The following is a 121,896-nucleotide window of genomic DNA, read 5'->3' as shown; positions in this document are numbered from 1 at the left end:
TAAGTTCCATCCAAGTGATGAAAAATGCATGTAACTTGATAGACAAAGTATTATTTTAGTTCCAAGTATGATAGTTCCATTGTATCTTCCCTTAGGTCCTTTAAACAAAGACATCTGATTAGTGTCTTCTTCAAGGTCTCTGACACCTTATTTTTTTGAAAAGTGAGTGCAATCTTAGTCATTGCATTTTCCTATCTGGAATGACTGAACCTAAGCATAGTACACTGGGAAAGAGTGTTGTAACTCAAAATATTTTTTCCCTAATATTTGCAGTTAACACACAGGAGAATTTCACAATGAATTTAATTATTAGTTGATAAAATCTTCTATTAGTTAATTATGATGATGGAAACATGGTCAATTCTTAGTTTGTGTTACAGAGAAATCAAGTATTTAATTCTCCAGGACTTTTGTATCATCTGCTAACGATGATACCAGAAATTTGTTTCAGTTAACTCCATGGAGTTTGCAGAGAAATGTGTCCTGTGTTACGGGTGTAAGTGATCCAGTCCCACGGTCTTCTCAAGTAGTCCAGGTATCTTGGTGACATGGTGCGCACTAGAAGGTATGTACTACTGATGGCTACCAGAATCCCAAAGAAAAGTAATCCTTTGTTTATTACCTGTAAAGACATCAAGTACTTTCATTTGGATAGAAATTCTTAAACAATATTGTATACAATTTCCCCTTTGTTCTTAAACATAAAATATTTTAATTGCATGGCTGCCAAGTAACAATGTCAGTGGCTTTCCTCCCCCAGTGTATCTCAGGAATCCCTTATCCTTTGTCTGTATAAGGAATTCTTAGCAGTTAGCCTATTTACATTCATAAAAAGAACCCTTACAGTTTTGAGGGGCTTGGTAGGTAGAAGAATATAATCCCTGTTTCAAAAGTTCACTATGCTGAAGTCCTAAGTGATTCGATCACTGTTCAGACCCTGTATAGTTTCAGAGTGATGAACCTGTAGCCTTTGTGACTCAAAGGAGTCAGACATTAAACATTTTGCTGTAGTCAAATAACAACACAGGTGTTTACTCCAATTGAGCTTGGTAAGCTCTCTTATTCCCTTGGCCTCCTTTCACTGCACTCACTGTTCTGTTCTTTCCAATTATACCTAAAACTCTTTGAGAGCAGGGACCCTATACCACACATCTTTGGATTAATAAAGTCTGATTCTTTCCAATCTGTTCTCAGTTGCTTACTCTCCTCTCCATTTTCTTGAATGCTACACGAAGGGCAGATACTGCTTCTTTTTTATCACCATGCCCAACTCAGTAATCATACTCTGAGTAAAGCTATTTGAAGAGTCAGGCACCAGGCTAAGCGCACATAGTACAAAGTGCAAGGATGTCAGTTCAAGCACCTGCAGCGGGGTTTCTTCACAGGCAGTGAAGCAGTTGTGCAGGAGTCTGTCTTTCTCTCCTCCTCTCTGTCTTCCCCTCCTCTCTTAATTTCTCGCTGTCCTATTCAACAGCAACTACAACAATAATGGAAAAAAAGATGGCTCCTAGGAGCAGTGGATTCATATAATGTGGGCACTGAGACTCAGTGATAATCCTGGAGACTAAAAAAAAAGCTACTCTGGAATCCATGCAATTAAAATTGAACCCAAGAAAGTAGTGTATGTAGTGAATTGCCAAAGAAAATTTTAAAATTCCATTCCTAAAATAGTATAGACATACAGCATTAATTAATTTTATTAGTTTCTTCTCTCTTCCTCATTTATAATTTTATTCATCAAGCACTCTATCTGTGTGCAGAGTGTTTTTATTTAGATATTTTTATCTCTCAGATTTTTGTGTCTGTCTGCCAGATCATTTCTGTATTTGGCTTAATTAAACATAACTATACTTCATGGACATGGGAGATAGCATAGTGGTTATGCAAAAATACTTTCACGCCAAAGTCCCAGGTTCAATCCCTTGTGCCACCATAAGCCAGAGCTGAGCAGTGCTCTGGTTTTCCTCTGTGTCTTTCTAATTTAAACAAATAAAAAAACATATATTTGGGGCTGGGGAGACAACATAATGATAATGCAAAAGACTCTCATGCCTGAGACTTAGTCAATCCTAGGCACTACCATAAGCCAGAATTGAGCAGTATTCTGGTCATTTTCTATGTGTCTTTGTCTCTGTACCTCTCACATTAAAATAAAATAAAATAAGTAAATTATAACAAATACTGTGTACTTTAACATGTCAGATCTTTAGAAAAAGGTAATTTGTTCCAACCCTTTTTTGCCAATGCCAGCGCAGCACTGCCTCATGGTATCTTATTCTGGAAAAAGTCACCTGCAAGGAAATTAAAAAAAATATATATATATATATGCATTCTGTAAAAGTTAACAGGAGATTAAAATGAAGAGAAGTCTAAAATCTGAACCTTACCATGGTGTAGAGAGGTATAAATGTAGAGGGCATAAGAGCATGAAGAAATCTCTCAATGTTCTTTTGGAAGATGAACCACCTTGAATTCACATGTGCTCGCATCTGTAATAATGTTTAAGTGTCTTAAGGAACACTCTGAATAATGTATATGTATTATTTTTTTTACCATTTATTATTTCTTTTCATTCCCATTCACCACAAAGCCAAACAAAAGTAGTCAAATACATTCTTATTTTCATATCAGTGAGTCCCAATTCCTTTTAATAAATGCCAACAGCATAGAACATTACTTTGAAAAAGTTGAACAATTATGTAAATACCTGCTAGAGAACTCTATTTTGCTTACAGGCCAATATGAAACTATTTCAACAAACTGTTTGCCCAGGTGGATTTGTGGATAATTTGAAGATTTGACTAATTTCCATTGCTTATAACCTTGTGGTAAGAAAAGACCTGTTTGACCATAAAGGATGATAAATGACATAGTGGGGGTTGTATTGTTAAATGGGAAACTGGGGAATGTTATGCATGTACAAACTATCGTATTTACTGTTGAATGTAAAACATTAATTCCCCAATAAAAAAAACAAGGGAAACAAATGGGAAAATAAATAATTTTTTAAATGTTAAAATTAAAAAAAAATTAAATGACTTTATAAAAAAAAAGACCTGTTTGAAACTCATATGTCTGCTCTCCTACATATTTAGGAAAATCTTGTGTTGTGTGCTTGCCTTGTTTTGAAATGTAGGTAAGATTTTAGTATCTTATAGGATTTCCTTTCGTGGCATATGAAACAATTTTATTCAGGCTGAAGTTCACTTTACAACTTTCTGTCTTCAGGAAAGATGGAAAACAACTACAGTCTAGTCTTTAAATTCATCCTGTTACTTTTGAGGTGATTATTTAAAAATTAGAACCACAATAATTTGTGGCTTTTTCAGAATGGAATCTTAGTTTTCTTCAGAGTATTAAACTTCTTCCCATTAATCTCTTAGTATTTCATTTTTCATATGTATGTTTATATAATCTACTGGGTAGAGACAGAAAAATAAAGTGGAAGGAGAGAGATAGAAACATGGGGAAAAAGAGAGAGAGAGAGAGAGAGAGAGAGAGAGAGAGAGAGAGAGAGAGAGGAGAAGCAGCACTGTTTCTCTGCTCGTAGTTTCTTTCTGTAGGCAGGGAACAGAGGCTTGAATTGGGGTCCTTGCACATTGTAACATGTGTGCTCAACCAGGTACGTCACCGCTTGTTCCCTTATATTTTTCTAAGGATACTCAAAGCTACTGTAAGTTTCCAGTTTGCAATATTAAGAGTGGATAATTTGGGGCAAGTCTATAGCGTATCTACTTGAGTGCATATTACAATGCTTAAGGATTAGGATTCAAGCTCCCAGTCCCCACCTGTAGGGGGAAGGCTTCACAAATAATGAAGCAGTACCGCAGGTGTCTCTCTTTTTCTTTTCCTCTCTATTTCTTTCTACCTTCTCAATTTCTTTCTGTTCTATCAAATAAATAAACAGACAAATAAATATTTTTAAAAGTGTCGAAGTCATTCAACATTTCTTAGATCTCCCTAACATATACCGAAATTTTATTCTCACTAAAATAGCACATTATTAGCTATTAAATGTTTGATATCTGAGCCTGTTAATCATCACAGATTTGAAAACAGAAATTTTGTCATCTTTGTGGAATTTAAATGTCTCAAAAATGTAAGTGGGAGGGGAGGTGGAGCCACATAATGTTGGTAGTGGGTGAAGTTTGTAACTACACTCTATAATCTTACATTATGTAAACCACTATCAGTTAGTTACAAATAAAAACATGGCTTGATAAATAAATAAATAAAGTGGAGATCTTATCTGTGCGTCATTGTTACTGTCTACATAGTCATAATCTACCCAAGGTAAGGAAGGTGATCTAAATGTGTTTGTTCCTTTTTAATCTATTCACCATGCATGAGATGTAACTGAAGCAAAAAATATAGGTAAAAAAGCAAAACCAATAAAAACTTGTTACAGTATCTTTGAAGGATATGATGGAATGGCATTAAATCTTACCTCTACATAATTGTACATAGATAGGTCTGAAATTGCATGGTCATCTGGAATCCTAACTCTTGAAAATTCAGGAAGACACATACCTAGAAGACAAGTTAAAACATACATCCTTTTTAAAGTAGTCTTTAAAAATGTGCTGAACTACACACAGCTCTAACTATTTATAAATAGTGAATTCTCCAATGTTCACATTAATATGAAACTATAGATGATTATACTGTATAACCAAAAATATATGAATTAAACAGGCATAGCTTTTGCTATGAAGTAAATATGATATATTTAATATAAAACATACCTGTTGTTTATTATATCCTCATTTTATTTTCTAAGTTAAAAGTAGTTCATAAGAATGGCTAAATAACTCCCCAAACTTAATCCTTTTTATATGTATCTGTCTTTTTATTTGTTCATTGTTGCTAGCAATTACACTTGTGTAGTTGTACCTGTAAATCTTCATTAGCTAAACATGACACTCCCCATTACTCTGTGAGCTCCCATAGGACAGACTCCATATTTGTACTTATTTGAAACTATTTTTAAATTTGTAGATAAATCTACTTTTATTAATGTCAAGGTAATAGTTTTCTAATTTATCAGCTTTCACAGGTATATTCTTCTCTCTCTCTCTCTCTCCTCACTCCAGATCCTGATGGAATTGAAGTTCAGAGCTCTCTGATAATTTTTCCCTAGCAATTACTTCTCTGGAAGTATGGACCAAAATTATTCAAAATCTTTTTTAAAAGATTTAGTTATGAGAGAGAGAGACAGAGACAGAGAGACAGAGAGAGAGGAGAGAGAGAAGAGAGACAGAGAGAGAGAGAAGAGCGAGAGAGAGAGAAGAGAGAGAGAGAGGAGAGAGAGAGAGAGAGAGAGAGGGAGAAGAGTACTAATCAGCCCTGGTGTGTTGTGGCCTTGGATACAGAATCTGGGACCTCTAGGGTCTCAGGCATCACTGTCTCCCTGATCCACATTTGAAATCTTAACTTAGTATATAGTAAAGATTTCACAAATAAAAGGCTAGTTAAGATAATTTCGACATGGCCAAACAACTTCTAGTTACTAAGAATGCCATTTCAAAATCCCAGTTTCACTACTGCTTGGTTACATAACTTTGGACAAATAACTTTGCAAGCTCCTAGGTTTCTATTTCCTCAATTATAAAATAGGGATAAGAATAATACTCACTAGTCATGTTTTCCATGTAAATCAAATGGGATAACACATTAGAAATAACAAAATACACAACATATATGACATGGACAGAGATAGCTATGATTATTATCTTAAATTATTTTATTTTGTTTTGTTTTGTTCTCTAGTTACTACAGAAAACTACTGTTGTTAGTATGTTCTATACTATCATTTGCTATCATATGCAAACTAGTCACAAGAAAGCAAAAAAAAAAAAAAAACAAAAAAAAACCTCTCTGCATCATGAGACCACGAGCATCTGAGTAAAATGATGGGGAAATGTAGGAATTAAGCCAGAGAGAATCTGCTCAAAACCAGGACCTAGACCTTCAATTCTAAATGCCACTGTGTCCAATGAATGTTATAACACTATACCAGTTACTGTGAACTGACTGTGTCAGGCTTTAAAAGAAAAGATTGACATGTGAAATATAAAATGATGAAGTGACCTGCTCAAGGTCACAGCTACTAAACTGGGGAACTAGGATTGTAATCTGGATATAGGCATAAAACCAGTTCTTTCCTTTACTGAAAAGAAGCGTCCAAGCATCAATTCAAAAGTAGTGAGTGTTTCTTTGAGAAAATACACTGCTGAGCTGCTGAGGGTTATCATCCAATTCTCAGTATATAGTTTGAATTTTTTTTTTCACTGTCAGGGCTACACTTGTCTTTTGTATAGACCTCCATATACAAACCTTAAAATAAACTATGTTTTCCTCAATAAAAAGTATTTTCTTTTCTGTCTAACATGAAGATAATAGTTCTAGAAGTTGTCAAAATAATCATTTACATTCTTGAGGAGGGAATATGCATCATAGATATGTGATGACCCAGGATCAGAATGAGGCTCACCATTAAGCAGCCAAGTCTAGTCCATGTCTAATTGAAAGATTTTACTTACTAAGGTCATTATTGAATTTATCCATTAATTCATCAAAGACCAAGCAATCTTCAAAACCCTGAAGCAAGAAAAAGTTGAAAAAAATTAACTGGAAAGAGTAAAAACTTCTTTTTGTGGCAAGTTTATATAAACCTTTAGTTGGGAAATACAGTTTATTGGATATTTATCTTCAACCAGAACACAATGGTTATAAAATTCTCTTAACCGCATTTTTGGTTGTGTCTATCTTATCTTTTTCTCTTTCCCTAGAGCTTTCCTCTTTCTGTATATGTATACACATTTATAGAAAGAGAAAAGGCTTTGTATACATATATAGAATGATCAAAAAGGAGATGTATATTAACTATTTTGAAATTGGTATAAGTTCAATTACTATGGTAGGATTCGATTTCATTAAAAAGCAAGAAAAACTATGGTGTTCTACTGTGAATTTTAAACTATTCAGGTATTTAAAATTCACATTTGTGGCATTTATTAAATGCCAAAAACATATTCTTAAGGGTGTGGAAGAAACAGAATGCTGTTCATTGTTGGTAGAAATATAAATCTTTCTAAGCCAATAATAAAAGTATCTATGGTTCTCAGAAAATTAAAAATAGTATTTATTAAAAGAACAAAAGTGGTCAAGAAGAGTCAGTCAGTGGTGCACTTGGTAGAGTGCACAGGATACCATGGTCTAGGATCCAAGTTGAAGTTTCCAGTACCTACCTACAGGGGACAAGCTTCCCAACAGTGAAATCTCTCAGTGCTGTCTCTCTGTCTCTGTCTCAGTTTCTGTCTCTCTCTCCTTTATTTCCCCTTGTCTCTCTCAATTCCTCTTATATTTATATCAAATATATAAAAAGAAAATAAAAAAGAAAAGAAACTATATTTATTAAAAAACGTGGTCAAGACTAGTGAAAATTATGCCAATGTATAGCCCAGGCTTCACATAAAATAAACAAATTAACATTTAATTAACACTGTAAGAAAAGGATTAACATAAACCAGCTTAATGACAGAATAAAAGTCTCATGTGAATTCATTTTATAGTCCCCCACATTGGAAATACACAATGAAGAAGAAATAGAAGATACACTAGTTGTGTAAGAATATAACATGGAGGGGGTTGATGCAGTGGTGTACCTGTTTGAGGACACATGTTATAGGGAGCAAGGACCCAGGTTCGAGCCCCCTAGTCCCTAACTCCAGAAAGAAAGTTTTGCAAGTGGTGAAGGAGTGTTTCAGGTGTCTCTCTGTCTCTCTCCCTCTTTATCTCCTCTACCCTCTCAATTTCTGATGATCTCTAGCCAATAAATAGATAATAAATATGTTTTTTAAAAGATAATATAACCTAGAGCCAGGGTTTGAGCATGGGCCTTTAAATAATATCTAAAGTGGGCTTTATTAATTTTAATATTATTGTATAACATTATGCTAAAATCAGCATCCTCCTATACATTTTACTAAATAAAATGTTATAACTAGTTTGTAGAAAATATAACTGATTAAATGCACAAGCTAATTATACTTGGAATATGATCCAATAACCAAAACAACATCTATAAATCTACTACCTTTCAAACACATACCTAAAATAAATTGTCTGGCTAGATAATTACTTTAGGGTCCTATAAAATTAATGTTTACTATTTAAACACAAATTCTTTTCTGAAACACTTTTCTATCCAGAGCAGTACATTTTCTGTGAAAGCAGTAAGGTTTAACATTGTCTGTTTCATGTTTTTGTTGTTACCAGGGCTTCAACACTCCAGACATTTTTTTCAGGTAGAGAGAGAAAAACAGGGGTAAGATACTACCATGTGGAAGCTTCCTTCAGTGTAATGGATCATCTGGGTCAAACACATGGTAGAGCATCACCCTTACCTGATTAGCTATCTCTATGACATTACATTTTTTTTTTAAAAGTTAATCACTTTTTAAAAATTTATTTATTTTATTTGATAGAATATAAATAAAAGATAAGGAAACAAAGAGGGGTAGTGAGATAGACAGAGAGACAGAAAGAGACCTGTACCGCTTATGAAGCTTTCCTCCTTGCAGGTGGAGACACCAGGGGCTTGATCCTAAGTCCTTGCACATAGTAATACACTCACTGAACCAGGTGCACCACTGCCTAGGCCCTTAAGTTTATTTTTTAAATTATTTTTATTTTTCCAGCTTTTAACTTTTTATTGAGGTAATAAGTGTACTATTCAGGCAAGCTAGTTTGTCAGTCTTTCATTGTTTTTACTTAACCCTGTAAACTGTGTCTTCCTTTCATTCAACAAAGAAAAGTTGTAGATGCTACTATGATTTCATCTTGACCTACCTGGGCAGACAACCTCACCACTGTGTCCTGGAACCTCATCTCTCAAGTTCCCTACCCCACTAGGGAAAGATAGAAATAGGCTGGGGGTATGGATCAACTTGCCAACGTCCATGTACAGAACTCTCACCTTCACCCCCAAAATAATTTTGGTCCATACTCCCAGAGTAAACAATATGGAAGTAAACTAGCGGCTCTCTATCACTATTCCATCAGGAACTGAAGCATCTGTCACCAGGAATCTTTTTTTTTTTTTAAATTATTTATAAAAAGGAAACATTGACTAAACCATAGGATAAAAGGGGTACAACTCCACACAATTCCCACCACCAGATGTCTGTATCCCATCCCTTGATAGGTTTCCTGTTCTTTATCCCTCTGGGAGTATGGAGCCAAGGTCATTGTGGGATGCAAAAGCTGGAAGGTCTGGCTTCTGTAATTTCTTCCCCGCTGCAACGAAAGGGAAATGAATCTGGAAAAGAGGAAGTCAGCACTTTTTTTTCTTATCTGAGGAAGAAGAGGAAAAAAGGAAAGACACCAGGAAATAATAATAGGTGTAAAGGTAACTCAGAAAAGAGTGAAGGTAGGTTAAAAAAAATTAAGTATACATACATATATAGATGGATAATTACAGAATCAGCCCGTATTGGGGACCTTAGGGGAACTACTACAGTTTCCAAGGGAGGGGATGTGGACACAGAACTTTGGTGATGGGAACTGAACAGTATGAAATTATATCCCCATGATTTAACAATTTTGTGAACAACTAATAAAATTACATTAAAAAATAAAGAAAAGAAAAAGAACTTACTGCATTCATTCCTTGCCCAAAAAAGGGCACTATGGCATGAGCTGCATCTCCCATTAGCACACAATGTGATTTAAAGTGAAAAGAAGAGCACTTTACAGTTATCATGGGCTGGGCAGGCAACAGAAAGAAATCTTGTGTCAGGTTTTGCCTTCAGGAGAAAATCACCAGAACATAAAGATGTTACGTTGGATATTAAATACTGCATGATACTTTCAGACTTACTGACCCCACTACCATAGCTCTTCATGAAAAAATATACAAGGATGACAAGAAGAAAACAATAAAAAGGAAAATTAGGGTTTCTCTCAATCCCCTAATCCTACTACTTTAAATACCTTCTTTGTTTGCTGCAGTGTTAATCACAGCTTTAAAAAAATTAGGATGCATTTGAATGACTTGAAAAATAAATACTAGTGTTATATGTCACGAAACTTTCATTACCATGTACCTCAATATTCAAATATATTTTCTTGGGATAATCAAAATGCAGTTGTGCATCAAATCTTGGTATCCTGATGCTCATTTTAAAGATGAAAAATCTGAGATTCAATGAATTAAGCAGGGTCTAGGTGTATGGGGGGAGGTGAAACAGTAAATCTTTTTTTCATCTATCTATCTATCTATCTATCTATCTATCTATCTATTCATCTATCATCTATCTTTCTACCTCTGTGAAAACATTGTTGGAGTCAGAAATTGACCTGAATTATAGGGGAGAGGGAACACAGGAGCAGAAATCCTGAATGAGACCAAATGACAAGTTTTATATGAAGGATGATATTGATGTGAGCCAGGGGGAATAAGGATCATAAACCAAGTAGTCAATACAATAATCTGTCAGTTGGAGAAATCTTATATGTGCCTGGACCCATACTGTCTGATACTTACCTATGACTTCCTTTATTTTTCACAACAACCCTTTGGAGAAGACAATATTAGTTACTGTCATTTCACAATGAGGTGTCTAAGACATAGACATCATTTACTCAGTTAAATAAGGATGGGTCTGAGACATGAATCTGCCAACTACATCTGCTATGCCACATATTTGTGTCATATAACAGCAGAAGAATGTGCAGCCAGACTTTGTAGCATATAAAGCCTTCAGGGATTGGAGAGCCTGCACAAGATACATATAGACTTAAGGATATTGTAGACTTGGGAGAATAACCAAGACATGGGGAGGGGGGTGTTCAGAGTTCCTGATAATACACATCTGCTTAGAGTTTGACTTTTATATGTGCTTTAGGTGCTACACAACTGATAGTCAAGACTTTTAACCCAACAAAAGTGAGGTAGAGAATCTCTATCTGAATTGTGAATAACTCAAATCAATATAATAAGAGACATAATTGTACATCTTAAAACTTACTCTCCCATAAGAGGAATGGCATCTAGAAAATACTTCTGGAAGAACTTCAGCACATCACTACCAGTTATCAGTTTCTCAAAATCTTCAAAGGGCATGAACAAAGTACATGTGAAAGATTTATTCTGTGAGAGGAAGAGGAACAGTGTGAGAAAGAACAGGGGAGCTGATGATGTTGACATCAAAGGTGGGTACCTAAATCAAGGGGTTCTTGCTGTGGTCAAGAACCATGTCCAAACAGATAGGCACCTTGCTTTATTCCTCTATTTCTAAATTAAACTTTTGCTGATTTCCAGGGGTGCTCTCCACTTTCCTTGGTTATTAGAGAATTTTCACACCATGAACTCTAGCAAAATGAGGGCTAGAGGGCCCTGAATCCCAGTTCCACCAGGACTCTGAGACTATGGCCATTTTGTCTTTGCCACCTGTTTCCCCTATGTGAGGAGGGAGAGAGACTTGTGCAGCACAAGGAAATAGTGGGAAGTTTAAGACAATACCTGAAGATGTAGGCATGGCTTATAAAAGAAAGGTGGGCCTTACTTAGAAAGTCTCTAGTGAAGGATAGGACCAATAGAAGAGTCTGACACAAGTCGAACCTGAAATGGAATTGGAGTATTACACCAAAGTAAAAGACTCTGGGGTGGGTGGGTGGGTGGGGAGAATACAGGTCCATGAAAAATGATGAATGAAATAGTGGGGGTTGTATTGTTAAATGGGAATCTGGGGAATGCTATGCATGTAAAAAAAAAAAAAGAAGTAGAAACGCAAAGCAGAAATTGACTGAGTTTGGAGTATGGCACCAAAGTAAGAAAGCAGAAGTACACTAGAGTTTGCAGTGAGTACCTCCCTAATACTTCCTCTCCACTTTTCCAAGCTTTGGGTCCATGATTGCTCAACAATTTGTTTGGCTTTGTATGTTAACTCTCTTTTCAGTCACCAGGTTCCAGGTGTCATCAGGATGCCGGCCAGACTTCCCTGGATTGAAGACCCCACCAATATGTCCTGGAGCTCAGCTTCCCCAGAGACCCACCCTCCTAGGGAAAGAGAGAGGCAGACTGGGAGTATGGACCGACCAGTCAACGCCCATGTTCAGTGGGGAAGCAGTTACAGAAGCCAGACCTTCTACCTTCTGCAACCCACAATGACCCTGGGTCCATGCTCCCAGAGGGATAGAGAATGGGAAAGCTATCGGGGGAGGGGGTGGGATATGGAGATTGGGCGGTGGGAATTGTGTGGAGTTGTACCCCTTCTACCCTATGGTTTTGTTAATTAATCCTTTCTTAAATAAAAAAAAAAAAAAAAAAGGGAGTCGGGCGGTAGCACAGCGGGTTAAGCGCAGGTGGCGCAAAGCACAAGGACCGGCATAAGGATCCCGGTTCGAACCCCGGCTCCCCACCTGCAGGGGAGTCGCTTCACAGGCGGTGAAGCAGGTCTGCAGGTGTCTATCTTTCTCTCCCCCTCTCTGTCTTCCCCTCCTCTCTCCATTTCTCTCTGTCCTATCCAACAATGACAACAACAATAATAACTACAACAATAAAACAAAAAATAAACAAACAAAAAAAAAACCAAAAAAAAAAGAAGAGTCTGGCCATTTAAATAGAGAAGTTTATTCAGCTAGACAAGTCAACTATTTGCCATTTTGCCTGAATCACCCATATATCTCCTTATGTGTGTTTTAATTTTCCTAAATAAAGTTAATAATGCCTGAGACCACGGTCTCCCAAATTCTATGTGGAACATTCTGTGGTGAACCAGATACTATTAGGGAGAGCCACCTTAGTCCTATCTCCCTGCAACAATTTTCACACAGCAAATGCTACACTCTTTTCTTTACTAATAGGTTGACTGGGTTTCATTTCTCCTCCCTTATTTCCTTGTATTGTTCCTCTTAAGAAAGCATTGTGAAACATGGAACCTCAGTAAGTCTAACAAGAAAAAGAGGGGGAAAATCTGGATTGGAGTTAATATCTACACAGAAAAAAAATGTGTAGGGTCTAATGAAAGAAGAGCAATTAACTTTTTGAATAATGTAAAATCTAATATCCCATAGATCTTAGAGACTGAAAGACTTAGAGCAGATGAGCCTGGCACTACTACACAAGAAATCCAATATGTCATTTGTATACATTATAGCTCTTCCTCAAGGTAAGTAATTGAAATGTCTTTAGGTTTTTTTCTAGTAACCCCTAAATTTCCAAGTTATTACCACTAAGTATAAAATACTCTTGTACTAGATCTATACATATATAGTACAAATGTAAATGAAGGAAAACAATAATTATAAATGCAAAGCTGTAGTTGATAAGAAATTCCATATTACCTTGTTAGGAAGTGCAATCATCATAAAGGTATTTCTAGGCCAAATATGCAGATAATTAGGTTCCATGGCGTACTTCAGGGGAGGAAAAGGATACATATGGTTGATTAGTTTACTTATTCATTTTAATATTTATTTATTTATTTTCCCTTTTGTTACCCCTTAATTTTTATTGTTGTTGTAGTTATTATTGTTGTTATTGATGTCGTTGTTGTTATTGATGTCGTTGTTATTGATGTCGTCGTTCTTGGATAGGGCAGAGAAATGGAGAAAGGAGGGGAAGACTGAGGAAGAGAGAAAGACAGACACCTGCAAACTTACTTCAATGCCTGTGAAGCGACTCCCCTGCAGGTGGGGATCCAGGGTCTCAAACCAGGATCCTTATGTCGGTGTTTGTGCTTCGTGCCACGTGCGCTCAACTCGCTGCGCTATTGCCCAACTCCCACGGTTGATTAGTTTATTATGGAAACAAATCTATAAAATAGCTATCTCTTTTTAAAATATTTTATTTTGATGGTAGAAAAACAGAGAAAGAGGCTGATAACGAGAGAGAGACCAGAGTTCTGATCAGTTCTGGCTTATGGTAATGCTGGGACTTCAACTTCAGTCCTCACAGCTTCAGGCATGAAAGATTTTTGCATAACATATGCTATCTCCCCAGTCCTAAAAAGATTTTCAAAATCAATTTAAATAGCATCATTTGCATGATGACATACATACCCACTATTACATAAAGCAGACGTTTTATAGAAAGTTTATAAAATCAATTTAGGTGGATTTTTGACATCATATATGATTCAGGATTTGAGAATTTGTTCTCAGAAGAATTTGCTCCCTCAGTATTGCAACTCTCAAACATGTAAATACATATGTGTATATACACATATTACACATACATTTCTACATATTATAGATGTTTTTTATATACATAAGCTATGTATATGCATGTCTACAATGTGTATTTTTATATCCATGGTATTTTTATACTGTATTTATTCACCTTACTTGGGATTTGTATGTATGTACAGAAAGACTCTTCTGAAATGTCATGAAATGAAACAAAAATTTAGTATTTTACCACTTATTTAATACAAAATAAAGAGTTGAATCTTCTGCATGTTAAGTTACCTCACTATAATGCACTAAGAGTCTGAATAAATATTGATTACTTCGGGAGTCAGGCAGTAGTGCAACAGGTTAAGCGCACGTGTCTGCAAAGCACAAGGACCAGCGTGAGGATCTCAGTTCAAGCCTCCGGGTCCCCACCTGCAGGGGAGTCCTTTCAGAGGTGGTGAAGTAGGTCTGAAGGTATCTATCTATCTTTATCTCCCCCTTTCTGTCTTCCCCTTCTCCCTCCATTTCTCTCTGTCCTATTAAACAATGATGACATCAATAACAATAACTACAACAATAAAACAACAAGGGCAACAAAAGTGAATAAATAAATATAAAAAAATAAATAAATATTGATTACTTCAGTAAATCAATTGACCTAGAAAACCACCTGATTCAAATGCTTGAAGTTTCCAAGGATATTTTACAAAAGAATATGCCACTGTGGGCATCCTGGTGCATGACTGGACAAAAAGACCTAAACTGGGAAGAAAGTGTTTTGCAGACACCTATAATCAGGAGATGAGAAACTGTACTCCTGTGTCAACAACTAAATTAGTAACCTCCCATACAAAATGATTTTAAGAAAGAATATGCCATTGTTTTCCAACTAATTCAAGTTTGTACTACATCTTATGAATACTTGGAAAGTACCTACTTTCTGTATATCTTACATAATAAAAAGAATACAGAAAGCACAGAAAAATCTCTGTGTTGACATTCTCACACTCTTGTAGTTATTTCTATGTCAGAAGAAGAAACTGTTTTTTTCTAGTCTTTTTTCCTCTTTACCTCCAGAGCTCTAAGGAATGCCCCCGACCCCCTCTACGAACACACACACACACACACACACACACACACACACACACACACACACACAGAGAGAGAGACGGGGGGGAGAGAGAAGTGAATTAAATATATAATGCTTTGACCTTAAAGCCCTTACAATGCAGTAGAATGTACAGGCAGGGTAAGCATGAAAAGTTAAATAGCTTCTCTTTAACATTTGTTAAAGTGGTAGAGGGACAATAAGAGATTTGATATCAAAGGAGTATAGAAAATAATGGCCGGGGAGGTATAAAATTTGTGGTACTAGGGTGATTAAAGCAAGATATTGAAAGGTTACATGAGAAGAAAAACAGTGGCTACTAGACAGGAAGTGAGTTTTCTGAGCTAAGTGAAGCATAAGACCAATCAGGATAAGATTCATGTCTGTGTTTTCCTCTCTGATCTTTTGTCTAGGCCTACAGCCTAAACCTCCAAAAAGATAAGAAAACAACAACTGGAACCAATTTTACTATATTAGTAAAGGGTGAAATGGCTGGTTAAAATGGTCTAAAAGAGACAATATTTCTCCTGTCATTAACATTAACAAAGTTATATAATTTTGATATATTAAATGTGATATGCATAACATTTTTATGTTCATACATATTTCATGACTCAAAAACGGTACTGTGAAATTTTGTTCTCTTCATTATCAAATCATTCTATCCACAGATATCTTTCTTTAAATCTTTTCCTTTATATTTATTTATTTATTGGACAGAGACAGCCAGAAATTGAGAGGGAAAGGAGTGATAGACAGGGAGAAAGACAGAGAGACACCTGCAGCCCTGCTTCACCACTTGCAAAGCTTTGCACTGCAGGTGGGGACCGGGAGCTTGAACCTGGGTCTTTGAGCATCGTAACATGTGCACTCAACCAGGTGTGCCACCACCTGCCTCCCCACAGATATTATCCAACAGAAATGTCAAGTTCATCCTCCTCATAATTTCCATTAGTTTAATTATTATACTTACCTTATATTATACTTACTTATAGTTTAATTATTTTTAAAATATTTATTTATTTATTCCCTTTTTGTTGCTCTTGTTGTTTTATTGTTGTAGTCATTATTGATGCTGTTGTTGTTGGATAGGACAGAGAGAAATGGAGAGAGGAGGGGAAGACAGAAAGGGGGAGAGAAAGACAGACACCTGCAGACCTGCTTCATCACTTGTGAAGTGACTCCCCTGCAGGTGGGGAGCCAGGGCTTAAACCAGGATCCTTATGCTGGTCCTTGTGCTTTGCACCACACCATGTGTGCTTAGCCTGCTGCGCTACCGCCTGACTCCCCTAGTTTTAATTATTATACTTACCTCTGAGTGTAGATCAATGGGGTAAGTAGTTAATTGTATGTAATTTTTTTTCTTCAAGTTTGGGAGCTACTCTTTGCCCTGATCCAGCTTTCTAGTCCTCCTATTCTCAATTCTGACACCATCTTCCCAGACAATACTTTTAGTCCACCTCAATAGTAGCTATCAAGCCCAAGAAAAAAATTACTAAAGTTAATGAGGGTGGTGGAGGACCTCGGGAAGGAGGGAGGAGTTAGAGTGTTATGTGGAAAACTGAGAAATGTGGATCTTAACTTTATGATTTTTTTCTTAGAGTTTTATGTTCACTTGCTTATTCCAATATGACATATACCTGAAACATATTTGCTTCAGACCACTTGTGGTTTAAAATGAAAACCGGGAATAAATGCAATAAAATCTGTTTCCAAGAACTTACTATTTTCTTGTTAAATAGCTATTTTTTTGATTGAGCCATAGTTATAAGAACTCTGACTTGTAAGAGTTACATAATACTTTGACCATGTTCTTTTTTCTTTGAAAACAGTTACATATATCTTCCATTTCTATTTGAATTTTTCTCCTCTTCTTCCCACTTGTGTAAGCTTATTGAAAGGTATAGGAGTGGCAATATTATTGTTTAATGGATACCTGTAGACCCATCTTATTACTAATTACATAATGTTTATGTCAACCTCAGTACAAAGACATGCTAATGAGGATAACTGTGTCAAAATATGGTTATTCTTTCAGACTTGGGGATTAGATGGTCCTGAAGAGGATAAAAGAGGAGCCCGAAGGAATCATGTTAAGTGAGATAAGTCAGAAACAAAAAGATGAATATGGGAAGATCTCACTCATAGACAGAAGTTAAAAAACAAGATCAGAAGGGAAAACACTAAGCAGAACTTGAACTGGAGTTGGTTTACACCAAAGTAAAAAGAGGTAGGGCAAAGGGTTCAGGTCCTGGATCATGATGGCAGAGGAGGACCTAGTGGGGGTTGAATTGTTGTGTGCAAATGTTATGCATGTACAAGCTATTGTATTTTACTGCCTACTGTAAACCATTAATCCCCCAGTAAAGAAATTTTAAGAAGAAAGAAAGAAAGAAAGAAAGGAAGGAAGAAAGGAAGAAAGAAAGAAAGAAAGAAAGAAAGAAAGAAAGAAAGAAAGAAAGAAAGAAAGAAAGAAAGAAAAAGGGACTTACATCACCATTCCTAGGGGGAATAGTCAATTCCATGTATCCATGTGGAATGTATTGTTGACTATAATCAAAACGAGGTTTCTTCATAAGATGAGTTCGGACAGTTGAATAAGCTCCATCACATCCTATGATGAGGTCATAAGTAACATCTTTGGGACCATTGTCAGATCTGGAAAATAAAATGAACCACCCCCAAAAATGTCTTGTGATGAAAATGATTATGTACTTTTATTTGGGTATAAAAATTAGTGACTGTACTTTTTATGATACAAGGGAAAAAATAACTATCCACTTTTACACATATGACTTAGAACTTTAAGTTGACAGTCATATAATCAAGATGATAACACTTTTCCCAATAATGGGTTTTCATGTAACAGTGAGACTAACACACAACTATTATGATTAATTAAGAAATGCTAAACTACACAGGTAGTACTAACAGTTGAGTTTTCTGTAAGAAGGAAATATTGAAGGTAGAATTTTCCAAATAGAGGGAATGCATTAATGTCAGGATTTTCAAGAGGCAATATGTTTGACCAGAAAGGAAAGTATCAGAAGATGAATTTAAGGAAAGTCTACAGGGCTCAGGGCCCAGGAGGTGGTGCACCTCATTGAGCGCACATGTTACAATGCACAAGGATCTGGGTTCAAGCCCCTGGCCCCTACCTGCAGAGGGAAAACTTCACAAATGATTAAGCAGTGTCTTTCTGTCTTTCACCCTCTCTACATACCCCTTCCTCTCAATTTCTGTCTGTCTCTATTCAATACATACAGATAATAAAAATATTAAAAAGCACAAAATTAAAAAAAATATAGAACTGACAAAGTAGCTCACCTAGAGAGTGCGCCTGATATGCCATGTTCGTGTTCGAGGTTGTATTCTTAGATACATTTGGGTACTATGGTGTCTTTCTCTCTCTCTCTGAGCTATTTGAAAAATGTCAACCTGGAACTGTGAAACCCAGACAATGACAAAAAATAAAAAAAAGAAGAAGGAGGAGAACATAGAGGAGAAAGGAAAAAAAAAAAAACCAAAATAGTATAATGTGGGGAGTGAAAGAAGAGCATTTTTAATGTTAAGATGAAAGGATCAAATACATTATTCTGGCAAAAAGGAAAAAAAATGAAGTGGAGCAGAGCACAGAAGGAGAGGAAGATGGGAAAGGTAATTGCAGGGATGACAGCTAAAACACTTTGATCTTCAGGAAGACCTGGTTTCTGAGGTCAAAAGAAAGTAAGAGAGATTGAGGAGTATTTACAAAACTAAGGAGGAAAAAACTGGGAAAAGGGTAGTTGATTGGGAGTACTACTAAGTACCAGGAGTCAGGAATAAGACTTTTGATAATCAAGAAGTAGGTCATTAGGTTTTTAGATATGCTTGAGATCATGGCAATGAAGATATTATTAAAAAATTATTCATTGAAAAGTTGAATTAAGGGGTGAGATGGATGAGAATAGAGATAGAAGCTGGAATAAAGAGATTCATTATATAAATATATATAATATATATTTATATTGTGCACTTCTACATATTAAAATATACAAATAAATTAGAATGATATATATATATATTAACAAGTGGTGATTGAATGGGCTGAAAAACCATTATATATCTCAAAATGGAATATGGGACTTGGAATAGAGTCAACCAAGAAAAAGTAGACAATCACATCCATAAAATGGTAAAGAGAAGAGGAATAGCTAGCAAAGGGTAATTTGTTTTACTCTGAATATTGTGGGAAGTAAAAGAATAAAGATGAATCACTAGTACTGACATTCACAAAGCAGCTAAGTCCCATTTTTAATTTCAGATTCCCTGAATTATCCATTTAGTGACTATTTAACTCAAAAGAGTCAAAGACCAAAGTTTACAGATGCAATTCTCCACTCCAGTCCTTCACCTCAGAAGTCAAAAGCTGAGCAGTGATTACCCAAGCACTGTGATCATTCCTTCCTCAGGATTACATTTCAACAGCCGATGACCAAAGTGCAATTTTGCATTGGGAAATTTCTCAACAGCTGAGGAAGCAAAGAAAGAAAACAAACAAAAATAAAATTCCCCTTTTTATTTCTTTTATTCAAGTGAAATATCCAACATCTTCTGAGAAAATTTTATGATTGAGATGTCTGCTCTTCATGTTTACATTTAAACATGATGTTATTGAATGGTAACTTGACGATTACTAGTCAAATGCATCAGGATGAAGTAGAATGGGAATAAAAATCAGCTATCCTCAACTAAAAAAGGTTGTACCAATTTTATTCCATAAGTTTTACATTATTTTAATTACTGGCATGCTGGCAAAGGAACAAGCTTTAAATATTAAAAGTTGCTTCCTTTGTGATGGAAATATTCAGTCAGAGATGCCAGGTGGTGGTGCACCTGTTTGAGCACATATGTTACAGTGTGCAAAGACTCAGGTTCAAGCCCCTTTGTCCCCACCTGCAGCGGGAAGGCTTCATGAGAGGTGAAGCAGGTCTGCAGGTTTCTCACTGTCTCTGTTCCTCTCTATCTCCCCTTTCTCTCTCAATTTCTGGCTTTCTTTATCCAATAAATTAAGATAACAATAATTTTTAATTATATAAAAAAGAAATATTCAGTCATATTTATTTTTTCATGCATCACCTCTCTATGTAAATATCTCCACACTTCTAGTTCAAATTGCCACAAATATTGATTATTGATTCTGTATCTTGCAATCAAACACTGGGAACAATTCAGAGGTAAAATTGAGCAAAAGGATTTGAATCTTCTCAACAAATAGGATCAAATCATCTTAATCCTTTTTTCATTTCATCTGCTAGATCTAGTGAAATTCACTTTCTGAACTATTAGTCATGCTTTCACTATGGTTATAAACATGATTTTTGAATCTATTATTTGTGCGGAATGGTGATCTATATAGTTACAGGCTATGTGTTATTCTTTAAGCTGAAAATCAGTATATAGGTGTTAGAAGTGAAATAGACCGTAGAAATAATTTAGACCAAGATTTTCTGTTTATAAATCTATAAACTCAAAAATCACACAAAGCAAAAGGTTAGTACAAATAGGCCAGCGATTTCTTTCTTGCAACTCATTATTGTTATGTGAACCTATCTTTTTTTTTTCTTCTCCTTACCAGAGCACTACTCAGCTCTGACTTGTGATGGTGCTGAGTATTGAACCTGGGAGCTCATTGCCTCAGGCATGAGAGTTTTGCATCACTATTATTCTGCCTTTTATCTCATTTAGTCATTCCTAGTCTGTTTAACTTAAGTTTGTTTCAAAGTTAGATGACCTTATGACTTGGGTAGCCTCTTAACCTAGGAATGCCAAAGAATGTGAGAAAGTTCTTGAGCTGGAGAAATCAGAGTCTACCTGAACCACTAAGGACATCTTTCACAAACACAAAAAATGCTTGGAAAATCAACTTTTAGATTTTACTTTACCTTATTCTTTACTTAATTGAGTGTTAATACACCTCAGATAATTTCCCACAGAACACTACTCCTCAGACATGCTCCCTAAAAAATCTTTTCTGTGGTCAGACATTGGAAAAATGTTATACTCTTATTTTCCTAACTGTACTTCTCTCATCTCTAACCATACATTACTCTCGAATGTTTGAAATGAAACTCATGTCAATGAATTATATTTTAAAGTTTAGATAATATATATATATGGGGCTGGGCAGTGGCACACTCTAAAAAGAGCATGTTACAATGTTCACAAATGTTGAAGTAGTACTACAACTGTATGTAATGGAGACAAAGGGCTAGAACCTTGTTCCTTGTGCACTATAATGTGTGACCTCTACTGGATGCCCAGGCCCTTTACTACTCTTAAAAAAACTACTTTGTGGTTTGTTTTCTTAATATAGACATACATATATTTAGAGATCTAGATATATTCTAGCTCTGCCCCACCCCTCTACCCACCCAAAACACAGCCTGACAAATATAAGAAATGGAATTAAGAGTAATGTAGGTTGTATTTAAGAGAAGCAATTAGAGTGAAATGCTTCCTCACTCATCCTTCTGCATAAATATTGCAAACTCACTCTAGGTAAGTGACCAGGAAGAGGTAGAAATAAATCATGGGGAAATTCTGTTCTCCAGATATCAGAGGCTGTTGGACTGCATCAAGACTGATTTAAGAGATAGTAGAAATATTTAATCGATTTTTGTAGGGAATTAATCTTTTCAGTATAATGGGTGAGAAGTAAGGGTGTGGAGTGGGAAGAAGGTGGGCCCATGAAGATGCTCACTTGGATTGTGTACTGATATGTCGTGTGCATGACCCTGGTACAATCTTAGCCCCTAATGCATTGAAAGAAGCTTTGGTGTTATGGTCTGTGCCCACCTTCTCTTTATCTCTCTGTTTCCTGCCTAGGGAGCTTTAACTTTTGCTCTGCTTCTCTATCTCTTAAAAAAAAAACAAATAAGGGAGTCTGGCGATAGCACAGAGGGTTAAGCACACATCGCACAAATTGCAAGAACCAGGGTAAAGATCCAGGTTCAAGCCCCTGGCTCCCCACCTGCAGGAGAGTTGCCTCACAGGCGGTGAAGCAGGTCTGCTTCTCTTTCCCTCTCCATCTTCCCCTCCCTCTCTCCATTTCTCTCTGTCTTATCCAACAACAATGACATCAATAACAACAACAATAATAACTACAATAAAACAACAAGGGCAACAAAAAGGAATAAATATTTTAAAAAAAGATTAGTTGACAGACTCACTAAATCATAAGACGAGCCTTGTGCTTTATTGCAAATGACAACCGGAGAAGAAAGGACTGGGCTTACCATTTAATAGATCCTTGTTAAGATTTTCTCTACTTATGGAAAGAATATACTGCAAGAAAAATAAAGTAGATAATATATGTTAGTGGAGAATGAACAAATATAATTCCAGACTATTCACTCATCAATAGGAGATTTTGCAGAATGTTGAGAGTTTAGTTTTATAGACACTTAGCTGGATAGCCCTTAAATAAAAAAGACTTTACCTGAGTATACATAATACAGTGCTCATGTTTAAATTTAAGATTTTTCGAAGTTTGATACAATAAAAGTTAAACCTTTTTCTTGTAGCAAAGATACTGTTTTCACTAATAGTTTTAACAATAAGTCATAGATCTTATTTTCTTAATGTTAGGTCTATAAAATTGAAGAGTTTGAAGAACACCAGAAAGAACATATCACTAGAATAAATGTATAACTTCCCAAAGAAACTACTCAGAAGGCCTACATTTCAATTTGATAATGCACTGTGTGTGTGTGTGTGTGTGTGTGTGTGTGTGTGTGTGTGTGTGTGTGTGTGTTGTAGTGGAGACTGTTGGTCTGAGTAGGGTCAATCTTCACTGGGACATGTGTTAATTATATATAATTTTGTGACATTTATTTCAGCAGGACTTACTATTCTATGAGGCACAGTGTCTAAGGATCACAAAACTTAGGGATCCATACATGTTATAATTTAGCTTATCTCAAAATCAGAAGAAAAATAAATATAATTAGATATGCCCGATTAACCCAGTTACAATCCTATTAAATCTTAGACCAATGCATTCACAAAATTTAATTTTGTGAATTATTTTGGTGAAATTATCTATAATACTATATATGTTCTGGGAGTATAGTTATCACACCACATTCAACACTAAAGCACCCACACCCCTCAGTCACAGTCCACTAAGCATCTCCTTCCTTTTGTTCTCCGTCACCCCTCAATCCCTCTGATAAACTCAGAATTCAAGCATTTGTTTAGATTTGGTTTTGGCTATTACTTGGTTTTGATTCTTTATATTCCACATATTTTTACTGTGTATTTTTTTTTCATAGAGAAAGGAGCCTGCAATGGCAAAAATAACTCCTTAAACCCATGATTATAACATGCATCAAGAGCCAAATCACACCCAGTCTCATCTGATCTTGAAAGTCACAATGCAATCTTGCAGTTCAGGGTGAGCCTCCTTCTTTAAATATTTAAAGCATATGATTTTCCAAAGTATGTGACATCACAATACTTAATGCAAATATGGTGATTTGTGACACTCTCCAAATATAGACTTTTAAAATTAACATCACAATCTATCATGATATAAAGTTAACTCAGTCATGCTACAAATGCATTGACTGATGAGGAGAATCAACATGAACCTCTTAATTCTCTGCCTCACCATTCTATTTTCTAATAATCTTCTAATTAATCACTGGCCATTAATCAACACTGGGACATGTGTTAATCATATATAATCAAAATGGCTATTATATCCAAAGCCACATACACAGATTTAGTTCAATCTCTAGCAAGTTCCCACCAAATTCCTTCAAGAGAATACAAAAATTAAAAAATCAAAGTTTATCTGGAGACAGAAAATAAACAGGAGAGCTAAGGTAATCTTGAAAGCAAAGAGAAAGAATGGATAGATCACACCTCCTGACTTCAAAATAAAATATAGAGCCATTAAAATGAAAATGGCCTGGTACTGAGACCAAAATAAACACATAAACAAGTGGAAAATAATTGAGAGTCCAGAAATAAGCCTTCACACCTACAGTCAAATTATTTTTGATAAAGTAGCCAAAAAATCAAATAGAGAAAGAAGAATCTATTTAACAAGTGGTATTGAAATATTCTTTTTTAATTTTTTAATTATTGAAATATTCTTAATTTATTATTACAAATAGCATAATTTATCAGTACTGACCACTACTGTTCTATATACTATTCTATATATTTCTCTATGTGAGGAAATCAACTTGTTTCTTGATATTCACTTCTTATAATTATATAACCCTATTTTTCATTATAAATCACAGTGACTATAGTCATGTTGCTGATCACTGCATGTGAAAATGCATTCCCAAGTTCTTTACCCAAGACACATTGGTGTTTAATTAAAAACACATATTTTTAGAAATCAGGTTTCATACAACTTCCCTTCTTATAGAGATCTTCGTGTGATTTGGACAATATACAATCTTGTGGCTGAGTTAAGAGGTAAACAGATCAAATTCACTTTCCATAGTCTCTGAAAACTGAGTCTTTACTTCCTTTCTGACCAACTTCAGTATTTCGGATTTGACACAACTGAGGGTTCCCGCCATCATTTAACTGAGCTCTTTTCTCAGTGAATTTGATTAATACCTGCCCTTACTTGGCTGTATGCTGTCTTAGCAATTGGTCCAGAGTTTAGCACATGGGAAGAAAATAGTTGTTTATGGGAAGAACTCATTTGGTATGAATACTTAGGCTTGACTTGTATGTACAAATCTTATATAAGTATTATAAAGAGATAATTCTTTCTTCACTGTAACATCAAGCTTAAAACCTTGAACTGGGGGGTGGGGTGGGCCAAGTACTGGTACACTTAGTTAAGTGTACACATTACCATGCACAAGGACCTGGGTTGAGGCCCCACTCCCCACCTGTAGCAGGACACTTCACAAGTGGTAATGCAGATCTGCAGGTCTCTATCTTTCTCTCTTCCTTAATGTCTCCCTTTTAAATTTCTCTCTGTTCTATCAAATAAAAATAGAAAGGAAAAGAGGAAAAAATGGCCACTGGGAGTGGTGGATTTGTAGTGTTGGCACTGAGTCTCAGAGATAACCATGGTGGCAAAAAACAACAAACAAGCAAAAACCAAACCAAACCAAACAAACAAAAACTTGAACTGGGATGGAGTGTACCCATCAAAGCAAAAGACTGGGGAGGGAGAGGTTGAGATGGGGTCAAGAGGGCCTCAGAGTCTTGAAGTGCCCATGAGTAAACTACTGCACTGTAATAAAATACTTTAAAACATCAAGTTTAATTTGGGGCCAATTAGAACAAATTAGTTATATGAATCTATCTGACTATGACAATCAGTAGCCTTTCTTCTCCTTTTTTTTCCCTGCCAAATTCATTTATGAAGATTTGCTACTTGTTTTTTTTTAATACAGAAGAGTAGATTATTATTGTGAAGAGTTATTAAATAGAAAATTTGATCCTTTTGCAATGTTTCTCCCTCTAGCAAAGCCCTTAATTGCTGGAATGCTGTACTTTTAAAAATAATTTTTAAGGACATTTTAATTGTGGCACCACACATATAGTACAAAATTTACCATCTTGGTGATTTAAAAATGTATAGTTCAGTGGCATTAAGCATTCATGTTGGTGTGCTACAATCAACACTCTAGAACCCTTCACATTATAAAACTCAAAGTTGATTCCCATTATCACTAATTCCTCATTCTCCCCTTCCTCTCGGCAACTATCATCCTACTTGCTGTTCCTTAGCTATATTAGGTACCTGCTTAAGTGCTACATATAATTATACATTATTTGTCCTGTTTTTAGTTCACATAGAATAAAGTCCTTAAGATGTATCCATTTTGAAATATGTGTCAGAATTTCTCTACTTTGAAATCTTTTTATTATCTTTATTTACTTATTGGATAGAGATAGCCAGAAATCGAGAGGGTAGTGTGTGAAAGGCAGGTAGAGAGACAGAGAGACACCTGCAGATCTGCTCACCACTCCAAAGCTTTTCCCCTGCAGGTAGGGACCAGGGGCTTGAACCTGGGTGCTTGGGCATTGTAATGTGTGCACTCAACCAGCATACCACCACTGGCACCTTTAAATATTGATTGATTACAGTGTAAATTATCCAGAAAACTTACTCTTCTTGTGCTTATCTCCTTTATGCTCATACTGCTACTACAGTCACTACACTTCTGACACCACGTAAGTCAGGTTTTCTCCAAGTACTTCTCTGAACCACCATCTGGGTACACTACAACATAACTCATCTCTGACATTATCTACTTGGAAATAGCATCAGATTCTGCAAATTAAGGACTCAGTCCCAGTAGACTGCCCTCCACCCCAACTAGATGCTAGTCACAAGTATAATGTATCACTTGTGCTTCTGAACAATTGGATATAAATCAAAGATTCTCACAACTCCTTCTTCAGCTTCTATTAAGTTGCTAGAATGGTTCACAGAACTCAAGAAAGCAGTTATTGTTTACCAGATTACTATGAAAGAATATAGATAAACATGCTGAGGGAATTGGCACATAGAGCAAGGCACAATAATGCTTTTTCTGGGCACACCACTCATCTAAAACCTCAGTATATTCATGGACTGGGAAACCCCCAGAACCCCAGACTTTGGGGATTTTTATGAAGACTTCATTATGTAGACATAATTGATTATTAAGTCACTTTCCAGGTCCTCTTCACTCTGCAGAGAATGGAAGGTGGAGCTACAAGTTCTAAACTAATCATAACGTAGACTCTCTAGTGCCTACCCCTCATCCAGAAGTCCACCAAAAGTTATCTCATTAAAACAAAAGACACTGCTGTCATGAGAACTCTGTGAGAAACTCTAGAGAAACTCTGTGTTGGGAATAAGGGTCAAAGACCAGTTATGACAACAAATGATGTCTGAGTTCTTATCACTTGGGAAACTACAAGGGTTTTAATAACTCCATGCTAGGAATTGAGGGCAGAGACCAAAATAAAATATATATGGTCAATTATCTCACATGTATATGTATACATATCACATTTTACCTATCAAACCATTCACTGAATAGAAAATATTTGAGTTACTTCCATTTGGGATGCTTTGTAAATACTGTTATTATGAACTTAAGTGCTCAAATATTTCTTTAAGAACCTACTTCCAATTCTTCCAGATGTTTATCGATCAATGGATAAACATGGATAATATGGTAATTCTATTTTTTAAAATGCTATCATTTTATTGGGGATGGTTGTGAATGGTTTACAGTACAGTTATTGACACATTTTAAGTGTCGGAAAAGACACTCTCACCCTAAACTTAGGTACTTTTTTACCACCATGCACCAAACCATACTTTTTCCCTTAGTGACTATACAATTCTATATTCCCACCAGTAGCAGACAAGACTTCCAATCTCTCCACATCCTCCCTAACACTCATTTTATGTTTTTCGTTTTCTGATAGTGGCCATCCTAATGGGTACAAGGTTCTCCAGTCACTTTTATAATCAAAACAATTATGAGCAGATGTGCTATATCTCTGGTGTTATTCCTCAACCAGCAGCACACACATACACACACACACACACACACACACACACACACACACACACACACCTCATGAGTGTGTCTGAAATGCAGAAACTCACCTTCTACCCAGCCTTAAAGAATTTGATGCTGCATTTAAACAAGGTCCCAGGCAAGCCTGAGAAGTGTTGACACATCAGCAATAGGAGCTATAGGATCAGACACATCAAAGTTCTATTTGCAACAAGCAAATAGAAAGACCTAAAGAAGATAGCATAAAGTACTTAATCAAATATTTTCTACTTAGACCTAGACACCCTCCTCACCTACTTCCTATTTCACTTCCCTCAATCACTCTAAGTCTAACCCTGTAAGACAAAGTAAGGACCACAAAAGTCAGATAAGGGCAAGACTTCAATGATGGTCCTTTTGGTCACTACCAGGCCACCCTATCATCTGAGGCCCTAATCAGGGAATCCTGGAATTCCCATGCAGATATGATGGGCCTAGACCTCTAGCAGATCCTTCTCTGCACCATCTTTGGTCATCCCCATCAGGAACAACATCATAAACCTCTGTGGGCCTCTATAGGACCTGGCCCTCAATGTAGAAAAACAGTGATAGGGACTGTTCCATTCTGAAGGAAGGCCGGGTCAACATATTCTGCTACTTGAGGAACACTGGTCCTGAAATGAGTGCAGCCTAGAATGTTCCTAGCTACGACCATGGAATATTAGCTGAGACTGACAGGCATGGAGAGTTTACACAGATTCCTGTGCTAAATATGAATAGACATGGACTCTAGGACAAACCGATGTGGTTTACAGTTAATGGTTTTTATATACTTTCCTCATATTTGGGAGATACTCTCTGCCTTGATCAAACTCTCTAGTCCTATTCCCAACTCTGACACGATCTTCCCAGACAATGCTTTCAGACCACCTGTAGATGGTTCTTAGGAAAAAAATTAGTAAAGTCATGGTTACCTTGGAATATACCTAAAATAAACTTCGTAGCTCCTTTCAACATGAAGAACCCAAATATTATCTGCTATATTTTTTACCTCTATATTTTTACCTTTATATTTTACCTTTATATTTTTTACCTCTATATCTTTATCTATTTTTTACCTCTATATTTTACCTTTATATTTTTTTACCTCTATATTTTTTACCTAATTATTAAACAATTTGTTCTGCTTTGTATCTCCATACTTTTCAGGCACCAAGTTGCAGATGCTACCATGACAACAATATGACATCCCTAGACAGACTGCCTTACCAATTAGTCCTGGAGTCCCACCTCCCTAGCTTTACCCCACTAGGGAAAAAATGGAAACAGGCTGGGGATATAGATTGACCTGTTTATGTCCATGTCTAGTGGAGAAGCAACTACAGAATCCAGACTTTCCACCTCCTACACCCCATAAAAATCTTTGGTCCACAGGTCCCTTGAGACAAAGCATATGTTCACATGTATCCACAAACTAGGGCAAAATATATGCCTGAAAGAAAAAGTACACAATAGTCTGCAGTGAGTCAGTATAAAGTTCCTAATGAAATAGTATCTAATTCAACTTAGATACCCTCCACACCTACTTCCTATTACAGTTATCTCACTCACTCCAAAGCTAATATTAGCAAAGCAAGGACTGCAAAAGCTGAATAAGGGCAAGAGACTGGCATAGTTTAATGATGACTCTTTAGTCACTATCAGGCCATTCCTTCAGCTGGGGCACTATTCGGGGAGTCCTGAGATTCCCAAACAGATATGATGGGCCTAGACTTCAAATAAATCCCTCTCTCCATTGTTACCAGTCATTTCTATCAGGAACAACACAACAGACCCCTCTGTGGGCCCCCATAGGACCTTGCCCTCAACTTGGATCAACAATGGTAGAGAATGTTCCATCCTCCGAAGGGAGGCTGGACAACATACTCTATGCTACACCTGAGGAAGATGGGTCAATATTGGGGCAGCTCAGAATGTTCTTACTCATGACCACAGAATGTGAGATCAGATCTACAGGGATGCAGAGGTCACATAGGTTCCTAAGCTAAATATGGGCTCCAGACCAAATCAAATCGATGGGGTTCACAGTCAACAATATTTACACCCCTTTCCCATATTTGGGAGCTACTGTCTTCCCTTATCCAGCTTTCTGGTCCTTTTTCTAGCCATGACATCATCTCCCCAGACAATAACATGGATCCACTGGCATATCAGATTTCAGGCTCAGGAGAAAAAAAAAAAACTAGTATAGCCACAGGCCCTTTGGAATATAACTAAAATATGCCTACTAGCTATCTACAAAATGGAGGACCACCCCCAACACTTCATCTGCACTATTCCAGCCTTTAGAACCATGATTGCTCAACAATTTGTTTGGCTTTGTGTGTTAACTCTCTTTTCACCCACCAGGTTCCAGATGCTAGCATGATGCTGACCAGACTTCCCTGAACAGACAACCCCACCAATGTGTCCTAGAGCCCCGCTTCCCCAGAGCCCCACCCTATTCGGGAAAGAGAGAGGTAGGCTGGGAGTATGGATCGACCAGTCAATGCCCATGTTCAGCAGTGAAACAATTACAGAAGTCAGACCTTCAACCTTCTGCAACCCACAATGAACTTGGGTCCATACTCCCAGAGGGATAAAGAGTAGGAAAGCTATCAGGGGAGGAGATGGGATACAGAGATCTGGTGGTGGGAATTGTGTGGAGTTGTACCCTTCTTATCCTATGGTTTTGTTAATGTCTCCTTTTTTAATAAATAAAAAAAAAATCTTTGGTTCATAATCCTAGAGTTATAAAGCATAGAGAAGCTTCCAATAGAAGGGATGGGATATCGAACTCTGGTGGTCAGAATTGTATGGAGTTGTCCCCTTTCATCTCACAATCTTGTTGATCATTACTAAAATACTACTACTAATAATAAAGAAACAAAACAATCAAGAAACGTCATATGGAATCTGAATTTAATGACATTGGGTGTTCTGGACAAAGCCAATTGGGCTTGTTTTTTTCTAGTTGAACCATGTTTGATATACTCATTTTTTTTTTCAAGAAAACAGACTCAGAAATAGATTTAAAAAGTATATTTCACCTAGTTTTGTACATTTTTATAAAAACCTAGAAGAAAAACTCGAAGTAGGGTAATGGATTTCTTTTATAAACCACTCATCACTAAATTGACTCTGTGGTTTCAGAAACCATAGAATAGTCTTACTTCAAAATAAGCACTACAAAAGCAGAATATTAACAAGAGCTTGGAATACTTTAATGATGACTCTTTAGTCACAACCAGGCCTCCCCACCACCTGGGGTCCTAGTCAGGGAACCCTGGGGTTCCCACAGACATGGGCCTAGACCTCTTAACAGATCCCTCTCACTACTGTCACAACACAATAGGCCCCTTTTTGGGCCCCCATAGGACCTTGCCCTTAAAATGGATCAATAATAGTAGGGAATCTTCGATTCTCCAAAGGAAGGTTGGACAACATACAATACCTACTACCCAAGGAAGATGGGTCCCAAAATTAGTGCAGCCTGGGATGTTCCTAGCCATGACCACAGAATGTGAGCTCAGACCTACAGGGATGCAGAAGTTACATAGGCTCCTATGCTGAATATGGGCCCCAGATCAAACCTGTGAGGTTTACAGTTAACAATATTTATATACTTTGCCCGTTTTGGGGAGATACTCTCTTTCCTGATCCAGCTTTCTAGTCATTTTTCTAACTATGACACCATCTCACCTGCATATTAGATTTCAGGCTCAGGCAAAAACTAATAAAGTCATGGGCCCTTTGGAATATACCTAAAATAGAACTACTAGCTTTTCCCATAACAGACACCCCAAATTTTCATCTGCAATAATCCAGTTTTTAGGTTCATGATTGGTCAACAATTTGTTCTGCATGATATCTTAACTCTTTTTCAGCCAGCAGGTGCCATGATGCCAACCCGACTTCCTTGGGCAGAGGACCCCACCATGTGTCTTGGAGTCCTGCCTCCCCAGATACCTGCCTGACTAGGGGAAGAAAGAGACAGGCTAGGAGTATGGATCGACCTGCCAATGCCCATGTTCAGCGGAGAAGCAATTATAGAAGCCAGACCTTCTACATTCTGCACCCCACACTGATTCTGGGCCCATACTCCCAGAAAGATAAATAACAGGGAAGCTATCAAGAGAGGGGATAGGATATGGAGCTTTGGGGGTGGGTATTGTGTGGAAATGTACCCCTCATATTATAGTCTTATCAGTACTTACATTTTAAAAATAGAAAAAAAAAAGATAGTCTGACTTATTCTATAAATTCTACTATCCTTAGATATTGGCAAGAGAGTCAGTGTGAGAAAGGCAAGCACATCATATGTTTTATGCTAGACAGCAAATACTTGGCAATATTTTCTATTTAATTGATGGGTAGGAAGGTAAAGGGAATCCCAAGTCACTAAGTTTTGCAAAGAGGTTAACCAAATGAAGATAATAATAAGCCTTTATAGCAATGACAGTAATAACTTACTTAACTCTGCTTTAAATATATCTTAAAATTAACTTGTTAACTGTAATAGTGTAAGTTCTCAAATTCTAGGTTGAGGCAGACAATGCCCAGAACAAGGCTAAAGAGGAAAGGAAGCAGCAACAAGCAAGTGGCAAGTTTCAGGTAGTAGACTTATCACCAAGCAAATATTTTACAGGGTAAACCTACCTGTGACTTAGTCCCATAGGGAATTGCAGACTTTTTTCCTGAAGGAGAATGAATCATTCTTGCTCTCATGGGAATACCATGGGATACAATCTAAAGTAAAATCAGAAATGTCAACTTCTATTTCTATAATATGGTGCCAGGCTACTCTGATGGCTATCAATTTTAAAAAATAAAAATTATTAAAGAATAATTGACATATATTTGTCATCAACATGTAGTTATTAGATATCACTATAATAAAATCAAAAAGAATTGTTCCTGCAAATTTTGGTTTCTGAATTTTGTAAACTTTTGAATTTGAAACTGACTTAAAGTTCATGTGGTTTAAATGAGGGAAGTAATTCATTGTCAGAAGTTAAGTGATAAAAAGAGAATTTAAGTGATGCTTTCCATCATAGCAAAAGAAAGTAATGGATTTGGTATGAAATTCAGGACACTGAACATTCCACTACATACACAACAAAGAAAATTGTGAAAATGAAAATGGTGCATACAGTGACTTATATTATCATTCCAAAAACACGTTGTTAGCAGAGTGTGATCAGAAAAAGTATAATAATCCTGTTTATATTCCCAAATATGTTATGAGCAGTGAAAAAAAGGTTCACAACATGAACCCATATGAGAGAAATTTACTTCAGGCCCATAAACTTTTCAGAATGACCACTGTTTTGAGGAATCAGAGATTTTCACAATTTAGAAAGGTAGTCATATCATGGATATGACATAGCACCCAGTAAAATGTGGGACATCATCCTATCAAATAAAATATATCTGTGACACAACATATTCATACTAAATGAGAATTCTTTTTAAGGCTCATGTTTTCTGCCAAAGTGTAATGAAAAAGTTTTCTAGTTTCAAGACTTTTTGTGGGAAAGACACTATGGCCACATATAGTAAAATAAAAAAAAAATGTTTCTGTCTCTTTTCATCATGGATGCCACCTTAGTTCATGTACTCTATTTCTTTCCTTAAGATGGTTTTGGCAATTCTAGGTGTTTTCAGGTTCCAGATAAATGATTGTAGTGTTTGTTCTATTCTCTTAAGGAAGCTTGGTGGAACTTTGATGGGTATTGCATTAAATCTGTATATGGCTCTGGGGAGAATACTCATTTTGATGATATTTATTCTTCCAATCCATGAGCATGGGATATCTTTCCATTTCTTGGTATCAGTTTCTATTTCCTTGAGTAGCGACTCATAGTTTTCAGCATACAAGTCTTTCACTTCTTTGAAAGTATTTATTTCTAGGTATTTGATTGTTTTTGCTGAAACAGTAAATGGGAGTGATTTCTGGATGTCTTCTTCAGATTTAGTGTTTGCATAAAAAAATGCCACTGATTTTTGTACATTGATTTTGTAGCATGATACCTTGCTATATTGCCTAATAACTTCCAGTAATTTTCTACTGGATTCTTTAGGTCTTTCTATGTGTACTATCATATCATCTGCAGATAGTGAGAGCTTGACTTCTTCCCTTCCAATCTGTATTCCTTTGATTTCTTTCTCTTGCCTGATTGCTATGGCAAGAACTTCCAATACTATGTTGAAGAGTAACGGTGACAGTGGACAGCCCTGTCTAGTCCCTGATCTGAGGGGGAATGCTTTCAGCTTCTGTCCATTGAGTATGATGTTGGCTGTAGGTTTGCTATATATAGACTCCACTATCTTGAGGAATTTCCCATCTATTCCCATTTTTTGTAGAGTTTTGAGCATTAACGGGTGTTGGATTTTGTCAAAGGCTTTCTCTGCATCTATTGAGATAATCATGTGGTTTTTGGCTTTGCTTTTATTGATGTGGTGAATGACATTGATTGACTTACGGATGTTGAACCAGCCTTGCATACCTGGGATGAATCCCACTTGGTCATGATGAACAATCTTTTTGATGTGTTGCTGTATCCGGTTGGCCAAGATCTTGTTTAATATTTTGGCATCTATGTTCATCAGAGATATTGGTCTGTAGTTTTCCTTTTTTGTTCTGTCCCTATCAGCTTTTGGTATCAGGGTGATGTTGGCTTCATAAAAGGTGGAAGGGAGTATTCCTGTTTCTTCAATCTTATGGAATAGCTTAAGAAGTATGGGTATTAACTGTTTCCTGAAAGTTTTGTAGAATTCGTTTGTGAAGCCATCTGGTCCAGGACTTTTGTTGTTGGGGAGATTGTTAATAATGATTTCAATTTCTTTGTCTGTGATTGGTGCATAGTTCATGCACTTTGTGAGCAGAGATCTATCATTTTGTGGAGAGCCTAACACTAGAGTAATCATCAGATGGGATACAATATCCTGTGCTTCATTCTCTGGCCCACTCCAACTCAGTCATCTCTGGTGACTTTAAAAGTTTGAAAATCTTTGCACAATGAGTTTTCATTTTGTGGTTGTTAGCAATTGAACAATGCTCTGAATTAGGATAGAATTAAGATAATTCAGTTGTTGAAAAGCAGAATGTATTATTCTTATAAGAAAGCTGCATTAACAACATACCTGATCTTCTAGGCCAATGGCTTTCAAGGCTTGCCGTCCTCTATAAGAAAGGGCCAAGTTAATGCTTCTTCCACGTGCAAATTTAGCCACACGGATATCTAAGGCATTGGAAGTAGACACCATGTTACACACATTTCCTTGGACCTTTCTTGCACAAACTTAGCCGTGATATTAAGAATTCCTTTTCTCCTTTCAATACTAACTCTTGGTTTTCTTCTTTAACTGCTTGGATTCTGCCTCTCCTAGGCCCTTTGATAGCTATTGCAGTCCTATTGCTGATTGCTCCTTGCCTCATTCAATTCCTCAAGAAACGCATACATGACATTCATGTTACAGTGTAGAGGGTCTCTTTTCACCCTTACACTTGTATTCCTTTAGAGGAAATAAATGCTCTAACTGACATTGATCCATAAACACTGTTCATTAATTAAAGAAATAAGGAGGAGATGTTGGGATTATGTGTAAGCTTGATAGAGTTTAGGGAGAACTACCCCCATCCTTGGATGGAGGTCTGAGAAGATACCCTTTTGGTGAGTCCCTCTCAACCGAGGTGAGCAAAAAGGGGGGAAACTCAGACTTAGTTCTTTCCTTCTTGACTCTCAGGCCCACAGAAACCCCAATACTTCCCTCCATTAACTGCAGGCCACATGGCAGCCTACTTTAAGATTCACTTACTCAAAGTCACCTTCTGATCACAGAAGAACACACCTTATCACACACTCCTAGCAGTGCCCTTTGATGTCCTCAATTTGCATCAAACCTTGCTTATCTTCTCTCTATCTTGCCTTAACTGGTTCAACCCCTCTCCTCCCCTCAAACGCCTTTGGATAATTAAATGCCTGCATCAGGAGACTAATTATCTTGACCTTTATGTATCTGCATCAATTCTTGTCATACCAGCCCCCTACCATAGGGGCAAGCCGACCTTTAAGAAACCTGTAACTTCTGACACATTTCAATAATAATTCCCTTTGTTTGGTTTTCTATTTAACTTATGTCCACCTGCTAATAAAGGAGTTCTGAGCATGCTGCAGTCTCCCCAGTGTCTTTACTCTAGAAAGAACCAGTCCGTTACCTTTCCCCTGGAGATCATACCGCCAGAGACCCCCGACAGACCTTAAAACAGAGTGAGTATACTGGTGTGGTCAGGATTAAATTTAAAAAACTCATTACTGTTTTTGATGATTTTCATTTTTAGATAGTAACAGATTTCCTCTCAGGCAGTGGGGACCAGGCTTGAACTTGGGTCATGCACAGGGAAAAATACCACACTATCCAAATGAGCTATTCTGATGGCCCTGACCTCTTTAATGCTTTTTAAATAAAATAATTCACAGTAAATTTGTGTTAAATTAAATTTAGGCATTTTTTTTGGGTAGAGCCAGATGCTTTTGCAAACATGATTTGACTGCTCTCAGATTTCTTTTTCACTTAGATAAAGAGACAGAGAGACATGAGGGAGGGAGGGGCACCTGGTGGGGTTGCACCCAGTTAAGCACACATATCACTATGGGCAAGGACCAGGGTTCAAGCCCCCACTTCCCACCTGCAGGGGGGAACACTTTATGAGTGGTGAAGCACCTCTGCAGGAGTCTTTTTCTCTCCCTCTCTATCTCCCCTTCCCTCTCAATTTCTCTCTGTCCTGTGAAATAAAAAAATAGAGAGAGAGAGAGAGATTGAGAGAGAGAGACTTCATAGTTTCATGGGAACTTCTCCTGGTATCATGGCACTTAAATGTGGTTCTGGAGGTCAAATACATGGCAAAATATGTGCCCTATCCATTGACTTATTTCTCCCACTCCTAAATATCTGAATTTTTCTAGAAAATTCAACACTTCTTAAAAAATATTTCAATATTTAGAGCTAAAAATATCAGAGAATCAGAAGTGCATCTCATCCTTTCAAGTAATATCTTACCTTCCCGAGTTTCATATACATCAACTTGGAAATTTCTTTTTGCGAGAAAGCATGCATTTAAGGATCCAACCTGGAAATCAAAATGATGTTTTAATATTTTATCTGATTCTACAAATGTAGGACTGTAAGATCAAAATGTAACATCATGGAGACTTCCGGAGGCAGGGCTACGAGCAGCAGCAGATCTCTTTCTCTCCTCTCCTCTCCTCTCCCAGATCAACTAGGAATACCAAAGGAGACCACCTGGGACCGAAACAAGACAGGAATACGACTACAGGAACCCACCAAATGCATAAAGACAACAACGAGATACCATTTCACTCCTGTGAAAATGTCATACAACAGAAAAAGTAACAGCAGCAAATGCAGGAGAGGGTGTGGGGTCAAAGGAACCCTCCTACACTGCTGGTGGGAATGTAAATTGGTCCAACCTCTGTGGAGAACAGTCTGGAGAACTCTCAGAAGGCTAGAAATGAACCTACCCTCCGATCTTGCAATTCCTCTCCTGGGGATATATCCTAAGGAACCCAACATATCCATCCAAAAAGATCTATGTACACATATGTTCTTGGCAGCACAATTCGTAATAGGCAAAACCTAGAAGCAATCCAGGTGTCCGACAACAGATGAGTGGCTGAGCAAGTTGTGGTATATATACACAATGGAATACTACTCAGCTATAAAAAATGGTGACTTCACCGTTTTCAGCTGATCTTGGATGGACTTTGAAAAAATCATGTTGAGTGAAATAAGTCAGAAACGGAAGGATGAATATGGGATGATCTCCTTCTCAGTCAGAAGCTGAAAAACAAGATCAGAAAACAAAACAAAACAAAACAAAAAACAAGTAGAACCTGAAATGGATTTGGCGTATCACACCAAAGTAAAAGACTCTGGGGTGGGTGGGTGGGGAGAATACAGGTACAAGAAGGATTCAGAGGACCTAGTGAGGGTTGTATTGTTATATGGGAAACTGGAGAATGTTATGCATGTACAAACTATTGTACTTACTGTTGAATGTAAAACATTAATTCCCCAATAAAAAAAATGTAACATCATGTGTAGATTCACTCTACTAGCCCTAGTTGTCACATGCAATTATTCAATTATAAGTAGACTGTATCACTTGCAAAAACAAATGGATCAATTCGAGGTCATTTGGTTTTATTTCTCTACTTGTTTTGTGGAGATGGACCTCATGCGTACATGATTTCACCAGTACTGGGCTGACATTTTGATTCTGATAGGGAGACAAACAGGCAGACAGGGAGCTTCCTTCAGTATCACAGTACCTCTCATGTAGTCTTGAGACTTTAATTTAAACTGAACAACTGGCAAAGCATGCAACTTATCAGTATCTCTCTTGCACAAATGGCATAATTTTAGAGTTATTTTTTTTACTTCTTATAGTAAAATACATGTATTTTTATATTTGTGTATGTATGTACATAGATATATCTTTCATCTGAAATATCATTAAACATATGTACAGTAATAACTTGATAATTATTCATTCACTGTTTTATTATCCCTAGTCTCTACTGGTGTGTCTACAAAGTAGCAATTACCCAATAAAAATTTGTGGAAAATATCAACATGTAGTTGAGATTTTATTTTAAAATACCAAGCCAAGCTAAAGTTTCTTGAGCTCCTATTAAGTATAGTTGAATCTGACAAATTTTAGTGTCTAATGGCAACCAACCCAAATCCTTTTGCCTAGTAACACCTAATTTATTTAAAATGAGTCAGGAGCATAAATCAATGAATACTTACTATGTTATAACTATTATTGTAACTTTTTAACTATGGAGTTTCATTTTTGCATACGAATTTTTCAGAGTCCTCAGAATACCTGAATGTTGGCTAAAAATAATCACAAAATATTAACACATACCATAACAAAAATTATGCTCAAATCACAAGTTTCTGTTTTATTTATTTAATGTTTTTGTGAATGTACATTGAAAGACTAGTCCCTGAAAAATAATTCTGGTTCCAGAGGTAGAAAGCAACATAAGAGAAGAAAAAACAAAGCCCTAGAGAAAATACAAGAGAGGAATGAATTTTTCCTTGAGGGATGTGACTGACTGTCTTTCAAAAATGTTATAGGGGAAGTCCGGCGGTAGTGCAGCGAGTTAAGCGCACGTGGCGCAAAGCGCAAGGACCGGCATAAGGATCCCGGTTCGAACCCCGGCTCCCCACCTGCAGGAGAGTCACTTCACAGGCGGTGAAGCAGGTCTGCAGGTGTCTATCTTTCTCTCCCCCTCTCTGTCTTCCCTTCCTCTCTCCATTTCTCTCTGTCCTATCCAACAACAATGACATCAATAATAACTACAGCAATAAAACAACAAGGTCAGCAAAAGGGAATAAACAAAATTAATATACATTTTTTTTTAAAAAGTGTTATAGAGTATATCCCATTCAACAAATTCTTCTGCAATGTGACTGACACTAGCAAGCACTCTTTTATTATCAAAATAAAAGTCTTTCTACTTTCTGAAAATCTGGAAGAGTCTATGATGGTCTTACCAATCAGAGGCAATAAAAATGAAAGAAGACATTACTTCTTGTAATTTTTAAGTAGACTGAAGATTTTTATATCCTATGTTTTAGAAGCCAGTTCTCATGTAAGAAGAGAACCTATAGGTTGCCATGTGTCAAGAGTTTCAGCTGTGCTTTTCATCCCACAGTCAGCACCAACTGCCTGCTATGGGAGTGCACTATCTTGGATGACAAATGCAGACAGCCTTCAGAAAAATTTAGCCCCAGTCATATAACAGAGCACTCTCACATCTGAGGTATAATAATTGTTTCAAACCACTAAGTTTGAGAATGATAACAATAGATAACCAGAACAAGGGGGGATTGGTAAAGATTTCTTTTGAATTGTGCTTTGAAGGATAAGACTATTTTGATATGCAGAAAGAGAAGAAGTTGCTAAAATTAATCTTAGAAATTTAAAAATCAACTTTCAGGGCTGGAGAGATAGTTCACTGAACACATGGACCATATTCAAACTCTGGCATCACACAGGACAACTATAGTGGTTATCTATGAGGGTAGGGATAGGACACAGATCTTTGGTGACAGGGGTGGTAAAAACAAACTAACAAACAAACAACTAAATAAATAAATAAGTGATTAGGCTGCACAGTGTTCAGGGGGCCAAGGAGTCAGGGAGTGTGAACATTTTACATACCAGCTCATATAACTATAGTAGTCACACAGAATGGTGGCAGGGGAAGTGTATAGAAAAAAAAGATTAACATGTAATGCTGAAATCTTCCATATTATGAGAAAATATTACAGTGGATGATTGCTGATAAGTGAGGAAGACAAAAGATAGCATAAGAGGGATACAAATTACAATGAGATTACACATTTAAAAAAAGTAGAGGTTTTGAAGTTGTGATGTATACTAAGAATACTAAGGTAATAACCTACCTGATATGAACTGTGGGAGAAGGGTGAAAGACAATGGCCCTGAGACTTAAAATAAAGAGTTAGAAGATGTATTCAGTGAGTAAAATGAAAACACTGGAAACTTACCATAAAACCACAATACAGATCACCCTGTGGAAGGATTTGGAGGGAGTAAAGTAGCTTTATGAGAAGCTGGATCGAGGGAGAGAAATTCAGAGCTGGTGGGGATGAAACTGGGAATAAAGATTGTCTAGAAGATATCTAAGATTGATTTTGTAAATAAATAATTTACTTAAGAGATTAATTTTGTCAGTTTTCAGAAACCCCCTGTCTATGTGTGGGTTAAAGAGAAGTTCTTATACCTAGTAATTGTGTATGGAAACTATTAGTGAGGCCAGGGGCAAGCACAGGACATTATTTATTCTATTTTGAGTTCTCTATTAAACAAGACACTATTTATGGTACACTTGTGCATATTAGTATCTAAGATATCTAAGAATTTACATATTCAATTTTTTAAATAACTTGGTGCGTTAGGACTTCACCTCTCACTATCCAGTGATATTTTGACCACTTAACAGTCTTTATAATATTTAGTTTCTGTAGAGTCTTGATAGTTATCTTTAAAATGTAGTCATTCCCATTTAAACCATCATTTTTTAGAATGTTTATAAATTTAAATTTTGCAGAGCATTTCACATATTTAATATACTGAAAGATTAACCAAGAAATCCATGCCAAATTATACTGTCAAAAAAAAAATAAGAAAGCAGGGCCAGGTGGTGGCACACATGTTACAGTGCACAAGGATCCATGTTTGAGCCTCTGGTTTCCACCTGCAGGGGGAAAGCTTCATGAGTGGTTAAACAGAGCTGCAAGTGTCTCTCTCCTCTATCTCCCCCTTCTCTCTCAATTTCTGGCTGCCTCTATACAATAAATAAATATAATTTAAAAAAATAAAGTATTTGTTTAAATAAACTTTACTAGAGAGATGAGTGAGTGGGCGGAGCACAAGCATTTTTATTTTTTATTAGTGATTTAATATTTTTACAGTGTAAGAACTGCATCTGCTTCTTTTTAGGTTTTTCTATGCATATTATCATATCATAGTGAGAGTTTGACTTCTCTTCGAGTCCGTATCCCTTTAATTCCTTGCTCCTGCCTGTTTGCTATGACAAGAACTTCCAATACTATGTTGAGTAGTAATGTTATAGCGGGTAGCACTGTCTAGTACCTAATCTGAGGGGGGAATGCTTCCAGTTTTTCACCATTGAGTATGATGATGGCTGTAGGTTTGCTATATATGGACTCCACTATCTTGAGGAATTATCCATCTATTCCCATTTTTTGTAGCATTTTGATCATGAAGGGATGTTGGATTTTGTTAAAGGCTTTCTCTGCATCTATTTATATAATCATGTGGTTTTTTATCTTAATTTTATTGATGTGGTTGATTATGTTGATTGTTTTAAATATATGAAACCAACCTTGCATCCCTGGGATAAACCCCACTTGGTCATTATTTACAATTTTTTAATATACTGCTACAGTTGGCTAGAATTTTGTTCAATAACATCAATGTTCATCAGAGGTATCCATCTACAGTTTTCTTTTCCTGTTGTATCCCTGTTTAATTTTGGTATCAGAGTGATGTTGGCTTCATAGAAGGTGGAAGGGAGTATTTGTGTGTCTTCAATATTTTGGAAGAGTTTTGAAAGTAGAGGTATTAACTCTTCCTTGAAGGTTTTGTAAAGTTCATTTGTAAAACCATCTGGTCCTGGACTTTTATCCTTGGGAAGGTTTTTGATAACTGATTCAATTTCTATGGCTGTGATTGGCCTGTTAATGTTTTCAAGTTCCTCTTTGTTTAATTTGGGAAGTTTGTAGGTGTCTAGGAATTTGTTCATTTCTTCCAGGTTCTCTAGTTTGGTGGCATATAGAAGTATTTGGTGTTCATAGAAGTCTTACATGATATTTTAGATTTCTGTGTTGTCTTTTGTGATATGTCCTCTTTCATTTACAATCTTATTTATTTGAGTCTTCTCCCTTTCTTTGTGAGTCTAAAGGTTTATCGATTTTGTTTACTTTTTCGAAGAACTAACATTTAGCTTTGTTGATCTTTTGTATGGTTTTCTTATTTTCAATGTTATTTGTTTCTGCCCTAACTTTAGATATTTCAGTCCTTCTGGTTGCTTCTGTATCTGCTTCCCTTCTTATATCTAAAATCTGGATAGGAAAGGATACCCATTGAAAAGACTAAAAAGTTAGAGAAAGGTCATAAGATTTGCCTTTCTTATTGTGGAAAATAGGCCAGGCACAATATAAATAATAAGTGGTCAGTGAAAATTCACTGTAAGGGAATTATCTAGCAGTTTAGTGAGAAGGATTCAGAACCAATAAACCAATTTCTCCAGTTCCTAGAAATTCAAATATAAATATAGTAAGTGAGTTATAAGAGATAATGTTTGAAGAAAAACAGCAATTCTGTTCAGAGTATATCAGTTCTAATTCAGTGATTAGCTAATATTTTGTGTCATAGGTTACATAGTGTCCCTTTGCTTTGATTAAAATTTATCTCATAATCTAAAGAGAAGAGTGATTCAGATGGAGATTTCTGTTTGATTTCTTTCTGAGATTTACAGCTATTGAATTCTATCTCTCTAACAGTTTTCATTACGTACTTACTAGTGTATATAATGGTTAATCATGGAAAGAAGAGAGATTTGGGGCTGTGTGGACTCAACAGGACTAAATATAAGCTTGATTCATGAAAAGGCCAAGTGCTAGAGAGGATGAGGGCCAGTAGAATCTCTTGTACATTGTTTGAAGTTGTCTTATCAAACTGAAAATTGAACATTCTCTCAGCTGACAAACCAACAATCCCTCTTCAAGTCATATAACCAAGTGAAACGCTAGGAAACATGTAACAGAAAGTTCAGAGAAGCCATTTAATAAGTAACAGGGAAAAAAGACTGTAAAGAGCCAAAATGACATCATAGGAAAAGGAGCAAATAAATTAAGGTGTGCTAACACAATGATACTCAGTAATATGAATATTTTAATATTACTGTAAGTAAAAAAGGCAAGTTCTAGATGATATAATACTACATACTCCTATGAGATAAACTAAAACTAAACCACATTCACACATTCATAATTTTAGAAGCATATACATTTATTATATATATCAGGATGTATATAACATAATAGAATATATATTGCATGTATGTATACATAAAGCAAAAGGATGATGAGACAGAAGATTCAGGGCAGTGCTTAAAAGAGGTGAGAGACTTAGCGACAACAAAAAAAACAAATGACCCTATCCAAAAATGGGGAGAGGATATGAACAGAATATTCACCAAAGAAGAGATCCAAAAAGCCAACAAACATGAAAAAATACTCCAAGTCATTGATTGTCAGAGAAATATAAACAACGAGATACCACATCACTCCTGTGAGAATCAGAAAGGGTAGCAGCAACAAATACTGGAGAGGTTGGGGGACAAAGGAACCCTCCTGCACTGCTGGTGGAAATTAAATTGGTCCAACCCCTGTGGAGAGCAGTCTGAAGTATTCTCCAAAGGCTAGAAGTGGACCTACCCTATGACCTTGCAATTCCTCTCCTGGGGATATATTCAAGGAACCAAAAACAACCATCCAAAATGCTATGTTCATAGCAGCACATTTTGTAATAGCAAAAACCTGGAAGCAGCCCAGGTGTCCAACAACAGATGAGTGGCTGAGTATGTTGTGATATATATATTATTCAACTATTAAAAATGATAATTTCACTTTTCACTTTCTTCAACTCATATTGGACAGAGCTTGAACGAATCATGTTAAGAGAGATCAGCCAGAAAGAGATGGATGAATATGAGATGATCACACTCATAGACAGAAGTTGAAAAATAAGAACAGAAGAGAAAACACAAAGCATAACTTGGACTGAAGTTGGTATATTGCAGAAAAGCAAAAGACTCTGGGGTGGGTTGGAAGGTTCTGGTCCTGGAAGACAGGAGGACCTAGTGAAGTTTGAATTGTTATGTGGAAAACTGGGAAATGTTACACACGTACAAACTACTGTATTTTATTTTACTGTTGACTATAAACCATTAATTCTCCAATGAAGAAATTTAAAAAATAATTAAAAGTAAAAAATAAAAAAGATGAGAGAGAAGAAACAAGATTAATATAAATATTTAATATATGTAAATATTTATATTATAAAATAATTTTATTATTTATAAAATATAAATATTTGTCAGTGTTTTAATTCTTCTGTGCATGTCAAGTTCAAAAATACTGATGATTATTAATACTAACAAATAATATATAATAAAGTAATAAAATATCTTCTCTAATATATATATATTTTTTCTTATGACCTGTCTATAAATATTGAGTGTCCAGAAAGTCATACCATAATCATTTAAATTCTGTGTATAGTAAAAGTTCAAATAAAGCTAAAATAAAAAAAGTTGGTAGATGTAACATGAGTTTGACAAAGATTTGTAACCTGGTTATTAAAATATATTTTAAACTATCACATTATTTTCTCTTCCTCTTTTTGCTTAAACAGAAATAGCTATCAGTGCCTTTTTAGTTGCTACACAGGCAACAAGTTGGCTAAAATTACATAAAGATAAAATTGAAAAGGAAAATATATGTACACCATTCTGAGCCCACCACAAACTCTCAGTTAAGGCATAGCTAGTTTCTAAGCACAACTAGGGAAGAGCAGTGATGTGGGAAGAGGAGAGACTTGTCAGGGCTAAGCACCTGTGAGCTAAGGTTTCATTTTGTGATGCCAGTTCTTGCCTGCTAATCCTGGATGAAGATAAACCTTGATAAAGATAGAACATATTTATTGAAGACATGGATAATTATCAACAACTTCTTTTGTTCTGAAACACTCAGAGACAATAAGCTGTGTTGATAATATAGTAATTTATGAACTGAAAGGTTTTTTAAAAATTATTTTATTTGATACAGACAAATTGAGAGGGAAAGGGGATAAAGGGGAGAGAGACATCTGCAGTCCTGATTCACCACTTGTGAAGCTTCCTCCCTGCAGGTGGGGACCAGGGGCTTGAACCCAGGACCTCACCCACTGAAATGTGTGTGCTTAACCAGTTGTACCACCGCCTGGCCCCTGAAGTGAAAGTTTTTTATAGCTATTTTTGTGTAAGCCAGACTCTGAGGAATTTCTCTGGTTACATAAATATGGACTTATCCAGTTACTGTTCTCTTTTTTTTTTTCTCCATACTATTTGTCTCTTTTATTTCCTTCTCTATAGGTCATGTGCTGTGACTTTATGACCAGTAGGTCATTATATTTATGTCCAATTTATGAATTTCCAACTGCTGAAAATGTCTTTTATATAAATGCTGAGATGTGTTTCTCAGATGTTTAGCTAGTATGATTCACATACAGGGATTCACCACACTTATGCTGAATCCCACATGATAACGCAAGCATTAATTGTTCAAATGTAAAATGATAGGCCATCCTGATTGTAAAAATGGCATGCTTTTTATGTCTCTTTAAGTAATATGCTTAAAATTAATTTGATAAAGTAATGTTAAACATGTGCTTTTTTCCTCTAAGACTCACTTCACTTTTAAAGTGCCATTTAAAGTGCCCATTTCCTGAAATGTGGGCTTCATCATGAAACTATATTTTACTCTCTAAAGAATATGAATCTTAAGGTCTGGCAGTGGCACATCCAGTTAAGCATGTATGTTATAGTAATTATGGACCCAGGTTTGACCCTTGCTCTCCCACCTACTGAGTGGGAAGCTTCACAAGTAGTGAAGCAGGGTTGCAGATGTCTCTCTTTCTCTCTCTATTTACCCTTCCACTCTTAATTTCTCTCAAAAGTAAATTAAAAAAATAAAATATTGAAAATAGAATCTGATTTTTGATGTGATGTGATATAATGTACATTTGCTTGTTAATTCTTATTACTATAAAATGAGTACATAAATATGTCTTAAAATTTTGTTAGCAGCTATCAGATCTACTAGAAGTACACATGTGAGAAACAGTTTATATTTCAACTTTACCTGAACTCTGTGACATACGTACAGTATCTGGAATTGGCCTCTACATCCAGATAGTTTTTTATTTTCCCTCTTTTGATCACAACAAGGTAAATGATTCACTTGCTTTCCATGATAACTCTTAGGAAAGTTTGTCAGTTACTTCTTCTCTGGCCTAGATCCTTCTCTTGAATGGTTGCTGACTCTAATTGGGTGGGTAACCCCTTGACATCCATACTCAACACACCTCCAGTTCAATTTATTCCCATCTCCTCCTGCAAACCTTCAAAACCATCTCCTCCTTCTATATTCTATGCCCTAGAGAATGTCAACTCCACCCAACCAGTACCCCTCAGAAAGAACTTAATGCCCCCTCTACTCAACCAATGTACACTTAATTAGACCACGAATACTATAATTGTTCCTTTATTATTATTTTATTTATTTGACAGAGACAGAAATTGAGAAGGAAAGGAGCTAGAAAGGGAGAGAGACACAGAAAGATTCTTGCAGCACTGCTTCACCACTCTGGAAGTTTCCCTCCTGCAGGTAGGAACTGAGGGCTTGAATCTGAGTCCTTGTGCATTTTAACACATGTACTCAATGGGTTCACCACCACCCCACCCTAATTGCTTCTCTTGACTGTCTCACCATGTATATTCTCCCTATACCACCTGTACTCCTCCTGTGGAGATTTCAAGACTTTTGAAATCCCTAATACTTACTCAAGCCTACTCTTCACTAAAGCTAGGTATTTTCCAATATGGCATTGAGATAAAGTTCTTTGCTCCTCATAAGTCTTTAAATATCCCAAATTTCCAACATTCCATAAAGAACTTTATATTGACCCTGATCTCTCTCATCAAATGATTTTGTTTCTTACCATAACCAATACTTACTATCTATAACAGGATACATCCCACAGTAATTATATATTTTCTGAATATGCCATGCATTTTCAGACTTACCTACTTTTGGATAACTTATTCCCTTCTCTTAACTAGCCTTTCCTCCTTTATACATCTGAAAATTGTTCAGTATTCCTTCAGGACTAATTTCCTCACTGTGTTTTTTCTTAATATTTACCTTCCTCGGGAGTTGGGCTGTAGCACAGCAGGTTAAGCACAGGTGGCACAAAGCACAAGGACCGATGTAACAATCCCTGTTCGAGCCCTGGCTCCCCACATACAGGGGAGTTGCTTCACAAGTGGTGAAGCAGGTCTGCAGATGTCTTTCTCTCCCCTCTGTCTTCCCCCTCCTCTCTCCATTTCTCTCTGTCTTATCCAACAACGATGACAACAATAATAACTACAACAATAAAACAACAAGGGCAAAAAAAGGGAATAAATAAATAAAATAAATAAAAAATACTACCAACAGAATGATTACTGAAATGAGATAACCAACAGAAAAGAACTTCAAAAAGGTTAGAGAAAGTATGAATGAAGTAATGACAGAAGTCTGAAAGATGAAAAGTACAGTAAAAAATACATATGGTAGAGGGGAACACCCACAAAAACACAGAAACTAAAGATCAAAGCCAGGAGCTGGTAGACAGGGTAGAAGAAATCATAAAATAAAATAGACTGGAGAGATAGCATGATAGCATGATAGTTATATAGAAAAGACTGAGGTCCCAGGTTTAATCCCCAACACCAACATAAACCAGAGCTGAGCAGCGCTCTGGTTAAAAGAAAAAGTTAAATTAAAAGGCAAAAAGAACTAAGATTAAGATAAAACAAGAGAGTTGAGGGGGATATCAGGAGAAACTATATGTGCATCAAATGGATTTTCAAGTAGAGCAGAGGTCATCTCCATCAAGAATAACATCATAAACCCTCTTGTGGGCCTCTACAGGACATTGCTCTCAATGTAGAACAACAATGGTAGAAACTGCCCCATTCTCTGAAGGGAAGCTGGGTCAGCATATTCTGCCACTCAAGGTCCTGAAATGAGTGCAGCCTAGAATGTTCCTAGCTAACACCAATGAATGCAAGCTGAGACCTACAGGGATGCAGAGGCTACACAGGCTCCTGTGCTAAATATGAATAGACATGGGCCCTAGGTCAGATCAATGGAATTTACAGTTAATAATTTATATATACTTTTACTATATTTGGGATATTCTCTCTGTCCTGATCCAACTTTCTAGTCTTTTTTCCAACTCTGACACCATCTTTCCAGACAATACATTCAGCCCACCTGCATGTTAGCTGTTAGGCAAAAATTAGTAAAGTCATGGGCCCTTTTGGATATACTTAAAATAGACTTCCTAGCTCTTTCCAACATGAAGACCCCAATTTTCATCTGCTATACTTTACCTTTAGGTTCTTAATTACTTTAAAACAATGTTCTGCTTTATATCTTAATACTTTTTCCATAACTAAGTTGCTACCATGATGCCAACCTGACTTCCCTGGGAAGAGGATATCACCAGTATGTTCTGGAACCCCACCTCCTCAGAGCCCTACCCCACCAGGAAAAGACAGAAACAAGCTAGGGGTATGGATCGACCTGTCAACACCCACGTCCAGCAGAGAAGCAATTACAGAAGTCAGACCTCCTACTTTCTGCTCCCCATAAAGACCTTTGTTCCATACTCTCAAAGATATAAAGAATAGGGAAACTCCTAATGGAGGGGAGGATCTATGGAACTCTGGTGCTAAGAATTGTTGGAGGGGAAAGAGACAGAGAGACAGCTGTAGCCCTGCTTCACCACTTGTAAAGCTTTCCCCCTGCAGGTGGGGTCTGGGGGCTTTAATCCAGGTCCTTGCACATTGTAACGTGTGCTCAACCACTCACCCCCAATTTTGTCTTTCCTTGTAAAGAAAAGGGACATTTTATTCTAACCTAAAGTAAGGCAGCTTGTGTCAGCCCCACCCTACCACCACTTACTACAATTAGAAAGTTGTTTTATTTCTCCATTTCCACATTCATCCTCTTTCTGAATTATCTCACGTAACATGATTCCTACCAACTTCATTCAAGATGAGGTGAAGATGAAGAATCCATCATCATTCTTTTTTTTTAAAATTTTTTATTTAAGAAAGGATTAATGAACAAAAACATAAGGTAAGAGGGGTACAACTCCACACAATTCCCACCACCCAATCTCCATCATTCTTAATAGCTGAGTAGTATTCCATTTCATCTGTTGTTGGACACCTAAGGTTGCTTCTAGGTTTTGGCTATTACAAATTGTGCTGCTATAGAAATTTTGCACATATACCAACAACTGCATACCACTAATACCAACAACTAATACCACTAATCTCCCTAATTAAAAAGCACATACTACAAAACAGTGGCATTCTTAACCACTTACTAAAATAAAACATACTGTCATAAAAAAAAAGTTGTATCTATAGAATTCCTTCCAGTCTGAAAAGAAAATCATTTTCAAATAGTCCTTCAGCAGGCTACATTCCTGTGATACTATCTGATAAAAATTTGACTTTTAATTGTCCAGCTTCTAAATGCATGATCCCCACTTTGCTCTGCAAACAAATTAATGCACAGAAATTAATTTCATGTGTTTGATAGTGTCACATATGATAGGGATAAAGCCCTGTGGACATTTTCAGGAAGAAGTCTTTACAGCTTAATCTTTAAACTCCCTGAAGGTAATCTGTAACAGAATCTAGCAGTAGCAGTTTCATACAAGGGAGATGATTTCTCAATCCACACAGTGATTTTTCTAAGTATTCAGATTAATGGTTCTTAAACACTATTGTAAAATCTTTTTCAACTAGCTTATGGTCATGGCTTCCAGTTTCTTCAGTTTATAACCACTAGTCTATTGACTATTCTAGTTCATGGCCACTAACTCCTCTGTAAGAATATCTTTCTGAATCTATTGATTTTTTTTTTCTGACCTCTTTAACTTGACAAGTCTTTAAAGCACAGACATCAATTGGTTATGATGATATGATGAGTACACTAGAGTAAGGACAAATTTTAGATGGATTTTCACTAGGTAAGGCTTCCAATGGAAAAAATACAGAAAGTTCACTTTATTTTTATACTATGTGCGCTTAACCCCGTGTGCTACCACCTGACCCCAAGTTCACTATATTTTTAAGATTCTCAGGTCTGTTACACTACTTTTACAATGGATCAAGGAGAGCTTTCAATGTGTTAGGCAGTGAAAGATCCAAAGATAGGACCTACAGGGAGGAAGTGAAAGGGATAGATTAAGGAACACATACAAAGCAAAAGATGGGCAAGATAATAATTCTGTTCTTCGTGTACTGAATTTAATAGTGAATGCTTGAATGTTGAATTTAGTCTTGAAATCAATGTATTTTTTTCTTATTGTATGCAATATTCAAATTTTCATCCATTATGAAACTTTCTTCTTTTTTTTTTAATACCAAAGAGGAGTTTTTCATGCCTCCTACTTTTTCATCCACCAAATACTAACCAGATAATAAATTCATGCAGTTCAGGAGGTGGCAAAGTGGATAAAGCACTGGACTGTCAGACATGCAATCCCTAATTCAACCCTTGGCATCATGTATGCCAGAGTGATACTCTAGTCCTTTTTCTTTCTCTCTTTATAAAATAAATACATAAACAGATATAGATAGATAAGCAAAGTTTAATGTTAAATGGTGTTTTGTCTCCTCTTTCAAAAATGCAATAAGAAATTCATTAATGTCAGGTACAGTTCCAGCAACTGGCATACATTTGTAAATATTAACTTGTACACTAGTTGAAAGATATCTTAAGACATTGAATAGGTATTAATTAACTGCATATTAATTTATGCTTTATTTTTCCAGGATAATGAGGTAGTTATATACTACATCATTCAAGTGTTACTCAGAAAAATCCATTGATGACAACCACACTTGTATGTCTACTAAGATCATATCTTCAACCACATAATTATTATGGCCCTTTAGGATTTTAAAGATACAGTTAAAGAGACATCACTCCTAATCCAAGTCCTAGACAAACTCGACAATCTCCTAACAATTGTCTTAAAAATCACAACTTAACTTTCCTACTTAAAATCCTGCAGTGGCTTTCCACTGTCCTCCAGATTATCCCTCCTGTCTTTCTTGTCTATTCTTTGTATGTTTTCAGGTCATTATCACATCAAGGTTTCTTTTCTTGCTATCCTGTCTTCCTAAAATTCTCTCCTTCCTGTAGCCCTTCACATAGTTGTTACCTTCTTGTTATCTAAGTCTCTTATTATAATATCTTCTCAGAGAGGCTTGACCACATTCTAGACAGATACCCCCTGAGATACTCTCTATAACACCGGTCCCATCTGTATTTCTTTCAGCGTGATTCTCTCTTCCTGAAACTATTTATTTGTCTTCAACTTCATTGTCTTTTCCTCTCTGGAATGCTTCAGGTATCCTTATGCTTCAGGTATGCTTTCAGGTATCCTTAGTACCTGAAATAATATGGTACACAGCAGACATTAATAAGGTTGAGCTGAATACACTGAATTGTCACTATATGTGAAGTACGGATAGAAGAGACTTGGAAGCATATGTCTTGTGCAACAAAGCACGTGGTAGCATTCTTTATCATGTAAAACCAGAAATATTAGTGAATAGTCATAGTATTTGGGAAATGAGAAAAAGGAAGGAGAAAAAGAATGCATTGTTTATATAAATACAAGTGTAGCATAAAATATGCTGCCATATGCAGTTCATACAAGTATATAGCATACTGAAATGCTTAATACATTTTTCTTGAGTAAATGAATGAATACCTCTGAGTTAAAAGCCTGCAAATGCTTGGAGCAAAGGTGAAAAAAAGGTATTAAACTTTAACTAAGGAGGGCATTTGCATTCCAAAATAAAAGTCTGTGGAAAGGAGGGAAAGTACAGCTTACCTGATGCAGCCCCACATTCAACAGAGCTAACTTTAGTGCAGTTATAATTAAAGTAAAGGATAGCTAATAAGTGTGTAAGTGTACACACTTATTAGCCCCTACATGTTCCTCTTACCAGCTCCCAAATTCAATCCCTGGCATCATATATGCCAGATACTCTGGTCCTTTTTATTTCTCTCTTTATCAAATAAATAAATATACACATAAATAAATAAATGAAGTTTAATATTAAATGGTATTTTGTCTCCTTTTTCAAAATACAGAATAATAAGTTCATTAATGTCAGGCTCTACTTCCTTATATGTGTCATGGGACCAGTCAAATAAATTAGGGGACTGAGTATACATTATTCCCAATATATTACAGTATCTATATTTATATTATATACTATATATGCTACATGTATTGTTATATACATATTTTTTTCATAAAACTAAAATAACTAGGGAGCACCCTGTATCACAATGTTGAATGCTTTAATGCCATGCTTCTTGACCCCTTTTAGTCCTTTATTAAACAGATTAATCTGAGTTATTAACCAAATTAGGGGAAATTTTTTCATTAAAATGATTACTTAGACTAGTACTCTTTTAAAACAGTTTGGGATAGATCAAATTCACGTTGCTTTATTTTCTGTTTTGAGGAGGCTGGGTGGTGGTCTACCTGGTTGAACACACATGTTATTTTCTGTCTTGTTTTATTTTTAGAAATGCTAAGCCAGTTATCAAGGGAAAAGGGATACCTATGAAATGAATGAAAATAATTAATTTCTTAGCAAAGAGGAAATTCAAACCAATCTTACAATCTAAACTGGCATATTTAAATATCAAAACCAGTTTTCACAAGAAATGAATAATCTCTATAAACAGGAATCATCAAGAGTAATAATGAATAATACATATAACTAAACAAGAATAAGATATCCAAATCAACTCTTACCAGGCCACCACCAATGACTGCTACTTTGTGCCTTTGGATGTCAGATGAATCCATAATTGTGGAAATGCTTTTAGTATCCTTGAAGCTCTTGCCACTGAGGAAACTGCTCATACACATGGGTTTCTCCAGGCTTTATACCACCCAGAGTTTACAACAAACAAGCAGTGGTGTTTGAGCAGAGCTAATTTCCCTTGAACTTAGAGGATAACATTTAACCCATTAGTAGTCCAAAGTACAATCAGCTCAGCTTTAAGACAAAAGGGAATTCAATGGAGTAACCAAAATTTGAAGGAAATAATGCAGTCAAATGAAGACTCTTTTATGTGTAAGACACAGATTTTTTTTTAAGCAGTCTTACGACTTTTCTTCTTTTTCTACATAAATTCTTAGTTTCATTTTCGTCCATGGTTAACCATGAGTGACACTTCCCTTTTCTGAAGATCCACAGCACCTTCTACTTCTCCTATAGTGTAAGATGGCATAGTTTCACAAGTGATCTATGAATTGTTCTTGTGACTATAATCTGTTGGGAATTTCATCTTATAAAAAAGAAGAATTAAAAAAGGGCCAGGTGGTGGCACATCCAGTTGAGGACACATTACAATGCACAAGGACTCAGGTTCAAGCTCCTGGTTCCCATCTGCAGGATGAAAGCTCCATGAGTGGAGAAGTTATGCTGCAGGTGTCTCACTTTCTTTTTTTAAATTATTTTTGTTAATTGTATAGAGACAGGCAGAAATAGAGAGGGTAGGGGGAAATAGAAAGGAAGAGAGAGAGAGAGAGAGAGAGAGAGAGAGAGCTGCAACACTGCTTTACCAAGTAAAGCCCCTCCCAGGGGCTCGAACCCAGGTCCTTGAGCATTGTAACATGTGTGCTCAGCCAGGTGCTTGGCCTGCAGGTGTCTCTCTCTCCATTTCTCTTGGCTTCTATCCAAAATAAATAAATAAAATAAAATAAAATAATATAATATATAAAATAAAAAAGGAACTTTATCTGAAACATACTCAAGACTGTCTATAACAGGTAATGTTTCTACTTTTAATATTCTCCTGAGAAAGAGTTTGAATGCTAGACACCTTAGTATCTACTCTATCCATTACCACTAGAGGAGATGGTTTATATGGTTTATATTATGCCTCTTTTTAAAAAAATTGTCTTATTATCTTTATTTATTTATTGGATAGAGACAGTCAGAAATTGAGAGGAAGGGAGAGACAGAGAGGGAAAGAGACAGAAAGACACCTGCAACCCTGCTTTGCCACTCACAAAGCTTTCCCCCTGCAGGAGGGGGCCGGGGGCTCGAACCTGGGTCCTTGTGCATTGCAACATGTGCGCTCAACCTGGTGTGCCACCACCCGACATATATTATGCCTCTTATAAACTCATATTACTGGTTTTGCATTATGTCTCTACTTTTTTCCACGACATTTTAGATGAGATCAGGCGTGTTCAGAGTGGTATGACCACAGACTCACATTATTCTACTATTTAAAAAAAATTGTGTGTGATTTAATAGTGGTTTACTATAGGTTATAAAATAGGGGTACAATTCTATACTGTACCCACCTCAAAAATTTGGTGTGTCCCCATGTTAATTATATGCAAATGTGTACATATATTTATATGTATGTATGTATGTTTCTTTTTGTTCATATTTGGAAATTTGGAATTAAATTTTTATGGACCATGATGCAATGTAAAATAAAGTGAGCATGTTAATGATAATGTGTTCTTACTTCCTCTAGAGAAGAGAGAACTTATATAGGTTTTTCTTTAAAAAAATTTTGTTTTATTATCTTTATTTACTTATTGGATAGAGACAGTCAGAAATTGAGAGGGAAAGGGGTGATAGAGAGGCAGAGAGACAGAGAGACACCTGCAACACTGCAAAGCTTTCCCCCCAAAGGTGAGGACTGGGGGCTCGAACCCAGGTCCTTGCACATTGTAACACGTGCACTCAACCAGGTATGCCACCACTTGACCCCTGAGGTTTTTCAAGGTTATGAAATAGAATGTGGTCCTGGGCAGTGGCACACATGGATGAGCACACATGTTACAATGCACAAGGACCCAGGTTTGGGACCCCACTTCCCACCTACAAGGAGGACACTCCACGAGCAGTGAAGCTGGTCTATCTTTTTCTGTCCCTCTCTATTTCTGCCTCTTCTCTCTCAACCTCTTTCTGTCCTATCAAATAATATAGAGAAGAAAGAGAGATTAAAGGAAAGAAAATGAAAGAAAGAAAGGAAGAAAGAAAGAAAGAAAGGGAGAAAGAAAGAAAAGCTTCTGGGTGATGACTCTCTCAGTAGATCTCACACATTACCAAGTTCAAACCCTTAGTCCCTACTTGCCTATGCAAGTAGGTGAAGCTTCAAGAGTACAGAAGTAGTACTGCAACTGTGTCTTCTTCCCCCTCTCTCTTTCCCTTTTCCATTTACTCTCCCTCCTTCTCTTAAAAAAAAAAAATCTCTGGCAACACTGGAGTCATGCAGGCACACAGTCCTGGTATTTTTGAAAATAAAAAAATTAAATACATAAAAGGCAATGAATTGCAGCATTATTCAACAGTGACCCCTGATGGACAAGTCCATACTTAAATTACTAAAAATTGTTAAATTTTACTACGTATATATCTCTATATATATCTCTCTATATATTTATGCATGTAGTACTATATATTATATATGGCTAGTATAGTCACATGTTATGAAATTCAAAAGACATAAAATGAATACAGAGAATAGTAATTCTTCAAGTAACCCTATCCTGTGGCTACTTACTTCTTCTGTTGAGAGACAACCACTATTTTGGTATTTGGATTACCCTAGAGGCTCATATAGAAGAACCAAGGAATTAAATATTGTGGCCTTGTGGCAACAACAAAACCACATAAAATCTAAGGGTCCCAGATGCTAATAGAAACCTTGGTGAATGGGGTCATGCAGACAAGAAAAGTGAATGTATTTCAGTCTCAAATGGCAAGTCAAGGAGGTTGGCTTACTGATGTGCAAGAGAGAACACCAGAAACAGAAGACAAAGTAATAACATTCTTTGACTTCAAAGGAAGATGAAAAGCATTTAAGAAAAATGAAGCAATTTTTCCAGAGACTGAAGACTCCACAAGGAAAGCAAATGTCAGAGTAGTTGGGGGTCTTAGAAGGAGAGAAGAGAAAGAAAGAAACAGAAACCATATTCAAAGAAATAAATTCAGAAAAATTTCCAAATCTGGGATATTATCAGGATGTAGATATTCAGGAAGCAGAGATAAGTTCCAAATTCCTAAATCCAAACAGACCTACACCGAGACACACCATTGTGAAACTATCAAAGGACAAAGAATTTTTTTTTTTTGTAAACTGACAGGGGAAAGAAGAAAGTGACTTATAATGATATTAACATCAGATTTGCATCAGATTTTTCTGTAAAAATAATGTAATCCAGGACAAAGTGAAGAGATAAATTCAAGATGTTAAAAACAATGGATGCTCCCCCACACCTATGGACATCTAATCTTTGACAAAAGTGCCCAGACTATTAAATGGGGAAAGCAGAGTCTCTTCAACAAATGGTGTTGGAAACAATGGTTTGAAACATGCAGAAGAATGAAACTGAATCACCGTATTTCACCAAATACAAAAGTAAATTCCAAGTGAATCAAGGAATTGGATATTAGACCAGAAGCTATCAGATACTTAGAATAAAATATTGGCAGAACTCTTTTCTGCATAAATTTTAAAGACATCTTCAGTGAAACGAATCCAATTACAAAGAAGACTAAGGCAAGTATAAACCTATGGGACCACATCAAATTAAAAAGCTTCTTCACAGCAAAAGAAACCACTACCCAAACCAAGAGACCCGCCAAAGAATGGGAGAAGATATTTACATGCCATACATCAGACAAGAGTTTAATAACCAACATATATAAAGAGCTTGCCAAACTCAGCAACAAGACAACAAATAACCTCATCCAAAAATGGGGGGGAGGCCTTGGACAGAATATTCACCACAGAAGAGATCCAAAAGGCCGAGAAACACATGAAAAAATGCTCCAAGTCTCTGATTATCAGAGAAATGCAAATAAAGACAACAATGAGGCACCACTTCACTCCTATGAGAATGTCATACATCAGAAAAGGTAATAGCAGCAAATGCTGGAGAGGGTGTGGGGTCAAAGGAACCCTCTTACACTGCTGGTGGGAATGTTAATTGGTCCAACCTCTGTGGAGAACAGTCTGGAGAACTCTCAGAAGGCTAGAAATGGACCTACCCTATGATCCTGTAATTCCTCTCTTGGGATATATCCTAAGGAACCCAACACATCCATCCCAAAAGATCTGTGTACACATATGTTCTTGGCAGCACAATTTGTAATAGCCAAAACCTGGAAGCAACCCAGGTGTCCAACAACAGATGAGTGGCTGAGCAAGTTGTGGTATATATACACAATGAAATACTACTCAGCTGTAAAAAATGGTGACTTCACTGTTTTAGCCGATCTTGGATGGACCTTGAAAAATTCATGTTAAGTTAAATAAGTCAGAAACAGAAGGATGAATATGGGATGATCTCCCTCTCAGGCAGAAGTTGAAAAACAAGATCAGAAAAGAAAACACAAGTAGAACCTGAAATGGAATTGGCATATCTCACCAAAGTAAAAGACTCTGGGGTGGGTGGGTGGGGAGAATACAGATCCATGAAGGATGATAGAGGACCTAGTGGGGGTTGTATTTTTATATGGGAAACTGAGGAATGCTATGCATGTACAAACTATTGTATTTACTGTTGAATGTAAAACATTAATTCCCCAATAATGAAAAAAATAATCAAGAGCAACAAAAGGGAAAATAAATGAAAATATTAAAAAAATAACAACAACAAAAAAAAACAATGGATGCCAACCACATATACTTTATCCTGCAAGATTATCACTCAACTATGAAGGAACAATAAAAACATTATTAGGCAAAAACTAAAGGCGGTTACTGTTACCTGACCTGCCTTGCAAGAATTACTGAGAAAAGTGCTGCAGAGAAAGAAACAAGGAGCTTTTAAAAGGTGATACACAGTAAAACAGATGCAGAAACAAGTTCTAGAAATAGGAGACAACCATGTCTGAAAGGGGAGGAAGAAATGGATTGATGTTGTTCTAACAAGAAATGGTGAAACAAGAACAGTTTATAAAAAAAAACAACTCTTAGATTTAGTCACATATAATACATTTACATAAAGATTATATAATACTTTTATATATAACACATTTATTTGCATACAACCCTCTATGTCTTTCTAAAGGATGTAATTTTCTCTAATACTTTTTACTTTCCTACATCTTTTTTTCTGTTTTTCTCATGCTTCTTATTATATATATTACTTTGAGTTTCTTTAATTTGGTGTTTATAAAATTGTTTTATAATTTTTGTATTCCATTCCAGAGTTGTTTTTTTAATATTTATTTATTCCCTTTTGTTCCCCTTATTGTTTTAGTTGTTATTGATGTCATTGTTGTTGGATAGGACAGAGAGAAATGGAGAGAGGAGGGGAAGACAGAGAGGGGAAGAGAAAGATAGACACCTGCAGACCTGCTTCACCACTTCTGAAGTGACTTCCCTGCAGGTGGGGAGCCGGAGGCTAGAACAGGGATCCTTACAACAATCCTATGCTTAACCTGCTGTGCTACCACCTGACTCCCTCCATTCCAGAGTTTTACCAGTCTCAGTTCTTATTTACCCCTTTCTTTGGAGTAACAGCCACCTCTAGATATCTGTCTCTTTCTTTAGGGCTCATATTTTTATTTATTCTAACATGAATTAAAATTCATTTTAATACTATGTGTTGTATTTCATCCGTTTCGTAGCAACATTTTTCTAGATATTTTATTCACAATTGGAAATTGAAGATTTTTCTTACAATGTATAGTATCTTTAACAAGTGTTTTATCTTCAACTTTGTATTATTTATATTTGAACGACAATGGGACAAATTATTTTAAGAGTTATCTGAGAAAAAAAAGAATTATCTGAGATAATGGGAGACAGTTTCCTCAGTAGAGTACTTGCTTTGCCATGTGTGAAGGCCTGTATTTGCGCCCTGTCACTAAAAGGAAACTCCAGAGAAACATCAAGAGAGCTCCATGAATGGTGGGACAGTGCTGTCATATCTCTAGTATCTCTTCCTTTGTCCTTTTTTCCCCATCACTTACTAAATAAAAAAGAAAGAAAAAAGAAAGAAAGCAAAATTGGGTGCATGAGGTAGCTCAGAGGTATCCTGTACACAAGAGATCTCAGATTATATCTGACTCTGTTTTTTCTTTTTAAAGCAATGCACTCCCCACCCCACCCCACCCCACCCCCCATTTTTTATATGATAGAATAGAGAGAAACTTCCCCTGTCCCTTAGGCCCTGATCTATATCTATGGTCTGTAACTTTGTTAGGGAATATGCCAATTGAAATGAAACTTGGTCATCCATGCATTTGGAAAGGTCTCACCAGATTATTGTAGTTAGAAGGTTGACATCTCAGGTTTGGTGTCTCTGGATATAGTCCAGTGCATGGTGGCACTGGTTACATTGATTTAGTTGAGGTCAGCCAAGGCAATATCATAGGGCAGGGAATCAAGAGACGTGTCAGTGAATACAAGCAAAGTCCCAGAGGTTCTAGGACTTGGAGAAATATGGATTTTAAAGAGAATGGGGAAGATTCCTTGCTGTCTTCAAGTTTAAGAAGGCAATGGATAATTAGAATTATTTGGGAGCTTGGTGTACCTTGAAAATTCTACATTTGGGATTTACTGTGCTGTACACGACCTCACCATGATTTATATCATTTAATGTTATTTACAAATACCTGTATCTTAGATACTGACAGAACCAGTTGATTCTGATCTACCTGGTCTAAGATTGACAGGGTACATGTACACATGTATGCATAAGTTAGGTGAAATTATATACTTCAAAATAAAAGTGCCCAATAGTCTGCTGTGATTATACTTAGACTTAATAAGCTCATCAAGCAAGTAGAAAGACCTAGAGAAGACACTGTAAAGTGTCTAATCACATATTTACTACTTAGGCCTAGACCACTCTGCGATCCTCTACCTCACTTCCCTCAATCACTTTAGCTACTCGATTAGTAAGTAAGAGATATCCCATGTCTCTTCTGACAGCAATGGCATTAATGTCATTCCCTTGATAATATTTAGAAAAAAATATTGTATGTAATTGGCCAAGAGATATAATGGCAAAAGTATATATATTAAATAAAGGATATAGTCTGTTGTGACCCCAACAGGAGTTTGGGACTATTAGCTTATGAATGACACCTGAAGCAGGAACACAGACAATGGAATGTATAAAAGCACAGGACTTGAAGCAGCTCAGGCTCTTTTGGCTGCTGCTTCTTCTCCTTGTCAGAAGCATCTCGACGGAGGTGCTCCAGGTATCCACCATGGCATGGCTACTTCTCCTGGGAACTGAACACGTGTGATTCAGTAAACTTACAGCCACAAGCAACCTATACCTCAGCTGATAATTGTTTATCTTATGGGACTAAAGTTTTGATAACTATACACACACTTTATGGACCTAGCATACTCAAACCCTGATGATAATTACTTTTTGTGTCTTTTACCCATTTCACCCCCAATAAAACCTTATATTGTTTAAACCTGTTCCTGGTGCCCCACTGTAAATCCTTTTCCGTGCCAAAGTCCTAAAGCTAAGCCCCCTTTTAGTTAAAGTTTCAACAACTGTCCCCTACGAGGACCTCTATTATAGTCATCAAACAAGTAAAACACAGTAAATCTTAAGGTTAACCTAGATCCCACTTAAACCCTAGGTCTATTCCTCTCCAAACTGAGGCCCGACTCCATAAATCCAGAACTAGTTTGGATACAAATGACACTAAATAATGTAACAAATGGGAAAAAGCCTAAGCTCATCAGATAAAGAAAGGACTACAAAAGCCGAATAAGGGCAAGAGACTGGTTCATTTTAATGATGGCCTTTTTGGTCAGTACCAGGCCATCCCATCATCTGGGGATCTAGTCAAGGAATCTTTAGATTTCCATAAAGATATGATGAGCCTAGCCTCTAATAATAGATCCTTCTCTTCATCATCACCGTTAGGAACATCATCATAAGCACTCTTGTGGGCCTCTCTAGGACTTTGTCTTCGTTGTATAGCAACAGTGGTAGGGACTGTTTCACTCTCCGAAAGGAGGCTGTATCAGTATACTCTTCCACTTGAGGAAGACTGGTCCTGAAATAAGTGCAGCCTAGAATGCTCCTAGTGTGACTGTGGACTGCAAGCTCAGACTGACAGGGTATCAGAGGTCACACAGGCACCTGTGCCAAATATGAATATATATTGGTCCTACCTCAGTTCGATGGGGTAAACAGTTAATGGTATTTATATATTTTCCTCATATTTGGAAGCTGCTCTCTGCCATAATCTTCCTAGTCAGCTTTCTAGCCCTATTTTCAACTCTGACACCATCTTCCCAGACAATATTTTTAGTTCACCTGCATGTTATCTATCAGGCTCAGGCAAAAATTACTAAAGTCATGGGCCACATGGAACATATAGACTTCCTAGATTCTTCCCTCACCCCAGAAGACCCCTAATTTCACCTGCTCTGTTCCTACCTTTGAGTTCCTGTTTATTAAAAATTTTTTGCTTTTTCTGCTTCATATCTTACCACCTTTCAGCCACCCAGTTGCAGATGCTACTATGATTCCATCCTGAGTTCCCTGGGCACAACTTCTGTCCTGAAGTGTCACCTTTCCAGAACCCTAATCCATTAGGGAAAGATAGACAGAAGCTGGGGGTATGCATGGACTTGCTAACATCCATGTTCAGCAGAGAAATAATTACAGAAGCCAGATCTTCCACCTTCTGCACCTCATAAAGAATTTTGGTCTATAGTCCCAGAGGGATAAAGAATAGGGAAGTTTCCAGTGGAGGAGATGGGACATGAAACTCTGGTGGTGGAAACTGTATGGAATTGTATCCCTGTTATCTTACATTCTTATTATTAAATCACCAATAAAAAATTTTAAGGAAAGGCTAGAGAGAGATTTAGAGGGAGGGGAGACAGAGAAGAGAGACATATTTGTACTGTTTCATCACTTATGAAGCTTCCACCTACAATTGAGGACTAGGGTTTTATTCCCAGGTCCTTGCACATGTGCACTCAACCACTCACCTCCTCTGTATTTTCCCTCCTTTTTTTGTTTCGTATTTTCCCCTTTCCTCTCTCCTTCTTCCTTCCTCTTCTTCTTCCTCTTCCTTTCTCTACCCCTCCTCCTCTTCCTTCTTTTCCCTTCTCTCTCTCTCTCTCTCTCTCTTCTTTTCTCTCTCCCTCTCTCCTCTTCATCAGAGAAATTTTCAGCTCTGGATTGTGGTGTCTGGCCTCAGGAATTGGAATCTTCTGCACAATGATTGTGTTATCTTGCCCTGCACCCTTCATTTAACAAAGGTGTGTGTGTGTGTGTGTGTGTGTGTGTGTAAGCACGTATGGTGTGTATGGGGGGAGAGATACAGACAAGGAGATAATTTGTTCAGTTCTTTGTATGCAAAGGCTTTTATTGCTATAATTTATATCTGTTAACAAATGACCTGCATTTCTCTAAAAGACAACTAATAGATGGTTGTCACTCATCTGTGTATTATAAATAATTAAAACACATGAACTTGTAGAAATTATGTAGCCAAACTGCCAACAAAACTTTATGAAAACTTTGTTGGTTATCCTGTGGGGTTAAGGGGTAGAAGGGGGTACAGAACTGTGGTGGTAGGTACAGTGTACCCACCAGCATATCTTCTGTGATCTTATGGATCTTGTAGTCCATTATTAAATCACTAACAAAAAATAAAGCAGAAAAAAAAATCTAGAGGAGAATACCACCAGAATTCTGTAAGTATATGAGTCTCTTGCAGCTCACTTTTTTCTGTAGGTCATCTCCATTCCTATATGCACTCCTCATATAGTTTCATTCTGCCTTTTTTTAAACTTTATTATGAATGAATTTGTCATTTTATTTCTTTGATACTTCTTTCCTCAATATTAAGTTGCTTAATATCCAGCTGTAAGGTTGGAGAGATCACTGAATATTGCCAGTTCCTTACTATGCATGTGGTCTAGCTTCTAGTCCATAATGTAAATTAATTTTACCACTAGGCAAATGACATTTAAGTTATCTTACTAATAAAATTTTAATCCCATTTTCTACTGTTAATGGTATGCAGAAATATACTAAAATTTTTTTTTACTAGGTGGGCTTCGTGCATATGCAATTTTATGCTTCTGGGTGCTTTTTCATTCAGAGAAACAGAGAAACAGACAGAGAGAGGGGTCCAGTGGTGGTTAATCACACATGTTACAATGTGCAAGGACCCAGGTTTGAGTCCACAGTTCCCTCCTGCAGGGGGAAAACTTTGCAAGTGGTGAAACAATGATGCAGGTATCTGTCTCTCTCCCTCTCTATCACCCCCTTCCCTTTTAATTTCTGGCTGTCTCTATTCAATAAATAAATAAAGATATTGTTAAAAAATTAAAAAGATGTTTACTTATTTTAAAGAGAGAGAGAGAGAGAGATAAAGAGAAAGGGTAAAACACCATAACACTAGAGTTTGTTTCCTGTGACTTGACATCATCTGGTGTAGTAACTCCAATTTGTCTCACATACATAGCAAGACAGGTGCCCTACCCAGTGAGATAGTGAACATTTTCTGATCCCTATAGTTAGTTTTTGTTTGTTAATCTTCTTTTCAGCAGTATTAAAACTCTTTGATTCTTTAATGATAATGTTCAGTTATTTGTTAATTCATAAGACATCCTTTTCAAACAGAGTGACTCTAAAATATAGTTTTTATATAATGTTTTACTTATCAAATGTTTAATATTTATTTTCTATGTATTTTATTAATTTAAAACATCAACATTGTTGGGAATCGGGCAGTAGTGCAGTGGGTTAAGTACACATGGTTCGAAATGCAAGGACCAGCGTAAGGATCCCGGTTCTAGCCACTGGCTCCCCACCTGCAGGGGCGCTGCTTCACAGGCAATGAAGCAGGTCTGCAGGTGTCTATCTTTCTCTCTCCCTCTTTGCCTTCCCCTCCTCTCTCCATTTTTCTCTGTCCTATCTAACAATGATGACATCAATAACAACAACAATAGTAACTACAGCAATAATAAAAGGGCAACAAAAGGGAAATAAATAAATTTTAAAAAATATTTTAAAAAATCAACATTGTTGGGAATAGTAAAATTGTAATTAAACATTTGATTAGGATATTATTTAATTTTTTTTAAATGCCAGAACATTGCTCAGATCTGGCTTATGGTGGTGTGAGGGATTGGACCTGGGATTTTGGAGCCTCAGACATGAAAGTATATTTGCATAACTACTATGCTACCTACCTCCACCTATAGGTTAATGCATTAATTAATAGATTGCTTTGTTGCCTTTTTCATTCTCATACTTTTGAAGTGGATGGATTATTGTCTCACTTGATCTAAAAAACTCAGTTTGCTTAATAATGATTTATTAATTTAAGTAACTCCTGTGCCTTGCAGTTTTATACCTGGCCTACTCTTCTTTTATTTGTCATGGCCCATTCTCAGTGTTTATGTCTGAAAATAAAAAAGGAGGCACAGACAATGAATAGAAAAGGAAACAGTATATAAATTAGAATGGGACTTATACTTTATTGATTTATTTTTTATATTTTTTATTTTTATACTACAGAATTACATGTTGAAGGGGGTTTGCATCCACACCAGTCCTACCACCAGAGTTCTGAATCTTTACTCTCCCCACTGCAATCCACCATTGTTCACCTAAAGTTTTAGACATGGGCCAACCATCTTCTCTATAACTATCTGTTCACATTTATACATAGCTACCCCTTCTTTTTCTGATTCACTCCTCTCTTTCCCTCTAAGCCACTCATGACATCATAACTACCTCCATCTGTCTCTCTCCTTTTCCTTCTCTCTCTCTCTCTCTCTGGGTGCTGATGGAGCTGGAGTGCAGAGTCCTCTTATCTTCATCCTATCACTTCTCCCCCACTGGAAGTCTAGATCAAGGCTGTTTATGGGAAGCAGAAGGTAGGAGTTCTGGCTTCTGTAGCTGCTTCTCTGCTGAGCATGGGTGTTGACAGGTCTATCCATACCCCCAGCCTGTTTCTATCTTTCCCTAGTGGACCAGAGCTCTGAAGAGGTGAAGGTCCAGGACACATTGATGAGGTCATCTGCCCAGAGAAGTCAGGTGGAGTCATGGTAGCATCTGCAGCCTAGTGTCTCGAAGGTGGCGTGACCCAAGTTGAGACAACATGGTTAATGAACAGGAACCAGAAAGTAGGATCAGAGCAGATGAGCTTATGGATTTTAGGGTAGAAGAAAGCTTGGAGAAGCATTTTAGGCATGTTCCTGGGGGCATACAACAATAATATTTTTGCTTGAGTTTGGTAGCTAGCATGAGGTTGGATGAGAATATTGTCTGAGAGAATGGTGTCAGAGTGGAGAAAAGGGCTAGAAAGTTGGATTAGGGAAGGGAGTAGCTCTCATTCTTATAAAAAAGAATTTTGTGGCTAACATTAACTATTTACCTCCATCCACCTCCTCCATGGCCCACATGTAAATGCATATTTATATTTAGTGCCAGAGCCTGTGTAACCTCTAAGTCCCTATTGGTCTGAGCTTATAGCTCATAGTCACATCTGGGGAACATTGCAGGATATACTCATTTCAGAACCAGTTTTTGTCAAGTGGCAGGATAGGATACTCAAAACCTCCCTTCAGAGACTGCGGTTATCTCTACCATCATTGCTTTATGGTAGAGCCAAGGTCCTAAGAGGGCCCACAAGACGCTGTTCCTTATGGATGTGACCAGTAGTAGTGGAGAGAGGGACCATTTAGAGGTCTAGGCCCATCATATGTGTATGGGAGTCCAAGGAGTCCCTAGCTAGGACCCCTGATGATTGGATGGTGTGATATTGACCAAACAGGCCATTATTAAGTGGGCCAGTCTTTTGCCCTTAGCCAACTTTTGTAGTCCTTTCTCTATATGATTATCTTAGATTTTCTCTCAGTTGTTTAAGCATTGAATATCATTTGTTGTGCCCAACCTGAGTTAGGTTTTAGGGATCTATCTTCTTTGGGCCTTTCTGCTAGGCTAGGACTTATTCTTTATAATGTGCTAAAAAATGTAAGAATATAGTTAATTTCTCTCTACTAGTGGTCCACTTTTTTTTTTTTAATAGAAGAAACAGGAAGGACTATATAAATCTAAGCCCTAGAGGCTGCATGTCGGTGTACCTGGTAAAGTGCATGTTACTATGGAAAGGACCCAGGGTTCAAGTCCCTGTCACAAGTGGTTCATGAGTGGTGGACCGGTGCTACAGTTATCTCTTGATCTCTCTATGCCCACCATCCTTTTCAATTCTCTCTGTCTTAATGAGTAAAAGGTGGGGGAAAGGATACTGGGTGTATAGAATAGTGATAACCCTGGTCAAAAGCATATAAATAATAAAAAATAATGACAAACAAATAAAAATAAGCTCTGTGGAGTTTTCTCATTTACAAGTGAAGAACAACCAAAAAAACAGTGCTAAGAAAGAAATAAATAAAGAAGGAAAGTAAAAAAGAAAGAAAGAGTAGCCAAGTAGCTTGTGCAAGCAAGGGAGCAGGGTCTGATTCAATATTGCAAGAGTCAAAGATCAAGAAAGAGCTATTTCTAGGGGAAATTTGTGTCAATTGCATCACTACTGCTGCAAAAAAAAAAAACATTGAAATCTGTTCACTGGATTTGTGACTTGATAGTCCTGGTGACCTTGAGAAAAACAGTGCCAGTGTTAGTGAAGTGAGGTGACTGAGACAGACTTAGAAGCTGAAGACAGAGAGATAGTGAACAAATATGTCCTAGAAATGGGGTGGTGTAATGTAAAGTCAAGGCAGTTTTGTTTTGCTTGTAAACATGGAAGACTGTACAGTAAGTATATATAGTGTTAATTTATGGCAATAAACCAGTAAGTAGAAATAAGCCAATGTAAGAGAAAGGATTTTAAAAGAACAAAACCCTTGAGAGAATATGGAATGCAGTCCTTCAGTGAAAAAAACTGAATTATTTATTTTTTTCTTGGGTCTTAGTATTTTTGTTGCTATTGATAATTTTAGTGTTTTTTCAAACTTATTGTCTGTGAACTTCGCCACTTTTTCTTTTCTTCCGTAGTACTCGGGGCTTTACACCTCACAATCTCACAGCTTCCAGAAACCCTTTTACACTTAGAAAGAAAAAGAGAGAGGAGGAGGAAAGACACTATAGTGGCAGCGCTTCCTTCTGTGTCATAGCACCCCCCATATGGTACTGAGATTTGAACCTGTGACACACACATGGCAAGGCACCTACTCTAGCTAGTGCACTAGAGTCTGTCCAGTCCATAGTTGCTTTTCCTAGTTGCAGTATGATTTGCTGTATGCTACTGATACTTTCCTGTGTGCCACACACGATTTACTATTTGCATATATTTTAAGATGATTACCACATTCGTTACTACACAAAGTTACAATATTTTTCCTTAGGGGTTCAGTGACTGCAAGACCCCACCACCTTCCTACTGACCATATTTATTTATTTGTTTATTTATTTATTTATTTATAGAAGAAAAGGGGGGGAAGAGAGATGGAGAAGGAGAGAAGCAGAGACTGTGGTACTGTTATACCACCCATGAAACTTCCCCCCATAAGTGAGGACAGGGAACTTGAACTTAAATCCTCACTGTGGTAAGGTGTGTACTCTAACAGGTTTTCTACCACCTTCCCAACATTTTTCTTTTCTCGTGATGAGAAACTTTAAGATGTATTCTCTTGGAAACTTTAAAATGTATAATACTTTATTACTGACTATCATCACAATGCTTTATACTACATCCTCATGATAAATAAATAAATAAAGGTTTGTATCTCATATTTTAAAGGCATCATGCTAATTGAAATAAATTGCCATAGAAAGACAAATCCTGGGTGGAGGGGTAGATAGAATAATGGTTATGCAAAGAGCCTTTCATGTCTCAGGCCCCAAAGTCCCAGATTTAATCCCCTGCACCACCATAAACCAAAAATGAGCAGTGCTCCAGTTAAAAAAAAAAAAAGAATAAAGAAAAAAAGAAAGAAGAAAAACCAAGCCTTATGATTTCACATATGTATGGAATAAGAAAAAAACAGTACATAAAACACAACTTATAGACATACAAAACAAAATGGTAGTGCCAGAGGAAAAGGGAACTGAGGTTTAAATGAAACGTACAGTTTTAAGATCAAAAGTTCTAAGGGCCAGGCTGTAGCACATATTACAATGCGCACACATTACAATGCGCAAGAACTCGGGTTTAAGCTCCTGGCCCCCAAATTGTTCATCCATTCTTGTGCATGAGCCATATTCTTCACAGCAACAGAGTTCAGTTAAATGCAACTGCAAGTAGTTCCTGTAAGATGTTTAAGATAAAATTTCCTCTAGTCTGTTTTTTTTTCCCTCTCTTAATATTTAGTACCTGTTTGACTTAACCTGTTAAGTTTTGTTAAAGTTTGTGTATTGCATTTATCATAAAAATAACTCCTATAAGCTATAATTCTAGTTCTAAGATGCTTTCCTGAATTTACTTGTTTATAGATCTCAGAGTAATTGTTTGGGCTCAGCGAGGCCAATTTATTCTATATTTCATTTGATAGGAAGGAGAGAAATAGAGAAGAGGGAGAGAGAAAGAGAGGCTTCTTCAGACCTGCCTCACTGCTTATGCAGCTTCTCCCACCATTGAAGAGCTGAGGTTTGAACCCTATTGCTTGTGCATGATATCATACACACTTTATCCACTAAGCTATCACTTGGCTGCCCCCTTCTTGAATTTATTTGTTTAAAAGTTTATCTCACTTTTTTCTTTTCTTTTCTTTTCTTTTCTTTTCTTTTCTTTTCTTTTCTTTTCTTTTTAACATCATTCAGATGTTGGATAAACTGGGCTGTTTCTTTTATTTTGCCAACTTATTTCTCTTTTTCCCCCCTCTCTTTTATTTGCTCATCTGCTGAGACACTGTCACAACTATATCTCTCAACCTTTCTACTAAGCCTTCTCTTAAAGTCCTTAGCAATTTCCATGTGCTGCGGATTGTATTTTATATTAAAGTCATTAGAGTTTTTATTTAGAATAATGAAAATATCTTGGTTCTTAAGTATTGAAGGTTAGTATCAGTTTGTGAAAAGCTCATTTTTTTTGGACAAAAATTTTAAAAAATGAGATATATAACTGAGGAAAGATAAAACGACTGCATTATTGACTTGGCAATCAAGGCAGGACATTGAGTCCTGAACAAAGTAAGCACAGTAAAGCAGAAACACAAACAAACTACACACACACCAGAAAAAACAACAAGGTCAAAGCCCTTATCAGCCAAATTCCAAGTTAAAAAAGGGGAAATAAAAACTGAGTAACATAAAAATATTATTTTACATGTCAAAAGATAAGGTTGCCTCCTAAAATGATGTTGTATAGTGTCACATTTGAAAACATATAAATTTTATTAAGTAATAAAATAAATTAATTCAACATTTTTCAAATTGTAATTATTTGCATTGTGCTTTCTTAATATGCTTCATATTTATTGATACTTGGGGGAAAAAGATACCTCACCTAATGAGGCACATTCCTTAAGATGCATGTGGCTAGATTTAAGTCCAGGGAACCACATGGAAGTGGTCTGGCACTAGAAGTGATGGTTCTTCTCTACACACACACACACACACACACACACACACACACACAGCAAATTTGTATATATTTTAGTTTAATAAAAGTAGAAATTTAATAATGCTTCTGCAGATACCAAATCAGTTTTATTAACAGTTAGAAAAGGAACATAGAAATACTAAATTAAAACTGAATTCTAAACCTGTAGATCAAAATCACTCAAGATTTTTTTTTCTGTCTTTTTATAAGAAGCTATTAACAAGTGTTAGTAGTGTGAAAATACACAGATACCAAAGCCTTTTGTTTACTAAATGGGAAGGACTAAAAATGGGACTGCAGTTAATATGATTTATTATTACAGTCACCTATGTATCAAGATCACTCTAAAACCTACCACTGCAGAAACTGAACTTTAAGTTAGGGAATTGGAAAATAGATATAACTTCAATATTTCTATTTTATTATCTTTACTTATTTATTGGGTAGAAACAGCCAGAAATTGAGAAGGAAGAGGGTGATAGAGAGGGAGAGAGACAATATAAGAGGACGATAGAGAGGGAGAGAGGGAAAGGGAGAGAGACTGCAACAATGCTTCATCACTTGCAAAGCTTCCTTGTTCACTGTAACATGTGTACTCAATGAAATGCACCACATCCTGGACCCAGAAAAAATATGTAGAATTAAGGAAAAGAAAATAATAGATTAAAAAAAAATCACATTCAATAGTAATAGAGAAAAAGAGTCACTAGATGGAGGGAGTTGGGCAGTAGTGCAGCGGGATAAGTGCACATGGCACAAAGCACAAGGACCAGAGCAAGGATCTCCACCTGTAGGGGAGTCTCTTCATAGGCAGTGAAGTAGGTCTGCAGATGTCTATCTTTCTCTCCCCCTCTCTGTCTTCCCCTCCTCTCTCTCTCTGTTCTATCCAGCAATGCCAACATCAGTAACAACAACAATAACTACAACAATAAAACAACAATGGCAACAAAAGGAAATAAATATTTAAAAAAGAGTGAGAGGGAGGGGGAGGAAGATGGTCATCGTTGTTGGATAGGACAGAGAGAAATGGAGAGAGGAGGGAAAGACATCAGGGATGTTTAATCATAGTTCAGTTATTATGCTCTATCACTCTAATTACCAAAATGTAATATGAAACAAATTCATAGCCTACACAATGACATGAACAGTGTTACCAAGAGGTGTGACAATGAACAACTTTTAAAATGTGACTTCGCAAATCTTGTGCTTTTCATAGACACCATTTAATAGTTAATTTTTATATCAATTAAACGGTATTTGGTTTGAAACAACAGAAAAACAGATAAGAATAGATATAGTTATGGGCAGGATGTAATTTTACATCAGTTCTTACTTTTTTATCATCAGCTATTACATACAGACAATGTTCATTTAATCTGAAAGGATATATCTAATTATATATAATCAGTGCAAATTGCAGAACCAAATGAAATAATAAAAATCCCCATGGGGGTCGGGCGGTGGCAGTGGGTTAAGCACATGTGGCGCAAAGCGCAGGGACCGGTAAGGATCCCGGTTCGAGCCCCAGGCTCCCCACCTGCAGGGGAGTCGCTTCACGGGCCGTGAAGCAGGTCTGCAGGTGTCTATCTTTCTCTCCCCCTCTCTCTCTGTCTTCCCCTCCTTTCTCCATTTCTCTCTGTCCTATCCAACAACAAAGCAATGTCAACAATGGCAATTAATAACCGCAACAAGGCTGCAACAACTAGGGCAACAAAAAAAAAAAAGGGGCAAAATGGCCTCCAGGAGCGGTGGATTCATGGTGCAGGCACCGAGCCCAGCAATAACCCTGGAGGGAAAAAAATAAAATAAATAAATAAAAATAAAAAAAATAAAAAATAAATCCCCAAATCACCTATAAACATGGGCATTTACCATACATTTATAAGCTAATTCTGGCTCACATTAATAAGAGAAATAACAGAGATCTCTGTTCTGAAATGAGTACAACCTAGAATGTACCTAGTTGTGACCATGCACTGTGAACTTGGAGGTTATACAGGATCCTGTGCTAAATATATATGGGCCCTGGGTCAGATTTATGGGATAAACAGCTAATTGTATTTATATATTTTCATCAAGTTTAGGAGCTACCCTCTGCCCTGATCCAGCTTTCTACTTCTATTTCTACTCTCAACTCAGTCACCATCTTCCCAAACAATATTTTTAGTCCACCTCCATGTTAGTTATCAAGCTCCAGCAAAAATTGCCAAAGGCATGGGGCATTAGGAACTAAAATCGACTTCCTAGCTTCTTTTCACCCTAAAATCACCAATCTGCTCTACTCCTACTTTTTGGTTCCAATTTATTACCATTTTGCCCTGCTTTATATCTTACCACCTTTCAGCTACCAAATTGTGGATACCACCATGATTTCATCCCTGGGCAGATGACCTTACCAATATCTTTCAGAACCTCACCTCTCCAGAGCCATGCTAGGAAAGATAGAAACAGGCTGGGGGTATGGATCAACCTGTCAAAGTCCATGTCCACCCACAAAGCCATCACAGAAGCTAGAATTCCTACCACCTGCACCCCATAAAGAATTTTGGTCCACGACCAGTCAACGCCCATTTTCAGCGGGGAAGCAATTACAGAAGCCAGACCTTCTACCTTCTGCAACGCTCAATGACCCTGGGTCCATGCTCCCAGAGGGATGAGTCAACCTATAGTTGTGAACTTAGATATAATGTTTCCAATGGGACACAACTCTGGTGGTTGAAATGGTGTGGTTCTGTCATCACATAATTTTGTAAATATTAAGTTTCTAGTATTTTTTTAATGGGCAAACATAAATACAGATAGAAGCAATAGTCAACCTATATGTATGATCATGGGAGAACTACTGCAGCTTCCAATGGAGGTAATGGGGACACAGAACTCTGCTGGTGGGAAAGGTGTGGAATTATACCTCTATTAACTTATAATTTTAAAATTAATATTAATAACTAATAAAACATTTTTAAAATGTCAAGTTAAACGAAGAAAGTAACTGTTATCATGATGAATAATAACATTCTCTATTGTACTTTGCTGTGCTTTCCAAATACTTTTGCATGGTAAGATGTAACCTATAAGAAATGAAAAACATTCCAGTAGAAAGAATAAATATTTCTTTCTAAAATACTCCTCTTGTCCCGCAAGGACTCATTAGCTAATACTCCAGACCTCAACTGGTGACAACAATCAAACAGGTTTAAAGAACCTTTTTTCCCATAATTCCCTCTACAGTAGTTTCCCATGAATCAGAGGGCTTCAAATATCCGCTCTGCGAGGCAGCTGAGCCCGCCTCCCCACTTTTTACTGGCCATCCACTAATAGTCCCGCCCCCTCCAGTTCAAAACGAGGCGTCTGATTGGATAGGAGAGGAGACCCAGTGGGATAGACGGATTCTGACAGCTGCCGTGGAGGCGTGGCTACAGGTGCCCAGATAGTCTACCCCGGATACCCACGCGCCATGTACCGCGCACTCCGTCTCCTGGCGCGCTCGGTTTGCCACTCCCGGGCTCTGGGTTCATACTTAGCCTCAGCTCCTGGCTTTGGTGATCCAGCGGTCCTCCGGATCCGGTGTCCGAACTCCGCCAGAATGGTGAGCACAGGCCGCCGGTCCCTCGGCCGGCCTTTCCGCGGTGACCTTCAGTCCTCCGCTGCCAGTCCGAAAACCCGCGGGCGAGCGGGAGGGATTCCCCCGGCGGCCGGGCCAGCCCAGGACCGGGCTGTGCGCCCACGTTGGCCCGGCGGGCTGCACTGCAGGCTTTTTGGCCCTGGGCGCCTCCTCCAGCCGGGGGAGGGAGCCAGCGTGGGCGCTTGGGAAGGGCCTGCAGCTCACTGCAAGGGTCCAGCCCGTGCGCTCCTGGCCCTTCCCTGTAGCCCCATGGCTGGACCTTTCTGGGCGCTTTGGGCTGATGGGTCATCTTGGCGTTCACTGCCGAGTTCTCGCGGGTGCGGAGGCCCCCAAGCCCTTTGGTGCCTCGCTCTGACTGTATTGGAGGGAAGGCGAGGGCTGCGGGGGCACGAGGAGGTGGTGCATCCCCCTCCGCTTCCACCTCCCCCCCCCTCGTTTTCCCTTCCTACAGCTTGAGGCTAGTGTTTATAGTTGACTCCACTGTGACTTCTGAGTCTCCACTGGAGGTCACTGGAGTACGGTGAAATGCTTTGAGGGTCCAGGTAGGGTGCAGGTTATTATGAACTTGAAGTTCTCTTCGTGGAGTTGCCTGTTAGCTTGTTTGGCTGGATATGGTTTTCCCACTTTACTTTTGTAAAATGCTAACATTTATAAACATCCATAGGTAGTGTTAGAGGAGGTTGGGTAAAGCATTAGCCAAATAGCCAATAGTAATTATTCAGAAATACTACTACTTAAGAAACTTAAAGGTCCAAGTTCAAGATATGACATGCTGACTAAATAAGCACCTTTGCTCTTGGAAATGTATCCCATATTCGGTCATGGATAAGCATTACGTATATTGCTAGTTAAAAAGCTGATGATTGTTTACCAGAAAGACAGTTCACCCATCAAAGAGATGTGACTTCAAATCTTGCTCTGCTACTCAAACTTGAGGGTTTGGGCAAAATGTCTTTGTACTAGTTGCTGCATGTAAATGAAAAGAATTATAGCTACCTAGGAGGATGGCACATGTGATGATGCTTTATTGGAATTTGGTTTGCACTTAGTGCTCATTAAATGAATGCTTCTCTCTTTCCTCCCTCTCCTCCCCTCTCTCTTGCTTCTCTCTTTTTTATAACTTTATTTTATTTGATAGGACAGAAACTGAGAGGGAAAGGGGCATAGAAAGGGAGAGAGACAAGAGACACTTGCAGCATTGCTTCACCGCTTGTGAGGCTTTCACTGTGCAGGTGGGGACCTGGGGCTTGAACCCAGGCTCTTGCACATGGAACACATACACTTAAGCAGGTGTGCTACCACCCAGCCCCATAAGTGCTTCTACCTAATTTTAAAAGTGTAGGTTTGCTCCTGAAAAGTCCAAGGCATTTTCTGCATTGTAAACACTTACGATTATTTGATGACATCAATATTCCTGAAACTACAAAATCAGAATATGTTATATTCCTGGAAAACTCTGCTCTCACAGCTTTTGTAAATTTTAGACCCCTTAAAAACATTCAGTATTTTGTAAACGAGAATAGGATGCTGGAGAACTGATTCTGTCCTGTTGTACAAACTTTAAACAATAGGACTGCCTTGCTTTTAGAGTTGTAATGTTAACTAATACGTAAGGATAGATTCACCCCCCCCCATTCTAAAAACATCTTTAGCATGCTAATGTTTCTCTACTCCTAAATCTGTGTTGTATTTCATTCTTTCTTTCTGCTAGTGTTGAGAATTTCTTGTAAATCCAGATGGCTTAAACTACTTTATATTTAAAAGAATATTTGAAAGTTCATCCAGTAGGAAGATAGTATATTTATCAAAGGCCTGCAAAATAATGGTTCCTATAAATAGATTACTAAGAGAGACTAGGTAAGCACAGCAGCTAAATAAACAGAGAAATCATGCACAAATCATAGTATTTTTTCTATGTGTATATATTTTCTATATTTTTACCCATTATTTTTGCTACAGAGTGAGAGATAAGGAGAGATACAGAGAGATACTTACAGCACTGCTTTCTACTGGGTGAGAAATCACCTCATCCTTAAATGCTACACCATATTTTAAGATGAAAAATAAAGTGAAAATAAGAATATGTAGGAGACCTGCTATGTCTTAGTAGCATGGTAGATAAGGAAAGTATATGTATACATAATGTAAATATTATATATATTTATTACTGCTAGAGTTATCACTGTGGCTCAGCTGGCACTAAGAAGTCACCCATTCTGATGACCATTTGTTCTCTCTCTCTCTTTTTTTTTTTCAATAGGGCAGAGAGAAACAGAGAGATAGGCACCTGCAGACCTTTTGAAGCTTCCCCCCTGCAGGTGGGCTTGAAACTGGGTCTTTGTGTCTGTGACATGTGAACTTAAGTATGCCACTGTCTGGCCCCCAATAGTAAATATTTTTTAAATCATATTTCTTTAATTCCTTAGTTATCTTTGGGATACCATAAAAATCTGGAAACAGCTATCTTATTCTGGATTGCAATATAAATTCAACAGAACATACACTTGCCAGTAATGGAAGACTTGGTAATCACCAATTATTATTTTCTTTTAAAATTTTATTTATTTATTTATTTAGTCTCCAGGGTTATCACTGGGGCTCAATGCCTACACTACAAATCCACTGCTCCAGGAGGGTATCTTTTTCCTTTTTGTTGTTTTTGTTGTTTATTGTTGTTGTTATTATTGCTGTCATCATTGTTGGATAGAAACAGAGAAGTCAAGAGAGGAGGGGGAGAGAAAGATAGACACCTAAACACCTGCTTCACTGCCTGTGAAGTGACCTCCCCTGCAGGTGGGAAGCCGGGGGCTTGAACCAGGATCCTTAGGCCGGTCCTTGTGCTTTGTGCCATGTGCGCTTAACCTGCTGCACTACCGCCTGACCCCCAATCACCAATTATTTTAAGAACAGACAGACTTTTCAAAAAGAAGCCTCCAATAGACTTGGCAGTGAAAAACACTTTTGTTTGTTTTATCTTGAGACAATCTTTTTGCATGAGAAATGTGGATTTTTCTGGACACTCTGAAATATTCTTTTAAACCACACTAGACTTGTTTTTTTTTTTTAATTTTTTTTAAATATTTATTTTATTTATTTATTCCCTTTTGTTGCCCTTGTTGTTTTATTGTTGTAGTTATTATTGTTGTTGTCGTTGTTGGATAGGACAGAGAGAAATGGAGAGAGGAAGGGGAAGACAGAGAGGAGGAGAGAAAGATAGACACCTGCAGACCTGCTTCACCGCCTGTGAAGCGACTCCCCTGCAGGTGGGGAGCCGGGGTTCGAACCGGGATCTTTATGCCGGTCCTTGTGCTTTGCGCCACCTGCGCTTAGCCCGCTGCACTACAGCCCGACTCCCTAGACTTGTTTTTTTAAATAAACATTAACTCTTAAAATATTTTACTTATATAGAGACAGAAAATTTGAGGAGAGTGAGAGAAAGAGAGACACCCCTGCAGCACTGCTTCACCACTCTGAAATCTTCCCTTCCTGCAGGTGAAGGCTGGGGGCTTGATCTCAGGTCCTTGTGAATTGTAACATGTGCACTCAAGGAGGTGCTCCACTGCCTGACCCCTACAGTAGAATTCTTATGGAGCTGAGGCTGGTGACTACTAACATTGTTTGGTATTTGTAGGGCTAATATCAGTCATACTATCAAAAAAGTAAGTAGTAATTGTGAATAACACATATCTCTCATAAGCCATTGGGAAAACAAATCTTTGTGTCTAAACAAATTAAATTACAGTGTAATTGCTGGAGTGACATACCTTCCAGAAATTCTGTTCTCTGAATTATAAGATATGAGGCCATGGTTTCTAAAATAACCAGTTTCTTGACAGTGACTTTTTAAAGTGTGTATATTATATATAGATTAAATAGATTACATATATATTAAAATCTAATTTACCTACATGAACAATAGATTAAATATGTCATTAATCACTTCATTTTTTTATCCCCTCCCCCAAAAAAGAAAACACAAGATTTTTTTCACACTTCATTAGTGAAAGACATAATCATTGTAGTGGTTAATTATTTTGATTGAATAGTATAGTACAGAGAACAAGATATGATTTGCATTCATAAAATGTATAGTTTTCTGAAATTTTGGTGTCAGGTTTTAGTACATGCAGGTTTATGCATATAACAAATCACAATAGAAAGCTTCTTTCCCTCTAACCCCCAGTTCATTGTAATGAACATTTGAAAAGATCAGGCAAAAGATAACTGGTTTACCATATCTCTTTGCTGCTTAAATAGCAGATGCAAGTGTTATATATGCATAACTTTTTCTGACAGACTGTTTTTCTCTAGTTTTTAATTTGTTCTACAATTTTTAACAACACATTTCCTGGGGCTAAAGACACGAGTCTTGGGCTTTTGCTTTTTGGAATAGTTTGCTATTGGATAGTTAAGTTGCTACAAGCGATGTATGCTGTCCCAAAATAAATATATTTTTTAATATCTTTTTAATGCAGGAAGTTTACCTTTTAGGTGTTTGCTAAGATACACACACACACACTTAAAAATCAATGTCAATGTCCTAGAATAAATTCTTGATTTGGAATTAAAAACTCGTTTTAAGTGTAAATGTATTTATTTATTGATATTTTTCCATGTACCTTTTAATGGATCTAAATTATAGCAACCTGTCATTTGGGAGACAGTAATAAAAGTTTTATAATTTTGAACATAAAAAGTAGTGCTGGGGGTCGGGCGCGCAGCGGGTTAAGTGCACGACGTGGCGCAAGGCGCAAGGACCAGTGTTAGGACCGGTTCCTCACCTACAGGGTAGTCGCATCGTAGGTGGTTAAGCAGGTCTGCAGGTGACTATCTTTCTCTCCCCCTCTCTGTCTTCCCCTCCTCTCTCGATTTCTCTCTGTTCTATCCAACAACGAACAACATCAACAACAGCAATAATAACCACAACAAGGCTACAGCAAGGGCAACAAAAGTGGGGGGGAAAGACGGCCTCTAGGAGCAGTGGATTCATGGTGCAGGCACTGAGCCCCAGCAATAACTCTGGAGGCAAAAAAAAAAAGTAGTGCTATAAATTTAAAGAACCTCATTTCATAGATGTGTGATGGAAACCAATTTGATTTCTTTGGAGCTGGCCTCTTAATGAAGTAATTAATGTGGAACCTGGGCCTATGCATTTTACAGCTCCAAACCACTTTTTCATTGAGATAGATGGAAAGGGGCTAGGCAATGGTGCACACTCTATAGTGTCCTAGGACCCAAGTTTAAGCCCTTAGTCCCATCTGCAGGGGGAAAGCTTCACAAGTGGTGAAGTAGAGCTGCAGGTGTTTCTCTGTCTCTATCTCCTACGCCCCTCTCAATTTCTCTCTATCTCTACTCAATAATAATTAAATAAAATAAAAAGAATGTTGAGAGAGAGAGAGAGACAGACAGGGAGAAAGACGGAGAAGAACCGCAACACTGGATCTTCCTCTGGTGCTAAAGCACCTCACATTTGGTGCTAGGGTTTGAACCTGAGCTATATGCATTGACAAGCCATGTATCATCCTACCCTGTAAATTATCTCTTCAGCATACTTCTTGTTGTTGCCTCCATGGCAAAATGATGAACAGAAAGGACCTAGCTCAAGTACACAGTATCACTACTCATGTTATCAAACCAAAATATATTTTAGCCTACAAAGCTTTTTAGAACATTCAAAGTAAAGGTCATGATTCATCATGATTATAATGCAAATATATTTATTTTGGCTATTGAGCTTATAGCTCAATACCTGGTTGCTCAAAATACCTCAAAACTCTAGTTGCTTTTGGTTTACAAGATGGGAGACAAGTTGGTGTACAGTGATGTCAGTGCAACTAAACTCTGTTAGAGAAACTCTGCATCTCTTTACAGAGTAGAGGTTTCAGGAGCTATTGTGGGTCAATCTAGAGTTACTTCTTCATTATTTGTATTTTGAAAGTAGCAGTAAACTGAATCCAAAAGCTTTTGGAATCTGACAGTTTGTTTCAGACCTTCTCTCTTGCTATCTGGGTAATCTTTTGAGATTAGTGTTTCCAAGCCTTAGTACCTCCACCTTTAAGGTAGAGATAATAAAATCTCCTAAAGTGGTCTTGAAAATCAAGAAAGTAAGGGACTGGATGGTGGCACACTTGGTTGAGTGCACATGTTACAATTTTCAAGGACCCAGGTTTGAGCCCCCAATCCCCACCTACAAGGGGAAAGCTTTACGAGTAGTGAAGTAGGGCTGCAGGTGTCTCTCTGTCTCTCTCCCTCTTATCTCATCTTACCCTCTTGATATCTGGCTGTCTCTGCCTGATAAAAAAGATAATAAATAAAGTAAAAATAAAAAATCAAGAAAGTAATACTTAAAAATAGCTCACACAGGAAGCACCAGGATTTGATTATGTTTATTAGATGCTTCTCATTATTGGCTAAATCCAGTCCTCTACAAATTTTTAGTCATATAAAAATGTGCTTCATTAGTTATATACCTGTCCTAGATACAGTGATAATTTTTCCATGAAATATGAAAGGCTATGAAATGTATAAAACCTTTCAGAAATCTCTCTGGGTCCAAGAAGTAAGACCAATTCAAATATCTATAGATAGAACTTTGGATTTTATGTTCTTTTATTTTTTTGGATGGTAGATTGATTTCAAGATATAAACCATCTATAAGATTTTACATGTGTGTATGGCGGAGCCAAGATGGCGACTCAGAGACTACGCATGGCCTGAGCTCTGTGAGGAGGCTGTTTCAAAACTGGGAAGTTCGGCCACCAGGTTCCAGATGCTATTATGATACCAACCAGACTTCCCTGGACAGATGATGACCACACCATGTGTCCTGGAGCTCTGCTTTCTCAGAGCCCTGCCCCACTAAGGAAAGAGAGAGACAGGCTGGGAGTATGGATCGACCTGTTCCCATGTTCAGTGGGGAAGCAATTATAGAAGCCAGACCTTCCACCTTCTGCATCCCATAATGACCCTGGGTCCATACTCCCAGAGGGAAAAAGAATAGGAAAGCTATCAGGGAAGTAGATGGGATACGGAGCTCTGCTGGTTGCAATTGTACCCCTCTTAATGGTCTTGTCAGTGTTTTCATTTTATAAATAAATAAAAAAAGAGATTTTTACATGTGTATTTTTATATTTATGTTTTTCTAGGGAGAGAGGATCTGTAGCTTTCTTCCTGTTCTCAAAGGATTCCTCAATCTGAAAATGTTTTAAGAACTGGTTTAACTTACAGATGAAAAAAATTAGCTTGCTAAGTGTTGGCCTGAGTACAAAGCCTGGATTTTGTTGTACTGTGAATAGTATTTGTAGATCTCTGTAAAACTGTTTAGATATCGTAATACATATTCTTAGACTGATTTTATTAGTCCTTCGTAAAAAAGTATTAACAACACTGAATTGTCTAAACCTTGAATTGGAACTTATTTATTACTTTAAAAGGTGTGTGTGTGTGTGTGTGTGTGTGTGTGTGTTTACCACTTGTGGAGAGTATGACTTCTATAATATGTTCTTAACATCTGCATTAATAAATTTGTGTGACAACAAGTTATTGAGAGTGGGGGGTTGGACAGAAGGTGGTGTAAACATTACAGTACATGAGGACCCAGGTTCAAATCCCTGGTCCCCACCTGCAGGGGGAAAGCTTGACAAATGGTGAAGCAGGGCTGCAGGTTCTCTCTCTTTCTCTCTCCCCCTCTCTATATCCTCCTTCTCTCTCAATTTCTCTGTTTCTGACTAATGATAAATTGTTGGATAGTATGCCAGCTCCCCCTGGCTTCTGCTTAACCATATGCCTATATAGGGATAGATTTAATCCCATTCAAAGCTTTGATCTATTTACATAAATCACTTTTACATTTACATAAAGCACCACACTCCCTCCAGGGCATTGGTGGTTTAGTGGTAGAATTCTCACCTGCTCCACCCCCTCTCCTTGTCACACCCTGATCCTCCTTGTCACACCCTGATCTTCCACCAGTCACTTTTCGCTCCACCCTCTCTATATCACATCCTGTTTCCACCCTACTTGGAGAGTATAAAAACAGCTGCTCTTCTGATTAAAGACACTTGGAAATTGCTTTCCGGCTCTGATAGTTCCAGAGTGTATCTCCTGCGAAGTTAGTGCGGCTCAAGTTCCGGATCCCTCTCCCACGCAGCAGCCTAGATCGGCTCCAGTTGAGTTCTCTCCAACCCAGAGAGCACTAGCTCAGGAAGAAGCACCTTCAGGCTATCCCGGCAATAAATAACTAAAGAGAATGGTGGGGATAAAATGAAAATCAAAGTGGAATTTTTTATCTTTCGAGGTTACATTTCCTGTACAGCAGAGTAATGCTATTGCTTTTGATATTTAGCTTCTCTTCAGGCAATAACAATGTGTTTATCTGTATCTTCAGGCAAGCCAAAATTCTTTTCGCATAGAATATGACACCTTTGGTGAACTCAAGGTCCCAAATGATAAATATTATGGTGCCCAGACTGTGAGATCTACTATGAACTTTAAGATTGGAGGCGTGACAGAACGTATGCCAGTAAGTAGCTTTTGCAGAAATATTGACTTATTTTGGATAACCCAGGCTTTATTCAAATGAGTCCCTTTACCTAACAAAGAAGTATGTATCTTACAAAATTAAAGTATAAAGTTGTTAGTTTGCTTTGTAATGATTCACTCATTAATATGTTAAAGAACTTTTGAAAATTTTACATTTTGTCATTTTGAGCTTTGGCTGAATATTTTGAATTTTTATTTGGTAGAGCTGGGTTATTTTTCTTTCATTTTCACTGTTTTCAGAATTTTATTCAGAATATTTCAGTTTGGAAACATTTTTTAAATTTCTGTACTTAATTTTGAATTTTTATTTAAAATTGATTGGTTCTGTAAAAGAAGATAGATTTTTCTTTGCCATCATACTTTCTCTTTAGCTTGATTTCAGTTTCCAGTAAAGTAAACACAAATACATGAGCATGTTCTTCACTATGCATGAAATATAATATATAAGTATCACATAAGTAATACTGTTAAATTTTTCTACTGTATATCATTAAAACTAAGGTGACACCAATTAGGAGATGAAATGATGTATGCCATTAAGAAAAAGGCCGCCAGTTAAGGTTGTGACATGTCTTTGATTTTCAGATGTATCTTGGTTTCAGAGATGTTAAAGAATGAAAAATGGTGAGATAGATTTCATTTCTTCATGTTGTCCACTGAAGTATAAGAAATGTTATACAGGAATGCAGGACAGTCTGCAAAGTATAGGATTAGTCAGCTTTCATCTGGTGAGATACTACTTGGCTTGAAACTGGGTCTTTGTGTATGTGACATGTGAACTTAAGTATGCCACTGCCTGGCCCCCAATAGTAAACATTTTTTAAATCTTATTTCTTTCATTCCTTAGTTATCTTTGGGATGCCATAAAATACTGGAAACAGCTATCTTATTCTGTATTGCAATGTAAATTCAACAGAACATACACTTGCCAGTAATTTAAAACTTGGTAATCACCAATTATTATTTTCTTTTTATTTTGTAAAAATGCTTTTACCTTATAATAGTACTGATCTATATATTATAACTCATTTTCTTTTTTTAAATTTAAATTAGTGATTTAGGGAGTCGGGTGGTAGTGCAGCGGGTTAAGTGCAGGTGGCGCAAAGCGCAAGGACTGGCATAAGGATCCCGGTTCGAGCCCCCGGCTCCCCACCTGCAGGAGGGTTGCTTCACAGGCGTTGAAGCTGGTCTGCAGGTGTCTATCTTTCTCTTCCCCTCTCTGTCTTCCCCTCCTCTCTCCATTTCTCTCTTTCCTATCCAACAACGTCATAAATAACAACAACAACAATAAAAACCAAGGGCAACAAAAGGGAAAATAAATAAAAATATTTTTAAAAATTTAAATTTAAATTAGTGATTTAATAATGATTGACAGGATTGTGGGATAAGAGGGCTATAATTCCAAAGTTCCATAACCCCTCACCTCCACTGGAAGACAGACAGTTACTGATGAGTATGATTTCCTCTAAAATCAAAAACCATGATATTCTAGTTAATTTTTATTGCCATTATTGTTATCACTGTTATTGCTGTTGGATAGGACAGAGAGGGGAAGAGAAAGATAGACACCCGCAGACCTACTTTACTGCTTGTGAAGCATCCCCTTGCAGGTGGGGAGCCAGGGGCTTGAAGGGGGATCCTTACTCTGGTCTTTGCGATTTGCACCATGTGCGCTTAACCCACTGCACTACCACTCGGCCCTGATGATTAATCTTCTATTGTGTTTGCTTTTCCATTTATACTCACTGTTTAGCCCAAGTTTAGTTTGTCTTTTTCCCTTTGTTTTTGCACTTCGATTGCCCTCTGAGAGCTATAGCTTTTATTTTACTTTTTAAATAAATTCATCACTAACTTCTTCCTCTACCTTGTCTGTTCTTTTCTTAAGTCAAACCTGGAATATCATCACTTTTACCACCTATGAAATTAATTTTAGTAGTAATATATAATCCTGCTACCTTATAAAACTAGGTGTCATGTCATTGAAATTTTTATCAAAGGCTATTTTATCCTTTTAAATTAGGTTAAGTAACTTGGAATAGGAAGTAAAAAAATTATACACACTAAAATGGTTTAAAAATGGTCCATACATAAATCAGTTTTTAAGTCAGTAGAATTCTGGTGACTTAAAAGAAAAACAGGATTTTCTGACATTTCCAGTGACTTAATTAAACTTAGAGTTCAGCAGTTAACTAGAATATCGTGGTTTTTGGTTTTAAAGGAAATCATACCCATCAGTAACTATCTTATACTAATTTTGTAGTTAGATATCTCACTGGTTTCTTTTTAAGAGAAGGAAAAATTATAATGCAGCATCAGATCCAGATGGGGTAAATAATGGTGCTTGCTGGTGAAATGATTAATTACTACTTGTTTTTACATATGTGAACACACACACACAAGTATGAGGTACTATTAAAAGTGGAGCAAATTATGCAATGTGTATGTGTGATGATACTTATGTGTGACACATACACATATATGTATAAAGAATCAGTGTATAAGGGGCCAGTTGGTGGCCACCTGATTATGTGTTCACATTACAGTGCACAAGGACCCAGATTCAAGGCCCTGGTCCCCACCTGCAGGGGGAAAGCTTCACAAGTGGTGAATCAGGGCTGCAGGTGTCTCTCTGTCTCTCTTCCTCTGTTTCCCCCACCCCTTTCAATTTCTCTCTGTCTATCCAATAATAAATAAGTAAATAATTTAAAAAAAGAATCAGTGTATATGCTTTTGCTTGATTTCTTAAACAAATAGATATATTATGATTTTTTTGTCCATTACACACACACACATATATGTATATATACATATACATGTACATATATGTGTATATATATGTGTAATGGACCAAAAATATATATATTTCATTACAAATTGTAAACATTTCAGGGTTATATTGTTTTCTAAATTACTGTTTTATATACAATTTTGCTTCTGCATAAATGAATAAACTTTCATGTGTAAATAAAATTTCAGATTTTAAATTACTTTCTGATTAATTTTAGATCCCAGTTATTAAGGCATTTGGCATCTTGAAGCGAGCAGCTGCTGAAGTAAACCAGGATTATGGTCTTGATCCAAAGATTGCTAGTGCAATAATGAAAGCAGCAGATGAGGTAGGAAGTGATAAATGCATTTACTTAATGACATCAGCTTCATATTGACCAGTGACTGTTGATAACTCTGACCTTAGGAGAGGTGCACTGTGAATTTTTGAGCTGAGTTTCAAGGTACTCTGGTAGAAGAGTTTGTTGAGGATTAAATGATATTTAAAATATTATGGGTGATCTGGATAATATTGTGCATTTAGTTTTTAACTCTTTCAATTTTATATAGTTACAACACATAAAGTACATATGGTCTTATAAAATTTATGTGACTAGACACTTTCCATATTTGCTTTTTTTATTTTAAATATATGTGCTTTAAAACTAACATTAGTTGGTTATTTAATAATATGTATGTTGAATGTAAATTTGCTCAGGTAATCTTTTGGAAGCAGAAAACAATGTAAATTGTTTACACAGTGTCCATTACAAGACTATTTGTAATAGTAAATTAGAGTACTGCACCATAACACATGGTTATTTAGGTTATATTTGAGCCATAGAAAATTAATTTTTTAGCAAATGTCATTGGGTAAACCAAAGAATGGAAGTCAGCAAGTATGGGAAAGGGGAAAAATTGCAGAATATATGCATTTTATGATCTTTAGAAAAAGAATAGGATAAATATATTTTTCCATATATACATCTTTTTCATGAAGTAGAGATTGGAAGGTGTTAACAAAGTATTAAAATCATACTATCTTTATTCTTCAGTAATAGAATTATGTGAGTGTTGGTTTTCTCAGTTCTCAGATTTTCCTACACTGTTTACCTATTTTTATGTACCTAGGGAAATAGATTCACTTTAAAGTGAAGTAATTCCTTAATGTAATAGATTTCCAAAGTACATAATTGTTTTTTTTTTTTAAGCTAAAACTATTCCAGAAGATGAAGTTAACCAGCCAACTCTTAGAAAGCTACAATTCAAAAATTAGTATATTAGAGAGTACAAAAAATGATAATAAAAATCTGGACCTTGTTAGTCTTTATGCTTAACAGTTGTTGCTCACTGGATCTTTCTGACGGAAAACAAATTGAGACCAGTAGGTGATCTCAACAATTTGAAGCTGCTAATTCATGTTCATACCAACTCCAGGTATAACATCTGCTGGTTATTCCCACTGAGCACCAACAACGAATGTTTCTGAAGTGCTCACTCATTTATTTACCAGCTTTAACAGGTGACTCAACTGAAGATTATTAAAGAGAGTGAGTGGGGAAATAGAAAGAAAAATGACTTTGATTCATTTTTCATTTGAAATCACTGGAGTTGACATGCCAGAATTGACAGTCTTTTACTATTTTAAAGTCCCATTGGTTGGGATAAAGTGGAAGCTCAGATGTTCTAGATAGGCATGAGCTATGTGACACCATCAGTACATTACTTAATGTAAGAAAAAAGTGAACCTCTTTACAGTTGTACTATATGTAGTGCTTCTGTAATCATCATAGGAAAAATAAAATAGCTAAATGAATATTGAAACTTTTTTTTTTCTGCAGGTAGCTGAAGGCAAATTAAATGATCATTTTCCTCTAGTGGTATGGCAGACTGGATCAGGAACACAGACAAATATGAATGTAAATGAAGTTATTAGCAACAGAGCTATTGAAATGCTAGGAGGTGAACTTGGCAGCAAGAAACCTGTGCATCCCAATGATCATGTAAATAAAAGCCAGGTGAGTATATAGTCTCTCTGTTATAAGCTGAAAACACCTGAATGTTTGTTATGTAAATTAGGCATTAACTTTTTGACAGGGAAGTTTCGGTCTGTTTATGTTGTGATAAGCACATATGTGTTCATATTTCTTTTAGGAAATCTTGATTGTCTCTTAAACTGTATTAAAAAATTACCTGAATTCATTATGTATTTGGATTATTTGAAAACATTTACTTGAGGAGGTAGATAGCATAATGGTTATGCAAAGAGACTCTCATGCCTGAGGCTCCCAAGACCCAGGTTCAATCCCCTGCACCACCATAAGTCAGAGCTGGGCAGTGCTCTGGTGTTTCTCTCTCTCTCTGCATCTCTCTCAAAAATAAAATAAATAAAATATTTTTAAAAATTTAAAAAAAACCATTAACTTGAAATAATTTTAAATTTATAAAACAATTAACTGATACCTCAGAGTTCATATACACCCTTTATCCTGCTCTCTTAATGGTAAACATTTTATATTGCCCTGACATTTATCACAAAATAAATAAATAAATAAATAAATAATATTGGAATGGTATTCTTAACAGACTTTTAAGACTTCCCTGGTTTTCTCCAAGTTCTTTTTTTTCCCCTTTTTTGATCCGTATACCCAAACCATACATGACATTTAGTTATTATGTCTCCTTAGTCATTTTTCAAGCTGTGGTTTTTCTGTTGTGACACTGACATTTTTAAAGTACTGGTTAAATATTTTGTGGAATGCTCATCTGTCTTGAGTCTTCTGGTATTGTCTCATGAGTAGACTGAGAATTATGGATTTGGGGGAATACAGAAGTGATGGACACTTCATTTTATTATATCCTAAGTATATGATAGTAACTAGTGAGCTTTATCTTGGATTGAGAGGGTGTCTGCCAGGTTTCTCTACCAGAAAGCTAGCATTTCTCTTCCCCCTCATTTTCTGTTCCATGTCTGCCATAAAGTACTGCTGATAATTCCAGGCACTATGAGATTTACTTTTTCAAGGAGTATTGTGAAACTTGGGGGTGTAATTAATAATTATTAGAATGAATAATGGGGACGTTTGAGACTTTACACATATTCTCTCTGTCTTTTAACTTTTGCCACTAATTTTAGCACTTATCGATAGATCTTGCCTTTAGTAAGTACAGTTTTGCCCCTACTTTCTTTATTATTGATTGTTTTTTAAAAAATTTTTTTGGTAAAGATTTGTCTACTTTCCCTCACTTCACTCACTGTCCCTTATTTATTTTTCAATAATTAAAAATTTTATTTTTTTGTAAATATATTTCAGGTTTTATTAGATAGGGCAGAGAGAAATTGAGAGTAGAATGGGACAGAGAAAGAGAGAGACCTGCTGCACTGCTTCACTACTCATGAACCTTTCCCCCTACAGGTGGGGATCAAGGGCTTGAACCCAAATTCTTGCACATGGTAACATATACATTCAACTGAATGGCCTACTGACCAGCCTCTATTCAGTAATCTAAGTATATTAGTTTCAGCTCATACTTATTTTATTCTTAGTGTTATAGTCCAACATTTTTATTGTAATGTTGTTCATATTATTTCTGCCTAGGAAACTTTCTTCTGTTTTCTTTGTCTTGGACATGCCTTTTTATCTTATGCAAGATTCCAGGCTCATTGTCATCTGTATTTTCCTTTCCTCAAAATACCCATCAATAGTCATGTCCCCAAGGAACTCTTGGAGCATCTTACTGGAAAAAAATAATTTAGAAACCTAGATCTTGATGCTAGATATAATTTAATATATTTTTTAAGTTGAAGGAGAGAGTTTTTTCTCATTGAATTTATTATATGAGGAAAATTTCAAGCTTAAACCATCAATATTATTCATTAAAAATACTGAAGTCCAGGGGGCCCAGCGATAGTGCACCTGCTTAATTGCACATAGGGCGAAGTGCAAGGACTGGTGCAAGGATCCAGATTGGAGCCCCCGGCTCCCCACCTGTAGGGGTGTTGCTTCACAAGGTCTGCAGGTGTCTGTCTTTCTCTCCCCCCTCTGTCCTCCCCTCCTCTTTCCATTTTTCTGTCTTATCCAACAACAGCAGTAGCAACAACAACAATATCAACAACAGGAACAACTGGAAAGAAGATGGCTTTCAGGAGCAGTGGATTAGCTCCAGTGATAACCCTGAAGGCAAAAAAAAAAAAAAAAAATTAATGAAGTCTAAAATCTGCTTTAGGAATTAATCAATATCTATGGTAGACTGGAGGAATGAGATAAGAATGTTAAATGTCTATTTAATTGTAGACATTTGAATTTGAATGATAAAAAACATAAACATATGTGTAGTGATTCACCCAGTAGAACACACACACATTAAACTGTTCAAGGAACCAGGTTCAAGTTCCTCTCCCTTACCTGTAGGTGAGAAGCTCACAAGTAGCAGAGCAGTGCTGCAGGTATCTTCCCTCACCTCCCTCGCTCTCACTCTACCAAAAAAAAAAGGGGGGGAAGGCCACCAGGAGCTAGAAGTAGTTTTACAAGCACCAAGCCCAAGTAATAACGCTAATGGCAAAAAAAAAAAAAGAAAGAAAAAGACAAGACATGGGCGGGGGGAGGGGTCCACCAAGTGGTGGCACACCTGGTTAAGTGCACAAGGACCCCATTCAAGCCCCTAGTCCCCATGTGCAGGGGGGAAGCTTTACAAGCAATGAAACAGTGCCACAGGTGTCTCTTCTCTATCTCCCCTCCCTCTAAATTTCTCTCTGTTCTATCAAATAAAAATAAAGTTAAAGAAAAAAAAGTACAAAAAGTCTTAAAGACATAGGTGTAGCTAATAACAACATAGGTTCATACTGTTCATCTTAATTTTATATGTGGTTTAATATTTTCCATAATAAAATATCAATGATGAATATATATTTTTTAAAGTTTTTTTTATATTTATCCCCTTTTGTTGTCATTGTTGTTTTATTGCTTTGGTTATTATTGTTGTTGTTATTAATATTATTGTTCGATAGGACAAAGAAATGGAGAGAGGAAGGGAAGACAGAGAGGGGGAGAGAAATATAGACACCTGCAGACCTGCTTCACCGCTTATGAGACTCCCCTGCAGGTGGGGAATCAGGGGCTCAAACCGGGAACCTTACGCCAGTCTTTGTGCTTTGCACCACTTGCTTAACCTGATGTGCTACTGCCTAACTCCCTGTGAATTTGTATTTTTAAATAACATAATTTATAGTATGGGTTTGCAGTTTAGAAAAGAGCACAATATTTAGACTATTTGAGAGGTTCCAATTTTACCAGCTCTTAAATATTGTGGCAAGTCACATAAATTCTTTTAGAGCCTGACTTTTTTTCTTTGTATATTGTATTTGTTTGTGGATTTAGGACCCTTTACATACATGATTTCACTTTTTGAGCTACTTTTTCATTCACCACAGCATTGGAGCTTTCTCTGGTGCTGTAACAACTACACTGTGACATATGGTCCTGCATGGCACAGCATTCCTCCTACTGAGCTATCTTTCTGGCCCTTGCCTTTCTATTTATTTATTGGATAGAGACAGAGATAAACTTAGATGGAAGGGGGAGATAGAGAGCAAGAGAGAGACACACCTATAGCACTGCTTCACCAGTTGTGAAGCTTCCCCTCTGCAGGTAGGGACCCAGGACTTGAACCTGGATCCTTGTGCATAATAATGTGCACTTAACCAGATGCAACGCCATGTGGCTCATGGCCCTTGACTTACTTATCTTTTAAAATGGACACCTATGACTGAATTTTCCTAAACTATAAGTGAAGAAATTTTTATGAAATACTGCATGACTAAGATACTTTACTATTTAATGCTTTCCTTACATGGAGTTGTAGATTGTTTTGTTCTGTATATTGGTATTTATTAGGAAGATATAATTGTTGTTAAAGTTCGGGGGCGCCAGCAGGCCGGACTAGTGTCACGGCGGTAGACAGAGACAGAGACTTGGGGACACACGGCTGGGCCGAGAAGCTGCAGTTTAATCTTTATTCATGAGTGGGCAAATCACCACACTATGTGCTTCCCCATCCTTCTCCTTCAGCGTTGCTGCTGGGACTCTGGATGTCCTTAGCATAGGGGGCGGGGAGAAAGTGGGGCGCGAAACCAGCAAGGGCCAAACCAATTCTCTCAGAGGTCCGGGGGGGGGGAGGGGAGCAAACCAATATGAAACATACCAACAATAATAATATAAAATATAGTCACTCGCTATATAATACAGTTCTGAGTATGTCTCATGTAGAAAGCCAGATAGTTTTTATTTTATCCTAATCCCCTGGCCACATATAACAGAAGTATGCTAAATTTTGAGTACTGATTTATTGAACTTTTAAATTGACAAGTTTAGGTTTTTTTTTTTCCCTCTGATAAAACATTTTTCATTTCTTTTGTAAATTTTCCAACAGAGCTCAAATGATACCTTTCCCACAGCAATGCACATTGCTGCTGCAATAGAAGTACATGAAGTACTGCTACCAGGACTGCAGAAACTACAAGATGCCCTTGATGCAAAATCTAAAGAATTTAACCACATCATCAAAATTGGCCGCACTCACACACAGGATGCTGTACCACTTACTCTTGGACAGGTATAGGAGTGTGATAGACTTGATTCAATTTAAAGTTTTTCCCTCTAAATCTGCTGGCTTAAGAGGCTAAATTGGTGGCATTTCAGTTTGTTCTGAATTAGTAATCAGTTTTAATTCATAACCACTTAGGAGAAGAGCAGCTGAGCATGCTTATAAGCCAAAATAAGTCTGTCTTCTTGACTTCAGATTTTTATTTTGTTATGTGTCAGTTGTGGAATCTAAGGACAATTGTTTTACCTTTCTGTGTCTTAGATTCATGTTTTGAAATATGTCTAGCACTTACTAAGTACATGTGGTGTTAACATCTTCATCAGTGTTATCATAATTTCATGACTTGTCTTTCTTGCTTTTAGTAATATCTTTAAAAATTAAGTTTAAAGTGAGTAAATAAAGCATATCTTACTCTTTACAATCATTTTTGGCCATGTGTGAAAAAGATACTACTTCTTTTTTCAAAATATTATCAAGTATTTAAATGATTCTCTAATAGAATGTTTAAAATTGTGTGAATGTGAAGAAATGCAAGGGACTGAATTTATCTTAGTAAACTCACTCTAGTTTGGGAAATAGAATACATCACAATTATGTAGGAAGAGATTATTATATCTACCAGTTAACAAATTACAAAAATTTGAAGTGTGAACAGCTGTACTGCACATCATCAGCTCCCCTACCCAACAAAATGATAGTAATAAAAAAAAGAAATTGAGTAGAGAAGAGTTGGACATCTGCCTATTTGGAAAGATTCTATTTGTAATTGTGTTTGGATGATAGAAAACACTGGATAAAAAAGCTAGATATCTTAGTTCAATTTCATTATGGAAGATATGAGAAAATGGATAAATAGAAATGTAGGTAATCTGACTACATCAGGTTGCCTTTTAAAGTCCATCATTTCTGGGAGTCGGGCGGTAGCACAGCGGGTTAAGCGCAGGTGGCGCAAAGCACAAGGACCGGCATAAGGATCCCGGTTCGAACCCCGGCTCCCCACCTGCAGGGGAGTCGCTTCACAGGTGGTGAAGCAGGTCTGCAGGTGTCTTATCTTTCTCTCCTCCTCTCTGTTTTCCCCTCCTCTCTCCATTTCTCTCTGTCCTATCCAACAATGACAACAACAATAATAACTACAACAATAAAACAACAAGGGCAACAAAAGGGAATAAATAAATAAATAAAATAAATATTTTTTTAAAAAAAATAAGGTCCATCATTTCTTTTTGAGTCACTGGTTCTTAGTGTCAAGCATAGCTTTTAAGGAAATACAGTATTGTATGGTACAGTTTGGAAAATTATTGCACTAAAATTCATTTGAACCATCTCTTGGTATCTTATGTAAAATCATCATTCTACCTGTTAGGGTGTTCCTATTTTTCTGGTTGACTTTATGTTATCAGAGCATATATGCCTGCATTCATTATAATTTATACTTGTCTTTTGAGTTTATGCAGCTTTTTTCCAATAACAACAATGCATTTTTAAGTAAATTCAGCTTGTATAAAACATATAGTGATATTAGGTCAGATGGACCAAGCCTACCTAAAAGTAGTTTTTTTGTTTGTTTGTCACCAGAGTTATTGCTGGGGTTCAATGCCTTCATGATGAATCCACTACTCTAGGGATTTTTTTTAATATCATAGAAATTGAGAAAGGAGAGAAATATATATGTATATATAGAGAGAGAGAGGGAGAGGGAGAAAGAGAGCTACAGTACTTGCTTCACCAACTGTGAAGCTTCCCCTGACAGGTGGAGATTGGGGGCTTGAACTCAGGTCCTTGTGCATATAATGTTTGCACTCAACCAGGTGTGTAGTTCCACTTCCTGGTCCCAAAGAAGTTAACTTCTAAAATGCTTTTTTAAGAACATTATTCATTCTTTTTTTTTTTTTTTTTTGGTGTTTTTAAGCAAGAACCAGACATTTCAGCTTTTGTTTCTACATGATTCTTTTAGTAGGACCCTTTCTATGTCCAAAAAATGGTAAATTTTATGATCAATGAGAACTAGTATAACATTAATACCAGAGTTAAAATGCATCTTCAAACTTTAATCTTATTCTGACTCACTATCTTTTGTGCTATTTAGTAAGTCACTAGCTACTTCATTTCCTGTAGAAAATCCTTATGCTCCCTTTAGGTTTTTAAAGTGAAAGTGTATGGAGATACTTCTTTGTGTTTTTCTTGGGAGTGAATTTGCATTGTCTGAGATATTCCAAACAATAAGATAACACTAAGATGGTGGGCATTGACTCAGCAGATAGAATGTATACATTACTATGTATGAATACCCAGGTAAAAGCCCCCAGTCCACCCCAGGGGGTGGGGGCACTTCATTAATAGTAAGTCAGTACTGTAGATGTCTCTCCCCCTCCACCTCTTTCCCCTCTATTTCTCTGTTCCTGTTAGAAAGAAAGAAAAAGAAATGACCACTAAGAAGAGTTGTAGTCATCATGCAGGCAACAATTCTCAGTGATGAACCTGGTAGCAAGAAAACAAATAAAAAAGTAATAATTATTTGCAGATGAACCAGTAATTTAATGTAGTGAGTCATTCTGTTTTAAAGTTTCTATCTTGTGTTATTTTTTTTTTGCTTTCTATTTCAAATGATGGATAATAAACAGGCTGCATGTTACCATCAGTGGTAGTATTCTATAATTTATGGATTTATAAATTCTCATGTGAATTTTGAATTATGTTTATCATATGGGTTAAGACTGTATAAACATCATTTAAATAGTGACCCAGACAGGTGACTCAGTAGTAGATTGTAGACGTTGTATGCCTAAGGCCCAGGGTCTGATTCACTCAGGCTCTGAGTTTATCAGAGCTGTAGTCTCTCATAAAAGTAAACAAGGAATCTTTCTTTTTAAAATCTTCCATTGGAAATTTCCATTGAAATTAGAATAAAATCTGAACTTAAAAGAACATAGTTATTCTTTACTAGATTATCATTTATTACCTGAATTTTACTCTAAGGAACTAGAGTAACTAGAAGTTATTTATCTTATCTTACTTCCTCTTTTCAGGAATTTAGTGGTTATGTTCAACAAGTCAAATATGCATCAATGAGGATAAAAGCTGCCATGCCAAGAATCTATGAGCTTGCAGCTGGAGGCACTGCTGTTGGTACTGGTTTAAATACTAGGATTGGCTTTGCGGAAAAGGTTGCTGCAAAAGTGGCTTCGCTTACAGGTCAGTGCTAATGTGAATTACTAATGATTTTCTTTTAGTCATATTTATTTTCCCACTAGACATGTCATAAGCCAACTTTGGAAGTTTTAATGTTACTATTTTGCTTTTTCAAAGTCCATACAGTATATGAATAAAATCTGTTAGCTTTGTTTACTATCTGGTGGCATTCAGTTATTTTCTCTTTAGAACTGTCTTGAATACTCATTTTCAAAACAGATATAAACAACTGATGCTTAGATTTTGTTGTTCTTTTTGTTTTTTATTGGCATCAGTGTTATTTCTGGGGCTGGGTGCCTACATAATGAATCTACCACTCTCAGCAGCCTTTTTTCCCCTCTTTATAAAATTTTAATCAGTAGAAACTGTATTACAAGGTTTCTAATACATAGATCTTTAAATTTTTGAACATTGGAGAGATTGGCTTAAACTTTGGCTTCCTTTTCTTTTCAGGAAGTTTTTTGTGGGCTTCTGAATAAAGTCTAGAAAATAGAAAAGCCTAAGATGAAAGTGGGGAGATTTTACTGGGGAAGAAATAAATACTCAAACAGAATGGATCTTGGCCACTTCTCACTTTATTCAAGAATAGTCAAGCATAATACACCTATGCTTGCAGTGACATAGTGGTATTTTTTTTTCTGTTCATCTATTGTACTTTTTATTTTTTTCAAATGTGCTAGTGTTCACATATTTTTTCTCTTGAAGGGATGCAAATAAAACTTCAGTCTCTTAAAATAAGCTTTTAGTTTTTCAGAAGTAAATTTTTTTTTTCTGGTCTGTAATTACTAAAATACTGTAACTTTCTTTGTAATATTTATTCATCCCCTTTTGTTGCCCTTGTTGTAGTTATTGTTACTGATATCGTTGTTGGATAGGACAGAGAGAAATGGAGAGAGGAAGGGAAGACAGTGAGGGGGAGAGAAAGATAGACACCTGTAGACCTGCTTCACTTGTGAAACTACTCCCCTGCAGTTGAGGAGCCAGGGGTTTAAACCGGGATCCTTACTCTGGTCTTTGCACTGTGCACCCTGCACTTAACCCACTGCACTACCTCCCGACTCCCTAACTTTCTATTTATTTACTGAAAATGGAAGGGGGGGGGCTAATTTTACCTGTTAACTCATAGCTTATCATTATTTCCTTCAGGCTTACCTTTTGTCACAGCTCCAAATAAGTTTGAAGCTTTGGCTGCTCATGATGCCTTGGTTGAACTCAGTGGAGCCATGAACACTACTGCTTGCAGTCTGATGAAGATAGCAAATGATATTCGTTTTCTGGGCTCTGGTCCCCGCTCAGGTTTGGGAGAACTGATTTTGCCTGAAAATGAGCCAGGAAGCAGTATCATGCCAGGTAAGCTGGTAAATGATAGATCTGAAGCTTGACTGAAATCCAGGCATTTTTATCTACAGAGCATATCTCCTATTTTTACAAAGGTAATTCCATAGATGGACGAGGACATAGACAACATGATTTTTTAAGAGTGTGTTTGTAGACGATCTTTGATTGGGACTTGAACATCACCTTTTTTAAAAGGAATTTTAGTTTCTAGTATATGTTTTTATCCCATGTTACATGGCCTGAGAGGTAGCTTAGCAGTTGGGCACATGCCTTCCATGAGTGAGTCCCAGGGTTTAATCCTCATCAGCACATAGGAACATACTCAGCTATAGGGACAAATTTGTTTGCGGAGATCCATGGATGGCAATGCTATGGTTTGGCCTGTTTCTCTCTGTCTCTGTAATTACAGAATAAAATTTTGACTAGAACCAAAAGAGGTGTCATAGTAGGGGTTAGAGTGTATGCCTTGTATGTGTGAGGCCCTAGATTCAAACCCAGCACCACAAGAATAAAGCCAGTACCAGGGCCTGGGCAGTGGCATACTTAGTTGAGTGCACATATCACCATGCTTAAGGACCCAGGTTTAGACTCCCAGTCCCCACTTTGCAAGAGGCAACTTCATAAGTAGTGAAGCAATACTGCAGGTATCTCTCTGTTCCCTTTTCTACCTTCCTTCTCAATTTCTCTCTGTCTTATCAGAGAGTGAAGAAAAAGGAAAACATGCCCATTGGGAGCAGTGGATTCATCATGTAGGTACTAGAACCCAGTGATAGCTCTGGTAGGGAGGTGGGGAGGACAGGAATAAAGGCCCCAGGTTCCCCAAGTTCAGTCTCCGTCTCTCTGTGTACTAGAGCTGCGTGGTACCTACCCAGGTCTTTCTCTCTGTATACTTAATAAAAATAAAAACTGCCTTAGAAGTAACTGAGCAATATCGCATAAGCTGTGTTTTCTGAGTTTGAACTCAACCACTTTAAAAAAAGAATAGAAAATATACAATGGGGCCACTGAGATAGCTCCCTTGGGGAGGTGCATGGATTTGAACCCAGTCTACCCACTGCACTGCAGAAAGCTTTGGTGCTGTGTTATCTTTCTCTCCCTATTTTCTCTTTATATATCTGGAAAAAAAGTTGTCTTGGAGCCTTGAAGACCCAGCAATAATGGGGGGTGGGTGTCTAATAGTTACGTCTTTCTCAGTCCAACACAAGTGAGTTCAGTAAAACAGGCTGTTAATGTGATCAGCATAGGTTGAATAAAATGAATCATAACAAACTTTTGTTATATCATTTTGTTTGGAGTTTTGACCTATGAGATAAGGAAGTGACACAGACATTGGAAGTAAAATTTCAGCAAGTCATCTGGCAGACTTACATTACATTCATCTAATCCAGTGAAGAAGTGTGAGCAATATTGTTAGATGACTGCACAGTGACATGTAAGGTGTGATTAATGAATTCACTTCACACTGGAGGAATATCTTTGAAGCAAACTGAAGAACTCCCTGGAGACTGAGGGTGACGGCAAATCATACTTAACATAGTTAAGAGATTAATATGTCAGATGATAGAATTGAGATTCATAAATTGGACTAAAACTGACATGGTGACTTTTTTTCATATGAGGTAGGGAGCTTCATATTAAGAGAGAAAAAGAATGAAATGAGAGCATCACTTTTGATTTATGCAGTGCCTGAGATTGAACTGGAAGCCTCAGACATGCAAATCCCTTGTGCTACCAGTTGAGCTGTTTCCTACGCTACACAAGCTTGCTTTTAATAGTGCAAAAATCTGAACTTAAAAACAGAATGCTGTTTCAAATGAGAAGAAACTTGATTTTGAATGAGTAGCGTTTGCTTCGTGTTGAAAATTGAGTTTCGGATTCCAACAAAAGGAGTGCCAAGTCAGATTACTTCTCAGTAGGAAATGATCTTACTATGTATTGCCTTGTTTTGGTCATGGGTATTTGTGATGATTGGTTTAAACTTAGACTTGTCACAAGAGTGTTGCCTGGCTAGTGGCATTCTGAAGATTCATGTCATATAGGATAATTCCAGTGTGATGTCACTTTCTCTGAGAAGACTCCCATATATGTTGGCATTGTGTTCCCATAGTCACCTCTATTTCTCTTTGTTTACTTCTTATCTGATTGCCAACTGTCCCTACCTATTCTCCCAAGTTTTGTTAGGAAAGGGCCTCTGTATTGCTTACATATCCTCAGCCTATATCCATAAGTAATTCTCAGACACTTGAAAGCCATCAAAGTAGAGAGAATTACATCTAATATCTAATGGGGCTGTGGTTACTCATTTCTCTTTTAAGTTATTCATAGTTTGTGGGTACCCTATAAACTGGCACTGATGGCTGTGTCTTTGCTTTCTTTGATGAAGTGAGATTTCCTTCATTTGACAGAGCACTGAATCTTAACAAATTAGAAGTTGTGAGTATATTTGATGTGAATTCTTTCTCTGGTGGTTTTCTTAAAGGCAAGGTGAACCCTACCCAGTGTGAAGCAATGACCATGGTAGCAGCCCAAGTTATGGGAAATCATGTTGCTGTTACTGTTGGAGGCAGCAATGGACATTTTGAGTTGAATGTTTTTAAGCCAATGATGGTAAGATTTAAAGTTGATGTTTAATGTTTTGTACTGAAGATGTGTTATCTTGATGACTAATCATGAATCTAAAGACAAGAATATTGCAGATGAAGATTTGGGGTCTCCATTTTGGAAAAAGCTGATAGGTCTTTTTTAGGTATTTTCCAAGGGGCCCATGACTTTACTAGTTTTGGCCTGAGCCTGACATCTAGTATGCAGGCTTTTTCTTTGTTCTTTCCCTACCTTCTGTGTATGGGAAGTTGGTTTTCTTTGTTCTTTCCCTACCTTTTTCTTTGTTCTTTCCCTACCTTTTTCTTTGTTCTTTGTTCTTTCCTACCTTCTGTGTGTGGGAAGTTCTACCCAGCTCAACCGTATCCTCACAGTTTCCCAACAATTCATGATAGAACAATGAACAAGTCAGATTTTGTTGTCACGGCGCATACATTCTAGTGAAAACAGGAGACAGGTTAAACAAAATTAATACCTGTACGCTTTTGCTTTTCAGGTAAGTTTCTAAGAAATTTATACTGTTTTGACAAATATAGATATATAAATTTAAGTGTCTTGCTGGCTGTTTTTTAGGACATAAGTCTATACTTTTGTTTTTAATAGAAAATTAGAATAGTCAACATTTGCCTAATGTTAAATCCATTAGTATCAAATTAAACCTTGAAACTATGCCTTCCACTAGAGATAGAGAGAATACTGTTTTCAGACTTGCAGGTTTTAAACAAGAAAATATTGGGATGTGAATATATCTTGCTACATTTTGGAAATGTTAAGCATAATGTAACACATTATTTTAAAGTGAGTATGGAATTTTTTTTTTTTTTAGATGAAAGCAGTTTTTTTCTTTTCTTTTTTCATTGCCATAATGTTGGCTTGCACATTTTAGAGACCATGGTACTATCTATCTCTTAAAGACCACTGGACCCCCACCCCCACCCCTTTCAGTCCATCTCTTCTTTACTCTTTGTAACCTCAGTCTGAGATCTTTGGTTTTGGAATTTCGTTGTTAAACATGAAAGAAGTGGTACTCATTAATAACTGACAGACTCATGGAAATGCTGAACTTTCTAACCTCTGCATCTTTGTTCCTCTTCCTTTTGCAGGAAGGTTTGTTTTCCATCTATATTTAAGTCCTCTCCATCAAATAGGACTTGACTGATTCCTTTTTTAAAAAAAAAAAATTTATTTATTTATTCCCTTTTGTTGCCCTTGTTTTATTGTTGTAGTTGTTGTTGATGTCATTGTTGTTGGATAGGACAGAGAAATGGAGAGAGGAGGGGAAGACAGAGAGGGGTAGAGAAAGATAGACACCTGCAGATCTCCTTTACCGCATGTGAAGTGACTCCCCTACAGGTGGGGAGCCGGGGGCTTGAACCAGGATCCTTATGCTGGTCCTTGCACTTTGTACCACATGTGCTTAACCCGCTGCGCTACTGCCCGACTCCCGACTTGACTGATTCCTACAGCTGCAATTAATATCTCTTTTCTCTGTACTTTCTGGCGTGTGTGTGTGTGTGTGTGTGTGTGTGTGTGTGTGTGTTGCGTGCGCGCATGTGCGTGTATGTGTAATAGCATATGGTTTTTTTGGTTATGTTTCTAGGTATCTACCTCATGTAAAATTCAACATCTTCAAATGTTTGTGATTTGTTTCATACCTATTTTTTTTTTACTACAGTGTCTCAAAGTTGTGGGAGTGCTACATTTTAGTGAATAATACACTTATTTATCAGCCGGAGAGTAATATGATATTATACAAACAAAACATAGGCTTCATAAGTCTTTCTATTTCTCTCACAGATTAAAAATGTGTTGCACTCAGCCAGGCTGCTAGGGGATGCCGCAGTTTCATTCACAGAAAACTGTGTGGTAGGAATACAGGCCAACACAGAAAGAATCAACAAACTAATGAATGAATCTCTAATGTTGGTGACAGCTCTTAATCCTCATATAGGTAAGGATTTAAGGAACAACAATGTAATTTTGAATATTTCAAAGCAGGAAAAAAATCTTCATTACTGGATTGGTTAGCTATGGACATCAAATTCCTTTTGGATATAGTCTAAGTAACAAACTATAAAATATTTGAAATTGTGTTGAAAAATATATTTATAACTTTTTTGATAGTATAATTCTCTAAAACCTGATTGATGATGCTTTATTTGGAATGCAGTGAATTAAGAAAGTAGTAGTTCAAATTTATTTTAATCATTTTAAAAATTTTTAAAGATCTTTTAAATATTTTTATTTCATTGAATATAGACAGAGAAATTAAGAGGGGCAGGGAGAGAAGGAGGGAGAGAAAAAGAGGGACAACTGCAGCACTGATGAAGATTGCCCCCTACAGGTGGGAACCAGGTGTCTGAACCCGAATCCTTGTGCATGGTAGTTGTGCATTTGTACCACCGCCTGGCCCCAGCTTATAATCTTAATGGAACCTAAGTGCTCACTGGGCAGACAAGTGTAGAAGGTCTTTTCATTGGTAGTGTCACTAGGTGGCACTGGCTGATTAGTAACATAGAATGAATTTGTTTCTGTTTTTTTTTCTAGAAAATTACTTTGTTTTATTCAATTCAGAAATAGAAAATTATTCATTAAAAGCAAAAGGGTTATATATTTGTACTTATGAGCAAAGATTATGTTTAAAGCCATGACTGCTGTATTGTGAGTCTTTTTTTAGAATTATAAATGCTTCGTGATGTATGTGGAATAATGCAATCTACTGTTTAGCCTCATAAGTTGGGAGGCATTCACTGTATTACATAATGTTGTGTTAAAAGCCCTTTTCAGCTTTTTACTCCTGGACTGAGGTCAATAACATTGATTTTTAGTTTAAAACAAGTTGTGGCTTATTTGGTGTGATAGGGTTACTGCTTTAAAATATTTTTGTATCTATGATCCTGAACTTTCAGGACAAATTTTTGTAACCTTAGCTTCACATCAAGCTGTCATTTCAGTCTTATTAAATTAGGACTCACAAGACTACATTGGAAATACTTTTAAGTTCAGACACCCATATGATATTGATTCTTTGGTGGAAAATGAGCTTCATAATGGTATTTTTGACCCTTTTAAAATTATTATGCACCAACATTGAACAGAGTAAATAAATACACATGGGAACAGAGGCTCTTGTGAGAATTGCCCATCACATCTGTACTTCAGAACTTGTCAAATGCTTTAAATTAGAAATACTCTTAAAGTTGAATTGTAGAATAAAGCTGAATGATTGGAATAATGCTGATGTGAGTAAAGGCATCAGGCTTTCTGTGGGTTGTCTATAAGGCCATATGCAGTAGGCTGTTTGATAATAGTTTTTCTTTTTAATTGGGGAGATTAATGGTTTATAGAAAGTACAGTAGTTGGTACATATATAAAATTTTCTCAGTTTTTTGCCAAACTCTTTCACCTCCATTGGTAATAGTTTTAGCTGAATGATTGGTATAATATTTAGACTTTAATGTCATATAACAATACCGTATATTGACCTCAAAGAAGTTTAACATTAGAATTCCTTCTCAGTTACTCTGGTCAGTATATGCCCCACAGTGCTCACAAATTTAATCAAGTAATAAAATTAACTGTGCCCTATTTCCCTTATCCCTTTCCCCCCAAGTGGTTTTCAAAATGGTTAATGACTATATACTGGCAGATGACCTCTTGTTTGTTTTATGTTCACATTGCCTCAAAAAGCTTCTGGTTTTTTGGCTAATAGTTCTTGGATCTTAAGTTGTATTTTCTTCTTGTCTTTCTTTTTCTAAATGTTCTTGCATGTAACTTTTTCTTAAAATTACATTAAGTCAAAACAACTTGCAGAATTGTCCTGCCCCTGACTTGCAGATAACTCTGAAGTAAACACTACCCCCATAATCTTTTCAGAAAGTATTACTTAAGGACTGAGGAGATAGCATAATCTTTAATGCAAAGAAGACTTTCATGCTTGAGACTCTGAGGTCCCAGGTTCAATTCCTGGTACCACTATAAAACAGAGCTAAGTAGTGTTCCGCTTAAAGTAATAATAGCAATTAAATGAAAGAATCTTTTATCAGTGAGAGTTCTCAACAGAAACCTTATAATACCGAAGAAGAGGTCAGGGTATATAGTGCTGAATAGAAAAAAAACTGTGGGAAGCAGCTATGAACTGAAGAGGCAACATTTCTCAGAGCCCTGACTGCTCTTCCTTTATTGTAAGAGATCTTTCACTCCTCAGAGTCAGTCTCTTGAATTGGTACTTACGTGATACTGTATATCTGAAGCACTGCAACAGTTAACTTGCCAACACTTTGTTAGTAAGGTATTTGTTTTTGGCTCAGCATTTCTGAATATACATGCTATTCAGAGCACATGTGATACTGGGGATCAAACTCAGGGCCTTATGCTTGAGCATCTGAGAGCTCACCCATTACACCACTTCCTGATCTGCTGTATGTGTTACTTCAAATTAGAAATGGGCCTGTTGTAGAAAGTGATGCATGTTTACATCAGATGCTTAGAAAAAAGTCTTATTTATATATGTAAAAAGATAACTATCAAGATAATTGCATACTTTTAAGATTAAAAACTGTTATGAGATACATAGCATCAATGTCAAATAGCATCAATGTCAATGTAACTGCCTGTTGCCATAGAAAACTAAGTTTCACTATTAACTGGTATACTACCTTTGTTTTTTCTTAGGGTATGACAAGGCAGCAAAGATTGCTAAGACAGCACACAAAAATGGATCAACCTTAAAGGCAACTGCTATTGAACTAGGTTATCTCACAGCCGAACAGTTTGATGAATGGGTAAAACCTAAAGACATGCTGGGTCCCAAGTGATTTAAATGAATTTATAATAAAAACAGTTATGCTGTATTACCTAAAAAAAAATAGACTCTGTTGTATTTCTTAAAAACAAATATAGAAGGCAACTGCTGCCCAAATTGACTATTTGTAGGAGAATAATTTATATAATATATAAAACCCTAGGATTTACTCCATGCAAAGCAGTAAAATTAATTTTTGTATATGCTTATCTATCATATATGCTTTATAATAGCCATGTTTTTATGAACTTTAGTTATTTTTTTAAGATTTCATTTGTTTATTCATGAAGAAAAGAGAGAGAAAGAACCAGACATCACTGGTACATGTGCTGCCAGCGATTAAACTTGGTACCTCTTGCTTGAGAGTCCACTGCTTTAATCTACTGTACCACCTCCTGGGCCACAGAATTTTAGTTTTTAAAGTTGATGTGTCTGTCACCTTCCCTGTTGTGAAAAGGTATTTGTTTTCTCATTTCCAAGTCATATCTTAAATCAATATTTATTTACTATGATTTGGGAATACTTGCTTTTTTTTTTTTTTAAATGAGATGAGTTTTTAAAAATTTATTTGTTACTGGATAGAGACAGAAATTGAGAGAGAAGGGGGAGATAGAGAGGAAGAAAAACAGAGAGAGACACCTGCAGACCTGCTTCACCACCTGTGAAGCGACTCCCCTACAGGTGGGGATCCAGGGGCTTGAACTGGGATCCTAACCGGTTCTTGCACTTTGCACCACATGCACTTAACCCGCTGCCTGACTCCTGCTTTTTTTTTTATTTTTTTTTTTTAATAAGGCACTGCTCAGCTCTGACTTATGGTGGTATGAGGGATTGAATCTGTGACTTCGGAGCCTCAGGCATGAGAGTCTCTTTAACATAACCATTATGCTATCTTCCCCCACCTGAATACTTCCTCTTGTGAGAATGTGTGTATTATGTATCTGTCTGCACATAAACTTTTACATACACATTGATATGTTTACATATACATGTGCATATATATATATATATATATATATATATATATATATATACATACACATTAGAATAGGTTAAAAATTAGGATATATAGTTGTCTGGAAAGTCATGAAACATTTTTGCCTAGAAAAATGCATCATGGTGGGGCTGGGTGGTGACGCACCTGGTTGAGTGCACATGTCACGATGCTTATGGACCTGGTTCAAGTCCCCAGCCCCCACCTACAGGTGGAAGGCCTTACGAGTGGTAAAGCAGGGCTACAAGTGTCTCTCTGTCTCCCTCTCTGTAACCCCTTTCCCTCTTGATTTCTGGCTGTCTCTATCTAGTAAAGATAATAAAAATAAATTTAAAAAGAAGAAATTTTAAAAAATGAAAATAAATTAAAAAAAGAAGAAATGCATCGTGACTATTCCAGCAACTCTGTGTGTGTGTGTGTGTGTGTGTGTATGTCTATGTCTTTTGTATTGGTTGTACACACATAAAACCCCTAACCTTATTTGAATTGTCATAGAAAGACTGTCAAGAATTATAAGATATAGAAAGGACAAAGGGAATAGCAGTGAAATTTGGAAATAAAGGCAAACTATCCCAACTGTGAGTCTTTCCATTGTCTCTCTTTTCTCCAGTCTCAGAATTTTTCAAAAAGAATTTGTTTTAAACAATCTCAGGGAACTTGAATTAGCAGTTCTAGGAATATACAGATTAGGTGATCTGAGTCCCAAAATAAAGGCTTTACTTTAAATAGTACCAGTTTCAATTTTTGAGAGACTGGAACAACTTTGTTCTTTTCCTTCCTCCACACACATAATAAATAACAGAATCATAAAGAGATTCCCACTAATTGTAGGTAGTATTCTATCAAATATTTTAAAAAGAGATATTTACCTCATGCTTATTCTTAGGAAATTAATCACATTGCCACCATATATGTCATATGCATATGACATTTAAATGCATAATTAAGTTCTAAAAGTAATGATGAAAGATTATATTCTTACAGTTCCTTAAATTTGATTAGGCATATTTTTATATTATAGAAAGGGTTTAAAATCTTTTCTCTAGAAAATTACCTACTTTTAGTGAAAACAATTTGCTTTTGCCAGCATTTTTTTCACATGATGTGATGATGTGATATTTGTAGAGTTTGCTTTAAAACAAATTGTTTTCCCCTGTTTATTCTTCTCTTTGATTTATCATATACATATATCGGGACGGGGAAGGGGGATAAACAAAAGTGCTTAGCAGTGTCTGGAACCCAGCAACCAGATGGGCAATTGTTTTGTAGTTGTAGAACTTACCAGGTATCCTCAAGCTAGTCAGGCTGTCATTTGAGAGCTTAACTAAATATACAACCACGTAGGTAATAAAGATAATAGCAAATTAAGTTCCTAAAACAGCTTTGTACATCCATGTACTATATCCTAGAATATAAGCCACCATTTGGGTCCTTATAAGCCACCATTGTGTGCTGGTGATGAAGCACAACACTGGACTTGATGATATGGTCCAAAGTTAAGGGTTTTAAACTGTCCTGTTAGATTTATACTGAAAGTGAACTTCAATATTTTTTTTACATTGTGGACAATTTCAGAAGTGTCAGGGAATCTTTTTAGTTATAACAGCTAGGGGAATGGGACTGGCATCTAGCACAGGACAGCACCCTCCTTTCTCCAATTTTTCAGCCCTGGTGTTAATAACAATAATACTTAGAAAATTATATTCGACACTGCCAGGCTGGAGTAGTGGCTCTGCCTGTGGACTCTGAGAAAATTATATTCTCTTTTTTTGTTGTTGTTATTTTTTGGTACTCTCTTTATTTACTTATTGAATAGGAACAGCAAGAAATCAAGAGGGATGGAGTTGATAGAGAGGGAGCGAAACAGAGGCACCTGCAACACAGCTTTACCACATGCAAAGCTTTCCCCCTGCAGGTGGGGACTGCGGGCTCCAGCTCAGGTCCTTGCATATTGTAACATGTTGCTACACCAGGTATGTCACCACCCTGCCCTGAAAATTAAATTCTCTAGAAATATTCACCATTACTTCATTACTTGGTCATGTATGTGTGTGGATTACAATAGCCATTAATTGAAGCCATAAGATGTCTGTAAGAAAATGTTAATGAAATATGCACAGATCACATCATGGAATGATCTGTTTCTAGCAATGTGACCAAATGTTTTTCTGGGCCAAAGACAAAATTGTCTGGTAAATAAATTTAAGATGGAGAGAAAACCAAATGATTGAGCCTTGTGAGCAATCACATAGAATACCATGTTCAAATACATTTGAACAAACAAATTTCAATGGAATTAAGTCTTTAGATTTAGGAACTGATCTTTTTAGAACTACACCAACTTGGCACCCAGAAACAGCAAGGAAACTCATAGAAAGTAACAGGCCAACTTGACTAGGAAATCCAGTAGAAACAGGGTTAGTATTTTAAAAAACCAAGAGATTATAAAGGTATTAAACTGGTAATTTTTTTTTTTAATTTTGAATATAGACAAATTGAGAGGGAAGAAGTGATAGAGAGAGAAATGCCTGTAGCATTGTTGCACGGCTCCTGATGCTTCCCTCTTGGTGGGAACTGGGGGCTTGAGCCGTAGTCCTTGTAACCAGATGCATCACAGCTTGGCCCCAAAATTTAAATTAAAGTGAATTATTTTAATTAAATTGCCTATTAGCTGAGATTTGAGCAACTGAGTTAGAACTATTTCTGTTGTAATCTGGGTAAGGAAAAAAGAAGTTGCTAATTACTTTCATTTGTGACTTGACCTGCTATGTACCAAAACAACTTGCTCCATTCTGCATGCTATATTAGCATCAAACATACCTATTTAAAATGAAATCCGATAGTAAGAAACTCTCTGTTCATAGGATTTAGGGATATGAGAGGAGGAAATAGGTTTTGAAATCAAACATCACATTCCTCATAGATGAGCCTGCTCTTTATGAACTTATCAAGTAAGTAACTTTGACTCAATTAGGCCAGAAAGGAATTCAAAGTTCTTGATGAAAAATGCATGATTTTATCAGTAACTGAGGGCTGCTTATTATATCAAGAAATTTAAATGGAAGTGATACTTTAAGGTGAGGTAGAAGGAAAAAGAAGTAATCACTGAACAAGTTAAATATGTTCATAGAGGTTACAATGGAGTGCCTCATACTCGGAGACACTAAGGGAATTCTAAGAAAGCTGGTAGAATCAGTGGAGTTAATTCTACCTCAGGGGTCAATTATGTTTACTACTTTAGTATTTTTTAAACTTATGTATTGGATAGATGCAGATAGAAATGTATAGGGAAGAAAGAGATAGGAAGAGAGAGAGAGACACCTTCATACGGCTTCACTGCTTGTGAAGCTTTGCCCCTGCAGGTGGGGGCCAGGGTCTTGAATTTGGATCTTTGCATGTTATAACATGTACTCTTTTTTAAAAAAAAAGATTTTTAAAAATATTTATTCCCTTTTGTTGCCCTTGTTTTATTGTTGTAGGAATTGTTGTTGTTATTGATGTTGTTGTTGGATAGGACAGAGAGAAAGGGGGAGTCGGGCTGGTAGTGCAGTGGGTTAAGCGCAAGTACTGGGTTTAGGTAACCCGGTTCGAGTGCCCGTCTCCCACCTGCAGGGGAGTCGCTTCACAGGTGGTGAAGCAGGTCTGCAGACGTCTCTCTGTCTCTCTTACTCTCTATCTCCCCCTTATCTCTCAATTTCTCTCTGTCTCTATACAATAAAAAATATAAAAAAATTTTTAAAAAAAGGACAGAGAGAAAGGGAGAAAGGAGGGGAAGACAGAGAGGGGGAGAGAAAGACACCTGCAGACCTGTTTCACCACTTGTGAAGTGACTCCCCTGCAGTTGGGGAGCCGGAGCCTCCAACCAGGATCCTTACACCAGTCCTTGCGCTTTGCGCCACCTGCGCTTAACCCGCTGTGCTTACTGCCTGACTCCCTATAACATGTACTCTTACCAGGTGTGCTGCTGCCTGGCCTCTTACTACTTTATAAGCCCACAACCTGTTTAAATTGGAACTATAAATGCGTTTGTTTATTTATATACTATTTATGTTTTGAACAAAGTACTGCTCAATTCTGATAAATGGTGGTGCTGGGCATTGGACCTTGGACTACTGGTGCCTCTGGCATGAAAGTCTTGTATTTCATACTTAAATTATAAAGTTCATGTATATGTAAATTACCTACCTCGGTGATCTTTTGTCAGACTTATTCTTGAAAAAAATGGATAGGTAAAATCAGCAAGTACTGATCAGATTTTAGAAGGATGACACAGAAGTAAAACTGGATCAGACTACATTTTCCTCTAAGAAAAGTGTTCAGCTGTATAATTTTATCATCTAAACTGGAAAACTTTGTAGAATAAAAAGCTAAAATAGCGGGGGTAGATAGCATACCAGTTATGCAAAGACTCTCATGCCTGAGGCTCAGAAGTCCCAGGTTCAATCCCCCACACCACCATAAACCAGGGCTGAGCAGTGCTCTGGTTAAAAAAAAAAAAAAAGCTAAAATTAAATAATTTTTGAAAATTTGGGTTTATTCATATAGATAGCACTATTGAAAAGATAATTTCAAAAGTAGAATTAATTCTAAAATATAAAAACAAATGTATAAGAATGTGTAAAGTAAGAGAAATAATTACTGACTACTACTGACTACCTGAACAGGGGTTACAGAGGAGGTGACTCAGCTGGTAGAGGACTTGTCTTGTGTTCAATTCCAAACCACGTGAGACTACTGAAAAAAAAATAGGTGGGACTTCATGAGTCATGGAGCAGGGCTTTAGTGTCTCCTTAAAAAATTAAAAAATTGAATGTGGACTTGGGAAATTAGGATAGTATTCATACACCAGACTTGGGTGCCTGGTATCTCAGAGGTCCCAAGTTTAGTTCAATTCTTGCCACCACTATATTGCTAGAACTGAACAGGACTTTAGGGTCCTTCCCCTCCTCTCCCTTGTCCCCGCTTCCTTTCCTTTGCCCTCATGAACAGTTTTTACATTTTTTAAAAAAGCTTAAAAACTCGAGCTGAGAGGGATCAGATGGTGGCACACCCAGTTGACACACATGTTACAGTGCCCAAGGACCCAGGTTTAATCCCTGGGCTCACATCTGTAGGGAGAAAGTTTCATGAGCAATGAAGCAGTGCTGCAGGTGTCTTTCTCTCTATCTATACCCCGTATCCCTCTCAATTCATCTCTGTACTACCTAATGAAAGAAAGGAAAAATGCCCACTAGAAGCAGTAGATTTGCCATGCAGGCACAAAGCCCCAGTGATAAATCTGGTGGCAAAAAAAAAAAAAAAAAATTGAGCTAAGGAGATGGGTTACTGTCATAGTGCATGCTTGTAGTCATAAATTCAAACCCTACCACCACATAAAAAAATAGAAGTGGGGAAGTTGGGCAGTAGTGCAGTGGTTTGAGTGCAGGTGGCGCAAAACGCAATGATCGGCTTAAGGATCCCGGTTTGAGCCCCTGGCTCCCCACCTGCAGGGGAATTGCTTCACAGGTGGTGAAGCAGGTCTGCAGGTGTCTATCTTTCTCTCCCCCTCTCTGTTTTCCCCTCCTCTCTCCATTTCTCTCTGTCCTATCCAACAATGACGACATTAATAATAACTACAACAATAAACCAACAAGGGCAACTAAAGGGAATGAATAAATAAATATTTAAAAAAATAGAAGTGGAACATTCTAGTAGTCATTAGTGTGTGAAAGGATAAATAATACATGGTAGATACGAACAATATATTTAAAATAGTATTTAGCCTTAGAAAGAAATAAAATAGAATGTCACACACTTTTAAGCAGAAAAAAAAGATTCTTGGTGACAAATGTTTCAGGTCCAGTGGAACTGGGGTTCATAGCCCTCTGGTTATCTTCCCCTATCATTTCCCTCCTCTGGGAGTATGGACCAAAATTCTTTTTAGGGTGCAGAAGAAAGGATCTCTGGATTCAGTAATCGCTTCTTGGCGGGTCATGGATATTCACATGTTGATTCATACCCCCCAGCTTGTTTCTGTCTTTCTAGTAGGGTAGGGCTCTGGAGATGTGAGATTCTGGGACATGTAAGTGAGATTATCTATCTCCCTAGGAAGGTTAGGATAGAATCATAGCAGCATCTTCAGCTTGCTAGGTGAAAATAAGTATACTTCTGAGACAAAAATGGAACAGAAACAGAATCTGTGGTACATAGTCATAGAAGTTTATTAGTATTTATCATTTATTAAAAATGAATCACATTTTTCTAAAGAATACATTTTCCTCTAATAAGATCTTACTGTTTCATTAATTTCCTATAATTTTTAAGTTGCACTTATTAATAAATGTGAAATGTTGATACTTTCAGATGATCCTTTTCAAGTCTATATTTTGTCTAAGTAGTCTCTCCAATATTGTATGTAATTCTCATGTGCCTGATAACCTTCAAGCAAATTCTACTAAAAGAACCTTCATTATTATTATTTTTTCTTTTAAAAATTATTTTATTTATTTATTCACTTATTTTATTATTGCAGTTATTGTTGTTGTTGATGTCACTGTTGTTGGATAGAACAGAGAGAAATGGAGAGAGGAGGGGAAGACAGAGAGGAGGGGAGAAAAACAGACACCTGCAAAAGACACACCTGCAGACCTGCTTCATCACTTGTGAAGCATTTCACCTGCAGGTGGGGAGCCGGGGGCTCAAACTGAGATCCTTATGCTGGTCCTTGCGCTTCGCGCCATGTGTGCCTAACCTGCTGCACTACCACCTGACTCCCTCAATATATTTTTTTATTCCCTTTTGTTGCCCTTTATATTGTAGTTATTATTGTTATTGATGTATGTCATCGTTGTTGGATAGGACAGAGAGAAATAGAGGAGGGGAAGACAGGGAGGGGGAGAAAGACAGGCACCTGCAGACCTGCTTCACCACCTGTGAAGCGACTCCCCTGCAGGTGGGGAGCCGGAGGTTCGAACCGGCATCCTTAGGCCGATCCTTGCGCTTTGTGCCACGTGTGCTTAATCCAGGGCACTACCGCCCAATTCCTCTCAATATTATTTTTATGATAACATATATATTGAATAAATATTTATTTTTGGCTTCCTCTACTTTTATCTCCAGGTCACCACTTTGATCCTTGTCTTCTCTCTTCCTGCTAGTGGACCCCTGAATGTCTTAGCTCAAATGCTATTTTTTTTATATTTATTTTATTTATTTATTCCCTTTTGTTGCCCTTGTTGTTTTATTGTTGTAGTTATTATTGTTGTTGTCGTTGTTGGATAGGACAGAGAGAAATAGAGAGAGGGAGGGGAAGACAGAGAGGAGGAGAGAAAGATAGACACCTGCAGACCTGCTTCACCGCCTGTGAAGCGACTCCCTTGCAGGTGGGGAGTCGGGGTTCGAACCGGGATCCTTATGCCGGTCCTTGTGCTTTGCGCCACCTGCGTTTAGCCCGCTGCACTACAGCCCGACTCCCTTAAATGCTATTTTTTATCTCTAATTTCTCTGTTGACCTTTCTCCCATACACTTTTTTTGCATACTTTCTCTGACTTTATTGATGTTTCCTTCTTTCCACTTAGCTTCTCATGTCAGTCAGCATCCTTAGGACCATGATTTTAGTGTCCTCTTTAGGAGACTCACATAGCTTGGTTGAATTTGGTATTTACTTCCAGTTGCTGTCTTGGCCTAATAGTACATGTAATTCCCTCTGACTTATATATTTTTTTGACTGACTGTAACGGGTGAGGAACATCCGTCTGGTGGATCATATATGGCCTATGAAATTATTTAGTCTGGCCTTGCCAAGGCAGCTGCAGGCAGGACTTGAAATTCAGTACATCTAGGAGCTTTTTTCATAGCAACATTAAATGCTCATGTTTAAGATGATAATTTCGTATGGCTTACAGATGATATTATAAATGGCCCTAGACAGAGAAAATTTTCCCTACCCCTGGTCTGTGACGAATTGGGCATGGGAATCTATTTTAAGATGTGAGCAACTTGCAGCCTAAAGTTGCAAATGATATGTAGTCAGTAGGTTGTTGTGGGTAGGATCTCAGTTTAGATCAGTACAGCTCTGTGTGTACTCTGGAACTGGCCAGAAATAGGATCTGTGAGCTGTGAACCAGAAATCCACCCCCAGTGTATTATTATGGAAACTATATTCCAGTATCATGTCTCTCACAGCTGTGATAAACTACCCCATCTGGGGGCCTATAGTCATAACTTCCTTTACCCATTTTACTGGTTCTTTTTAATATCCAAGCAATGTTTATAGGGGCTTAGGCCTAGAAAGCAGGCTAGGAAAGGATTCCTCCCAGAGTGTACCTCCCAGGGTCTGTTACTATGGAAATTGAATTTCACTGTTGTTATGTCCTTAGAACCTCCAGCCTCCAACATTCACCTGCAGGGAATTGCTGCCCTGGTTCTCCCTCTATAGTCATACAGTTCTTAAATTTCCATTTGACATTGTAGAGTTGCTACAGTAGAATTGAAGTGCTGGGATTTCAGCACATTCATCTCTACTCAACTAACCAGAGTTGTGAGCTTTTATCTTCTTGGGAGAGAACATTTTTCAGTGTGCCTCTGCCTGGGTATTGACTTTTCTGCCTCCTGCTCTGCAAAATCTATTTCTATGCATGCTTTTTTTCTTGTTTTTCTGTGGTCTTTCTGTAAAAGCCAGGAGGAGGGATACATAGGCCCTGCAGTAGTCTGCCATTTTGGCCCCACTTCTTGACAACTATAAATATTTTAACCCAACATCTGTCATTTTGTCTTCATTCAGACTAATTTTATTTGACATGCTTTCTGCAAAAATATGTCAAATAAGTTGTTTTTATTAATGATTTGTTTGACATATTTAGATGCTACAGAACTGTAGGATTTTGCAATTTATGATATTCCAATACAGAATATGCATTTACAAAATTATCAATAAAACTTTCTCTTTGTTTTTTTTTTTTCTCAAAAGTTGAAGTACTCCAGATTGTGCATGTCTGGTTTAAACTCTCATTATGTAATTTGCTTAGTCTTTTTCTTGGTTGTTTTAAGACAAATATTCAATGTATTAACTTTTTGCAAGCCTTGTTTTCAAATTAGATTGCAGTTCAAATTAGAAGACTAAATAATTTGATCCTGTTGGTACTGAATTCATCAAATATCTTGATCAAAGATTTCCAACTGTATTAGTTGCTTGTGGGCACAGTAACAAATTATTGCACATTGGAAGTTTGAAGCACATGACAAATTTATGAAATCTGTTTCTGTGGTCTAGATCAAATTGTCTGCAGAGCCTCTCGGGAGAATCTCTCCTGACTCTTTCAGCTGCAGATGGCTGGCATGAAGTTCCCATCTCTGATCACTAGGCCTCACTGTTTCCTCTTCTGCCTGTGTCTACCTTTACTCTGATGATAATATAGTAAAGATGCATGTAATTGGATTCATTTAGGGCCTGTGGGATAATCCAGGACAAACTGACCATCTTAAGATCCTTTATTTAATAACATCTGTAAGGCACCCACAGCAATTTTTTCCATATAAATAAGATTCATGGTTCTATGAATCAGAAGCTAGGTATTTTTAGCAGCCATGATTTACCTGCTACATCAAATAATGTTGAACAAAATGCAGCTTAAATTTATGGATGATACATTTGTAATTCAGTTGTACTGTAAGACTATATAATTGATGAAGCTATTCTTTAAAAGTATGAAGAAAAGTGTGTGCCAACTTAAATTAATGTTTTTATTATCAGTTTCATCACAGGTTTTGATGCAGTTATTCTAAAATTTTAATATGTTCATTGACATGAACATCTTTTTAAATTAGAAAACATTGTTTAAATTGTGTCTGGACCACAGCCAATTTTTAAAAATTATTTTTTGAGGAGTTAGTGGTTTGCAGTACATTTGTTGACAAGTGGATGCAATTTTTCACCTCCTTGTGGTAGGTATCTACGAAACACTTTCACCCTTCACTTGGGCCTTTTTCCATCATTATGCACTGTGACATAAATACCCTCTCCACTTTTCTTTCCTTCCTTACCCAGAGTCCTTTACTTTGGTGCAATACAACACACCTAGTCCAAGTTTCATTTTGTGTTTCCCTTTCTGTCCTTGTTTCTTAATTTCATCCTATAAGTGAGATCCACTGGTATTTGTCCTGCTCTTTTTGGCTTATCTCACTTAACATGGTTCCTTCAAATTCCATCCAAGATGAGGCATAGTAGATGACTTTGTCATTTTTAGTAACTGAGTAAGATACACCAGACCTTTTTAGCCACTCATCTGTCTTTGGGCATCTATGACCACAGCCCATTTCAGTTATATTTTGCTCTCTAGGCTTTTTCATTTAGTGAAATTATTGTTTTTATCACAAAATTGTATCCCATCAAAATAAGTTTTTGTGTTATAATAAGATCCATTAATTGTATTATAAGTAATGACTTTTAATAGCATTTATAATATTATTTATTTTTAGTGCCTCAATTACAGAACTTCTAGTCATTATTGGAAATAGCTCATTTTTTCCATTTGAAGCATCTGATGACTGCTGCAAAGAGGACATAATTTAGCTCTGTGCCCGCTCACAGCAGAGAATCTGTTGGCCAAGCAAGTAACTCAGTGGGCAATACACAGAACTTGTATGTGTGAGGCCCTGAGATCAATCCCTGGCCACCTATGCTGAAATGATGCTCTCTTTCTATAAATAATCTTTTTTTGTTTTAAGTCAAATGCCCTTTCTATAAAAAAAAATGCAACTCTTTAATTCTGAATCACAAATTGGACTGACAAGAAAAGTAATGCTTAGAATATTGTGGACCAGAATGAATTATCACATTGATCAGATCCTAGACAATGTACAGGGAAGGTGGCAAAGGTTTAGTTTTAAAAATTTGTACCTTCTTAACAATTGTGAAGCCAACTAGCAGCAACCATGGAAATAGTCACCTTTTCACAACACTTACTAAAGATATGTTCATTTGGGATGGAAATGATGTCAAACACTTGCCACAATTTTTATAAGACGAGAAGTGCTCTGCAAGTGAGGAGCTCAGTGGAGAAACATTATTAATGCATTGATCAAGAAAATTACTATTGTAGCTAGTGAACTTTTTGTTTTGGATTATAAACTATATGTGACTCTATTTGGTATATAAGTAGACATACAAAACAAAAACATCAGTTTATTTACATTCTGTAATGATCTTCTGAGAGACATTTAAGTGGATCATAAATTTTTTTGTTAGTACTAGAGATCACTCTAGGATCCTATATACATAAAGTATGCGGTCTATAGTATGGGGTATTATTTAATAAAGAAGTCAGTTCGACCTGTGTATTAAAGACTATACTAAAAACCATTAACTGCCCCCAGTAAAATTTAAATAAATAAAGTCAGGGATATGGTCTTGTCCTGGATCACACAGTTGCTACCCAGTAGGGACCTAAAAGAGGTTAAATGCATTGGAAAAGGACCACTCAACACTAGGAAAAAAGTTTATGAGTATAGCTACATGAAACAAATATAGGTAACTTTCCAGAGATGAATTTTGTGTCTATATATTGTTTAATGTGCTTGAGTTCCTATCTTACTGAGAATAAGATATGATGGAACTCATCTCATCATAAACATGGTTATTTCCTAGAGGTGAAATCAGAAAGGCATTAACTGATTTTTTGCAGGATCCACAGAAGTTGATATGCATAAAAAGAGGCACAGGAAAAGGACATAGAGAAGAGAGAATAGGGGTAGAGAAGTATGAAAACCGGGACTGAGTAAAAAAGAGAAGCAAAAAAATAAGTGCAAAAAGTGTGTGTGTGTGTGTGGGGGGGTACTAGCTATATGGAGATCTGTGTGCTGTTACCTTTACTGAGTTTCCACCCTACTGCACAATTTCTTGGCATAGTCAGGAGACCTCACATAACTTTTTTTTTTCATTTCTTCTACCCCACTATCTCAACTACAATTGCATTTGAAAGGTATTCATCTGCTTTTCAACTGTGTTCCTACAGAAAGAAGTCTTTAGAAATTGAACACCATTGTGTGTCTTAGCCACCCAGAAAGCTCATTCATGGAGAGTAATTGGGAAAAATGAGGGTATGAACCCCAAAGGAAACAATGTATTTTTACCAGAAAAATTGTTTGGCAAATGTTAGGGTTTTTATGAATAATCATGATAACTCTTAAAGTAATTATAATTTGTTCTGCTCTCTGTCACAGTTGTTTGGATTTGGTGCTTTTGTCAGTGAAAAGAAGTTAGTTGTCCTTATTTTTAGGAAGAGACTCACAGTATTGAAATATTTCAAATGCCAATGATGTTAAATTTATTGAATATTTTCCTTTTCTAGTGCTTGATGAGTCATTAAGCTGTCATTCTTTTTCCAAGAACACTAGGGTGACACCAGTCTTAGTCACAAAACCATTGTGACAGGTGGGGTGGCAGGATATGGGGGAAAAATCTGCATAGTGAGGAGAAATGGTTTTAATCTTAATGTTAGAATTATCCTCTAAAATTTAAAAGCAGATTTATATTAAAATAGTTCTCTGGGCAGAGGGTAGATAGCATAATGGTTATGCAAAGAGTCTCATGCCTGAGGTTCCAAAGCCCCAGGTTCAATCCCTAGCACCACCATAAGCCAGAGTTGAGCAGTTCTCTAGAAAAATTTTTTTAAAAAAGTAGTTTTCCAATTCTGTGTTTACTCAGATACCTGTTATTACACTATCCCCAGATGTATGAAGTCTTGGGCATGTATGAAGTTTTGGGAATGTATGAAGTTTCAGGGCTATATAGGTTACCTAAAATAGCTTCATAATTTTTTTTTTTTTTTACCAACATGATAAATGGAATTTGGGAGTATTATCCTCTGGGAAGATTAAGTGTAATCACTGACAGTAAGCTATGATATGCTCTGTTATATCACAGAAATGTAAAACTGGAGTATAAAGATTACTTGGTTCAGTTCCTTACTGAACAACTAAATTCTTGGTAACAAGACTTTTACAGACTTCCATATGGAAAAGAGAGACACTAATTATCGACTTATTAGTAAAGTCTTTGTATAAGCAAAGCATTTCATGCTGCTGGAAAACATAAACAGAAGAACTGTGTTCAAATATGACAAATGGGTTTTTCTTAATAAGCAAAAAAGTAGACAGCCTATTTTACTTATGTTAACAACACATCAAAATACTTTGACTTTAATTTTTCAGTGAGTATATGAATTACAAGTGGAACATCATGTAGTATTAACTATTTCTCACTACACCTCAGAGCTTAGGTGGTCATAGATTTGGTAAGAGACAATTTGTGGCTAGTATAGCTTAATGAATTTGGAAAATAGGACTTTAGATTACCTTTGGAAATGTAGTTTCAGTGTACATATGAATGAGGTAGTCATGCATAGGGCAGGTATTATAAATGATTTAGTCCAAGGACAATTGAATGATAGGAGGTAATGCAATTCAGCACAAGTTAAAAGGATAATATGGTGGATAAAGGGACCAAGATTTTCTTGCAAGATGGGGTTTGTAGTTTCACTTTGTTTTTTACCAGAACACTGCTCAGCTCTGACTTAATGTTCATATGAGGGACTGACCCTGGGACTTCCAGAGCCTCAAGCATGAAAGTCTTTCTGCATCACCATTATGCTGTCTTCCCTTTACAGAAGTGCTCTTTACAGAATGAAATCAATGAGGAATGAAGGGTTCAAATACAGAAAGTGCGAAGAAGGGAAGAAATAGAGGAGTGGGAGAAAATGAGGTAGGGAAAAACAGGATAAATTATGTGGAAGGAAGATTTGGAAATGAAAATGAAGGCGACAACAAATTAATGGAAAATAGAAATGGAAGAGTGACCATTTAGCAATGCAGAGGAGGGCTAAATCTTGAAAGAATTTATTCTCAGAGATTAATGCAAAAGATACAAAAGGAGTGAATTTACACTGTTAGAGAAACATCCTGGTCATTAACCTGAAGAACTACACTGAGTAAAGTGGCCTGAGAAAGGTCGTGCAATGTCAGAAAACTTTCTTTTTTTTTTTTTTTTTTGATATTTTTATTATCTTTATTTATTTATTTATTTATTTATTTTTGACTTTTTTTTTTTTTTTTTTTTTTTATTTTAGGAGGGGTACAACTCCACACAATTCCCACCGCCCAATCTCCATATCCCACCCCCTCCCCCGATAGCTTTCCCATTCTCTATCCCTCTGGGAGCATGGACCCAGGGTCATTGAGGGTTGCAGAAGGTAGAAGGTCTGGCTTCTGTAATTGCTTCCTCGCTGAACATGGGCGTTGACTGGTCGGTCCATACTCCCAGTCTGCCTCTCTCTTTCCCTAGTAGGATGGGTCTCTGGGGAAGCTGAGCTCCAGGACACATTGGTGGTGTCTTCAATCCAGGGAAGTCTGGCCGGCATCCTGATGACACCTGGAACCTGGTGACTAAAAAGAGAGTTAACATACAAAGCCAAACAAATTGTTGAGCAATCATGGACCCAAAGCTTGGAAAAGTGGAGAGGAAGTATTAGGGAGGTACTCACTGCAAACTCTAGTATACTTCTGCTTTCTTACTTTGGTGCCATACTCCAAACTCAATTTCTGCTTTGCGTTTCTACTTTTTTTTTTTTTACATGCATAACATTCCCCAGATTCCCATTTAGCAATACAACCCCCACTATTTCATTCATCATTTTTCATGGACCTGTATTCTCCCCATCCACCCACCCACCCCAGAGTCTTTTACTTTGGTGTAATACTCCAATTCCATTTCAGGTTCGACTTGTGTTTTCTTTTCTAATCTTGTTTTTCAACTTCGGCCTGAGAGTGAGATCATCCCATATTCATCCTTCTGTTTCTGACTTATTTCACTCAACATGATTTTTTCAAGGTCCATCCAAGATCGGCTGAAAACAGTGAAGTCACCATTTTTTACAGCTGAGTAGTATTCCATTGTGTATATATACCACAACTTGCTCAGCCACTCATCTGTTGTTGGACACCTGGGTTGCTTCCAGGTTTTGGCTATTACAAATTGTGCTGCCAAGAACATATGTGTACACAGATCTTTTTGGATGGATGTGTTGGGTTCCTTAGGATATATCCCCAGGAGGGGAATTGAAAACTTTCTTAAGGGAATAGAAAAGAGAACAGGAAAAACATTTCAAAGAAGGAATGATAACTGAGGCTGAATAGCATAGTCATATCATCCAGTCCAATCCCAACAGATACACAATGCGTGAAGAAGGGATGTTTATTGAGTCAAGAAAACTGAGAAATTTTACACATGTAACAATAACTATATTTACTATAAACCATTAATCTCCCCCCAGTAAAAAAGAATCATATAAAATAAGGTAGCGTAAACATCACAGGACTGAAAAAATACAGCAGTTTAGCTATTGACCATGGTAGCAGGGATAGAGCACCGGCATTTTTAAAGACAGAAGTCACTTAAAGATCTGCTTGATGTTACAATTCCATTGTGCTTTTTTTTTTTATTGCCACCAGAGTTACTGCTTCAGCTCAATGTCTGCATTATGAATCCACCACTCTTGGCAACTTGCCCTCCCTTCCTTCCTTCCTTCCTTCCTTCCTTCCTTCCTTCCTTCCTTTATCTCTCTTTCTTTCTTTCATGATAGTGACAGTGAAATTGAGAGGGAAGTGGGTCATAGAGAGGGAGAGAGAAAGAGACATCTGCAGCAGTTTCTTCACTCATAAAGGACCTCATTCCATAGGTAGGGACTGGGGGCTTGAGCCCAGGTCCCTAGGTATAATAACATATGAACTCTACTGGGTGTGCCACTGCCAAACCCTAACATGCATTTTTTAAAACTATCAATAGAACTGTTTAATGTAAAAATAAATAAATAGATAAATACTACATCTAATCTAGAGGGATTAGCTTTCAACACAATTCTCTGCACTTTTTGAAAGCTGATTTTTATCTTCATTTCTAAAATATACAATAAATAAAAAGAATAAGTTAATAAAGTGTATGATGATTATAGTAAGAGAAACTAGACAGGGAGAAAGTACTAGGTCCTTCCAATACATTCAATTTTCGACAAATCTAAAAACACTCTAAATTTGCAATTCAGTATGTTGCAGAGAATTTGTCTCCACAATGAGAAAAATAACCTATCCATTTAAAATATTAAATAGTGGGACAAGGAAGTGACTCTGAATTAGAGCAAATACCTTCATGGGTAAGGCCCTGTGTAGGTCCTCAACATCACATAAAAACAAAAAAAATGGACACAGTCTGAGGTGAAGCATGTTGAGGTGGCAATCGTTGCACTGGTTAGGTTGTGATCGGTGGATGCAATATTATTTGGTATGGATTGGGAGACGCATACGGGAAAGTGGGCCCTATCCAAGGGTTCCAGGACTGGGGGAAGTAAGGGCTCTATAGTGGAGATGTGAGGTTCCTGCTGTCTTAGGGTTCAAAAAGACAATTGATAGTTAATGTTATCATCACATTATTTGGTAATTGGGTTAACTTTGAAAAGTCCTTTTGTTAGGGTTTGCTGTACAGTATCCAGTATCTTGTATATAGCTGTGCTATTGGTTGCTTCTAATCTACTTGGTCTAGGCTTTTGAGAGAGTTTGCATATCAAATACATAGCCTATATATTAAAAAGATGCAGTTTGTGTTTTGAAAAACTTTGAGACGTACAATTGATTTTCCCCCTCTCATATTAATTAACTAGTGATTTATATGTCTACATTTTGCTAGGAGTGTACATAAACACCATTCCCACCACCAAAAGACTGTGACCCATCCCTCCCACCCACTCCCACCCACCACTGGCCCAGGAAGCTGCATGTCTACCCCTCACCACAGGGTTTTTACTTTGGTGCCCTACTTACAATTTGATCAGGTCCTGCTTTTAGTTTCCCTTTCAGATCTTCTTCCTCAACTTCTGTTGATGAGTGGGATCATCCCATACTCATCTTTATCTTTCTGACTTAGTTCACTTAACATAATTCCTTCTACCTCTGTCCAAGATGGGTCAGAGAAGGTGGGTTCATTATTCTTGATAGCTGCATAGTATTCCATTGTGTCCAGAGACTTCACGTGTGGAATGACAACCCTTCAGCTTCATTACTCGGGTGGGACCTTTCCTTTCATAGTACACTCTAATTTCATCTCAGGTGGTTCACTTTCTAACAAAGTCCCATAACCTAAATATACACCAGTTTCTGTGAGAGAGAGCTTATATTCACACGTATCCATAAACTACTGCAAAATATATACCTGAAAGCAGAAGTACACTAGAGTTTGCAGTGAGTACCTCCCTAACACTTCCTCTCCACTATTCCAAGCTTTGGGTCCATGATTGCTCAACAATTTGTTTGACTTCGTATGTTAACTCTCTTTTCAATCACCAGGTTCCAGATGCCACCAGGATGCTGGCCAGGCTTCCCTGGATTGAAGACCCCACCAATGTGTCCTGGAGCTCATCTTCCCCAGAGACACACCCTACTAGGGAAAGAGAGAGGCAG

General features: G+C 37.0%; 2 protein-coding genes across 2 annotated transcripts; one reads left to right on the top strand and one right to left on the bottom strand.

Annotated features, from left to right (window-relative positions):
• Positions 1-286: 286 nt before the first annotated feature.
• Positions 287-53,340, bottom strand: KMO (kynurenine 3-monooxygenase). The gene is made up of 15 exons (XM_016192320.2): positions 53,180-53,340; positions 36,919-36,988; positions 35,002-35,099; positions 32,515-32,604; positions 22,567-22,615; positions 19,713-19,800; positions 17,782-17,947; positions 13,351-13,422; positions 11,034-11,155; positions 9,662-9,809; positions 6,543-6,600; positions 4,448-4,530; positions 2,388-2,489; positions 2,232-2,291; positions 287-622 (listed from the first exon to the last, which is right to left on the bottom strand). The coding sequence occupies exons 1-15, from the start codon at positions 53,294-53,296 to the stop codon at positions 452-454; spliced, it is 1,494 nt and encodes a 497-aa protein (XP_016047806.1). The 5' UTR covers positions 53,297-53,340; the 3' UTR covers positions 287-451.
• Positions 53,341-73,369: 20,029 nt separating this feature from the next.
• Positions 73,370-103,484, top strand: FH (fumarate hydratase). The gene is made up of 10 exons (XM_007532560.3): positions 73,370-73,545; positions 81,968-82,102; positions 85,128-85,238; positions 86,730-86,906; positions 91,318-91,500; positions 94,518-94,683; positions 95,827-96,030; positions 98,498-98,625; positions 100,414-100,567; positions 103,291-103,484. Exons 1-10 carry the CDS (start codon positions 73,414-73,416, stop codon positions 103,431-103,433), a joined length of 1,533 nt encoding a protein of 510 aa, XP_007532622.2. The 5' UTR covers positions 73,370-73,413; the 3' UTR covers positions 103,434-103,484.
• Positions 103,485-121,896: the final 18,412 nt, after the last annotated feature.

This window comes from Erinaceus europaeus, chromosome 6 (assembly GCF_950295315.1).
Source record: "Erinaceus europaeus chromosome 6, mEriEur2.1, whole genome shotgun sequence".
In the NCBI taxonomy this organism is placed as follows: domain Eukaryota; kingdom Metazoa; phylum Chordata; class Mammalia; order Eulipotyphla; family Erinaceidae; genus Erinaceus; species Erinaceus europaeus.
The sequence above is the reverse complement of the archived record's forward strand: the minus strand, read 5'-3'. Positions and strand labels throughout refer to the sequence as shown.

What these genes read in the sequence shown, in the direction of transcription:
- KMO (XM_016192320.2), bottom strand. Translation starts at nt 53,296, where the DNA reads ATGTGTATGAGCAGTTTCCTCAGTGGCAAGAGCTTCAAGGATACTAAA. An exon ending in TGTATATGAAACTCGGGAAG is followed by an intron (nt 35,100 to 36,918) that starts GTAAGATATTAC and finishes CCAATGCCTTAG; the next exon opens with ATATCCGTGTGGCTAAATTT. An exon ending in TGATTGCACTTCCTAACAAG is followed by an intron (nt 11,156 to 13,350) that starts GTAATATGGAAT and finishes TTCCTCTCACAG; the next exon opens with AATAAATCTTTCACATGTAC.
- FH (XM_007532560.3), top strand. Translation starts at nt 73,414, where the DNA reads ATGTACCGCGCACTCCGTCTCCTGGCGCGCTCGGTTTGCCACTCCCGG. An exon ending in TACCACTTACTCTTGGACAG is followed by an intron (nt 91,501 to 94,517) that starts GTATAGGAGTGT and finishes TCCTCTTTTCAG; the next exon opens with GAATTTAGTGGTTATGTTCA. An exon ending in ATGTTTTTAAGCCAATGATG is followed by an intron (nt 98,626 to 100,413) that starts GTAAGATTTAAA and finishes TTTCTCTCACAG; the next exon opens with ATTAAAAATGTGTTGCACTC.